General features: G+C 51.8%; 9 protein-coding genes across 9 annotated transcripts; 3 read left to right on the forward strand and 6 right to left on the reverse strand.

Annotated features, from left to right (window-relative positions):
- Nucleotides 1-3: 3 nt before the first annotated feature.
- On the forward strand, nucleotides 4-498 carry LOC100899312 (probable 4-coumarate--CoA ligase 1; the record flags this gene model as incomplete). Its single annotated transcript, XM_003740114.3, has 1 exon — nucleotides 4-498. A coding segment is annotated over one exon (495 nt), but the record flags the coding sequence as incomplete, so codon positions are not given.
- Nucleotides 499-975: 477 nt separating this feature from the next.
- Nucleotides 976-2469, forward strand: LOC100899454 (4-coumarate--CoA ligase 1-like). The gene is given in 3 exon segments (XM_029110549.1): nucleotides 976-1953; nucleotides 1955-2006; nucleotides 2008-2469. Coding segments are annotated over 3 exon segments (1491 nt in total). The 5' UTR covers nucleotide 976.
- A 2768-nt stretch (nucleotides 2470-5237) lies between these two features.
- Nucleotides 5238-21211, reverse strand: Efa6 (Exchange factor for Arf 6). Its single transcript, XM_029110550.1, has 12 exons — nucleotides 21016-21211; nucleotides 15576-15815; nucleotides 10379-10685; nucleotides 9379-9504; nucleotides 8446-8727; nucleotides 7508-7868; nucleotides 7175-7431; nucleotides 6761-6896; nucleotides 6329-6571; nucleotides 5938-6214; nucleotides 5576-5822; nucleotides 5238-5383 (listed from the first exon to the last, which is right to left on the reverse strand). Exons 1-12 carry the CDS (start codon nucleotides 21139-21141, stop codon nucleotides 5238-5240), a joined length of 2748 nt encoding a protein of 915 aa, XP_028966383.1. The 5' UTR covers nucleotides 21142-21211.
- Nucleotides 21212-23070: 1859 nt separating this feature from the next.
- Nucleotides 23071-25471, forward strand: LOC100898454 (bifunctional protein FolD). Its single transcript, XM_003740108.1, has 5 exons — nucleotides 23071-23135; nucleotides 24037-24301; nucleotides 24465-24675; nucleotides 24820-25092; nucleotides 25178-25471. The coding sequence occupies exons 1-5, from the start codon at nucleotides 23071-23073 to the stop codon at nucleotides 25288-25290; spliced, it is 927 nt and encodes a 308-aa protein (XP_003740156.1). The 3' UTR covers nucleotides 25291-25471.
- Nucleotides 25472-27603: 2132 nt separating this feature from the next.
- LOC100899876 (probable G-protein coupled receptor CG31760) lies at nucleotides 27604-45313 on the reverse strand. Its single transcript, XM_018638220.1, is given in 10 exon segments — nucleotides 27604-28283; nucleotides 28413-28738; nucleotides 28848-29012; nucleotides 29138-29319; nucleotides 29367-29400; nucleotides 31481-31568; nucleotides 31571-31682; nucleotides 39296-39478; nucleotides 40189-40269; nucleotides 45071-45313. Coding segments are annotated over 10 exon segments (2094 nt in total).
- A 16193-nt stretch (nucleotides 45314-61506) lies between these two features.
- Nucleotides 61507-62714, reverse strand: LOC100898592 (uncharacterized). Its single transcript, XM_003740109.1, has 3 exons — nucleotides 62520-62714; nucleotides 62134-62365; nucleotides 61507-62009 (listed from the first exon to the last, which is right to left on the reverse strand). The coding sequence occupies exons 1-3, from the start codon at nucleotides 62558-62560 to the stop codon at nucleotides 61881-61883; spliced, it is 402 nt and encodes a 133-aa protein (XP_003740157.1). The 5' UTR covers nucleotides 62561-62714; the 3' UTR covers nucleotides 61507-61880.
- A 23177-nt stretch (nucleotides 62715-85891) lies between these two features.
- acj6 (abnormal chemosensory protein 6) lies at nucleotides 85892-106695 on the reverse strand. The gene is made up of 8 exons (XM_029110552.1): nucleotides 106525-106695; nucleotides 88487-88588; nucleotides 88033-88158; nucleotides 87768-87958; nucleotides 87518-87642; nucleotides 86751-86885; nucleotides 86413-86596; nucleotides 85892-86177 (listed from the first exon to the last, which is right to left on the reverse strand). The coding sequence occupies exons 1-8, from the start codon at nucleotides 106693-106695 to the stop codon at nucleotides 85892-85894; spliced, it is 1320 nt and encodes a 439-aa protein (XP_028966385.1).
- A 5380-nt stretch (nucleotides 106696-112075) lies between these two features.
- LOC100898734 (dehydrogenase/reductase SDR family member 7) lies at nucleotides 112076-113927 on the reverse strand. Its single transcript, XM_003740110.1, has 5 exons — nucleotides 113700-113927; nucleotides 113271-113501; nucleotides 113004-113145; nucleotides 112611-112836; nucleotides 112076-112468 (listed from the first exon to the last, which is right to left on the reverse strand). The coding sequence occupies exons 1-5, from the start codon at nucleotides 113824-113826 to the stop codon at nucleotides 112229-112231; spliced, it is 966 nt and encodes a 321-aa protein (XP_003740158.1). The 5' UTR covers nucleotides 113827-113927; the 3' UTR covers nucleotides 112076-112228.
- A 988-nt stretch (nucleotides 113928-114915) lies between these two features.
- On the reverse strand, nucleotides 114916-127954 carry sn (fascin domain-containing protein singed). The gene is made up of 7 exons (XM_003740111.2): nucleotides 127806-127954; nucleotides 117187-117420; nucleotides 116806-117031; nucleotides 116227-116583; nucleotides 115727-116097; nucleotides 115460-115596; nucleotides 114916-115332 (listed from the first exon to the last, which is right to left on the reverse strand). Exons 1-7 carry the CDS (start codon nucleotides 127856-127858, stop codon nucleotides 115121-115123), a joined length of 1590 nt encoding a protein of 529 aa, XP_003740159.1. The 5' UTR covers nucleotides 127859-127954; the 3' UTR covers nucleotides 114916-115120.
- Nucleotides 127955-140942: the final 12988 nt, after the last annotated feature.

Genomic DNA, 140942 nt, shown 5'->3' on the forward strand with positions numbered 1-140942 from the left:
AATCAGAACGGAGAGCTCTACTGCAAAGCACCTTCAGTCGCCTTGGGATACTACAGGAACGAGAAAGCCACGGCGGAAACCTTCAAAGACGGATGGTTGTTGACCGGAGATTTGGCGTTTCGAGATGACGAGGGTCGTGTAGTGATTGTGGATCGTCTGAAGCAAATGATCAAATGCATGGATTCGCAAGTTGCTCCGGCGGACCTCGAAGCCCTCCTGAGTAGAGATGAGGACGTATCCGAGGTCGTTGTCGGTGGCGTTCCTCACGAGAAGTTCGGTGAGGCTGCTGTAGCGTTCGTGGTTCCGAAGAGATTCTCGGATCTCCAACATCTGCGCGAAAAGTTGATCGAGGCAGTGAAGTCCAAGTGCGCTTTCCATAAACATCTACACGGGGGCCTATTCTTTCTGCGGTCTATCCCCGAAACCGACAGCGGGAAGTTCTCTCGGAGAGATGTTGTGAAATTACATTTAGATCAGCAGATCGAATATCTCGATTGAGATGCTAGTACGAGGCGATGAGGGTCCACGAAAGGAACCCGGAAAGACAAAGAGAAAACATCTCGAGGTTACGCTCGTAATATTTTGAAGCTCCGATTCAAGAATCGAGTCCTATATCTGATTTCAGGCCACCGGTAAAGGACACACATACACACAGTCAGAGCATGACAACAATTGCGTTTTCTACGTGCCGTCGGCGAATTATTCTGCCGTCGCGTTGGAGATCATTATACTTTCTGTTACAAAACTGATGGAACTCGAACCGAGCGGTCGCTTCACGATTATGGTGCAATAAAACTCGGTTACCGAATGCTCGCTCTCCTCATCCCACCGTCGGCGTCGTCTTTCCAGCTCCACATTCGACGAGTATATTTTAGACACTCTGAGCCCGATTCGCCTCGCTTGAACACAGATGGCGTGGCGAGTTACATCTGATGGCATCGTTCGTAGCACTCGAAGAGAACCCGTTGAGAGCATCATGTTCGGCGACTACTTCGAGAGGACATTCGGCGAGAACTCTGAAAAAGTCGCTTTCGTCAACACGGAAACGGCGGAAGAGCTCAACTACGGTGAAGTGCTCCGTGTCGCCAAGAGCCTCGCCGCCGGGCTCCAGCGGCGGGGAGTCAAGCCCCATGATAATGTGGTTCTGTGTGCGATGACTGGTTTCAAAGCCTGTTGCTACATCCTGGGACTCGTATTCTGTCAGGCTACAATTGTCGCTACGAAGCATTTCTATTCCGTGTATGAACTAAAAGAAGTTCTGAAGAACTTCCCAGAATTAAAACTCATTATCGGTGACAACGCGTCGGTCGCGAAACTGCGGGAGGCTTCAAGCGTCGAGGTCGTCAATCTCGAAGAAGAAGAGTGGGATTCGGACCGCGCCGCTGAATTCAAGCACCCCGGGGTAGCCGATCCGAAATCATCCGTTCTCTTGATGTGTTTGACCTCGGGTTCGACCGGACCCTCGAAAGCGGTCCGCCTGAGCCATTATAACATGATGGCCCACGCGAAACAGTGGTCGAAGGGCTTGGAGCGCTATTTCATGTGCAACCCAATCTCGCACCTCAGTGGCGGTGTCTGCTTCCTCATCGTTCTGACCGAAGCTCAGACGATATTCTTGGCCTCGGAAAAAGTTAGAGACAACATCGAGGAGTATTTGGATATTTGTTCCGTATTCAAGATACGGACAGCTCTCACCATGCCCGTTCTGCTCGCTCGCTTAACGGCGTACGGACCCACCAACAAGCTCGCCAGCGTCAGACGATTCTCGACAGGAGGGTCCGCTATCCCCCAGGCCCTGATCGACAAGTTCCGTTCAATTCATCCCCACATAACGATGGAAGTGATCTACGGATCGACGGAAGCGGGACTGATTCTGACCTCGATGGATCAAGACGAAATGCGAGCGTTGGCTGTGGTTCCGAACGTTGAAGTCAAGATTGTGGACCTTAAGACGAAAAACCCTGGGTCCCAATCAGAACGGAGAGCTCTACTGCAAGGCACCTCGGTAGGCTCGTGGGATACTACTACAATGAAGAAGCCACGGCAGAAGCCTTCAAAGATGGTTGGCAATTGACCGGAGATTTAGCTTATAGAGATGATGAGGGTCGTATAGTGATCGTGGATCGCCTAAAGCAGATGATCAAATGCATGGATTCACAAGTTGCTCCGGCGGATCTCGAAGCTCTTCTGAGTAGAGATGAGGACGTATCCGAGGTCGTTGTCGGTGGCGTTCCTCACGAAAAGTTCGGTGAGGCTGCTGTAGCGTTCGTGGTTCCGAAGAGGGTCTCGGATCTCCAACAACTCCGCGCAAAGTTGATCGAGGAAGTAGAATCCAAGTGTGCTCTGTACAAGCACTTACACGGAGGATTGTTCTTCGTGGCGAGGATTCCAGAAACTGATAACGGAAAGTTCTCGAGGAAAGATATCGTTGCGCAACATCTCAATAAGCAGATAGAATATCTCGGGTAGAGATGAGAAAGATGGCTCTCGATTTCCGTCACAACCCTGGATGGAACGAAAGTGCAACATCATGTTTCGGACATCTCACTGGAAATAAATTTTCGGATAAAGCCTACTTCGCCTTCGTACTCAGGAGATGAGGTGAATGATCCCGCCTCGGATGATAAAAGAAATCGCACCCCGTCCCATCGGGCTACGAAGCGAAATTTCCCGACGGGACTCAACAGCATCTTCCGAATCCTTCTCCAGCGGAATCGCGCCTTTAAGCCAACGAACAACTCTCAGCGCTTTGAGCGCGGGATCTGTGGAGGTGGTTCGCAGCCACGGAAAGAAGCTTCCAACTCCTGAAAATTATTGCGACGGTACCTGGCGTGAGAAAAAAACCTTAACAGGAAGGGACCTCTGGTCGGTGCCGTTTCGAGTCTCGCGGTCTCATCGAAAAACGATCCACAATCGTCAAAACGACCGCCGTGCTTTCTTGGTCGGAGTTCTCGCGGACGCTTCGGTCCACGTCGTCTCCATTAGAATGATCATGGGCTTTGAAATTCAAGAACCTACTCTATCATCGACGATGGCCCGCTATGATGTTTCGGACAGGTGATGAGACGGCGAACGAAGTCAACAAACGAAACAGCATTTTCTCAAATCAGAATTCACCTGTTGATAATGAGAGCACCATCTCATACTTGTACGCATCAATCTTAAGATGTATCATTTTTTATTCGAACACATAGCGATATCCTGTTCTGACAAATATCATGCTCTATTACACAACAACAGAATACACTATGTCTGATCTCGGGGTATCTGCTAGGTGAGATTCCTTCTTTCCTTTTTAAATGTACAAAACAAAAGAGAACTTGGCGGCGGACCGGTGCCGCGCGCGATCATCGTGACTAGAGCCTCGATTTCCCCTCCGGAAACAGGCATTGTAGAAAAATATATCTTCATGTCTCTTCAAGACTCCCCCCGCAGCACACTCTCGCTCCCATTCCATACGAACTTCCTCCCGCCGACACTCATCATCCACCGATCGCCGTTCCGATTTTTCGCGCGTCAGAATAATTTTCCAGTGAATCTCATTCCAATTACCTGAGAATTGACAAAGATTTGCCTACGATTGGCATTCCGACGACAAGGGATCTCGAACGATAATCCCTCCACCACGGCGGCGGGATCTTCAGTTTTTTTTCACGGCGTCTAACGAGGTCGTCGGCGATCTCCGAAGGCATTTCGAGTGATCAACGCGATCATGGGAAGGATCGACGTCGCTTTCTCGATCAACCCCAGCGACTCCATGACGAGTCGTGGCGAACACCGCCGTCTACTCCGGGGTCTGCTTCAGGACATGATGAAATCAAGCGCCCGGAAGCTCACGATTATTAGTGGTTCTGCAATCTCTCTGTAGTCTTCGTCTTTGAGACTTTGTCTATCATTTTACACAACCGATCATCATCCATTGCCACAGAGCTCCTATCTGGGCGAATACTCCAGTCTCGAATCCCTTCTTTCCTCTGATCGCATTCGCGTCCGCCACTCGGTCGCGGGAGTTCTTTCGGGACAAGACCGGAGAAAAAAACCGCGGCTTTTGATTCTCAGCGGCCTGTGGGCCGAGGAGAATCTGGTAACCTTTTCCTTCGAGTTTCTGGTCACCTTTCAGGAGAACAATTTTTCGACTCGCCGCGACCAGAAGGTTCGACCTGCAAACCGAGCACGGGCTTCTCAATACGAAACGGTCACAAATGTCAGTAGTCCAGCCATCCAAACGATTTCAGCTCTGTTGCTGAGGTTGTCAGATTCCGTGTCGAGGAACAAATAGAGGTCACAACGAACAAGAGTCGCGAGAAACGATAGAAATCGACATGACTTCCATAGAACAAGTCTAATCTGATCCTAATAGAACCTTTTCCCCCAGTTTTCGTTCCTCGTCGAGGAACTTCTCTACGAATATAACCTAGTCCGTTCGCAAGTTCCCTAGGATAAAATCCGATCGATCACATCAGGATAACAGCGACGACTCCCAGCCTTCTCAACAAATTATTCAAGTGACACGGTCTTTCAACAAGACTCTCGCGGTGCTCCATGGAATCACAGAACCTGAAACAGACCTTGGCCATCATCCTGCTAGATCTCATCTGTTTTCGGAAGAGCCGAAATCCGAGAGCGACCCTTGTGAAGGAGCGCTCCCTGCATCGAATCCTCCGAATTTTTCTCTCTCTCTCTAATTCTGCGAAGTGGGACAGCTTCCCTACATGCTCGACATCGTCCAATTATACAGGAAGAGATAAATACACTCAGCCAAGCATTCTACCTCTCACAACTTATGCACTCATTCGCTGCATACTGAGCAGGAGCTCACACGAACGCAACGGCTTCTAAACAGGGAAGTCAACGGTTTCGTACATAAGCTATTTTCATACGATTTCTGGAGTTATTGCGAAATGTTGACGTCTGAATATTCCTTACATAGTGATTGTCACCGAGAGCACAAATTCAAAGAAAAAGAGATGATAGTTATCCTATGCTATATATATGTATATGTATAAAGCTCTTAGGTCGATCTCGCAGGTCCCGGTCCGGATCCGCGCAACTGTGGCAATCGACCTCGTCTAAAAGTCTCAGATATTCCGTTCGTCCTAATTCGTTGTGTCGTACTTGAGGATCGAGAAGGTCGCGCCGGTTTCCGGATCCACCGACCTCCTCTGATCCCTCTACATGTGGCAAGCTCCCAACCTCCGCGAGGGAAGAGAAGATTGAGACCTCTCCTATTTGTTCGCCTACTCTCGAAGTATGTGGCACTTTTGAGTGGGCGGGGACTGTTGTGACGATCTCACATTATTCGACGCTGCACCACTGGAAACATGTTGATGATTGCCTGCTACAGAAGCTCCACCAGATGCTTTTCCACCTACGATGGAACTACCTGCAAATCGGAACAAAGGAATATTCCAGTCACATTGTCATGGAAATTACTTTCGGTAACCTCTCGGGAAGAATCTCTAGAACAAGGTGAAAAAGAATCTCCCTTGAGAATAGTCGAGACATCCATGATAATAGATGGGGAGTATTCGAATCGTTCCGGTCAGCGGTCCTCCCGGATCGAGTAATCACTGACCTTGTCTAATAGCCTTCGCGAGAGCGGTGGCGTACGTGTTGTACCGCTGGAGCTCGTAAACGAGGAACGCTTCCTTGACGGCGAGACGTTCCGCACGTTCCTTGTCGTTTTTATCGTGCCTCGATCCTTTACCCTTTTCCGATGTTGAATTTGGAGTGGCGTGAGACGGCGAACTCCCGGAAGCTAACTCATGCAGTTCTCTCTCGAGGCAGAGCACTCGTGCATAGTGCGACTCGAGCTGTTCTTGCTGCAAATGAACCACAGCTCTAACTCCGGATTCCCGAGACTCCGGCCGACAGGAGAAGGTACGATCATCGGGGTTGATCCGAAATTAGAAAATACGTCACCAGGAAAAAACTCACAGGCTTCAGCCGAGTGTGCGAGATAGGCAAGGTGGGCCTTTGAAACTTGGCGCTGCTGGATGTCGGAGCCGCGAGCGCCGGAGCGGACAAGGCGGCAGCCACGCAGTTGATAGTTTCCACCCACTGCTGGCAATCCTCATCCGACACCGCCTGGAAGAGGAATTCCGCCATGTCGGCCGTCTGCAGTCGGAACACCCAGGGCCGTTTCGTGTAATCGGTCGCGACCGTCGCCAAACAATGGTGCACTGGAGTCGTGTGTTGCATTGAATCTGTGAGACTGAAATCGAAGGGACAACAATGCTTACTTCAGAATGCCCCTCATCGATCGAGTCCGGGAAAAGGCCGCGATGAACATAACTCCGACGTTCTCGCAGAGGGACACTATCAATACCTTTTCATCTCTTCGCCGCTCTTCTCATCCTTGTGGAGCAGTAACAGAAGGTCGGATAGCTTAGCGTACAGCGTCTTCCAGCCCCGTTTGCCACGCGGAGTCTTTCTGCCTCCCGGATCTGAGCAACACTTTCTTACGAGGTATCCTTTGCGGAAATCTTTGGCTAGACTGGCGGATTCTTGGTTTCCGCCGGTCCCACTCGAAGAGACAGAAGATTCCACGCGTTGTGCTGGCTCAAAATCTCTGCGGAGACGAAGTGACATCAGTCGAATCGTTGAATTCTTCGATATGCTCATTCCTCGCCCCGCCAGTTCCTGCTCGATTTCGCGTACTCAGCACCGCGACGGGCACCGCTCAGGAACGACTCCAGTCGAACTGAACGCTGGAAGCGTTCCGGCAGTAGGAACAAGAGACCGTCAATAATATACTCACGAAGCCCATCTAATTGGCTGCTCCTTTATTGCCTGGAATAGGTGTCGTAAGAGATCCTTAGGGAAATCCTTTCCGTCATTGAGCCCCGAAAGGTTTTGAGCGAAATCCTGTGCTGTCATGCGTCGTCGCGTCAAGCCTGCTGAAAGCGAGGATGAGAAACATTTCATCTACGGAAGTGCACTTCAAAAAGTCAACTCATCGTCCCGTCTTCGAATTCAAAACTTCCGACTGCTCCCCGCCGGTGGCAGGGATTTCCGTCGAGCTCCGCGTTTTCGCAGAGCACGACTCCCTACGCCCCGCCTCGCTTTGCTCCTCAATCGAATCGAACGTGAGAGGAAATTCAATCAGACTTTGAGCTCCGAGGGCGTGCTTTGTCAGACGAGATGGTCGGGAAATTTCTTTTCTTCCGCTCACCTGATCCGTGGAGATCCGTGTTGAGTAACATCAGAGCACAAGTGAGCGTATGAACGGCATCTTGAGATGTCAACTGACAGTCGGGGTTACAGTCGAGATAGCGTTTGCTGAAATGCACTAACACTCGCTCCCGTTCCTGCGTCTCGCCTTGCAGGCAGAATTTGTCCAGGAAGAGCCTCAGAGCTCCGTCGAGACTCAGTCCCGCGAAGTCGAAATGCCGCAGATACTCCTCAGCCACGCATCGCGAGAAATCGTTGCTGAAACACGAAGTCGTCAGCACGCGGCCGTGAAGAATCGCCGGAACCGAATCGGATTTTTCGTCTCAGTTCTCACTTCTTCGAAAGGTGATGCGACACGTCGACTTTCTTAAATCCTTCGAGATTGTAAAGCCGCTTCGCGAGCCGCAGCGCCGATGGGACATCCACCGAGGTCTTCGTCTGTGTTGGCAGAGGGAGGACGAGGGGGCTTATTGCAGGGTGATCCACCTCGTCCGGTGATGACGGTGGTGAGACCGTGGGCACCGGGGGCGGAGGCGGAGTTGGCGCTTCTACGACGGTGGGAACGTAGTCCTGAGCCGTCGTCGGTGATGGCGACGTCGTGACGACACGCCGTTCCTCGGTGAAACTTTCCTCCTTGAAAAAGCTCAAGGAAGATTCGTCCATCGAATGGCGTTGCCAACTCGCGCTGCTGGTAACTGGAAAGAAAAAAGAGGTCTGTTGTCTATGCGGGCAAAATGACATGGGCTTCCGCCCGGTGACAAATCGCATCCCTTGCCGCCGATCACGCTCGGTCCAATCATCCATTCGCATCAATATCAATTACCGTCAGAACCCCGTGATTCTTGATCTCATTTAAAATGGTCGAACGATCTGTTCGTTGGATGCCGCGCGTAACAAAAAAGTATATCCCCTCGTTGCATAGTAAAAAAAACGGTGGGAGCTCATTCATAATGGGGGTTGTGGGAATCGATCCCAAGAGATGAATATTTTCGACAACAAAGAGCTCCGCCGCAGGTCCGTGATGAACCCGCAAGTCGATCTCCGCGAGAATCGCCCGCATCCTGGTTGCCGAGTAAGGAGAGAAAAATTGTCGGGAACTCGGGTCCTGTATGCAAAGGCGATCTCGCTTTCTCAAGAGGAGACATCTCTACCCACAACGGGATAGGGGACGGACAGACAGCGCCTCCCGTATGGACTGTTTGCCCGGGGTCCCCGTTGGGAACTCGACCAGCTGCGAAGACCGAGTGCGGGCGGGCTGGCGGGCGGTTACACGTAGCCTACCTGTGGTTGTCCTCGTGGTTTGCTGGATCCGAGAGGAGCTGCAGTTAGAATGTCTGGATGTGGATCTACGCATTCTGCTTCCACTGTTGCTTTGACCGTCGAGTGCAGGATGTCTCAGATGGGCTTCACTCAGGTCTGGCTCGAGCCAGTCGTCGTCCCGGGAGAAGTCGTCGCTCGGAGATATCGTATTAGCAGTCGACATGTCAAAGTCCGAAAATCCCGCACCCAGCTCCTCGCTCCCGAACGCAGAAACCAATTCCGAAGTGCATTCTCCTAGAAGGAATTTCCTTGAATAGCTCGTACCATACACGCGGGACACCGTCCTGCTTCGCGTGCCCGAGCTGCGGAACCTGCGACGCCGAAATCGAACCGAACAAGGCAACATCGCAGAACGATTCCTTGTTTGTCGTGTTCTCGCTTCGGTGTTCGCAAGTCCTGGATCTCGAGTCGCGAGCGCTGAACGATCGAACGCGTCCGCTTTCGGCCGACCCCCAATGAACTCATAGTGCAGTGTAACGAGTCAAGTCGTGATTGATCGACTGGCTGGCTGGTTGAGCAACTGAAGGGAACCCATCCGGCCCATTGAGGAGCGAAACGCGCGCGTATTTTTAGTTCGAGGGCTCCTATTTATGGATAAAGGTGGATGACTTATTCGGGTGGCATGCAAACTCCCGAGTGATGGATACGGGTATAAATAGATCGGCACTCAATGCAGATGTCAAGAAAACTCGTTCCACGACTCCGCGGGAGTTGGCGGCGCGAGCCGCGACCGAGCGAACGGACAGTGCAAGGAACGAAAGACAGGCCAACACGAGTAAGCGACAGGGGGAAAACACGAAAGCAAGCAATGCGGAAGTGTCACTCGAATCTCCGGTTCAGCTTTAGTGAGCAGGCAATCTGAGAGTTCCATAAACTGTCACCTACCAGTCGTGGCATTCGTGTGCTTAGACAAGGTGACCCTTGAGGCCTCGGAGTGGTCCTCGTCTTCGGGAGAGCTCTTCAATTCTTCTCCCCCCGATTCGAGGCTTTTCGTAATAATTATTGCATCCCCTGTTGTGTTTCCATCACCACCACCATCACCGACAACACCGACAGTAGCGGGGACGACAGCGGCAGCACCGATCAGCAAAGCAGGGGAGAGCAATAAATGAATCGAGATTAGGGTTAGTGATGATGACATGAGTCTTTGCTCGACTAGTTAATGATTGATGAGGCCGCACTATAGACACTGCAACTCCGAGAGGGTTCCCGGAACACGATCCCTCGCTTGTCGGTGTTTTCCTCGTCTCTCCCGTCCCGTGTCCGCGAGTCCCGGTCCGAGGGAATTGTGACGCGCCGTCGACAAGGTGGGAAAATGCTGGTTTCCGAACACTTGGGAAGCACATGGTCGTTCCGACAATAAGTGAACGATGGATTTGTGTTTCCCAATTGATTAATTAGTTGCATCTATTTCGCAGTAAAAAGTGACGACACAATCACCGACGGGGCTTTCGACCGAAGAAAGTCGTTCGAGAAAATCTGACGAAATTGTTCGTGTTCGAGCGCTCAGTTTTTTCGATAGTCTACGATGACTCGAATCTAATGGAATTAATAATAATGATGATACATCGATGATCTAGATGATAGTTCTTATCCTCGAGACTATGCCTCGATCGAATCATGTGTACTAATGTCTTAGAGAGGAACATTCATTTTCGACAAAATGCGGGGATTCCTCCTCATGGTTCTGGGGGATAATTTTCCAAAATTCTCAATCCTGGGGATTCCCTCCGTGACAGCTACTCCGGAAGTCCCGCGGTGCTCCAAGCTCTGAGAGTCTTCTCGGAGCCTTCCGTCGGGATCCCAAGATTCCGACGGCTGCTCTGTGCACTCGGCCGACTGATCCGTGACCTTCGGCTGCATAGGAGTACTACGTCCCACCTACCCGTCATGATGAACGCCTCGGCGAGTTTCTTCCTTTCGGTGCTGTTGCTTTTGCGCATCTTCGTAACGTGAGTTGTTTGCGACGCTTGTTGCTCTTGCATCTGTGTTTGCGACTGTGGCTGAGGGTTGATCGATGAGTTTTCATCTCTGAGATGACCTGACTCGCCGATGTGATTATTTTGATTCGAATCTGTTCTGCGGCCGCCACTGATTCCTCCTCCACCGGGAAAACCGTTCGATGCTGTTGTCGGACCGGCAGACTGAATCATTTTAGTGTTGCGGCCGCCTGTCAATCGTGGAAGCGAAACCTGGAACGGTAGAGGTAGCTCGTGTCAATTCGCAAGCTTTTCGGCTTCCATCGGGTCTGGAATCTGGAAGAGATATTTTTGAGTGAAGCCGACTGAAGGATTGCTCGGAAGCGATCCGCGGGAGTCGAGGGGACGAATGACGCTGCTAACGGGGTAAATAGGTTTCAAATAAGTCTCAAATCTGTGCCGACTCAGCACTCCGGAGCGAGTCTGGAACTCTCTCCCCAGTACCTGTCTTCATTGTCCTCTCCCTCCTCAGCGCCGTCGGGGCCATGCTTGAGCTCCGAGTAATGAATTCGTTCAATTATCAACGTCGACTCCATATTGTCGCCGACAGCCGTGGCTTAAGAGCTCGCCGAGAATGGAATATCCGAAGCGCCGAGGACACCTCCACTAAATCATCGTTCAGATTTTCCAGCTGTACGGGGATGATCAGGTAATGAAATCGAGGATCTGCTCAAGGCCTGTCCTCGGCTGGTCTCGGAGCTCCTTCTCCATAACGAGAACTATACTCTTCTCTGAACATGCGGGGCAGACAAGAGAAAAACCACGCTGAACTCATTCTGTCAATCCCTCGGTTGATTGTGGGGAATGAACTCCTGGACATTGTGCAGACGGCGTGTGGAAGCCGAGTGCTCTGTAGCTACAGGATGCACTTGGCTATTATGCTTTCTCATATTTCACCGCAGAACGCCATGGTCGGGGAGTGTTCCCTGGCCGCGCGAAATATTGGCGCAGTGTTTCCATAAGTCCTTCAGTCGGATAGGCGGACATGCTTTTGGCGCCTGCCCAATATCGCACCGACCGAGACTCAAGTGTGGACGCTCCGAGCACCAGCCAACGGCGCGCAGCGAAGGCGTTTCCCATGAAAGTTTGCCCTCGGATACTCTGAAGCGACTCCAGGGAGGTCTACGATCGAGATCGCGAGATGGTGAACGATTTCCACGCGAGAGTGAATTTATAAACGACGAGCCGGGAGGGCGCTCCGCGCCCTCGCGGCTCAATTGCCCGCACGCCGGATGCGATTCTATCCAAGGCCCGAGCGAGTTTGTCGAGTGATTACGACGGAAAGCGTGATACCGATTCGCAATGAATGAGTACGACACCAAAGAGCATGAACACATGAATTAGCATGAGAAAATGATGCGATGCTTTCGCAGGCCTGAACGAATTTGTCGTGAGTAATCGGCAGTTATTGTTCTGAGGAATATCTGATATGGAGATTCCCTTTGTCCGATGTATGCCTATCTGATATCTGAATGATAGCACGACGCATGAGCAGTTCACAACTGTGCTTACAGTTTGGAATCTCTATTCACGGGTCGATTCGCGGGCGAATTGAAGCAACGCCTCCGACTTATCTTGGGCATGGCGAATTCAATGAGGAGACCTCCTGAGCCTCGTGACGAAACTCCACAGATCACAAAAAAACACTGCTTAGGTCTCTCGTACTTGTCACTGAATCTCTCGAAGAATGTAGGCAAACCGCGCGTGAGTCCCAAAGTTCTTTTTGTCGAAGATGTTCACGACAGAAAACTCTGATTGGAGTTCAAAAAGATACATGGATGCAGAGTCGGACTCTCCCATCGCTCCCATGGAGCAGGAGAAATGATTGCACAGTAATGAAAACAGGTGAAATATATGGGCATCGCTTATCAGATACGCTAAAGAATTATAGAAGAAATTTTGGAAAGCATTACGTTCGATCTCGTAGCTCTCGATTCTCCTCTGATGATCGAGTGGAGAACCCCGATATTTGGTTCAATGCCGGACCGATATTACTGCTTTATTCTATAGGGGGAGAAATTATCATTATCAAATTAGATCATGCTGAAATTAGTAGGCTGCTGCGACGTCTCTCGAATCGCGCGCCTTGCCGGAACGGTCGTGGCATCATGTGGAGAGGAGTGGTGGAGAGGATTTCGTTTCCAGCGAACACTGGAGAAAAACTTGATAATTTTCCGGAATAACTCGAGAACGATGCGATTGATCGAGTGGAAAAGTACTTCTTACGCTAGCGGGAATGATTCGGCATCGAGTCAAAGTAACTTGAAGTCTTTTGACAGACAAATAATCCCGATATTTGGTACAATGACGGACCGACATTACTGCTTTATTCTATAGGGGGATTTGACATGAGCATTCGAATTCGAAAAGATATGCAAGATGAGAATATGTATGAACCTAGGTAAATGAATATATGTGAGACGCTCCGTAGAGGGAGATCCCGGACGGCGGATGCTCTCCCAATCGTCCGGATATTTTTCTCCGCAAATCAAGCCTCGCCTCCGGAGTTGAACCCTCGATCGGAGTCCGTCCCCGGCGAATGTTTCCCCATCGGCTTCCCGGAAGCCTTCGAGCCACACTGGCGAGAATGTTTTTCTTTCAGCTCTCCTTCATTTCTTCCAACTCCAAGAGTTTGACTCCGCCGAGTCACTTCCGACCGGGAGTTCACTTCGAGCAGACAGCGATCCGTTTCTCGAGGATCTCCACAGAAATAAGTGCACTCGATCGGGTCATTTGCCCGCTTCGAATCCCTCCTACAGCGTCGAATAAATCGGAAGGAACTCACGTCGAATATCAGGAAGGCCTGCATCCAACAAAGCAGGATGCCCACTTGACCTGGAGGCTTCACCATGCAGAGTACTGTCTGACACTTGCAGAGCGCGTCGCCGATCTTCAGCTTCCAGTTGCCTTCGCCCATCTTCGTTCGAGTAACTATGTGTACGGAGCACTAATTAAGACGATGTCGAGGTGGCTGATTCGCAGCTCGTGCCATGAACTCGCACAGCGGAGGCTCGAACGTCCGTCACCGCGACTCCGAGGGTCCGAACTGATTGGTGTCCAGGCTTTGCCGCTCATGTGTATTTAGCTGAGTCGGTTCCCTCAGTGAAACTCTCGCCAGGCCACCCCGGTGTTTTCCTCGAATCTTGCATCATATCGTGCAACCTCCTGCAGAGCTCATTGGTGCTCGCGACGGCGACAATCAAGGCTGTCAAAGTGACTCAATGAGAGTAAAAGCGAGCCGGCGTTCTGAGACGCGGTTCAACAACCGGTCCGACAACTGGAAGAGAACCGCCAACCAGACCGCCGCGAAGAACCGTCAGTCGGCCTCTGAGCGAGGCCATCTCTAAGCCTAACTCATTTCCAGAGCACCATCAGAAACTACGACGATTTCAGATAGAGTCACATCACGCATCAGATTTCCCCTATTGAGCTGACTGCGAGAGTGTCTGCGATTATTTCTGTGAGGATCGAACGCTTGTTCCCGGTCCGGATCGCCTCGATAGAGCCTTTTCTCGCGGGAGGAGGGAACTTTTTGAGAGAGAAAACAAGCGGTTTCCCGATACACCAATGACGGCTTATCGATATTGGTGATGTTCAGTGGATGCGGGAGAGACGGGTCGGACTAGTGCATGCTGTTTCGCGGTGTCCTGTATCAAGAGCAACAGGACGAATCCCCAGGGCTGGATTTTATCTTTCTTCCTAAGGATTGCCTTACCTCTAAATTGAAATACATAAATGAGATAGAGACTATAAATGAGATAGGGCTGGAGACATGCTTGACGTAAAGGCCTGACTCTTTGGGAGAAGTTCTTAAATCACAAGCAGCAGCTTGCCGCATGTCATCACAGCAACCTCCATTCTCCTGGGGATCGAGACCGCGGGATCGACAGGAACCTCAGGCGGAGCCAGGAGCGGAGCTCTCTAGGAAAATCAGCGCAAAAGGAAGAGAAACGTTCCGCCGATAAATCTGTCTGATCGTCGCTAATGGAACGCTGACCAATTAGACCTCGGACGGTGAATCAAATTATTCATTGAAATCGAGGTCCTCTCGAAAAGCTGGAGATCGCTACTAATGGTCATGCTTATGACTCTTGACCATAACTTCCCTCATCAACCACGTCCTGTCCGCGGAGCTCCGTTTCGCCCCGCCTCTTCCTGCTTCACAATAGACCCGATAAAAATCAATCTTGTAAGTCATGGGGGTAGCTTTGAACCCTACGGGAAAAAGCCTCAGAAAATAGAACACGGTCGCTTCCTTAATGTTCTCTCGGATCCCAAGCAAGCAGAGAGTCCAAGTGCCGAGGCTCGGATTGAAGGTGGACTCTGCGCTTCCTCGTCGGACGGTAACGGAAGTGAGCGTCAAATCGGGGAGCCACCGAGAGGAAATTGCGGAGAAATTAGTGGAAGAGCTCTGCTCCGTTTCCTCCGAATCATCGGAGTCGATTGGTAGAAAGCGTTTCGGGGCAAGCAGAACGTCCTGATATTGGAGAACAAGTGCGGAATCTGCACTTTTCCCATCTAAGAGACCGGAGGGGCTGGTGAAGGCCTGGCATGACTTCAGGATGGGAATCCATCGGGATCAAAGTTCATCGTCTTCGCATCGAGACGGTTCACTGATCCCTGAATTCCTCAGGGGTCCGTCGAGGAATCCGAGCTTTGCGGGAAGCTAATTCAACCAGAGCTCAAATCAACCGCATGCTCAGTACCGACACAATAACCCGCACCCGCTTGTTCTTCAAGACGGATGCAGCCGGATGAGCTTTACGATCCCAGAACTGTTCGAGACGTTTGAAATCTGCTTGGAAGGCGTACGGGTATTGGAAATCGAGAAGTATTGGAACCATTCCCCCGAAGCGGACTGACAATAAGAAACTCTTCGGAGTCTATCTCGGCGAGAATGCGCGAAACCGATCGGTGAGTTAATGAAAATTTCCTTGGGGAACATTGGGAATGAGACCATTAGATGGGAAACTGGGGAGGGGGACGGAAAGGAGCGTCCGTACGCTGTTCCACGCCATTTTCTGTTTACCGTGAAGGGGAAGATTCTGTAGAACCTGCGTCAGTGTTAGTGCGACCGATGGAGTCGTGGAGGAGGATACTCACTCTGTTGGAATGATTTCTGTCGTTCTCTGTGGGAACTTGCTCCGGTTTTGATGCGTATGATTCGCAAGAAGACAGCGGATCTCGTTGAGGACTGATCTGATTTGGCTTGTTTTTGTAGTTCTTCTTTATGACCAGGGTGACCTCATCACGAGCGAGACGCAAATGTTTTAGCAGCTGGCGGATGTGAACGTCCCCCGCCACCAGGCTGTCCACGGATACGATTTCGTCGCCAGGTTCAAGCTGGAATAGAGGAGAGCAGGGATGATGATCGTTAATATTCTATTCATTGAGAGACTTGTAAATATCGAGTATTAACGAATGAGCTGTTGATAGTTTCTCCATCGGCATTCAGCGAGTGATTTCCCTCGGGGATCGGGAAGCATCTCCGCGGCTTTAGAGAGAACCGTTTCGATCCCGCTCTCACCCGGCTTTCGCCATTTCCGCGCAACATCTGACTCCGGCGAGTAAAACGACACCCGATAGAATCGAGTGGGTCGTTGCGAGCCTGACCGGCGGCTTGTACCTATTACTCACGCAGCTCAACAGGAAACCGCCGCACCGCGTCGTCGTGGCAGCTTCGTTGTTAATGAGCTGTCGTTCGTACGTGTTTTCGGGTGGATTATTCGAATCGTTAACGAACTTCTTCAGACCGAAGTAGGAGAAACTCAACCGACGGTAATGACGTAATGACCGATACAACCAATTCGAATTATAGCCAAGACGAGTCGCTCAACGGACTGTCCCGTTCATCATTCAGTCCGAAATTGCGCAAATGAAGCAAGACACACTAATTCGAACCGCCCAGTATTCGAGCTGAGTATCAAGTCAAGACCGGAGAGCCATTGTTCGGGGGAGAAGTCTGATCCGTTTTCCTATCTCGAAAGTCTGGGTTCCAGTAAGGAGGATATCTTAATGATGATGATTCCTCCTGCGTAAAACACACCGGAACCGTCTCTCGGTGACTGATGACTCACGAGCCGCACATCACCGTCGAGTGACAACGGGACTTTCGCTCAAGTATACTCTGGCCCTCCGGTCTCTTTTTTTATGCTCTAGGGAGGTTCCTTATGATCGACTTCAGCGCTCATCTGCATCGCTCCGCTCTTATACAGCTAGGTCAAGAGCGAATTATGACAAAAACTCCGAAGTAGAGGCATCGCATCGCTTTTTCTCGCGATCAGCGCGATCCTACGGAGTGGAGCAACAAACGTTCGGGGCTCAAATACTCGGACGCGATTCTCAGTCAGAGTTGTAGAGTAGTCGAAGAACGACCGGACCTCCAATGAGAAGAAATTCCTTATTCGTGCGACGTGATGGCTGACAGTGCGGCAAACAGAGCGGAAATGAGCCTTAACCTCAATTCCTCCCGGACCGGAAAGGACCGAGATGATACATGAGCATGAATTCCGGAAGTTTACTTAGTCGACGTCCCCTCCTTCCTTTGTCTCTCCATTTCCCCAACGAACCCGGGCCGCGGAGCAAGGAATGAAGGGAAAAACCGTACATTCGAAGGTCCCGATGAAGCGTCGCGCCATTGGAATTTGAGCTATTGGAGGCTCTCGAAAGATTTTCCAATCTTAGAACCTCTCGATATCATGAATCGTGACGACGCATAACACTCGACTCAATGGTGTTTGCCGACTCAAGGGTCTACTTCTCAGAGCCTCAGAACTGGATCCTTGCGAAATCCAGCAACGGAAACTGTTGCATTCGCTCGAATGACCCGAACACAGGGAGCTCCTGACGAGCTCCTTCTGACCCGATCTAATTTCCTCTCACGGGATATCAAATTCTCTTCAATCCGAACCCTCGGGAAGAGGCGGACTCTGATGGGTTCCAAGAGGTCTCCCTAATCGATACTGGGCATAGTTAAGAAGGGATCATGGGCATTAGGTCCTGGAGCGGATTACGTGGGATGCCTCCCTATGAGCGAGCCCCCTTTAGCGGAAGCTTGGCGTGGTCCGATGCAGCTGCCATGACGAAGACGACGCTGCCGATCCATCAGCGTGCCATGCCCCAATTGTCAACACGTACAACGATGGCGGTCCCGAGAGCGGCGCGAACAAAGGGAATCAATTCCAAAACCATTCCAACGGTCAGACTGAGAGCGGGAAGATAGGTACCCTCTCGAGAAGGGACTGATTCCCCTACTAGCAACAATCAACCATCCGATTCGAGACAAGGAAAATTCCCCTTGGAAGACCAGGTAGCCGCATGAGCTCGGGTCGTTTCGCTTCTGGAGAACGTCAAAAGACCGAGTTCTGTTGCGTTCTGTCATGCGGCTCTTCCGAGAGCTCCGGCGTCCATGGGGCAAATCAAGAGACTCCGTGAATATGAAGATCGCGATACTCTGTAATTGACCGGATCATGTACCGGGGTATCGGATTTCCTGCTAATGCTAATAATAAACCTCTCTGCCAACAACGGATTCCGTCTATGACACGTAGAGCTCGCTTGGCATCGGCAGGACTCGGATGACCGACACCCGCATGTCGCAAGCATCGTCGGGGGCAGTAGACGAACGGGTGATCAGGACTACTGAGGCCTATGTTTCTTCCGCTACACTGGCCGCACACTCGAAACTCACAAACAGACAAGCATCGAGTGGACAGAGAAAGAAGGAGGGCAACAAACTCCGGCGTTCAGCTGAGACTGAATGCAGATTCTCGAAACCTCCAGAGGTGCCACAGCTGTCCAGACGTTTGCAACACAAAACGCTTGCTCCGCCACTGGACGGACTAAGCGTCGTCTGGAGAGCGGCTAGTTCTAAATGCAAATCAGCCCTCTTTCCAATCGCGTGGAGACAGCCCTAAGGAGGGATTCCCGTCTGGAAGCCGACCGAGATCCGGGTCTGGGAACCACTGAGAGGTCGACCGCGTGGGTTCATTCTCCTCATTAGTGGGGAAGCCTCGGAGAACAAAGATTCGTTGTCACGATCGTCGAGGACCAGAGATCCAATGTGAGGACGCGAAGACTTTTTCCCAAGATGTTCACACAATCGCTGACGAGCTCTGTTGTTTTGTCATTGGCAGGAACAAAATGCAGTGGAACAACATGAAGGACGGATGCATAGTGTGCCCGTCATCCATCATTGCCGATGTTTTTCTTCGGGAGGGAGAGCTTCGAGCCGTTGCCAGAATCTCCCCCTCTCGGGAATGATCGGAAACTCTCTGACAAGAGGTCGAAATCCGGGATATCTTTGTTTGGGCTCCGTGAAGTTGAATGAAGGGAAAGAAAGAAGCCGCCGTCATACGAAAACACAGACTCTCCGGGGAACGATCATTAGTGTCTGGAAATAGAATCATGAGGAAACATAGCCAACGAGCCGCCTTGGAACCCGTCGGTGTCTAGAAGCGTTTTCGGAAGCAGTCGGTCCGCCACCTTTAGCCCAAGCAAGGCGGCGGGCAAAAGTAGGGACCTGGTCGAATTCGCTCGTCATTCAAGCTCGTCCCGATAACTTGAAGCAATTGCCACCACCGAGCGCCGCCGCTGTCATGTGGGCCGCGAGCGTACGTGCCCGAAGTGACTCGCGCTCGATGCATCCGTTCATCCATGACATTCTCCTGATCAACAGGCAGAAACGGAAATCAAATTTAATTTAGCGGAGTACTCGGGAACAGGCGGGAAGTGCGTTCGGTAATCTCATCGAACGCACGGTCGGTGCGAATTTCGTACGAGAGCAAAGAAGCGCACCGGGAGCTTTCTCGATCCCCGTTCACTCACAAGTCGCGGAGACGACTCCTCGGAAATGCAAAAGTTCAACTACGAGGCTCGCTAGTTCGCGCAGCGAGTCAGTCGCTGTAGAAGCTGCTCAACCAATTTGATGGTCTTATAAGTCCCGATTCCGATTAACAAACAACAAGGACCGCGCAGACAGCGTAAACCCTTCTCTGATATGAAGCCCGTGGACGCTCATAGCGGTTGACCTCATTCAAGCGGAGTGCGCTTGCCGTGAGTCATTTCTCCGCGCACATTCGGGCACTGGTGGGCACCGCAAGCTCTATTGGCGTCCGGCGATGCTCTCCGCAATCTATGATTTCATGCCGAGATCGTTTGACATATTCATCACGAATAATTTGGCTTCAAGAATGCGGAGTAGACCGCACAGCGAGCACGCGAGGAGGCGCCATCGCAGATTTGACTTGACGCTACCGGTGCATCGTTGACCCCGTAACACTCTCGAGCGGATAATTCATTTCTCCGACTCATTGGGAAGCTCCGAATTCCATCACGGAAACCCCGAACCGAATTTCGGCCTTCACCAGGAGGCCTCCGACTCGTTTTTCGATTCCAGCAAGGATCCTATCCCATGGGATGGAAAACAAACCCTATTCCTGAACACCTCGTATTCGAACGCAGGAGGGGAACTCCTGGGAACGTGATCGATACTCTTCGAATCCAATATTTGTTCCATCTATCGTGAACCTCCTGCGTTCATGGGAACGAGCGTGGTATCATCGCTACGAAAAATCGGTCTGGCGAGTTCTGTCAGAGTCTGGCTGGCGGAGCCCGTTATACCGAGAGCGACTCTTCTCCACTGCGCTCAACCGACTGGCTCGATGATTGGCTTCGGAGGTCTACTCTGCGAGGCGCTTCCGCTTCTCCGATAATTATAATCATCATCGACATTCGAAGCGGGCTTCCGAAGCTCTCGGATCGCGCCGTGTTGGAATCGGGAACGAAATCCTCCGCAACTGAAATTAAGTGCGCGAGAAAAAGTGCACTTGTTCAGCAAACCGGGCGGTTCCGCATACTGCGCGGCAAGGTGGAAAGTTGTTCGCAACCGAGCACGCGACGAGCCGGGGGCAAATCCGGCCGGATACATCGATGAAGAGTGGGCGAATCGAAACTACCACTCACCAGGCAGGATCACTTGCACCGTTGAGACTCACATGGTATAAGTCTGGGGCGGGGATCTCACAACCATCTCAACTATGGCCACCAGAGAATCTGCGCGCGCATCCTAAACAAACTCAGGCCGGTCACCCACCCTCCTCCACCAACCCCCTCATCAAATTCCGAGCGCGCGACAATGCTCGCTTCAATATTCAAGTTCTTGACGCCATTTCCCGCATAACACCATCGATTGCCTTCTCGGGAGCGCTCCTGAGAGAGGAGGAATCTCCAATTCCTACCGAGTTTTCGAAGGAAAAGCTTAGGCATTCAGACACCAGTGTCGTCCCAACGGGCTCCCTCAGACCGAAAACGCGTCAAGCGTTGCGAGAAGTCCGTGTGAAACGAAGCTTTCAGCACCTACCCCAGCCACATACCAGAGAGAAATTCGCTCTGACAGTACTGACTTCTACTTGCAGTTCACGGAGCCCATCCGGCCCTGAATTATACCGCACTCATGGGAAGCCCCGAAGTGCAGCCGAAATTATAGAAGAGACGAATCCTTGGAATGATGGGTTGCCGAGAATGAAAAAGAAAGAACACAAACCAGTCCGGCCGTAGGTCCGTTGAGGGCGACGTCCGATATTGTGGGAGGTCCGTCTCCACAGTGGCGAATCCGGAATCCGAAACCGTTCAGAGAATCCGAACGCCGGAGCCGTACTTCGACAACCATTTCGGTAGGCACTTAAGACTTATCCAATTGTTTCGAACGTCTCATCACACACAGAAGCCGGAGCTCGATAGTTCTCGCTAGCTCAAGGAACAACCAGCCGGTCGGCGGTCAGTGTTGATCTCTCCGGATCAGACCCGGTCTTGGTTGTTCTTTGCCTCAACGCTCAAGCAACATTCGATGCGAAGATCGCTAATGCGTCTGTCCGAAATCCTGGCATTCCGTGAGGTCGTGCGTCTGCCAATGCCACGGGGAATCCGTACAAGAAGTACGGGGGTAAAGTTAAATGAAAATATTCTCTGTCGATGGGAGAGGGGAGCCGATGATGCCTGTGATCTTCCCAGAGAGTCTCGGAGGAATCGGGCGCTCCTCTCTGCGAGTGCTGAGATTGAATGGAATTCACTCTCTCACTCAGCGCCTGAGAACAAAATACGAAGACTCTCTCGTCGAAAATGTTGCGTTAAACAACGTGACCGAGGGTAAAGCTAGATATTGGGAGGATTCGCACGTTACACGCGAATTCGCACTGAACTGCTCTCATTTCGTGAACCGACATTAGATTGTGCTGGGGCTTGTCGGGGGGTGTGTTCTTCGTGAGCAGCATCTTGACTTAAGTCGAGGCTCGTCACCCCGGCTCCTGGAAGCGTTCGCGAGCTTCGTCGTAGCGGAGCTCATGCCGAGCGAGATCTGGAGAGCCGCACGCCATTTTCCCAGACGCTTTTTGCGGAGGTTATCGTCATCCTCCTATTCTGTGCACCAGTCACAGTGGCACTCTTTGGATAGAGCCTTGATGAGGCACTCTGACTGCTATCGAGATTCCGCGATCCATCCCACGATAAAATGCAAAATGCGGTAGCGGCAGAAGTCCCAGCGGTCATCTTGATTTCCCCATTGCACCGAATGAGCCCGCTACGATGTGACAGCGCGCCGGAAGTTGCTCCGAGGAATTGATATTTTTACGGATTCTTCGTAGCTAGCCTGATGTTGTTTCTCCGTTCATTAGCATGGAAGAAGGCCAACAAACTCCCAGGAAGTCATTAGGTTCCTCTGCCGCCTTCTGAGCTATCTAGAAAAGGCTTAGCTTCGATCCCAAGCCTGCTGTCCCGGCATCGGACCTGAGAATAAGGGCGCTACATTCCATTCTATGGAAACAAGTCGACTGAATGTTGACATCTCCGGCTCTTCGGACAGCGGTAATGGAGAATTTGTATCTTTGATCCTGAGATGCTTATCCGTCAGAACACAGGGCAGGCCTATCGATTTCTCAGCCGCCGAGCCTTCGGATCCTTCTTCGATTCGCTCATGCTGGCTATTCTCGCGAGTTTTGACTCTGTTCGAATACGGCTAGAATGATTTCTCCAGGCCCCCGAGGAAGCTTTCGTGTCGGATGAATCGGAGCCAGCCTATCAGACAACCCTTTCCAGGTATCTCGACCTACTACAGTTTCCACATTGGCTTTCGAGCGATCGGTGGTCTCATGCCCCGAATTGCCACGGTGGATGTTTCGCTGCCTATTGCCTACGAAGCGGCAGATATACCATCCGGGGAAATAGCGCGCTGACATCGCGACTCGGATCACTCCTCCAGCAAAAATCATTCTAATCATCACTCCATCATCCATCATGGTCAGATCCTATATTTTGACCTAAAGCCCCGAATCTGCCGACCGACGGGTCTACCTAAAAACCAAGTTCATGATATTCGGAAGATTTGGAGCCGGGGGCGACCGTCCGCTCGTGTGATGAGCAGTCATCGCCTCTCTGGCACTCGCTGACCTGATGCACGTATGAGCTCCAACGCGGACAACAGAGGGGAGGACCGCATTCCCGCTCCGCAGAGTCGATGAATTCCGTGTTCCGTCGTTTAGGAGGGAGAGGATATCCTAAAACGCGCACTTCGGGAGAGGGCACTTCGTGTTCCAGAGCAGAGAAGATGCGACCGCTCAGGTCGGTCTACCGGATTCTGGACAACTGTCGAAGGCGCCGATGGTACAGCAGGTGAGTCTGTCCCGGGATTGGGGTCGGAGAATTCTTCTGAAGATTCAGGTGCCTTAGCTGCCGTCTCAGGTGGCTCGAGCGCGTAAATCGACGGAAGGAAGGCCAAACTCCTCAAATCGTGCCGGCCGCTCACGTATCGGCGTGCAATGCATCAAGTCTCGGTGAAGGAACATTTCTTCACGGTTTCGGACCAGAGTGACAGCACAGAGGAACGAAGGCCCCCAATGCTCGCCGTGATATTCCTCCAGTACAAGAGAGCGGAATCATTTATATGAACCGGCTCAAGACCGGCAAAGATCTATCCACTGTTGAGCACAAAAAGCTCTCAGTCAGTGACTGACCGCTGGCAAGGTGCAGGTTCGCCGATTCCGGCGGGAAAGGAATCCGACAACGATTCTGGGTCTAAGGGTCTTCCATTCATCGATGCGGTGTCGAATTTCATAGAACGCTTTGCGCTGAGAGACATTCCGCGACACGGAATGCCTAGCGCAGGTTCGAGTTCCGAGCGAACTTCAGAGTTGCTCGTTGCGAACGCAAAGGGAACACGTGCCTATGTGTGGCCGGAAAAGCAGGAAATGCTTTCGTTCATTGAAGAATACATGAGAACGTAATCCGCGAATAAAAGCCAAGCGGTTTGAAAGCGATCAGATATTTGCTTGAATTTTCTCGCACTCGATTCTCACGAAGGAAAATTCGTTCGGGGATGGGAATGAGTGTAACGACTTCCCAAGAACCCCCTCATCAGACGACGAGTTCCTTCATACGGATTCCCGCTCGAGGACGTCCTCCCTTCTTTTCATTCTGACTGTGGGCGTCGCAGCTCCTGCACCATCCGGAGATACCGTCGGACGGGGCCAACCAACTCACGATCGAAACGACTATCCAGAGTTTCTCTTTCCAGGAACAGCGGTGGCAGCAGTTGTCGAGTTCTCGATGGCCGGGCATTGGCCCACTGCAGAGAAGAGACCTTGAGACACCTGGTCGAGAGCGTACGCCGAGCCCCATGTCTCACCGTAGTTCTCGTGGGCCATCAGCCCGCCAGCGAGGTTTACGTCCGGAACAAGCAGATGGCTTGTGCCAGGGTGGGAATCGAATTCAAACTCCTGCGATTCCCTGATTCTATCGAGCAGCATGAGCTAATCGGAGAGATTCACCGACTCAATCAGGTAGCCTTAGTTTTCGAATTCCGGAGGTTTCCCCGAGAGCTCCTGACACCCGGCGGCTTCCACTCTTCGTCAGAAGCCAATCAATCAATTGAATCGACTACGAACATATGAAATGAAAGAAATATCGTAATGGTCTCTGATTCGTTATTGTGATCCGTCGCAGGACTCCTCGGTCCATGGAGTGCTCGTTCAGTTGCCTCTGCCGGCAGCTCTGGACGCGAACCAGGTGTGCAGCGAGGTTATTCCAGTCAAAGATGTCGACTGCTTCACTCCCGAGAACGTTGGTAAGCTGTGCCAAGGAAACCCCCTGTTCATTCCCTGCGCACCCCAGGCTGTTCTAACTCTGCTCGAAGAAGCTGGATCTCAGTTGGAAGGTGAGAACTGCGGACATCTCAAGGCGGGAGAATCGTTCTTTTTCCCTGCGTCGCGGAGATATCAGAAGAACGTCTCCCCTATTGTAGCCTCACTCTGCAATCCATCGCATCCATAATCTCTCAAGGCTCATCTTCGATCCGCAGGTGCGAATGCTTTAATGATTGGTCGATCGAAAGTCGTTGGTTTACCTCTGTCGATGATGCTCGGCCATCGAGGGGCTACGGTCGCGACGGCTCATTCGCTCACGCCCCCTCAGAACCTCGAGGAACTGTGTCGGTGGGCCGACATCGTCGTCTGCGCTGCTGGTGTCCCTCACTTGGTACGCGGTAACATGGTGAAGAAGGACGCAGTTGTTATCGACGTCGGAATCAATCGGTTGCCAATGGGAGGAATCGTCGGCGACGTCTACTTCGACGGTATGTATGACGATTGGATCGATGAAGATCCTTCCTCTGTCTTATATCCCGCACGGGACTAATTCTGCTTGTTCACTCGTTGCAGAAGTTATACAGAAGGCTTCCGTGATTACACCGGTCCCTGGTGGCGTTGGACCGCTCACCGTAGTTTCGTTGCTAGAAAATACGATGTTAGCCTACGAGCTGTTGTATTTCTGAAGAAGAGTTCTCTCTTGTAAATAGGACCTCGAATACGAGCTCTGTATATATCGGGCGGGTCATGTTGGAGTGGGAGTTGAGAAATCAGAGTGTTTTGGAAACGTCAGCAGAATGGAGAGGAAAGCTCCGAGGGGAGGGAAGTGAAAAATATGGTGAAAATAAAAAAACACAGAGGGGGAATCCGCTGGAAATCTGAAAGGAGACAAAACGCTTGTGCCGCTGTACAACATGTTTTTTATTTATTGTCATCCCTGGGTTCCGGGGAGTGCATCAACCTCTACAACAGAGCTCTCATCCGAAATTTCATTCGTTGCCAGTTCGACGAGAAGAGTTCGACAAATAATCTAACAGAGATCGTCAACAATATCTTTGCTTCCGAGTCGAGGTGACAATTTCACTATAACGTAGATCGTATCTGCCATTCGTGCCCTGAAGAATGGGGACGGCCTCCTTTGACCGAAAGGACATCGACCGACAATTTGGCTTTCATCAGTCAAGGGTTCAGGTAGCTCTTGAGTTTCCAGTTGAGATCCTTAAAATAAATTATCTGAGGTGAAGATGCAGCTGTGTGACACGTTTCCAGATGGGAAGAGATTTGAAGGAGGAGTTTCTAGGGATGGGAACTTGCCGGAGCTCCTCTTTGTCCCCTCTTTATCAGCCATCAGTTCGGATAATTTTTGAAGCATCACTACGAACTGCGCTCGAATGTGTCATACATCCCAACCTAATCGGCTCACACCGCATGCAACGTCCGCAGGAATTAATGATAGAAAGTGCGTCAACTTTCTAGAATCCTAGATATTGAATACTGGCGTTAACAGTGATTGTGTAACAAACAAAGAGGGATTGTGGGTTGGGAACATGGTCGCGGGAAACAGAGCTCTTATGAGGGGAGACACGGAGCCCCCCGACAATTGGCGCGTTCGACTTCTCATTCATCCGCGATCTTTTCTCATTCAACTTCCTCATGTATAACAATCTCTTCCGATTGCGAGAAGGTACAAAAAGATTCGTACTCATCTATGATTGCGCTGAAGTAGTCGAGACATAGAGATATAATTTCCTCTGTCAGTTCGAGCAACGGACAGAACTTGGATAATACAGATAATCGATCACTATTCAACCGTATTTAAATTTCTCTAGCTGGCGATTCGCATAATTCACAAGGCTCCCTCGTACGCACAATAAATCAGGTCTTCTTCGTATCCCTTTGGCTCCGCAGCTTTCCACCGAATTCTGAAGCCTTTTGACCCTTGATCCCTAATGTCCTTCAATTTATATGGATAAAACTCACAAGAGAATTTCCTCGGGATCCTCATCGTTCCGTTCAGCACGAGATGATTGTTGAATTGGCACAGATGTAAGCTAGTACGTGATTCGAACGCTTGAGGGTTCTTTTTTGGTAAGGTGGGAATTCTCTCGGTATTGAACAAGAGTTCAGGTGCTATTCGACTGCAGGGAGACTGCGACGCGGAGGATCTTCCTCAAAGATATCGGTTCGAAGAAGTTTTGTTCGATTCTGCGTGGAGCCGAGCGACGACGCTTTCGGCGAGAGTCGCGAGGCTTATTCTTTGCACGCGTAGATCCTACCTCATCAGGAGGGATTTTCGGTGGGCTGGCCCCCGACCGATATCTCGATTCGACGCCCTATGAGGGCCTCTTCTACACCGACCGATTGACATCAATGAGCCGCAGCTCTTTTGTTCCGAAGGCCTGATCGGGGATTGAGTTTCTTCATCTCGCTACATCGCGTCGAGTCAAACTGCAGATATCGTAGCTTTGGTTTCCTCATCGTACCGCCTCCATTAAACCATCATTAACAATGTGTATCATAAATGCTTTCACATGTATCCTATATAGGTATTCCTCTCTCCACTGGTCACGGAGGAAAAGCTCCTTCAATATAGATAGCTTTTTTTTCTCATCATCATCAGATATATAATTCTGTATATATATATGTATATTCATATTTATACTTGTATGTATAACTTCCAAGAAATTTACACCACCTAAACACGCACACCCTTTCACTCATTCATACATCTTCAATTGTTACGACATCAACACGATGTGTCTCCTTTATCCCGACCATCTCAGCGGCTTTCCCGTGAGTGACGACGTCGACTAAAATCAGGTAACTCCAGTGATCTCTCTGCCTGACTCCGCACTGGTCTACTGAACTCGAATCACTACAACTGGTTCTATTTTCATATCGAGACAGAGGCAATACCCTACGGAGCGAAAGGGGTTGGAAGATACACTCGCGCCGACCGCTCATGCCGACGACGAGTGCTTCTTCGATGTCTAAATCAACTAAACTCTTTCGGACACCAGTTCGGCTGCCGGGGAGACTCGACTTCCGGGCGAGTCTGCAGATTCTAATTTCATGTACATCGCCTTAACGACAGCGGGTCCTGGTGAGTTGCCGAAGATGCCTTTGGCGGCCGATGGCTTCAGATGCCGGTTGTTGACTTCCATGTGTGCTATTTTCATAATTTCAATTTGCGCCGCTAGGCGCTGAACTTCTTCTTTGAGCTCCTCATTCTCTTGGTACGGATCAATTTGCGTCTCTTCGGTGCTCAGGCCAGTCGTGATCCCGTTCAGCGACACGCCCCGGGCTCTAGACCTCGTGTCCCACGAGTCGCCTTCGCCCCGGAGCAGTCGATAGAACTTGGGACCGAACACCAGGCCGACGGTCACACTTGTCGAGAACTGGGTGCGGATGAAACCGAACAGGTACTTTATATCCGGACCGGCGTCCGGCAGCAGGACCAGGTGGAATAGCATCATCATTGTGTTCACAACTGCGATGTTGTAAATAGCGAATGAGATGTGCCGGGCCTCGTTGAAGAGCGATTGCGCATGGCGCACCGAATAGCAGACCCGGATCCCCCATAAGAGGAACATGACTTCGCCGAGGGCGAGAGTGTGGTCCCACCAATTGTACTCGCAAATTTTGAATTTTAGCCCAGACCAATCCTTGATGAAGATCGCTGAAATGCAAGAAGATAGCGACTATTCATCTGGATGGGGCATCGCCTGACTGACGACCTGATTCTACGTCTCGGTATCTCCTCCTCCTCCTGCACGGAAGATGAATCAGCTGTTTATGCAACGCTTACCTTCTGGAGGCGAGGAAAGGGTCCACGTGCCGAGGTAAATTGCTACCTCGAGCAGGATGGGAAAAAGCCAGTGTAGCAACTGGTGATCCGTCAGTTTAAGTTTGTGAGCAGATTTCACTCGATAAGTGAGCGACACGCGCCACGTCTTCAGCAGCAGGGCGCTGTACGTGATACAGAAACCCATGTGCCTGGTCCATTTTGTAGCAACACAGCATGAACGATCGAGAACCGGAAAGATGGCCGCCATTTCGCAGTACATGATTGCGCAACCGAGCAGAGTTATGCAGAGAAACACTGGCGACGCTGATTTGATTACTTTGAGCCGTCTGCAAGAGGAGATTTTTCCCGTGAGTCAAGTCTCAGCCGCTTCTGGTGTCGGGAGTTGAGGCTCCGGAAAGCACAAGTGCTCATCCTCATCATTCGACGAATACCGACCTATATTTGTAGACGTAAATTGCGATAACGAGAGTCATGAGAATACACAAGACAGATATGGCCAGCAGAGAAATTCGGAAGGCCCAGTTGTAAGGAGACGAACACGGCGATCCGTCTGTGCAAATGTCACAGCCGGGGGCGCACCGTATACAGGAGTAGGTCATTCTGGAAGAAGGTCACGCTTTATTCCTGGCTTTCGTCAAACTCCCTGGACAGGGAGGGAGGGGGTCGTGTGGAAATAATCGATTTCCCTCTCAGCATAGAGAGCTTTCTCGCAGAACAGGACTCACGTGTGGTTTTGCAAGCGGTACGCATCCTCCACGAGAGATCCGTTGAAAGGCTGGTCGGTTGAATTTGCGTAGAATCCTTTACGGCATTTACAAACATACGCTCCTCTAACCCATCCACGTCCCGGGGTGAAAACGCATTCGGTGCTTTCGTTATGGCATTTATGAGTTCCATGGAACGTCACCTGGCAAGGCAAGCCAATATAAACAATCATGATTGTACAACAATAACGACCCCGTTGGCTAGATGCTCGATTTGGGTGCTGCTAGAAAATATTAATAACGTCAAGAGGATATCTCATTTCAAGTAGATCGTCGAATCCTCCATCTCTGACTCGGTCGGCCGTCACGATCGATGACGGAGAGCCCCATAGGCCTCTCTAGTCAAGGCCACTCGCGATAAGTTCATCCGGAAGGAAAGCATCCCTTCGCACAGCGACTCGTCGCAATCACTTCGACGTCGAACTGAGAGCCTTTGATACAAATTGAAGGCTAACAAAATTTCCGTCTGTGCAGAGCCCGAGCTCAAACCTCGTAGGCCGGGAGAAACCTCGGACGGAAGCAACGGGGAAACTGAGAGCAGCGGTAATCACCTGTCAGTGGTCTAACATGGCAGTTGCCGCAGGAGATTGTACACGTCAACTGCAAAGATTTCAGCAATCTTCGCCACCAAAATGCCGTCCGAGTATACTCTTCCCACCTGGCAATGTGTTGCTGCTCCTGTTCGTAACGTACTCGCCGATTGAGTCGGGCACTTGGGAGTAGCGAAGCTCAGTCTTACTTAGCAGCGAAAACTCTCCGCTCGGCTCCGGAGGACTAAACCGGGAGTAGAAACGAGCCTAGCAGATTGCCTCGATTTGTGCTATAGTCCTTCTAGTGGAGTGCGAATTTCACCGAGGCATTCATCGTAGGGCCACCTCTCCAAACAGAGGAAAAAAGCGGCATTTTTCGGGAGAGTCCCTTTCTCGCGTTCTCCGAGGGACGATCTTCTCGAGTCCGCTCAAGGGGGAACAAAGAGGGAACCATCCTGGCTCGAGCATCGATCTCCCGCTAAGCGTCAATTTACTGTCAGATCTATTCCCTTATTCCGTCACGGTGACCCAAACATTCGCATGGGAGAGCGTGCAAGTTTTTTAGGAGAAAATTCCATTCATCGGAGCTGGCGACCTCGCCCCGTGATACGCCTCGTCGCAGTTCACCTCGGTCCGGTGAGAAAAGCCGACGGTGAACTCGGACCGAGACACGAAACACACCAAAGGGTTCCGAGGACCTCTTGAGTTTCATTTGTACAAGAGCTAAAGATTGTACAATAGCCTTGCAGCCAGAGTCAACATCCCATATAGGGAGAGAGAGAGGACCATGTAATCTCTGAGTGATCCTCAAAGCTCGGCAGGCTGAGCACATTATCTTATCTGGAAACTTTCGTTGGTGAGAACGGAGTGTACGGTATGTCGAGTTTATCGATTTTTTGACGAACAACGAGGGGCTCGCCCTCGCTGCCTTAATTGGATTGATGTCGGAGCACACGACTGATTCAATGCGCGGATATTGCCCCCTTCACCGCGGAAACTCGTCTGCTCGAGCAATCACCGATAACCGTTCAGCGAGTGATCCTCTCGACGGTCGTCGAGGCTGCTGATAAGGGCGACCGAAGCTGACGAGGAGCGCGATGATCGCGAGCCCGACACGGCGGCGAAGCTCGACTGTAATTTTCGACGAGGCTGGACACGCCAGCTGCTAGGAACCTCTCTCTGACACGAAGACGCTTGTACTTGCGAGCTCTCGAGCCGGCTCGACAAACCGCTGATTAAGAGAAAGAGAATCTCGATAGGAGAACCGTCAAGGAAGGCGGACAGCGTAAAAATAACGGCTCAGCTTATTCTGAGCTCTCTGTTCCACTCCCTAGCTCTCTTCCCCGCGAGCTCGCGCGAATCCGCCGCCGAAGGTCATCGGAAGGATATCGATGAGCAGTCGCAGCTGCCCCTCGTGCGTGGAACAGATCGTCATTCGACTACTCCAACATGGCAGAGATCAAGCCGTGAGGGCCCAATCGAACCCTTCGGGCGGCGCTAGGTTCCGAAGTCAATGAGAAAATCGGGATTTCATTCCTGCTCGTCGTGAGAATTTCCCATTGCCATCCTTTCCATGGCCAAACTCGTCCGTGGGAAGCTCACGGGTGCCTCCCGTGTCGACGTGATCGACGGTCAGCGACGGCCGTCACTACAACGCGCAGTCTAGTTTTTAGGAAATGTAGAAGCTGGGTCTTCCTTCCGAGGATTTTCTTCAGATCGCCTGTGCATGGGGTAGCCTCCGGAACTTACCAAGGTTGCGGTAACGAGACCGGACGCGCTGCTTTCGCACTGATCGATATCCACGTCGGAGACATCGATGTCGACCCCCATGATCGCCAATCGTTTTTCGTCCACACAAACGATAAATGAGAAACAATCCATTTCCGATACTCGCACGAATAGTATGGTAAAGTCCACGTATCCCGGAGAATTATGCCTCCTTCCAGTCTTTGCTCGTGAGTGCGTTGCAGGTGCTTCTGAAATAATAGATTCACGGTAAATGTCAATCGAGTATTTTCGCTTCCGTTCGCTGAAACGCGAAGAGCAGGTGCGTATGGTACAGACCTTCGCTGGTCAGAGCAATCGATATCATTATCTGTATGCCACAGCAGTCGGAGTGCTCCATAGCGAGAAGGAGTTCTCCCTGTGGACTAGGAGGTTCCAAGATGCGGAAGGTCCAGGCTCATAATCAGTAGCTCAGAACGATTTTTGGATACGCGACATAAGCTCGAAAACGAATCGACGCATCGGGATTATATCACAAGTTGACGGTGTCTGACTCCGGAAAACATATCATTCTCGGGCAGGATCACGGATCATACGGAGCCAGAATCGAGGCATTTCCACAGATCGCGGACGGGAGGAAGAGGATCCCGCGGAACTTGAACGGCGCCGGTCATTTCCGTGATCCCGTCTCTCGTCATGGTGTCGCGGAGGGCTAATGAAGGGCGAAAGTGGTTGCACGAACAGCAGTGGTGGTGGCATCGAGCTCAGCCGCGGCTGCAGTGGCTAAACCAATCACGTGGGTAACAATCGGAGTTGTCAATTCAGGTTCATCTATCGACTGGCGGAAATGGAATTAGGTGGCTACTGGCTGCACGAGAGGAACAAGGAGCGCTGTTCCGAGGAGACTCGTTCGTCCGCTACGGTGCGCCAGGAGAGCGCCGCTGTACGATTCTCCCCATCCATCTGAGCGAAAAATCCGTCTGTGTACTCGTAGAACCATCGACCAATACACACATATCCTTTTTATTTGTTCTTCGACGAGCGTGCATTGTATTCTCATTTCTGCTCTTCCTCCTCGGAGCTTCCTCTGTTTTTTCCGGTCGGATAGCAGCTCTCCCGACCACGAAGCAGCCCGCCGAAACTAATCACAGTGCTCGAATGCATTAGTTCTTGTATCCGGGAGCACTCCGGTTTTGAAACGACTCAGGGTCCATTGTGTGAGATTAGTGGCTGCCATCGCTGTGGACTGTCGGATTGGGCTTGAGCGAAATCTTATCGGGAGGCTCCGAAAGCTATTAGTATTACGCTCTCCGACGACTCCGGATCGTTCGATCAGATGCTCACGGATCGAATGAGACTATGAACCGCGACTTCTCAGAGCGCTTTAGATCAGCTTGCAAGGTGCAACGCTGGCCGAACCTTTCGTGAGATAGCGAACACAGCCTCGCCAACACTCTCGATCTAAAATTGGACGTCGGTGGCGAATTCGTTCGCAAGGGAGACTGCGGGAGAGAAGTCGTGTTTTCCCAAGAGCCACCGCTGCTCCAGATCGGATCTGGAGATTCTTAACCGTCTCCTAGAATCAACAGAGGCTCGCAAACGCTTGCATTGGACGTGAGTTCTCCGGCTGCCTTCGGGGAAGTGTGTCCCGAACTCTGTCCTTGAGCTTCATCAGCAGAGAACTCCCCGGCTTCCTCGTGACACGGGAGCTCCCGAGCGACATCTCGTCGACGAACGTGTCCAGCTGACCGAACGTCTCGTAGCGAGCATATTGAGGCTAAGCAGCCGGATCTCAAAAACGCAGATGTGTGAGCCTTCCTGTCGGTGTCTAAGCTCTGGCTTGCGTCGCGGAGCTTGCTCCCTCATGCTCCGAGTCCCAGGGAGCCCGGCGGGGATGATGGGTTTTTAACAGGACGGATCGAGCTGGGCTTCGCAGTCGAGCAAACAGCTCCGATATCTAAGTACACGTAATGACGTTGACATATTTCCCGCAGCGGCCCCGACAGCCGCCGAATCGCTCCGAGGTATTCTCCTGTCTCAAATGGCGCTGTGAACAGCACCTCAGCAAGAGATGAGCACATCGATCCCGGAGACGAGCTCTACTAAGATTTTACAATTTGCTGCTATTCCCTGCCAAGAGGGAGATCCCGGTCGAGCATTACCAGTCGCAGGAGAGCGGAAACTCAAGCCCTCCGACTGACGCGATTGACCAGACACTCCAATTTCGGAGGATCCGAATCAAGGGGAGCTCTCCTTGCGCTTCCAGTCGTTCCCTTGGATGGGCACCATATTCTTTCATGTCCTTCCCCCGAATCGAATCCTGCGACGCTGCTGGTGCTGATTTGGGAGAGATTGCTTGGACAGAGGCTAACTAGATGCGTTGACCGTCGGTCGCAATGACTAGGCGACGATTCACGGTGCGAGACGTATCAGTGGATTCTTGGTGACACAGCGCTGATTCCGACGGTGTGATAGGAATGTTGACCGAGCAAATTTATTCCAGTCACCGAATCACGCGAGGACAGCCGTAATCTTGTCCTATAGATGCACCCCGCCCTAGCGCAGGGCCGCTACCATCAATGGAACTTCGACTGCTCCGGCCAGAGTCGTCGACCCGAGCTCTGTTTCCAGACTCCTCTCTTCAAAATCCCGCTCCGTTGTCATTGGGAGTCCCAACATGGGAGCGAGCTCGCGCGCGTTCTTCCGCGAGCACTCGCCGGAAAAGGCTCGCAGTCTGTCGATGTATAAGGACAGTGTTCGTCCTTGAGCGGTAATTCCGCTGTGAGGTTCGAGGTCTAAACATCGTAGCGTCCTTTTTATGCTCGATCGGGCTCGTCGGGGACAGGCATTGTCGGTGCTCCCCTACGGCACACATCTGACTGTGAGCCTCAATGAATCTCGCGCGCTCCGGGCTATCTCGATGGGCTTCAAACGCAGATCTGAGAATTGTCCTGGATCACAGAGACGGGCCACAGCGGAATTACGAACTTGACTCGCCAGAAAGAGAAACCCTCTGTCCCGACGACGATAGCTCGGGCCGGGTAAGCTTAAACCCCTTACGCCGCCGGCGTGTGAAAACGAAATCGCGCGTTGGAAGACTTTGAGCTGATTGAGCTGAACCTGCCAAGGCAGACCGCGCTCAGAGTCTCCGGGCTGAATATTCCAAAACCATTTTCTTGTGCAATATTACTGTTGCGTTTTGCGGACTTCCGTAGGAATGCACTTCCCCAGGGAGAGGACTGGATCAGGTGTGAAAAACTTCGGTAGACTCCCGCCGCGCAGATACGAATCGGGAGATCTGTCAAAGGTCAGCTGAGAGGGAGACCTCGGGGAGGGGCAGAGCGGGGCTACATCCTGCCGCTTGGGTCGATTCAACATTGTCCCCGGGCTCCGACACGAAATAGCGTAGGAATCGGTACAGAGGCCGCTAGGGAATGTATCAGAGCTCAGGATCGGTTGCTTTCGCGGCTCTCATATAGTGGGCTGCACCCGAGATAACTGGGCATTGTTTAAAGGAGAAAGGTCAGCTCCATGACAATGAACAGGATGGATCAATCATGAGCTCCATGAACTTTAGGCTTGGAGACCAATGGAATCGGGGAACAGGACCCAGAGAGCACGAAACGGTTCTAATCCACGATTCTTGAAGACATGACTCCAATCGAAGGGTTGGGATTGAATCGGTGCCCAGCCGGAAAGTTCCGAAAATGTGGAGAAGACTCATTCTGCGGAAATCTAGTCGTATCAGAATCGGAGGTCATTCAGATCCCCCAGAACAGAGCGCATATGCCTCGACGACAAGACTACCGCGTTTGGGACGCGAATCGAGGATCAGTTAGAGCGGAGCAATTCGCAGTACTTTGGAGAATCGAGCCCGAGGGCTCGCATCGACTCCAAGACAGCTTCTGTGAGGGATGAGAATGGCGTTGACGCGAGCAACGGTAGCATAGGAGCGAGATTCCAGCTCCGAACTGGGCTCTGTCTCGCTAGGCTCTGAGGGAGTGAGTGCCTACCCAGGAGAACTCCGGCTCGAGCGCAGGGCCCGAGTTTTGGAAGTCTCAATCTACGCGATTCTTCCATTTATCGCTCGACTGCCTCTAGCTGTGCATCTCGAGTGTCTGAGCCTTTCTCGCTTCCCTTCCTTCTGGCCGCTGGGCTTCAATCTCCCTCCTCAGCCCGCGACAGCGACGGCAGCGCGGATTATTTGAGCTTAGGCAGGGTGGCTCGTTTTTCATTTCTTCTCGCGTTTGACGCGCGGTGGCCCGCTGCTCGCGATTCGGCTGCTGCAGCCGCGCCCCAGAATGAGGTCGGTGCAGATAGGCAGTCCGTTTATTGCTGCAAGCACGCGGCGAAGCACAAATACGAGCTCACGTTTTCAGTTGTCGAACGCGGCCCATAGCAATACGGCCAACGACGTCGGTTTTTGTCTTGCCCCACCAACTCGTTTGCCCGCATACGCGTTCTCTCGGAACCGAATAGGTCTCGTCGAGTGTTTTCATTGGAAGCAGCGCTGGTGGACCCGAACAGCATGAGCTGGCAGGATTCCTTACTTGGAGGCTTTAATTGAACATGTGTCGGAATCAGAACATAATTGGCTACCGCAAATGCGAGCGAGCCTAAATACGGGGTCTTCGCACTCTCGGACATTGCAAGTTCTGTCGCTGCGCACGGCCGCGTCTCTGAGAGATTACGCGTAAAATGGTTAGCAAGCGAGAATGGGTTTCGCACGCATTCGCGGACCCGTAGGACCCGCGCGAGAAACGTCAGGAACTCGGCCGTTGCCCACACTCGGTCATGGGGGTCTTCCTCCAGAACGGCTCTGCCTCGTTACTTTCTTTTCCCTCAATCATGCTCCTTGGTCCCGGCTCCTCGGCATCGTCAACCCGAAAGGAACATCTCGGAGGGAGGGGTTTCGCTAACCCCAATCAGATACAATTGATTGATGGACGCCCTTATGGTGCAAAGTGGAAGAATTTTAAATTGGACTCCTCAAATATATTCAGCGCGGAGAGAAGAGCTTCCCTCCATTTCTGGCATCTCCCCATCTGCGCGAGAGGGTTCATGGCCGTGCGGTTCTGCTCCCTATTCCTTGTGCCGGGGAATTATTGGCGCTCCCCCCATTCATCATCATCCCCTCCCTTTCCGATCGGTCGTCTCCCCGCTCCGCGTACATCTCGGTCTTTTCTCATTCTGGCAGCTACTCAATTTTCACGGAATCATCCAGGAATGAGCTGAGATCAAACGCGGTCAGACATCTGAATGAACTCGAAGGCGGACGCCAGAGGAATAAAAATACGTTCCTGCGCCTAAATCCCTACTCTCGGATCCGACCGTCCGTCGGCTCGTCTGTCATTGCAGCTGCATATCTTCACCTTCTCTGTCAGCTAGAGCGACCCTTGTTCTCCGGCCTCTTGTCTCCGCCCCGAGCTCCCCTCCCCCAGCCCCGCATCGGAGAGCGCACAAAGCCTTATATTCCGAATGCGACTCACCCTTCCTCATTACAACAGGAGACTAAATCCGCGGAACCTTCGCAACAACCAACTTTCGGCCAAGAACCCCCGGGCCGATAGTCTGACTGAGTGACTGACTGAGTCAGACTTCAGCCAAAGCCCCGAACGTCGTCGTCATCCGTCGCCCGCGACCGACGTTCTCGCTCTGAAACTTGATGAAGCGAAAGGAAGTCGGCTATTCCAGTTGCGAGCTTGTTAGCTCACTGCTCCCTTCAGTTTGGAAATCCGTCGCTATCGTGGTCCATTGCGGAAAGTTCGCTAACACGTTTGCGGCAAAAATAAACATTCGTCTGTTAGCCGGGAGGAGCAAAACAAGCGAAAAACATTTGGAAGTTGGCAACGCTAGACCGTTCTGTCCGAACGGCCCACGACCACAGGATGGCCATCATCAACGTTTTCGTCCCGGTCGTCCCCGTGGTAGGCGCTGTTATCATCATCAGGAACAGGCAGTTGTTGGGCACAAGCAGGCAGGGTCTAATCTGGCACGGACGTACGTCACCAGCGCCACGGGCAAGGCCCCGACGACAAATCGAACAACACTGACCATGACGTCGACGCCGACTTTTAGGAGGGCCCACACATTGGCGAGCACCCCGAATTCTTCCATAAGGAATGCTGTTCACGGTCCAGGATATGCGGTATCCTCCCGTGTCTCCCCATGAGGGGATTGAAGACCCTCGAATACTCCTCAATGAGGGACACATCGGCGCAGGATAACCTCAGCCATGGCGACGCAAGGGGCAATTAAGCCGAGCGGAGAATGACTGGAGAAAGCGTGGGAACATCGCTCCATGAGCATCAATCACTCATCCTCGCGAGGGACAAGTGGTCCTCTGTAATTCTCGGAGACCAAGGGATTCCCAGAGTCCGGCAAGCGCGGAATAAACCCGTTGGAAACGGCACCTTTGGAAGGAGTCGCCGCTCAGAATCGATCCTATCCCTGCCTGCTCAAGGATCTGTGGAACACCGAGGAGAGCTTCGAAACCGCTGCTCACGAGATGGCATGAGCTATTAGCAGAGAGCATCGAGAGACTCAAATTCCTCGGGAAAGGTTCGCGCTTCCCACATCGGGAGGATTAGCGAAAATTCGAGTCCGATCCAAGATGAGCGGCAACGTAACGCCTTCTCGCATTAGTCCCGCTAGACTAGCGCTCCTACGGCATTGATCCACGACAAATGCAACCGCTAGACAACTGTGCCGGTCCGTTCGAAGTTTCCGGCAGGTCCCTAAGGGTCAGCATCTTGGTGAGAGCCATGCACGATGGATGCCGCGAACCCCAGAGGCCAGTGAAGCCCAGGCACCATATCCCTCCCGCTTTGGCCTGGGACTTGAATCCTTCAAGGAGAATCGCTCGATCTGTGGATCAAGGGCTCACAGAGCTGCCCAGCCTCGTTGAGTTGGGATCGGTTGCGCGAAAACTCCGAGCTCGACAAGTGGTTGCAATACTAATTTCAGCTTCAAGATAGTGATTTTCGTTTCCCTGAGGACACCGAAGCGGACGACAGAAACGAAGTAGCGTTTCCGCTTTCCGACTCGAAGCCCGGTAGGAAAAATCCCATTCCACAAAAGCCCACCATGAAGTTCTCCGTGAACCACCAGGATCCGGGACGTTTCGCCAAGTAGAGTCGAGCGCGAAGTTTTCCCTAAGAGCCCTCCGACTCGACAGGATGGTACGCAAGAGAGAAGACGTCCCGAGAAATGCTATGAAGAGCCCAGAGAGAGCCACACCAGATTCATGACGCTCGGAGATGGGTCAGCCGTCGCGGAGGATGAAAAAGAAGAAGAAGAAGACGACGCCGACGACGGGTGAATAGGACCGTCAAGGCGGTGGCGTTGCAACAACTCCTTCGAGAAAAATGAAGATGTTGACTGTAAGTGGGGCGTGAAGACACCGTCACGACCACTTCCGAATTCTACCGGCGCGGCGGCGGGGAAGGGATACGTCTCCGTATGCAAATATGGTAATCACGCGCGATTGCCCGGCGCAATAAATAGTAAGCAGCCTTCGCAGAAAGCCTGGTAAATTTCGCTGCACGTGCTCAGCGAGTCACCGAGCGCCGCACGACTCGCAGGAACTGATATTTCCGACTCGTCAGGAGGAGCTTTTTCAGGAACACATCGGGTAACTTTTTAAACCTTGACCCTCCTCAGACGGACATCGGATAGAGGGGACGCCTCGACGGCGCCGGCTGCTTCCCCGTCTGCCGGCCGGACTCGTTTTTTTTTTACCTCCCGAGGGTCTCACGGAGCTGCACGCGAGCTCGAGGAATAATTCTCACACCGTCGACGAGATATAGAGATTCTGGATGTTGCTCCTCGCTGGAGTCCATCGCACTGCTTCCAGATAACTTACCTCAGTCAGATAGTGAGATGTCACATTGAGCCATGGAGAATATCCGATGAAGAAGTCGGGATCTGAGAGTTTGACGTTGTTCCTGCGCGCTTCTGAGTCTACGAGCAGAGTGTGTCCCACCGTTCCCAGCTGGGCCAATATTCCCCCTCCATGATGACTCTGTGTTAGGTTGGCCACGAGCACCTAAGGGAGGGATTTCTTTTTTCGTCAAGTCTGATCTACACAGAATTCTCGATACACTTCCTCTTCGTCGCTCCGGTCCGACTTCTATACCAGGTGTCTGTAGGCGATGGGGGAGCGGATAACACAGGAAGACGAAAAAGCATGTCTCGAAATCAGAGTGGGAGATTCAAATTCGTTCGTCGGCATCCCGGGTGACAGATGCGTCTGAGCGAGGTGTTGAAGGTCCTAGAGGAATTAATCTACGCATTTCAGTGATTTCGCATTTATTCCCCTCGGGACGGTGATTCCCGAGAAAGACACTCGGTCTGAGGGAAGACTTCGAACTGACACAAACTCGACGTGGGAAACATATGAGCGAGAGCTTCGTGGTATGTCATTTCCTGATTCTGCCTCTAGATCCGTCAATGACGATTTCATTTCAGGGTTAGATCAAATCAGAGACTTTCGCTCGTATGCGGGAAGGTCAGCTCGGAAACGATGACACGTCCGTGCGTATGAATGCAGACCTTCTCGTCTGGAACCCTATGGGAGGGAGTTGTTTTCCCCAGCCAAATGAAGACTTCAGCCCTGCTGACAATGTTGAGTGACCGCGCGGCTATAATCCCATGAGCGAATAGGCCAGCCCCGTAGGCTAATGGTCTCTTCCGCCTGCTTCTCTTTCTCCGCCCTCTGCTGGGCAATTTGACTGCTGCTGTGGTTTCCTCGCTTACCTTAGCACAGAAGACCGCCTCATCGGATGAAAGTGTCTCAGTGACGAAGTGCCGGAGGGTGCGTTTGTCCGCAGTGTCCACCTGCAAGCAAGGATGAAGAGGTAACGGGAATGAAGAGGGGCCAAACGGTCTATTAATTATTCAACAAGCCGTTGCAACTTGTTACGTAGACCGATACGCTCTACCTTTGCGAGGTCGGCTCGGCGGTAACGGGACTCGCTTACGATGCCATATAAATCCGAGTAGAGCTCTCCGCGCCTCACGAGGAAAACGAAGTCCGTAACAAGGTAATGTTTGCGGAGAGACGCGCGGACGTTATTTCGCAACTTGTTACAAGACATAAGAGCAAGGGGTACAAGGAGCAGCTTTTTCAAAGCGTTATCAGCACGATTATTTGGAATGTTCCTCAACAGCGCGAGCGGCGCACCATCGTTCGCCGTCAATGAACACGTTTCGCTAGCTTCTTATGTGGAAAGTCATAAATGAGCCGATGACACGGAGCAAAGAGCCCAATCAATTTCCAGGAAATCCTTGCTCACGCTCGTCGAGCAACCCACTCGGTCGTTCCTTTCGCGGTCAACCTGCTTCGTCCGTCCCCGGATGCTTGTCCGCGTCGAAGCTTTGCTAGCCTAATCCTCTGAGCATTGAGCCGTAGAAGCCACGAACGCTTCACTCATTGAAAATTCAAATTGAGCGACTAGATTCTCGTGGAATGCAAGAAGGCTTCTCCCTTTCGAATTCAGGATCAAAATTATTCAGTCAGTCAGTCAGTCAGTCAGCCAGTCAGCGAAGGCAGAGCCAGCCTGCACTACCGGACGGCGAGGCATTGATGGACAAGCTGTATTGAATTATTAAACACATCCTCCGGGTGGCCGAGAGGCGAAAACGTTTCACGAGCACTCCTCTCAGCTCCAGTCCCGGAGTCGTTTTCCTCTAGGAGAAATTCTCTATCGTGCATTGCTCCTCTCGCTCGTGGCTTCAACGAGATGCGGAATTCCCGGCTCAAGCCGGCAGACCAGTCGACGTCGTTTGATAAGTTTCAATGACCCAATATTGAGATTGCCTGAACAGAATTTCGACACGACTCTCCATGATGCCCCGCTGAATCCCCCGGTCTCGCACAAAATCCTCGCATGAATCGTTCTCCTGTCACTTAAGCAGGCTACGCATGTCAGCGAACGTGCCTGATGCCGTGGCCGATAATCATCAATGTCGGAGACGGGGAGGATTCAGCGCCTCGAGCCTCCATCGCTGTGCTGCGGTTAGGCGAGTACCCCTGGAATCATAGCTCGATGCCCTGTTGTCGGCAGGAGGGACCTCGACGGAAGAATGGTCATTCCCCCCTGCTCCTGCGACTCAGGTATGCAGAGGGTAGCCGCCTCTGGCTACGCAACGGCATATCTTGCTCCCGGAGGAGAACTTGGATAGAACACTTCGATTTGCGATCTTGATCCCACTGCGATCTCTCCCGCTGAATTCAACCCTCACATGCCCATCGTGTTGATGTTTACGGCTCGAAGCTGTGTCTGCGCGACGAGGATCGATGAGCGTAAGCGAGGTCGTCCACAGATGATTCTGCGTGGTTGCAGTGGAGGAGTGAAACGCGATGTTCGTCGCAAGGCCTCCGTTTTTTTTCTCTTCGGTGGCAGAAAGTCACAGTCGCCTGAGAAGAGTTTTCCCGAGCATTTGAGACGTGTTTCAAATGGAGCCCGCGAGTGCAAGTTCCGATTTCGGAACATGCCGGAGTAGGGTTCAGCGATACAATTGGAACGAGCCGACCAAAGCAGCACATAGAGGAAGTCTACGCTTGCGACTGGATAAAATCCCCTCTCGTCCTAAACAGCTCGAAAATGTTCGAATGCCATTGGGTTGTGGGTACGGGAACACACGTATAGCTTCTTTTTTTTCTATGCTATCAGCTCAGCGTTCACGAGCGACCGTGTACTCGAATGAACAAGCCATCTGAAACCAATTTCCATCACAATGTGCGCTGCCCATACAGATACACGCCAACCTCCGCCAACCATATGAACTGTATGAACATATTATGCCATTCTCGGACAAGTATCTTTCCGATCGAATCCAGCTCAGCCGATTCTGCTTTTTTCCCCGTTTCCGAGCAGGGCATGAAAATCGCTCCACTTGTTCAACTCAAATCGAAACTGTTCGATTCGTCAAGTTTTCTTTCTCTAACGTCCACGTCGTGCGGACCGAATGGCGCAATCGCGAGTTCTCGCAACTCGGAGCTCGGTCAACAAGAGGATGCCTTTCACAAGGCTCCCTGATCGGATGCCACGGGGTTCCTTCACGGATTCCAATGAAATTCCCAACCAGGATGTCTGAGAGAGGTTCTGCTCGATAGTGCAGATGACGTGCGGGCGACGCTCCAATCAGGAGGCAGAACTGATAAAGTGTGGGGAAGTTTAATGAACCATACGTCCCACCTATTCGATTCACCAGGGATCTTCCAGCTCGATCGGAGCAACAAATATTTTTCGGTCTCCAGAGATTCTTCCTCGAGGACGCCGCCGAATTCGGGATGACGTTCGTACATCCGATCCGTGAAGGAGGAGGAGCTTTCCCCAGGAGTACTCTGCGATGCTCGCTTCGGTAGAATCGAGGCTCTCCGGACGGAATCCTATCTCGATATTCGAAAAGCCTCGGGGTTAAAATACTCGAGGGCTTAACGCCACTTCTCTCGCGACAGAAATCAAAGGAACGATAGACTCCTGGATGCGCGGATTGAATTCGAGGATTTTGGCTGCAGTTGGACTGCTCGACTATCCGAGGAAACAGAAAAAGCTGTCTCGCCGTCTTCGCGGAGATCTTCTAGAATCTGAATGTATTCCTTCCACCGCAGATTTTACGGCAACGAACCAGGGAGTCTCTCGATTAACCTAGTTCGAGTGTGCGAGGTCTTCGGAATGGAGGATTTTCTCCCTTGATCCGGGAAATCGTCTTCGAAACCAGGGATGCCCTGCTCGGTTTCGATCCTCATCTTTTCCCCTCAGACTCTAGGTGACTTCGAATATCGAGCCGAGTCACAGCTGTGTAGTTTTGATTGTCTCCACGCTCGGGTGTGATCTTCGACCTCGTTGAAGTGAATGAAGTTGGAGGAGCGCCCCTTTCTCAAGTTGTGTTCTCCAAGATCAATAAAAAAGGCCGACGCTCGTCTATGTTGGCGGCCGGCGGCATTCGAGTCCATTCGTTGCCCCCAGAAACTTTTTGCACTTCTTCCGGAGTACGGGTGAGGTGGACCTTCGCAGTCGGCGGGTTTTCGAAGATCGACTCCGGTATCTTTCGCTCCTGGCGGAGGACGATACAAAAACCTATTATCGATTAAGTCGATTAAGACAACTGTGACGACCCAAAAAAGCTTACTTGCGACCAACAGGGAACCGGTTGAGAATAAACGGATTTGGGCTCCCCCTCTCACGTTTTCCTCTCTGAGTTCCATCAAGGCTCCCTCCGACCAGGTCGGTCTTCAGAGAGGGAAAGCAAGCTCGCGGAAGTTCTCGTCGAGCCCCTCGGAAGTGCCGGAATCATGATCGAGAGCTTTGTTCCATTGCGAGGGAACGGCAAACTTCGCGAATCCGGCACCCTATGCGCTCCCCACCCCTACGAAGGATTTTCCACATCAAGAGCTCCACGGATATTTCCGCAGAGCGACACAGACATTTCCCTCCATTGGGAAACTCCCTCCCGTCCGCTGTCTAAGCGTAAATATTCGCGAGGGATTGCACCGCCGACACGTCATCATCGACACCTGCCCGCGATCCGATGCAGTGCCGTTCGCGACGGTTCCCGATTTAGGGACACGCTCTGACAGGCTTGTCAGAGTAAGCGATATCCAGTCGAAGGTGCGACAAACGCTTCGGATGACTGTCGAGAGCTAGCCGATCGATGAAGAGGGAGTCCGCCCAACACAACAACAACAACAAAGACCGTCAACGCGCTCCCATTCGGAAGCTCTTCTGAGCCGGGAAGCCGAATTCTTGCAAATAGAATGCAGGAACAAGTCGGTATCTCTTCCACTCACTCGAAGCTGTCGCTTCTTTGCGCTTCTCCCGTCAAAGTTTCACTTCCGGATACGACCGCTACGCTCTCGCTACATGGAAGAGGAGGACTGGAAGAGGGAAACATCTGTGAGAGGTCTCTACACCTCGTGTTCGCCGTCGCTCGATTTTCCCCAATGGCATCGATTGCTCACAGTCGAATCTCTCCTGTCCCACACTCCGCGCTCGCACTCCGAGGGCGGCTGACTAACCGGAACATGTATCGCTTCCGCTCGATTATTCATCTGCTGGAATCGAGTCGATGAGCAATTTACATCGAGATCGCAGGACATCACTCCATTTTCAGCTCGAACAGGAGTGGATCTTTTTCGCGGCGCCATCAATCGACAGAGCGCCCGCAGGATAGCATCGCGTCCAAGGTCGGATCTCAGATTCAGTCGTTCTCGAATCCTGATCGCCGGCTCCGGAGCCAAGCACCGCTGTCATTAGAGGCGCCCTCCCCCCTTCCCCCCGAAGGCATCTGTTGCCTCGTTTTGAAACGGGAGGAGAGGGAGCGAGTACGTGTAGGTCGCAGAGGAAACGAGTTCCGGATTTAGAACATCCAGAAGCTTGACAGGCTCGTCTCTTGGGTTTTTCTGCCACGAGTAGTCCTGTAAACCGGGCGGTTGCCGTAACCTTCTCCTCCTCCTCCTCTGGAACGAGGATCGCCTGGCGGTAGCGTCGATTTGTCGTTGTCTCGAAAGACTTGCCCTCGTTGTTGTCGTTGGCAGCTCAACATATTCCGCCAGCGAGCACTTTTCCCAGCGGGGGGTTCTCCGGCGGTACCTATTTACGTCTACGGATATCTATGTACAGTTGGTCGGTACCTGAAGCGCCAGCAGTCTGGCGGCCAGAAGCGCTTTCTCGCGGACCTGATCGCTATCAGTGTTCGGAATGTCTACGTGAGCCCATTGAAGGTCGGTGTTCTTGACGCAGAAACTCTCGCGTTTCACCGCTTCGATATCGCTGAGAGCGTTCACTTCTGCCGTGGGATCTGTCAGCAGAACGTCATGACCGAGGCGGCCGTGAGCCACGCACAAAGCCCACGCCAGGAGGTACGGGCCAATCATTGTGCGATGGGAACCCACAAGTCCATGGCGCACGGAACAACGCTGACACGGAAACAGCACAAAGTCACCGTATCGGAGCCAGTCAGCCAGCTAGCTAGCTAGACAATAAGAAAAATCAACCAGCCAGCCAGCCACTGACCGAGCCAGCCTTGCTATCCAGTTCACTAGTTCGAGTCTCTGCAGCGGAGGCGCTCCAGAGCCGAAGTGAGGAGTTTCCTGGCCGCCATTTTGCCCTCTCTTTCTCCGCAAGCGGGGAGGGTAGGAGCTTTACCATCCACCGCCGCCACCCACCACCATTGTGGATAAGCTTCAAGCTCGCCCGATGCTCCCGTATTCAACGTACGTACGGATGAATGTTTCAAGCTTCGCCCGTAACGCCGCGACCGCCTCCAGCGGCCGATTTTGCGCTCCGAGATTTACTCTTCCGCTTCGCTCGGTGGTATCCAAGGATGGATTTTACGCTGGATCGCTGATCCAGGAATCATTCGTCGACTTCCGCTGATGGCTTACGCAACACGGCCGTTTCAATCACGTCTCGTGCTCAACGAGGAGCGGGATACCGAAGGGAAATCTTCGTTGACGTTGAGCTGTGCCTGCCGCTCACCGCTCTCGAAAGACTCAGAGCACGGGTGAACCATGAAATATATCATTCGACATGTCCCACTATTTTTTTCCCATCGAATCTCCTTCCGTTCGTTATCGTACGGAGAGATGTAAATCTTGGAGATCTTAGGGAAAAGGTGCTGTCGCGAAAAGGTTCGGGAAAATCTTCGAATAATGACACGGAGCTCGGGAGCCGTTCTTAGTCAGGAATTCATGCACACGAAACATCTGCGATCGAATATCAATATTTGTCGAAGGTGTTGGACTAAAGGGACGCAATGCTCGGGGAATCGGGGAATTCGCTGCCGTGCTCCATAATGAACGAATCCCGCATGGGATATCCGGGAGCTCCGATCCGAAAATCTGAACCTGCTGCGAAGAGCTCTATAGACAGAAGATTTGATATCCGAAACACTAGATGAGGCGAAGAAAGTTCCAGAGAGCCAGCCCCCGCTACATTTATACCGCGAAGGCTTGAATACGATCTGGGATGATCAGGCATTCCCTCCTCGAATTAAGAGAGGGATAATTGAACAACTTTCGATTGATTCATCAAATCCTTCACCATAGAGCGGATGAGTGTAAAAAGCATTCTTGCGCGTGCGGAGAGCGTGCCCGACTTCGGAGCAGCCAGCTCCGAGGTTCCCCCTCAGAGCTATGAGGCTTCGTGAGGTCTGACAACCTCCGGCCTCCAACTAAACATGGGGGCAGAGACTGCGCACCTCTCTGTGATCAACACGAATGTGGTTTCGAACAGGATCCGAGTCTGTAAAAAAGAATGAACCGAAGACAATCGGAATCTTAGTCCGAGCGAAGCGGGTCGATGACGAAATCGATCAACTCCTTGCCCCTTGGGTCGAGATCAAAGCCTCTAGACCAGCGTTTCCCAACCTTTTTGGTCCCGAGCACCCCCTGAGGTCGGTCGAAGGTCTCCGGTACCCCCTCCGGTACCCCCTACCCCTAGAAAACCGAAAAAGCTTGAAAGGAAAAACAAGCTGATTCACAACATCACGATTCTCTACATTCATTTCTCAACTTATCTCTTTGGAAACTGCACAATATTTTAAGATCTACCAAGCCATCAATTATTCGTCCCGTTTAAACGTATAAACATATCACACCCGCTAGTGAGATTTTTGCTGTTGCCGGTCATGCAGCAATTGGTCCATGCGGAGTCTTTGGCGCGGTCGATAGCTCTTACCCATCTTATCTATCTTCTGCCGAAAAAAATCCTGATGGCTTCCGGTACCCCTCGGGAGAGTTCCTGGTACCCCCAGGGGTACTTGTACCCCCGGTTGGGAAACGCTGCTCTAGACGAACACCTACGAATGTATGTATTCCGTAAACTCGGATCGTTGAGGATCTTTGGCTGAGTGCTGAGCGAGGATCCCTGTGACGGTCGCAGACGCGTCATTCGATGTGGACGTCATCGAGTCCAAGCTGTTACCTTCCGCGTCAACTTGTCACTCTCTTCGAGCCTGCCATGACTGTAAGGGGCATCCTCGAAGAGGAATAATGAATCCCCCGTCGCGACCATTGGTGACATTAATCTGTGGGCGATGCCTAATGATCTTTGGAGACTTCGAACACAACACCTGGATCATTTGCGTGGCTTCATCCAGCCTCAAGCGGATCCCGGTTCCCAGAGCTCGCAAATCGAAGCAGTCGGTTTTTTCTTCCTCTTCATTTTCACACGGCTACCTCGGAGGCTCGAAAAGAACTTCGAAGACGCCGACCGGGCGAACGCCCGCTCGGACTAGATGGACAGGGCTTCAGCACTCTACAAGTCTGCAACGACCTATATAATCGAGTGAGTTTTTATGCTGGAAATCGACCAATTGCGTCGCCCTGAAAAGAATCGCGCTCGGAAGAAAAACCTTCGTCTTCTAAGGAAGACGAAGCAGGAATATAATATTGAGTGCGTCAGACGATTACATTACAATACGGGGGCGGAGCCCCGATAAATAAGCTGACACTGTCTCGGGACCCGCCGCGCCGTAATTCTGAGGAGAGCGAACGGACATCAAATAAACTCATTCCTGTGCTAAACCCCCTTGTGGCGTCCGAAGAGAGAGATTCCGGCGATGAGGCAGCTCGAGCTCCATCGAGCGAGATATTCGGAGAGCTTCACGCTCGAGTTTCGCTCTCATTTGATTTCACCATCGAACTAGATATGAAAATTAGAGCCCGGAAACATTCGCGATCTCTGAACGGAGACCGGTAGGCTCCCGTCTGACACCATTCCCTAAAGCCCCATTCAGTCCGCGAAAGCGTACGTTACCACTCTGCTGGAGAACTCCACCCTCGTAAAGTGGGACAATAAAACTCGCGTGCATCAGGTGGCACCACTGCGAGCAGATCAAGCAGCCCCGAACTTTATGGATTTGAGCTTTTCCGCGCTTCTGACCTTTCCGGATCGTTCACTGCTGATACTAACCAAGTCGTGACTCGATTATTGCCAAAAGATCCCCGGGGTGAGGTCGATGGAGCTACAGCTGAGATTTCTCTTCAAGAAAGGTAAAGCGGAATATTCTCATTAGAGCTTTATCGCTCCACATCGGCGAGTAACGAGTTTCGAGAAAACGAACGCATCTGGGAATCGAGGTCTATCTCCGACGCGACATCGGATCGACCGATGCATCGCATCGATTCTTGACATCGCTCGGCGGCTCTCTGTGCCGTCCCCGATATTTGAGGAGAACCGACAGTATTCCACGGACTACAACCCCGGGGCTGTTCTGCAGCTATCCCGCACAGATCGTACCTCATCAGCGTACCTGGGCACGCCGATGCCGTTACCAGATCTCAGCCAGACAAGTTGTCCTCACGGGGTGGCAGAGGTCTGAGGTTTAAGGTCTAAGGTTTCGGGCCGTAGCGGCATTCCCGCTACGGGTCCTTATGGGGACTGTGCTAAGATCGAGACTTACTGATATCGCTTCTTCATTCCCGAGAGCTCAGAATGACCCCTTTGCTCGAGAAACCCAATCAGAACCCCCAGAGAATGCCTCTGTCGGTCTCTCGCCATGATCCAGCGACTCATTCCGCAGCGGAAGCTGAACGTCATCCGCAGGACGCTAGACGCGCTTCCCCTACGACTCTCTCGTCACTGGCACCTCCGAGCTGCTCGGAAGGTAGCTGGAGCCACAATCGAGAGCTCAGAATGAAAAATGATGACAGTCATTATTGATCAAGTATTCAGTTTTTCCCATGCGTGGGGAAATCTATGTCGGGTTCCCGTGCGACGGCTTCAGAGCCAAGGGTCTCGCCGTCGAGCGAGTGTCGCCATGGTTGGGAAACGCTCTGAATGAAACCACGTAATTTCGAAGGGCGTGTCGGTTGCTCCCGGGAGCCGAGCGGCTCAGCTCCGTCTTCTCCTCGCACTTCGAATCCGCTTCATTGGAGAGTGCGATCGCGGCTGTCCCATGAATCTCACCCAGGCTGCCCGGAATAATATCATTGTTCGGAGGATTCGGAGCTCTATTTTTGAGTCGCGATATTTACTAGTGCTCATCTGTATTCTATGGAAAGCTGCCCAAAGACTCGCACGTTTTCGCCAGCAGAGCTCTGACACAACGGGGCGACGACGGCAGCAAGGAACGCCTCGTGTTCGGGATGATCGGCAGGGGAACTTCGTCGAGATCCCCTGCCCGAGGCCCTGGCTCTCGGAGTGGATCCAATCTGAGTGAACGTAAATAAAAAACAGACGACCAATGGACCGATTTTCAGTGCAAATCCGGCTACCCGAACTCGATAAGGGTGCACGAAGCGACGTGGCGTGGGCATGATGCGTACAAAAAGCATTCAAACATTGACTCATTCGGAGTCGAGGCCAGTTGAACCTTGCCTGGAAACTAAGACCGGATGCCGACGCGAGCCGACGTGAAGCTCTTGATGAGTCGTCTAGCTGACTTGTGGCATGCGGGGACATGGGGCAAGGTCGCAAAGACCCACTAGGATGGAATCTGCCTCCGTCTGGTTCTTAGAAGATGTTGTTTCCACAAGTGAGAGGCTCCGCGGAATCGCGCGGTCCGGGGGAACCAGAAATCCCCAGACCTGACCCCTACCGGAGCGCTCCTCTGGTATCTCTGGGAATTCGCTCCGGAAAATTCCTCTCTTCGTTATCGTTCTCATCGCGCTGATATGCAATATGGCTGGGGGCGGGATGGGAGATCATCCCGAGGGAGATTCTCTGCGATGTATTATTACCGCGGAGCTGTATGCAGCTGATCGATCGCCGCATATTTCGAACACACTCACTTGAAGTCCATTATCACTTATTGAATCAGACTCGATGGTCAGGAAACTCCTTTCAGGTTGACGTTCACTGCTCTGCTTGCGTCCCGGAGCAGAGATCGGAAAAGACTCTGAGCCTCACGGAGGAGCGATAAATCATACAAAAGACATTTTTGGAAAGGCTGCCGGAGGGTTCGACCTGACCGGCCAGGTAAGCCCAGGGACGCGGAGTCTAAGCTGAGAGAGGGGCAACGGGGAAATTCTGATAGGATTGCCCCTGGGGCGGGAATCAAGACGGCACCGCTGATGGGGCGCATGGAAGCGAAGAGGGGGAAAGAAGGCTCGTGCGTGGGCCCTACTCCCCGGGAAAAGAAAGCGGTCACGCTCTACGAGAAGGGAATGAGTTCAGGAACGGCATGAAATCGCCGAACGGGGCGAAGCGCAGAAGTATCGGAGCTACGGAGAGTCGAAATCCTCTATCGAAGATGAATGCGCTCTGAACTTCGAAGTGTAACTAAGTGGGAAGAGAATGATGGGATTTAGGAGAAACTCCAGGAGCCGTACAGGGAAAAAAGTTCAAGGGAATGGGGCGCAGCCGAGAAGAGGCTTCACGGGGCCTGAGGCATCGGGGATCGGAAATTTCCTCCGAGGAAGGAAAGGGAGAATCGTCGCAGAGCGCAACTTTATCGGAGCCTACGGTCGAACATGAGCCTGTTGGTCACGTTGGACGGTCGGGAACACTATTCCTTTGCTTATCGTTTATTCGCACTTGATCGGCTCTGGTGAACGAAAGGCCGTCGTAAATCATGACGATACGGGGAACAAGGCCACCACACGGATGTCCGCAGCGTTTCTTCGTTCTCCGCGCATTGCAGGGAGCTTCGCTTTTCCCTGCCCCTCGCTGGTCTTCTCTCCAGACGTATGAGATATGGTTGCGATGTGGAAGCAGTAGAGGATTTCATACCCGGAGCGTCAAGCGATGCTATTTAGCATGTCGGAGGCTCTGAGCGCGAATCGAGGAATTCCGAAACTTTCGAATAAATCATCCGAAGGAGATGCTTCTCGAGTCGTACTCGGTCTGACCACAGATTGGGATAGATTTCATGAACTTTCGATATTCGACTCTTGCCTCACCCGCGTGCTTTGGAACGCTGATTCTCTTCCTTGTCGCTCCCCGTCTCTATCTCCCTGTCTTTTTTCGCTCTTTGACCCATTCTTTTCTGTCAGAGGCACATGCATATGCAACGAAGCGTCGTCTGAATGGCTGACTTCTCGCATTGGATGTTATTCCGCATCGCGGGCTCGGCGGCGGAGTCTCGAGCTCCCATCCATATCCGAAAAGTATTCCGAGAATTCCATTGTGCGCACGCGGCAGCTGCCGCCGCCGCAGTTGTAGTATAATATCAGGACCCCGATCCGAGTAATGGACAGTTCTCCTTCATCTCTCTATACGAGGGAAGGAAGCTTCTGGAAGCGGCAGACATCTTCGTTTCGCCTATTTCCTCTGGGTGTATTCAGAGTCAGACGGAGGGCTCGCTGACGAAGTTCTCCTATCGCAGAACTCGAATTCGACAAGCGGCTCATTCAGCGTCCGCGCCGTTTGCTCGGGAAATTGATCCGTCGGAGCCCGTCTCCTTCGCTTTGAATTCCTTATATCTCATCGATTTACTTGATCGTATCCTGGGTCCGGTGGCGACAATCGTCGACAAAGTCGACGAATCGAATAGAGACACCTCGGCCGAACAATGCGAGTAACGCTTTCGACGATCCGCTGGCTCGGGAATAAGGCATCGAATGCTTCAAACGGTCGTATTCAGAGCGACCCTATACGTATGGGGGCCGCAAGTCTCTCTCTCTGCGTCTCTATGGCGGCACGGTTCAAGATGCTCATGACAATGGAACGGGATGGCCGCGGGCAACGCCGGCCGTCAACGACGGAGTTTCCAGGAAAGCTACATCTCAACTCTCATCTGATCGATCAAAGCTTTCAGAGCGAGTCGACATGAGGCACTAGCACGCGTCAACAGATATTGCACACCGGCTGACAACATCGTCGAACCTGTGTTCTCTCTGGAATCCCCTGTTCGCGGGTCGAGGAACACGCTCGGAAGGAGTCGTCCGAACTCGTAAACAACTGGATAAGCTTCACCGCCGCGATCGATTCCGGACGCTCGTCGTTGAGGATTATTCCCCGGAAGCTTGCGCGGATTGCAGGCTCCGGCCATTCAATTCCGTCACAGATGCGAGCCCCAAGAGAAGCTCTGCGCTCATAGCGCGACTTCCAGCACCGAACTCTCTTGATGCGGATCCCTTACGCGAGATATTCTACTCTCGCTTCAACGTCCGCGGAAAATGTCGGCCACTGCATAGATAAACACTGGAGTCGACCGCGAGCACACAGTGGCATCTGGATTTTCTCGAATTCCCGGAAGACCGTGACCCTTGGCCCCCAGAACCTCTTTGGAGTTCCGGTACCGTACCCTTGCTGAAGGGTCCGCGAGATACCCATGCCCCGAAGAGAGCATGATTAAATCGCTGAAATCGATCGTGGGCGTCAACTCTAGACTGGACCTTCTTGGAATCTCCGAGGCCACTCGACGGAATCGTATCAGCTGGAGGCTCAGGCGACGATCTCTATTCTGGACTCCACGGAGTCGCTTCGCAGAACGAGGTTCATATACATTGCGGCGATTCAAATCCGAGCTGCGTATGCTGAGTCGGCGAAAAATGCTCGGAACCCTGGAACGCCCGATCCCGCTTACAGTCGCAGGTAGATATGTATGTGTTGATGTCTTCGTATTGCCGGATATCCTTAGAGGATGGCGGCAAGACGCTCTGCCGCATTCAGAGCCCACGTCAGGGCTTGATAGAAAACGATATCTGAGTCGTACAAGAACAACGGTGCCCATATACCGCTATTTTCGTACACGAACACAGGGCACATCGATATAGGATGTGGCAGCTCGCTCCCGGCACGCCAGAATCGACGATCAGCCGATCGGTATGACTTGATGATGAAATCGGAAGGAAAAGTCGCTCCCAGAAAGTTACGGACAGAGAAGCTGAGCGTTACCGGGAACCTCTTGATGAGCCCTCCGGAGTTCTTCTCTTCGCTGACGGCTGTACACTCTCAGATGCGGAGTATGCGAAACATTATCAACTTTACTCTGCAGGAGCCCACCTGTATTTCATCGAGGGTCTCTCCCTCCACAGACGTTTACGGAGAATACGTCGAGGCGCATTTGCCGTCTCGGGCGCTCTCCGAGACAAGCATCCAGCAATCTACGGGAAATAGGAACATCCAGCTTGAGCCGCCGAAAGAGCGACGCGACGGAATTGACCCAATCATTATTATCATTGTTATTCATTATCATTATTTTTTCAGCGTGATTTTGACCTGAGACTCGAGTGCTCTCCAGAGACTCGTGTACGGCCCTGCTGATCGTAACGAAGATTCAGGATTGACTCTCGCGCAGAACTGAGAAGCTGATGAGATATGTTTTTCTCTTCGTCCGAACGTCATCAGTCATCATCGTTCGATACCCATGAAAGGGTTCGAAAAGAGCATCGGACATTGATCATTGACCATACGACTGAAAGACTGCTTACCGGCGTGATGAAGCTCATGCTCGTGCCCGAAGCGCTCAAGAAAGATCATTGCACCCTTTCGGGACTCGAATATCCTCGATATTTGTTCCTCAAGAAGATCTATACAGCGAATCACAGCTCGTCAGTCATGAAGATCGGCGCGAAGTCAAGGTCGTTGAAGATCGACGCGATGTCAAGGTCGTTGAACGACACCGTGATCTCGGAAGGCAGATGACCCAGAAGGATCTTGGACCACGCATCAGCAGGGAGTAGATCTTCCTTGTGCATACGCAGTCCCGCAGTTCGTGTACTTCCGTGCCTCTGTGCTGCACGGAATAGAATCCCGGGCGACATCGTGATACACCTAATCACGATGACGATCACGATGCACCGTATCGATTTGGTCAACATCGCCGCCGTGTGTTGGACTATCTATTACGGTGAGCGACCCCTCGAGACCACCGATTACCGATTCTCTCGTGGAACGATGCCGAGGATGAGTATCCCGAAGGATTGCTCCTACTACCGGGGTTCCGGCTTCGGAAACGCCTCCCTTGATATTTTTGATCAAGCAGAACCTGTAATCTTCATCGGCTTACCCGGAGCGAGTCGACGGCGCCCTCACCCTTCTGCGTTCACCGATCTTAGAAACCTGAGGATGCATATCGCTCCGCGGGGCCTCCGACCCGCCGCCACTGAGGAAGGATGCATTCTGGTTCCGAGAGCACGCTAATCAACGAAGCTTTCTGTCTCTCGCCAGGATTGCTGTCTTGAAGTTCTATCCGAGATCGATCAGAAGCATGAAGAACCGTGCGGAAGCGGGTTTCTTCAGGTTTGCTGGATCCCATGGCTGTCCGGGCTCCGAAGGAATTATTGAACGCTCATCATCGAAGTTCCAGAACGATCACCCCATAATCAGTGGTTGTGATCACGAGAAACTCCGATAGACCCCCAGTCCTGGAGTATCACGCGACTAATTCCACGTATTCAGGGAATGTAAAGGTTTGTCTCCCTCTCCTTTTGCGGGAATTCCATGCAGACTCCTGCGCAGCTGGAGAAATCCGCGAGATTCTCTCGGGAGATGATGACATTGTTTGTAAGTGGCACGGGGGATCCCCGTTCAGCCTACACGGATTCTCTGTGAGAAGGTTTTTCAGGCGGAGTGAGGTACCCGGAAAATTGAGAAAGATCAACTATGTACAATTCGAATTCCCTGGAAGGCTCATGAGTAGGGCTAGGCGTTTGTGGCGGACTTTTTCCGGGAATATCGCGGACCTGTGGCGGATCTCCCCACCAAAAATCGTGGACTTATGGCGGATGCTTTGTCGACGAATCGCGCTAACTCGGAAAAAGACAAGGGCAGCTTCATGGCTCCGAACAATCAAAACGAAAGCTCATGCTTATGTTTGTCTGCTGTCGTCAATTACCTTGTGCTACCTAGGAGGCTTGAAGCTAGGACCAGAACTCACATTTCGTCACTGTTATGATTAAGCATATCGTACATGCTGAGATTCTTACTTTTTATACAACGTCTATCATCTCGAAGAACAGTCGCGCATTTCCTGAAAGATCTCTCAGCCGAAACACTGTTGCCGGGTACACTCAGACAAGTCAGAGCGATCTTCGCCAATTCGGGAAACGAGCCGTCGCAATTATCCACAAAACTATCGGATGAGACGAAGCCTCGAGTTTTCTCTTGGCCGACAAGTATAGTCGGAGTTCAGCCTTCCCCGGATCGTTTTCCTCGAACCACAGTATATTTTCGACGACGTAGCCGGCTTCGATCTCGATTGATTTCAACTTCGCGGGGTCGAATACGCGACAGGCGCGGAAGAAGTCCGAGGCGGATAAGGATATCTCGCCATCGATGGTCCCCTTGAAAGCTATCGAACGGGATGCGGGGTCTGTCACGGGAGGAGTCAAACTGACCATGTTTAACCCGTGGAAAAAACTCCGAAATTCGCGGAAGGTGGGCATTCCGGCCGAAAATCGCGGATTTCATGGCGGATGTGGCGGCCGCCACAAACGCCAAGCCCTACTCATGGGAATTACCATGGGAGTGCGCAGGAAGACTCAAGATGGAATGCCTGGACCGGCAAGAATGAGATCTGTTCCTGGATCGAGGTCAACAAATAGCGTCTGCTTCGTGTATTCTCGTGGGTGATCTGTGTGATCATTGACCTACAATTATCCGATATCGTGCTCTGTAGAACTCGCCGTAGACTACTGCCGGCATCAGAGAAAATCCTTCCGCAGGTCCTCGCTGGAGAGAATACAGGATTACGACTGCGACAACGAGCTTGCAGTCTTGCGAGAAAACAGGCGAGCACATGCGGACGCCGAGCCGGTCAGGGGGCAGGCAAAGCCGTCGGCGTCGCCCTGCCATCTCGGAGACATAGTGTCGCCGAGGGCGAAGCGTTCGTTCCCGCGAGTTCGGTGACATATAGCCGATTAGTCCTCTTCGGGTGTCGAATCAATGTACGCGCTCACTCCACGCGCTCTGCTCCGTGGAATGTTTGCCCTGGATTCCTGCATTCTCCGGAACATGCCGACAGGGAAAAGGAAAAAAAAGGAACTCTCCTCCTCGGATTCACAGCTTCTTCTGTGGCCGAGTTGGGTGGACGATCCCGCTGCGAGAAACTCGGTCGGAGGGTTGAGCTTGTCGTGGGAGAGCCCAGTTCTGCCACCGCATTCTAAATTTAGCGATCAAGGATGCTCGATTCCAGCGATAATGGGCAATCGTTCGGGAGCCCGAGCGTGACAGTTCTGTAGTCGGGAGGATCCTCATGTGGTCTTCTATGAATGGTTCATCATTGTTTCCAGGAGTTCGTCCCGTTGCGAACTATGCAGGTCTTTGGCGGGATTTCTGGATGCCGAGCTCCGCCTATCAATGAACCTTGCTTTGCCCACGCTTCGCGCGATGCGCTGGACTTATGATTTCCGCTTGCTGCGTCCGCTCGCGGCGACCGCGTCGCTTGCCGGACAGGCGCGCCGAATCTCCATGGGACACAAGTGAGCGAGGGCCTGTGCTGAAGGAGTCACCTTTATGCAGAAACTCGCTCTGTCGGTCTTCCCTGTGGCATGCCAGAGCCAGGGTTGATGGCGTTCGGAGCAGGCACTGAAATCTGCGCCTCTTTCGACTCGAAGAAAGCGTCGCTCTCTCGCCTCGATACCTCTATTTTCACCTAAAGCGATGAACCAATCATTTCAGCTCGGTTGTCTAGCTCGTGCGTAACACTGTACGGGAACACGGTTCGGGTTCTCTGCTGTCCGAGGCGTGCTGTGGGTCATATCAGTATGTGATCGTCTCGCTGTCCTGCAGTCGAAGTCCTCGATTACTTCTCCGGAATCGATTCCTGTAGCGATTCAGTTGTCGATCGATGAGACAGCTCGGCTGCTCGAGTGGCGGAGTCTGATCTTAGTCACACTCTGAGAATGTTTTGATAAGCTGGAGTTTAGTAAATGAGCGCTTGTGGCTGGGGATCGTCGACCCCCGTCTCAGCATGATTGTTATACGTGAGCAGTTCTGAAGTCGTTTGAGCTTCACATTGAAGTGGATGAGCTCAACGCCGACGACGGGAACGAAATAGGACAATCTGCTCCTTCCCATCAAGGGCAGTTAGCGGTCCGAATCATCAGCCGGGCAAATCACGAGGCTCCTGGAATGCGTGCCCTGACGCAAACGTCGGTATACCTCAGATAAATCGTTTAATTCCTACGAGGTGTCGCCCCGGAACGTTCATGGAAAGCGCACACGAGGAACGAAACTCTGAGACTTCGAGGGGCTTCCGAACCTTCGGGTTGCCACATTGAACCGTTCCTAGACTCTCGGAGACAAATCTGTAACATATGATCAGGTCACTTATTGACCTCAACATGATTCTCGTTACGGAGCTTCAGAGAGGGTCTGAAGTCTCTTGGAGTCCGTCGACTTAAATTCTCGTGTGAATCCCGGAATGGAGCTTTCCGGAGCTCCGCGGGAAAAGTAGAAGGTCCTCTCGTCGAGCCTCGCTGCATAAGGATTTTACAAGATCATGTGGATTCAACAAGAGTCCAATGATGGATATAGTTGTACGAACATACAGTTCAGAGTCAGTTTACCCACATCAGTCTTGCCCGAAGCGGACCCTACCTCCATAGCCGCAACGCTTGGTCATTCACTCGGCTTTCCTCATTCCCCTTCTGGAGGCCTCCCGGGACAGCTGTCGCCCTCTGGCGGACCACTTCGAAGCTTTTTTAGCTCGAGAGTCACCGCTCGGCTACGACGAGAACACTCTCACGTCTCAGTTCCACAAGTTCTGTTTCTTCCCCATGCTCTACCGGCCGCTTTTTGGCTGGAACAGTTCTCCAGCCTAAGCGCGCGAACAGAGCGGATACAGGAGAATATTTTGATGGGCGCAATGAGAGCTCCAGAACTCATAGATAGTCATGCAGCGCGAGTGTAAGCCTGTGAAGCCTCCTCTCGAAGCAAAAGAAGTCAGGTTCAAGACCGAGGGCGTATGAAATTCGCGATCCCTCGATAGCCAACGCGCGGCTCATCCTTCAGGTCGCAGGTTCTCCGCTGAAGAGCAGCGGGAATTCCGCTCCCCTCTCACTCAGGCAAACGCCGGAGTTTGAGACGAGAGTTTGGAGCACGGTGCGAGGCGCCGAATTAGACTAGTCACTGCAAGGGAATATGTGGAACGACACGCGGTTCGATGATAAGGCTTTATCCGGAACGGAGCGACGCTCAGAAACCAGAGGGGTCTCAATCCGAGACTGTCAGGCACAACCAAAAAACACCGGTCGGCTCATGAAAAGACTGAATACGATCCATTCCGATGCCTCTCCTGGCTTCTCGGGTCTTCCCCAAGACCGAAGCTCGAGGTCACGAGCCCCAAGGCGGGAAAACGGGCGAAACGTCTGGGACGGAGTGCTGAAGGGAGCTTGCTCCCCTGGGCCCTCTCAAGCCGACGGGAGGATTGATCGGAGACGATCGTTGAATTCGCATCTATCACGAAGGTGATCGTGGATGATTGAGCGTCTAGCTATAATCATAATTAATCAATCCCTTAATATACTATCGGAATCTGCTCGAATGACGATGGTTCAAGAAGAGATGCGCCGATATTTATCCCTACGACATTGAATAATGAGCTTATTCTAAATTCTCAGACTCATTCTTCGCCCGGAATACACGTGGATCTGTTGGAATCAAGGGCTTGGAGTTTATGAAGATAGAAGTCCCGAATATCAGGGATGGAGCTCTCCAGAGTCAGATAGTGAGCTTCCTGGTGGGACGTCAACGGATCACTTGACGGAAAAACCGGAGGGCATCAAGGAGTTTTCCCCGAGCAATCGGAAGAGGAAAAACATATGAATTGTGTGTGTGCTCTACCTCTGAGTGATTCTAATCGCATCCTTCATCTTCAGTCTTTCCCAATCATTACGAGGTTCCCCCGAGCAATTTATAGATTCGGAATCAGATCGCCGTGCGAGCGAGGAATCAGATCAGTAGTCTACATCTCGCCGACTCAAGTACCTGGAAGTTCCATATCTAAGGTTAGTCAGGTCCTTGATGCCGCTCAGAAACCTGGGGAAAATTACAGGGTGCACTTACACGAAGAGCATCAATCTCAGAGCATACTCGATATACAAGCTGAGCTGAGCGACGCGGTTCATCACATTATCGAATTCCTCGGAGAAAACGAATACTCGAGGGACTCCAGGTGACAAGTCCGAACTTCCTTCCGATTCTTGAGCATTCTTGGCTTTCCCGAGGGATAGTCCCACAGCTTTGTCCTTAGCTGTCGCCTTTTTTTGTCTCAGCTTGGGCCGAAGCTTGGTAGTTGGCGAGGGAGCATCTTGTTTACCGGATGTTTTGAAATCTCGCGCTACAGGTGTGCGAGACCTCTTGGCTCGCCGTCGAGCCGGTCGATCCGATCTCGTCGGGGATGATTGGGGCTCGCAAGCTCGCGGGAGGTGAATCGGCGGTTCACTCCCGTGCCCCGAAGCCGAACTCGATCCCTCGGGTTCCGAGCGAGACTTCCGGATTCTGGATTTCCGTCTCGACAATTTTGTTCTGGGCATCGTTGTCCATGGGTTTCGATGAAGTGTAGGACATCGGAGATCAGGATTTGAATTCGAAGGTACTGGGAGTGCGGGCCCTACTCACATGGAGTCAACGCGTCAGCAGGATGCTTCGAACTCGAAATGGATCAGGATGAATTGTATGACTAGGCCTCGAGTTCCCCGGGGATCAGAATAGTCTCAAGTCTCATTCAGCAGCGAGATGCTTCCGTGCACTGCGCTGCATCTCTGTCGTCTCCTATTACGCCAAATGCATTGTTTACTCCTCTTTGAGTCTGGACTCACACGCCGATGTTTCACGCGAGCTTCCTTCGGGTGGGTTTTCGTTTCCACCGCGTCCTTCATCGCCAGTAGATCAACGATTCCCGACTTTTTTCGTCCCGCGAACCCCCGACGGGGCTCAGAGAAGTCCGCCGAACGCCTGTGCACCATCGCCTTGCGGAAGCCCAGGGGAAGCCTCGCCGAACCCGCGGTGACAACCGCTGCTGCGGAAGACGAAGGTCTGTGTCAGATATTCAAAAGGTACCGCCACCGAATTGTGTAAATAAATGCCTGTCTGGAAGCAGGAAATTGCGTCTCGTCCTAGAAAGAATCGTGGAGCCCCCCTTGATCTGGCTTTCCGGTGGTGCCACCTGGGTACGGAGCTTCGAGTCCGACCACGAAGTTCGGGCACTCGGACCCAGCTCTCAGCAAGGGGGTATTCTGCTCGTGAAGGATCATCAAGCATCGACTGGTGTATTAAGCATGCGTCCTCGTAGAGTATCAGCGAAATCGTGAGAACCACATACTTCCGCTAAGTGTACACCTCCCATGATCCAGGCGCCTTCCATGAAGAATATCGGGAAGGAGCCTTCGCTTCTCGAGCTTCGTTTCTCGAGCTTCGTTTCAACATCTTTCTGCCTCCACAGGTATGAGATCGAGTCGGTGAGGCTCGAAAAACTCCTCGAAGATATATCCGTCATGATGCCCAGGTATGGGCCTGGAAGTGGCGCGTCTTCATCTTGACTCCGGATGACCATCGGTTGCCCCCCAAGAATTTGATCCGAGATCTGCTTCTGACGCTTTTCATGGTCAAAGGCGGGCGTTGTGATGACGAATCAGGACAAGCATCGCGATATCATAGCGCGACTGATCTGCCGTGCTTAGGGACATTGAGTACATTGACGGTGGGCGCTCGCTGTTCGTCCGTCGCCTTGCTCACGGGCGCCTCTCTCTGGGGTCTGTGTGGAGCATCCGCTCGTTCCGCCATTTATCCTCGCGGTCATCCTGAACGTGTAATTCAGCTTACGGGAAACGATGTCGCGACTCCCTTTCCCTGTGTATTCTACAGGGATATGGTACATACATCTGGATTATGGACAGCATCTCACGAATACTCTCTTAAGCTCAAATCCTATTGGGAAGTCAGTCCGAACAGCTAACGCGGGGCCCATTCGGCCCTGGAGAAGCCTCCGCTAAAAAACCCGACAGTTATCATATGGGCATCAAGGGGAAGTCAGCCGGTTGATCTCATTTGGGAAAGCATTGAGAGGGCAGGACTAGAGACCTTATCCGAGGAAAGACGGGCAATGCCGCGCGACATTACTCGGGACGGGAGAATTCCGAGGAATGTATCGCGGTCGCCAGCGGAAATTCAACGGTCGAGGGGGGTCCCATGTTGATTCGGAAGGTTTTGCGCGGAAGACTCATATCATTTTGGATTACACAAACTTTATTTCGATCTACTTCTTTTCTTCCCCAAATTTTGATCTACTCGTTTCAAGACGAATGACTCTATACAGTCGTGTCTATTAATTGTAACTACTACATACATATTGTAGGTCTAATCTGTGTTGCAATCGGACGATCAAGAATTGATCGGAACCGAACAACTCCAAAGCGAATCTCCGCAGCAATGCTTCGATCGAAGGTGAAGGGAGCTCCGCCAGGTCACCGTCGCAACATCCTTGAATTTCTAAGAACTTTATTTCTCCTATTTTCTAATTAAAAAATCTAGGAATAATTCGATAACCTAAACTGATTTTCACTCAATAGTTCCGACGCCATCCACACAAGTCTCTTCTTCTGGCATGTTTTACACCGAATCGATGGCACTGTCCTCCCGTCTGCTCGGAAGCCACGACCCGGCATGACAGTATCGCGCACGCTTCGGGTAAATACCGTCTCGGGCATCATAATTTTCTCTATTCGGTTGTTCGATCTCCTGTAGAATAAAATTAGTTTTTCGGTTGAAACATCGAACCTATTCGAGCTCTAGAGGTCGATCTCCTAATGGTACGTTGGCTTCGAGGCTGTTGCGGACGTCATTGATCGAGTGAAGGCAATACCTTGATTGTGTGGAGATCTTTGGCTAACCAATAGAACCGCAGCCTGCGATGTTCGAGATCACATCTCACTGCTGCGAAATCATTACTGAGCTCACGCTTTGGAGAAAGCCTGCGTGCTTCTTGCGATTCCCTGACATCTCTGACATTTTGGGTCGCAACGAAATCGAATCCCTCGAAGTGCATTTCTTCGGCGGTGAAAGTTCTCTCCTCCGTCACGTGTGCTTCCGGCGAACTGGAAAACATACGGGTCAGCGAATTTCGGTCGTATGAGTAGACCATCATTCAAAATGATTCGTTTTCCGCGAAGTCCCCGTCCATGCTCGCCTGCCGAGTCCTGGTCGGCTACGGAGACCAAGGAGACCTCCTTGAAAGGAAAGAAAGCTCACCTGTTGCACGAGGCACTGCTCAACGAGGCGCTGTCGGACATGTTGAAATCACTCAGAAGTCCGATTTTCTTTGAGATAACTAATTCCTTGTCCTAAAGTCGGCGTGGCCGGGATTTTCGATCCAACGGTCAAAGTTCTTCTGCTTTAGAGAACGTTTCGGGTGACGTGTGATCGGAAAATCAGCGCGGTAGTGCCGACGTCATACGTGCATAACAGATTGGAGACGCGATGAACGTGCGGGACATTTTATGTAATGAGAGAGTGAGAGCGACTTAGAGTGAGGAGAATGGGCGATGGACTTCGTTGCCCCGATGCAGAACTCATCCGAACTTCCGGCTATCTGAAGGATCTTAAGGCTCTGAGTTCTGATCAGCTATGACGCATCTCGCGATTCCTCGAAATCGGAGTTTAGAGCACTGGCTTTGCTAGGGACCTTCCTCAGCCCAACAGATCCTGGGAGCTCTCCGCTCTCCACTTTGGGATTATCATAATGTAATTGAGTCTCGGATCTTTCAATTCAACGCTCCCTTGAGCAGCCCGCAAAAGCAGCCGAAGGAAATCGTGGAGAATTATCTTTGGAACAGGCACTGTCCTCTTGCATCGTGAGCCCTTAGAATGAAAGTCAGATTAGCAGAGGAACCGCTTCCGAGGCGTGCTCGGCTTTGGAGGAACAAAACGGAGAGTTTAGTGGATCGGGAACGATGGTTTCGCTGCTGCTGAAGACATCGGCCTAACGGAGATGGCGCCGACAGCGAGACTCCCTCCTCTTCTTTCTCGGTCTCTCGCTTCATGTTCCTTTCATCAGAGCGCGACGTTCATTGCTGTTCTTTCCAGTGCGTCTTTTCCTTCCTGTTTTAATTAGGAATTAATATTAATGATATTGTTAGCCGCAACGGCGACCGCCAGCTCCCGCGAAGAAGTCTGTCGTTGAATTACATTTGCTCAAAGAAGCTCCGAGCACATTTTCAGCCCCTCTAAGACTGTGGCGCTCGCAGTTTCCCTCCGAGGATTTCCCCCACAGCTCGGTCATCACTCATCACTGTCGGCGTTTCAATGCTCGTCCGAGCCAGGGAACGATCGGGGATCAAGGCTCTTCCTCGGTTTCTCTTCTTCCTCAATAGCGTTTCTGATCGAAATTCTCCGAGTGCGAGAGGGGTAGGCTGGTCGGGGTAATTCTTAGCAGGGAATTAATACCGACCGAGTAGTGGTTATCGGGCAGTCGATACTCGGATCAGACATAATGAGCAAACTCTCATCAGCGGACTCGGCTTCTGCAACGGAGTCCCCGAAGAGCCGGTCGCTGATCCGCTGATCGACTTCTGATCAACTGCGCTGAAGAGTACGCCGAAAAGTGGACTTGGAGAGCCCTACTCGACGTATCATGAGCGCTGCCGAATTTCCGTGAACAGCCGAATCTTCCTGCGGAATGCGACGCCTGATAATCCGGGGTATAAAAATGGTCTCGACAGCAAGTTCAGTCAGGGTTCGTCTGATCTATCTCAAAGAGTTTCTGGGGCGATGACCTCTTCCTTGGGAATCATTGAGCTCGAAAAGATTGCGCATGGCACTACTCGAGTGTACTCTAGCTCGATCCTGAGGTAGCGATAACTATTGGCCTGGACCCGCAATATGCTCCAGATAGACAAACCTTATGCACTCATCCAGGATTCATCAAGAAGATTCCAATGTATTGGACAGCCGAGCGCTGGGATTGCATCCTCCATCAGGTATATATTTCCATACATCGGAGGAATTCCTCCTTTTTTGAGCCCGTAGACTGGCCTGCTCAAATCCTATCATAAAACTTCCTGTGCGGATATTCAGCTTGCGTAACTCGCGCATGGAGCTCAGAAAATCGCAGTCGACCCATCGTCCTCACCTCAGCGCCCTGGGTCTGAATGCGCTTTCGGTTCTAATACGTCAAACTAGCCGAACCGACTGTTTTGGACAATCAGTCCCGACCTTCCTTCCCATAATACTCAAAGCGACTCCCAACGACGGGAGCGAGCGAGTTCTGATAAATCGAGAAGGTTCTGAGTTTTACATCTCGATCTCGTAATCGGATTCCTCTTTCGCCAGCTCGTCCAACTCAGGATTTAGTTTGACTCGGCACGACGTTCTTCGGGAGAGCGGGCGCATGAGCGGCGGGAAACATCCACGAGCCCACTCTTTCACTACCCTCAATATAGTTTGTGCTGGGATTGAGAGGAATTTCCCGAGTAGTCTTAGCAGATAGAGTTTTTTTGTGCCCGGCGTTCCGACTGTGCTCCACGAAAGGATCCGATCGCGTCGCACCGGCTCGACCCCAGGAAAAAGTTAGGAGAAAATAATCCGGTCAAGTCAGAAAGCCTCAATGGGTTTTGACATTTTTTGTGCACATGGGTTTGAGCCCGCAGCGCGCGGCATCGACGACTCACGGAGAATGCAAGCCCAATTACCTAATCGGATTTTCACTTTTTCTCCCGAAAGCCCCACCCTTTCAGTTCGCTCATCATCATCTGTAGCCCAGCTTCTGATCGTGCGGATGACCTGGAACATACTTTCGGGTCGCAGAGGGAGATGGCACCGGCTGATGTCCCTGCGAGCTCCCAACATCCTAGAATACATTGGGTGTGCGTCCGTATAGAGACGATTCGGTTGCTTCGGAGCGACCTGTGATCATCCCTCGTCGAACGCGCATGGAGTCTAGAAGTCGGCATGGCACGTGGCCCTCGACTTACGCCGGATCTATTTGTTGTCGCGAGTCTGTTACGATATTAGGCCCAAGGCGTCCTACGGCTCGGCCCCTGACTGCATGGAAGCGTGTGCCGGCGTCGTCGTATACTGCGACACGTCCATGATATTAATACCTTAAAAGCTTTCACGACATCGTCGCATCAGTAAAAAATGCACCACAACAAGAGGCCTGCACATCCTCCGCCTATAGGACACTGGCGTTAATTATACAGAAGATGTTCACCGTGTAGAGATGTTTGGGCGGTGCGTAGGCTCGGCGACAGCTACCGCCGGCCGTTGTCGCTGTTGCTGCCCTAACCCGTTGCCTTCATTGGCAACTCCACTGGACCGGGTCCCTCCTCGGGCGGCAGGTGGAGCATCAAAGTGGAGCAACCACTTGTTTGCGTTCAGCTGAGCGAAGCACGAGCGCGACATCCGGCGAGCTCGCTCGCAGGCTACAAGGAGGTTCAGAAAGACGTCCGTCCCCATTATCGACTTCGAGACGGGATTTCCACCCTGTACGAATCATAGGCCCAATCTTGGAGCGCGCTTAGAGCCCTGTCGATGAGCATCGGATGGGAACGATGATCGAACGGGGAGCGAACTTTGGTTTGGGAAAGATTCAGATTAGCGCGGAGACTCAACTCGTCATCGTCCTGACTGGATCAGTGCTGCGTGGCGGTTCGATCGAGCCAGCCAGGCGGTGGGTGAATGGGTAAATCATTTGACGTTCAGAGGATTTCTAATGCATTCGACGTGCATTATTGAAAACCATCCTTTATAGGAATCACTCCGGAGACGGAGCTCATGAGCGGCCGCCGCGCGTGGGGTTTCTTGCACTGAGATTTGTTGAAGGGCATTTGAGGACTTCCCGTCGCAAGCGCTCCGGATCCTCTGACGATCTGACTGCGCCGCGCCACCATTTTCCAACGTCTGATTCTCATCAATTCCCGCCACACATTCCCCGCCACCAATTCGCTCCCCTGTTGTAGAGTCGACTCCTGATTATGAGTTTTCAAGGACGTCTCATTTGGCCGGATATCGATCCTAATGCGCACTGTCCGCGAGGAGATCAGGCGCTCCAAGGCTTTCAACAGCCGGGCTCTGTATTCGTCCGTGATGTGTTGCTTCCAGAGAGCGAACGGAGCAGCTAGTCTCTGTCTCTGACGTATCTGCAATTCCGAAAGGTCTGACTGAACAAACGACCGTCTGGTCTGCTGTATTAAGAGGGCGCTGATTCCGGGGTCTCCCATATCTTCAGAGGTTGTCCAGAAATACGAAGTTCGGCAAGATGGCTAATCAAGCTGAGGTCGATGTCAGATATCTTCTACCCTGTCCATTCCCCGAACCTTTTTTCCCCCCTACCTCAGATACCCTCAGGCCCACCGGGACGTCGCGTCAAGGCAGAAGGATTCGTTCTTCGGTCAATCGAGCGGGATGTTCAATCTAGTTGTTGCGGCGAAGTCTATTATCTTTTCGTCTCGAGGCATCTCACAGCGTGAGAATCGCAGCCCGAGAACCCGGAAGGTTTTGCGAGTGAATCTCACTCGCGAGCGATGGTCTCCTCCGGGGGCAAACTCCGAAGTTTATGTGTGAGAAAGTTTTTATGGGGAAAGCCGCCACATTCAATCGTTGAGAGGGATCGGTTCATCCTTTCCTACTCCGAGAGGGGTAATTAGCGGATAAATAAGGGTGATACAGGGAGTTCGGGAAAAATTCGAGCAACCGACGAAACCGTTGCCGAGATTGAACGAGCAGACTGTGGCAGCGGCGGCAAGAGTTCGGCTGTGACAAATAGTAGATTACCTCCCTAGGGTGTTCGTCCTCCTTTCTCCCAGTCCTCCCATAGGGGAAGTCAAATCACGAACAAAGGGACACAAAACTTTGATTTTAACCTACGACGCACTAATCGGATACTGGTATCGAGAGATTGGCAGTCAGTCACGTTTTAACGCTTAATGACCGGCTTCAGCAACAGCGGGGAAGAAGGTGTGAGAGGAAGTAGCTGAGAAAAAAAATAGACTTTACTCAACGACTCCGATTCCGCTGTACCGTAGCTCCACTCTCCGAGCATGACTCCCAAAGTCTAACGATATCCCTCTCGCGTTCGCTCCGGGGAGAGACGATTATCAGAAGGCACCGTCCCAGATGCTCGACTCCCGGATACTCGACTAATTTAGCGATTGGCTAAGAAAAAGAGACAATAAAGTATAAAATGAGCATCCAGGACGCCGGACACCTGAGAGTCGGGCTCCTTATACCCTGAAACGATACTTCACTGCTTCACTCCGCGCATAATGAGAGCCATTCTGCAGCCGAGGTCTGAATTTTCAACGACTCCCCCCCGCGACCCTTGTTCTTGTCCGGGGCCCTGATGAAAACGGGTAGAGAGCGTGCCGTTTCCTCCTAATGATAATAATATTCGCTATAATATCGATGGATGTCCTCGCGGTCTTGATGGTATAGAGCTCATTGTCGATCTGAATTCAAGCGGATTTTTTCTATTCCAGGGTGAGGACCCTGATTGATCGGGAATCGAGTTGAGGCTTCAACTTACGATTATCGCATGGATTGCGAAACATTCATTCTCCGACCTCGGGTCTGGCCTTGTGTAACACACGGAGAAGTCAGTTCTCTCGACATCTCCGATATAACATGCGTGCCGACTCTGATGCCTGGGATTTCGAAATGGAAGCACGCAGTTCGCTGCGAACGGCCCATAGAATTCAGAGCGACCTATCATCAAGGAGAACCAGACTGTTTTTTCCGCCGGCGGGGGTATCCTCCACGTGGAGCTATCCTCTGGGGAATTTTCCATGTGGAATGTGGTCAAGCATAGCTGCCCTCCTCATGGGAAGAGTCGGTTGTGATCATCCAAAGACAAGAAAAGTGATATCCGGCTTCACGTCACTGGCATCACGTGCCGAGCCCGGCTTCACCGATGTTCGTCCCAAATTCCACAGCTCAAACATCTTGCGACACTCTTTATGTCTCAAATTCCTCAACAATGCCGCATAAGTAGTATCTTGCATGATGTATGATAAAAAGGAAGGATCTCCGATAAGCCGAATCTTTGCGGAATATGAGTCCAAGAGTTTAGCTTCATTATATGGTTTTCATCTTCTGATCCGTGGCCTGGCTATGATTGCACAATACGGATAGCCTGGAGAGGAACCTCGGTTCCTCGGTCGATACTGACCCACTCCCAGGTGGGGAGTCTATTTACGAAGCGGGGGGAAATTACGATGCGGGATGGCGTATAACGTGTCTATTTGTCGACAAGCCGGGAGGATGTCTACCGTACCCATCGCTTAGCAACAAGTTCGGTGCGAACGGCTTCGACTGCTCGAGTACTGAGCCTCACAATCGCTATAGCAGCCCAAAGTAAGTTTCCCCGTCCAATCGACTAACTCGGCACACCCCTCGAGTTTACCCTCCGAGTCGTTCGAATGAACTCTCTCGGCCGGGAGATAACTCTCGGGCCGATAGCCCACAGCTGTACTCGGCACCCAAATCCAACGGTAAGCGAAACAGGAACAAACGAAGGAACGACTCTACCAGGCGGGGAGAGCGGCATTGCATCACGAGATCACAACCTGCTGAAGAAGTGAATTAGCTTATCTGAAGTGCTGCCACCCGATATCGTTAGGGTTAGATTTCGAGTGGATCGGAGCGACGACTCGTAGCCATAGTCGTCGTAAAGAGCCTGATGCTCATTGAGCTACATCTGTCGTCGCGGAACGAGACAAAGTGATCGCGCGGGAGCAAGAAACTCGACGGGCTTATCCCCGAGTGCAGATCCATGTTATTCGCTTCTTTATTTCTGTTTTTTATTGTTTTCATTTTTGACCCACCCGAGCGGCCGAGCCGGACGCGCCCCTCGAATGAAATTCGAAACAAATACAAACAACCGCTTAGGGTTCGAAAATCATCAGCCGAGTCAGCGATCTAGCGAGCACTGCGCGGGAAACGACGCGACGCTCATGGGAATCATGTTCCTGACCGGAATCCACCTTAGAGATGAGCGAACCAGCGGCTACCGAGGAGCCATCTTGTGTAGGTTCCAGAACAGCGATAATGATTCGGTGAACGAACAAATTCGTAAACTATATATTGAACTTTCGCCAAATTCGAGCTTCCGTGCGAGATTCCCCTTTGCTCATTCGAAGTCCTGGTTTGGGATCGACAAATCCGTCCTGAACACTTTATCGGTTCCGATTGCCGCTGATCCTGTACGGAAAGGTTACAATGTACCATTATGTTTGCGAAGACTTTTCCGTTAGCCGGTGCTGAGCTGAGCAATACCGCGTCGGTCCGGACGAGACCGATACAGATGTCACTCTGTATTTTTTTCTTCGGCAGATGTTCCACAACGGCGGACGAATAAGCGTGCTCCTCTACCAAAGACGCGCCTGTCCGCGTTAGCTGTTGCTGCCACGCTTCCTGACATCGCAAATCACACATCCGACACAGTCCCCGCGGAGAGTCCACTGTCAGCACATAACTCCAGAGGACGGCAACGACGACGATGACAACGCCGCCCGACAACGCGACAGAAGCCGTCCCGCAACGATTCTACCATCCAGCTGCAGGGCAGGCACCTTGTTGTCGTAGGTTCCAGCTGCTGTTGTGGTGGTGGTGGCGGTCGTCGCCGTCGTCGTCCTCTAAGGTACTAAATTATACACAATCAGTGGCACTATAAGCTACCGCTGCTAGTCGAGCCTTTGTGATAGCTTATTAAATATTAGTGCGTGGGGAACCATTGTTTACCGCGCCATAAGGTCTCAGGGGAAGCATGTCCAGGCAATGGCGTCTATATGCTGCACATCTTCATGCTCCTGGACCACTCCTTCCTGTTGCCAGCCCCTGGTCTGCCCGTATGCTGCTTCCCCCTCCACGGAAACCTTCTCCCCAATGCCTCGAAGGGGAGGCTCTTACCAGTTAGCGGGCCGGCGAACGAGTCAGCAAGCCAACTAGCCCCCCTCCTTCCACAGGGTTCGGGCACAGAGTTCATTCTTCTTCCCCTCACACCACATGAATTATCAAACAACGAACAAACGGCGAGCCAAGATGGCTCGACTCCGGCCGCCTGTCCGAACTCGCTGAGGTCACTCCAATTCTCAACTTGGATCCGACTAATTGACCCGAGAGCTGTCCTGAAGGCCAACGAGTGGAAGAAGGTCGCGGACGGCATCTCCTGTAGTGGACATTGCTCGCGCAGGATCCGGGACTGCCGTGTCGCTCTCTTTGCCGGTGCGACCGTCGGGGGCGTCGTGCCATGGATGAGGGTTCTCGCTGGGAACGCTTCACACTCTTCTTACCAACGAAGGTTATGATGGTGGTAATATATAAAAATAACACAAGCGTTACACTGGTCGCGGAGATGGTAAGTTAAATTATGAATCAACAAAGCAAGGCTACTGCTCTCGACAACAACCACCACAGGTCGATTGTTCAAGGAGCGACCGCCCGTTTCTTCGCCGGCGCGTTCGCGTTGAGGAATAGCAGTGCTGTTGAATAAGTCATATCCTGATGTAGCCCGTAGCATCCTGCAGATGAGGGTGTGAGAAAATATAGCATCACCGATGGAGCTCCGAATCGACGCGAATATGATTCCCGAAAAATCGGAAGATCGCGAAAGTTTCTCATCATGAGACCGAGAGTCGGAGGAGCGGGCTCCAGTGAAGGCTGTGATGTCGGTGATGTCCTGCAACGAGTTCATCAACCGCTCCGAACAATGTTTATATATTCACCCATCGAGCGGAGTAACAACAGAGAGCTGTTGCCTGTCGAATACTATCGATCGTCGATAGTATCGAAGAGTGCTCGCCCTTCACGGTAACCGATGAAATTCTCCCCACGTTATCTACAATGAGATCGAGTGCAGCAACATCGAAGATCACGTCTTCAGCGAGCGGCGTCAAGTGCTTCCGACCGAGCAATATTTGTGAGGGAGCTTGGGAATGAATAAAAATTACCCGCCACCTCAGGCAGCCTAATGGAACAGCGCGTAATAGTTTTTCGCTGCATATTTATTCCTTATTTGTGTGGAAAGCATGAATCATCGTTACGTCGTTCTTACGAGCAAGTATCGAGTGGTCGACGTGCACGCGAGGCAAGAAACGAGAAAGGAACTCGGAGACCGCTCAATCTAGTATATCGAGCCGAAGAAACACGCCGAGAAGTCGCGAAAAAGTCTCTGCGGAAGGCGCGGGGAAATGTCTCCCTGTACGAAGGAATTTCTTCCGTGACAGCATGCCGACAGCTCGATGTTTCTCGCGTAGTCGCATTCACGCCCTCCAGGAGACTGATCGGGAACGTCGTTCCCATCGGACGCGGCATTGATATAAAAGATCAAAGTTTTCCTTGAAGAATGCTCACCGGGCCGGATTCGAATCGGAGAGCGAGCGAGCGCGACGGCGACGACGACCCAATTGGATTTGCAATGCTGCGCAAGCTGGGCAGTGGGCTTAAAAATCTCGTAGATTAGATAACTCATTCGTATGCATAAAAATTCGTTTCGGAATCTTTTTCGTTTCTCGCGTGCAGAGTTTTTTCTCTCTCATTCGTCGCCTGTGCCATTTTCATTCTCGGCTCGTCGGAAAATTTTCGTGCGATGCACTCGAAGAGAGGGAGGTGTCTGATGCTTGCACAGGTACGAATCCCTACTGTGGAAATTAGGTCCATTTCGGAACTCGTGTTTCGTTGACGCGATTTCAGACTGAGGGTTCGCTCTCCTCGAATCTCGTCCGATGAGCCGTTGAACCATGTAGTCACTCTCTCTCGTCTTCATGGTCGCCGTCGGTCCCGAGGAAGGTTGTCATAGTCATTGTTACTCGTCAGGCTCATCTCTTTGTTTCTAAATCTGCGTAAAGCTGCTCCGAGAGGATAAGGGAGTATACGCCCGAGGCGGCAGATTGTGCAGGGAACATCTGAACATGAGCGACTGACACCGGTGGGAATTGGCATTAGAAAAAAACCTCTCTAGGATCAGGAGATCAACAAGCCTCTTGCTCCTCATGGCCCTATGAGTCTCCTCCTTTTCCCGCTGCAGCTGATGTTTCCTTGCCCATCTTTGACGACAAATCCTGCTTCCACTAGTCTATCCACCTCACTCCATGTATTGCCACTCGGAGTTCCAGGCGAGGATGAAGACTGTCATCCGGATCGAAGGGGGAGCGCAGGGCGGAGAAAGAGGAATCTGGGCGCCCGAGGCTCCGAATTTGGATATGTGTTGTAGTGCAGCGAATAATTCACACGCAAAGATGGCTCATTGTGGGCTCCTCTCCGCCCCGAGTCCCTATGGAGACTAAAGCGCGCGGCTGAGGTACAGAGTAGAGAGCGTCACGGAGAGATAAATCTAGAGAAAGATCCGACGACAACGACGATCCACCGGACGAATCTAACGGGTGCAGGTGACTCAGTCGGCCGGAGCATCAGCTCGTTCTTTGTGTCAAAAGCCCATTGGCCCCCTCGGCAGCAATCTACGAAAATCGACAAGAGACACTTTGTATCTTCATCTTTACGGACGAACGCTCCGAGACCTCAACCAAGCGAAGTCAATCGGCGACTTGTCCTACGAGAATTCGCCTATGCGGAGCCCTTCACGAATAACGCAGCGGGCCGCCGACCAATCGGGCTCTGTGTTCTATATCCTAGTTTTGAATCGTCGCGTCGCTGGACACCTGACTCTCTTCGATCCGGACTGCTCCTGAGCTGTGCGTTTTCGTTTTCGAAGCTCCTCATATTTTTGTTGTTGTCGTCGGTGGTGACGGAGGTGCAGCTGCTACTCGCGAGCCTTGGATTCGGACGATCGACGCAGATGATCACATACCGAAGTCCCGGCCAGATCTCGTGGAGCACTATCATTCTAGGGATCAATTCGAGGCCAGGAAGGGGGAAGCTCTCGTTTTCGATGGCTAATCGAGCAGCGATCCCTTCACAACCACCGCGACTATAGGAACAACATTATGTGCAAAGTTAGGGGGACAAACACGATGATCCTTTGAGAGGGCTCTTAGGGAGCAGCTTCCTTCGCTTTGTTCTCAGTGGGAGATTCTCAGTGGGCGCGCGGCGGAGGCTCCTATTTGCGACACGTGGAGGAGGCGCGTGTCTCTTGTCAACAGCGTGTGATGACAGATTGAATGTGAAGAGCTCCTCTATTAGCTCGAGGGCCTCGATAAGAACACCTATCAGCCGCCGATCGTTTTCCGAGTTGTTGCCATCGGCTAATTCGTCAATTCCGGTGGGAAAGTTTCACGAGATTGTTCGAGCACTTTTCTCAAGTCGCTTTTCGGGCACCTCTAGAATCTCGTTGATTCCTATCGGACTCAGAGAGAGAGGCCGTGGCATGGTTGATGCAGTCGAGACTTCGGCACGAAGGCCAACGCCTGAAAAGCAAAGAGATGGCGGGAATCGTTCGCAGCGAATCCATGCTTGCTCTCAGTCCCGAATTCAGTCCAAAGGATCGGGTGCAGGTGTTGAAAGCGGTCGATCGTGGAACATCCCCATTTGTGTTCTTCCAACTCTACGGAAAAACTTTTGGCCATTGCAAGTTTCGCGAGACTCTGCAGTCTACCTGCAGAGTCCTCGCTGTCGAATGGGTGCCGGTTGTAACTCGTCGCCGGTAAGCTTCCATAGCCGTGAGTCTTCGTTGACCGTCCGCAAGCTGCTCGGTGAATTCACAACAGAGAGGGTTCTAATTTCTCTCGCTCACTCTCGTTTTGAATGTAGTTAGCAGCACAAAGTCCAACTTTTAAAGTCGCATTAACATTAAGCTTCTCTCATGACGACAAAGGCGGAGACGCACACGATGAAATATAGACGGCTCTCCTCACCGGTGGACTACTAGCACGGCGACGATGATGATATTGTCAAGAGGAGATGAAGGGATCTCGAAGAGCCGACTCGCAATCAGTAGCTCAAATAAATTATTTAAAACTCAACTTTCGCCGTCGACTCTCCAGCAGTTTGACATGTCCCATGTTCTACAATGCAAAGACCTTTGCGCTTTCCCCATGGCGACTTCTCCGCTATCGTCGTCGTCGTCGTCCTCGTATGCCATGAGAATCCTTCAGAGACCCACACGTCAACTACACAGAACTAAATACGAGCGTCTGAGGTTCTATCTTGACAGTCGCTACTCGGTTTCGCTTGCTCTGAAATATTGACCGCTGCCAAGATCGATTTGTTCATCCCTCGAAAACGGTGCAGACACGTTCGAAATTCGAAAGCCGGACCAACAACCGCACGGATCGGCAGCGTCGGGGAGCGCATCGTGTACGATTTGACGATTCCGGAGTTCCTCTCGCCGTATCAATGTATCCTCTGCGGTTCGCTGTCTCATGCATCAAGAGAGCGTCTGACCGGAAAACGAACACTCGTAAATATATAATTCTTTTGAATAATTCCCTCTGAATACGATTGCGGCCACCGGAGCAAAGCGTTAAGGTGTCAAAACGTCAGTCTAACCAGGGTGAGAGGGCAATTCCTTAGCGTTCCTACAGCGTCCTCGGGGAATTCTCCGCACTTATCGAAGATCACACAGATCGAAGCCTCACAATCAGCGCTTCTGGCCCTCTCAATCCTCGCCTTCCATCTCACGATTTCCCTCGGAAGTAAACATCGTGAACATCGAGCTCTCCGCCTCAAACCCGATTCCCGCAGACCCGAGGATCGTCCGCCCTCGAAGATACAAACGCATATTCCTCCTGTATGTCGAGTATAAGCGCGGTATCGAATTATCGGATTGAGAAGCTACGCCCAGTGTGGTTTAGGTGTAAAAAGGCGGCTCGCTGTGAAACTTCAGACTCGGGAAGACATCGTTTCGATATCGGTCGTCAGAGTAGGCGAGCGGGGCCGACAAGAGACCGAGCTTTCAACTGCCTAATGTTGTCCCAGAGGGTTCGAGTCGTTTTTTAGCTGCGACGGCTACAAATTTAATATCCCTTGCTTTCCCCGAACCTCCTCGATCGCTTTCATTCTTCTCTTTTCTTCTCCCAATCGTCCACTGCTTTATTTCTCTCGATAGGAACATGTGTCTATCGGTGAGACCTGTGAAAACTCGCTCCCCTGGTCTTTTGTTAAAATACTTCGAGCTGTCATGATCGGAAGCCCCCCTACAAATCCTACCTGTCGGCTCCGTCTCACTCTCCATAGAAACGGAGAATTTCGGAAGATTTCATCTGGTTCCAAGCTCCACGGAAAAATCTGCACCGAAAATTCTGAGTACAAATCTTTACGCAGAACGTGATCCGGATACGATTGCCCTATTCTGGGCACTGCCGGTCACGCCGTATATTCTGGTCGCTGCATCTCCCTCGCTTATGGTCCCGTATCCACAGAGCATACGCTCGAGAGCAGACAATGACAGCATGAATTGAAACAAAAGAAAGCGCGTATAGGGTGCGGTATCCTATCGCACCACCCAGTGGTTGGTGGCAAGCGCGAGCGAGCCGTGCCGCTCCACTGCCAATGAGTCTCAAAGCAGTTCGCATACCTACCTATGCGCCCTCTCGAATGTCCTCATCCACTTGCCTGGCAGACAAGCTGGAACTGAAGCTTGCGGATTGACTGACTGTCTGTACGACTGAACGAATGAAGATTCTTCTCAAAGAGAGCTTTGACAGAGCTCCGTACAAATATTTGAATTGGGTAGCTCCCATTTGCCTGATTGCTCCCCCACCCACCTTTCTCGGCCCGACTCGGATGATCCTGCTTCTGCCTTAGGCTTCAAGTTCTGCTTCGAAGGTAAACTTTTCTGTTCCAACGAGAGCCCCCATACCGAATGGCATGGGAGCGAGTCGCTCTTGCGGAGCGGTCCCCTACCTGGTCCGAATAACTACCAAAATGTCAACAAGGCTAATCCCCGTCGACAGATACTGAGCTGTGAGCAACCCAAGAAGCAGCGATCGGGTCGTTGCGGCTAGATTCGAGACGTATTTTCCTCGTCCCAAATCACACGTCAGAATCCTGAAGTCACTGGACGCAAGGCCCTTGCTGTAGCCGCTTCTGCTGACTTTGTATCTACAACCAGCGTCTCGAGGAGGTTTCATTTTTATCGAGGAGGACATCGAGGGACGAATCACGCCTTGGCCGACGAATAATACAGTACAGATGGAAAGATTCCGAGAGATCCTAGAATTGTGACAATCGACATCCGATCTCGCTCCGAGTCGAGACGTCGTACATAGGAGCTCACGTTTTGATGCGTGCCCACCTACTTTTCCAGGAAAAGTTGTCAGCTGTTTCGATCCTGGATCAGCACGGTTGGAAATATTCCTGGAGGAGGTCTGGCGATAGACAGTAGAGCTCCCCTCTCGATGTCCACCGTTCTGTTTTTGAGCATTCCACGATGGAAGGCAGAAAATTCGGTGGTCGAACATATTTGTGACGAAAAACCGGATACATACATATAACCCGAATCGCTCGGGTCCGTCCCGATCGGGTCGGCTGCCGCGCCGAGCAAAGATCTGAGCGACGCTTCCACTTCGCTCTCCGGCCGATGAGAAACGCAAAAGCCCAGCCAAGGCCGAGCGATTCAATCAGTCGGAGCCGGATCGACCCACAGCAAGGAAATTAAATATGGATACGTGTTTTGTAGAAAACATCTCACAGAGAGTCTTGAAGTGGAGCGAATCTTAGCGCTTGAAGGAAGAAATCTTATCGCAGATGTCGTGCTTTTCATTTCCTATTCCGCGCTGCTCTGCTCGCAGCAGAAAGCGTTTGTGTGGCCTCGATTTCTATCTCCATTGGCTTTCGTCTCGGATGCATTGCCGGTTGTAATATTCATCCGCCTCGTATCATCACCGGGACGGAGCTGTTTTCGCGGTATTTTTCCATATTCGGCCCGTTTACCCGCTCCTTCCTCGACGTCTGCCTACAAAGATCGCCTGTTTCCACGGTCCCGACCTACTCCGTAGAAAACCAACAGGCGGCAAATCTATAAGGCCTATCGCGATAGGAGCAACAACGAGAGGGAGGGGAGCAGGGGAGGAATGAGTGATGAAAAAGACGCTGGTGTGGGAAGCGTAAACGGAGATAAAGCCCCATTCTACCTCACTCATAAGGTTCACCCGGAGGCCACCGCCGGCCATGACTTGTCAAGCGACGTGAGGAATAGAACGCGATGGGGCGATAGTAAAAAGAGCGAAAAATGAGAGGGGAAGAGAATTAGGGCAGTCAGTATTCATTTTCCTATTTGGCCTAAAAGGGCGTGAGACTAAAAAGATGCCACCGACTGCTAACGAAGCTGCAGGATATCTCACGCTGCGATGCTTTTTGTAGATGACCGTAGCGAGGCTTTGTCAAGCGTCGGACGTCCGTATTTTTGTACGTCGTAGCAGCAGCGGCGGCCATGGTGCTGATGACGACGATGACAACGACGATATAAAAGTAATATGCATTAGACGCTTGCTCTGGTGGTGAATGGCTGGATGGGTGTGGATCGGCTTCTGTCACTGTCGTCGTTGTTGTTGTCACCGACGCTCTCTTGTCCGCGCCACTGGGTCCATAGCTAAAAAGCGTTAATATGATAAGAAGAAACAAACTCACCTGTTGTCTTTCTCGTCGTCGGAGTCGTCCTCGGTGGTGGCAGAACCCCCTTACCCCCTCCGGTGCCCCAGCCTCAGCAGGGTGAAACGGGGGGAACGGAACAGGCCAGTCCTCGGGGAGGGGTCTACCTACCTACCTACGACAACCATCTACAGGCAAACAATCTACTAATGACGGAACCAGACTAGCAAATAGCTCTTCACAGCCAGCACAGCGACCTCACGGCGAACCACCAAGTAAGGTGGTCAGTTGCTCGCTCAAGTAACGAATTGAGAGATCTACAGAAACAGAAGCTGCATAGGAACAACAACACGCCGTTGATATATTCGACAACGTCGACAGAAGCGACTCGCCAGCGATATAACGGTAGCGACAAGAGCGGGGAAGACAACAACGACGAAGAGACACGGGCGTGTCCACGAAAGTAATACTCATGCAGAGCGATCAACACTTGGGCCCGCGGTGCAGTATCTGAACAGAGAAAAAAAATATCCACGGGAGGAGAACATCGTGTTCGCCCGCGGTTCTCCGGTTTATCCATGGAACCGGGAAGATGTCGGGAAACCGAGGAATCGACTCGAGAGGGAATATGGAATGGGATCGCCGAGAAGAAAAATGACAGAGCCGTCGGCTTGCTTCGCAAAAGAATGAAGAAAGAGCCTTGATGGCTACGCAAACTCGTCCGTCTTAATGCAAGTCTGGGAAGTTCAAACATCGGAAGATTTAGCTCCGTCGCCGCGAAAGGGTTGGAACCTCCTTCACATGATATCGTCTTACAAGCCAAAGTGCAATATTGCGTACACTCTGGGCGTCTCTCATTCCCGTGCTTCACGCGTCTGACCGAGTCTGTGTCAACAAGTCACTCCAAAGTCGTGCTACCTCCATCGCACGGAGCGGGCAGATATATGTATGTATATGCTGCTTCATGATTCAAGTTTCCATTCCGGCCGTACGCTGAATCCGTCGGAAGACGCTCGCTTCCAGATCAGATCTTACGGGGGATCGATGCAGACGGGACGGGACGCGCTCCTCCCGTGAAATTCCACAAGGCGAATCTAGGTGACATCTCCCGTTTTATTTCGAATCGCGATTATGCTACAAACGCGCCTGGAGAGAAAAAAAACGGCTGAGAAAGAAAGGCGGACGGCGGAGGGCGCAAACAAGAACTTTCGCGGGAAACAAATCTCAAGATAGCAGAAGAGTCTCGGACAAAGCGATCGAAAACTATCGGCCGATTCCGGGACCGGTCCCTCCCCGAGCCGGAACCGAACTCCACAATCGGATGAGTGGACGGAAAGCTCCGCGGGGACCCTTTTCAAATACAGGCCAGTGAACTAAACCTTATACGAGCTCGCATACAGAGCGATAGCATCTCACTTACGAACATCTCGACGCAGGACAAGCAATGCCTTGATCCCATTTCGTCTGTGAGCGTTCTGCTGAGCGTTGGAGCGAGGAAGCCGGTCGAGTCGAGGCTAGCCGTTGCTCGAAGATCGAGTCGAGTGAGCGAGCGTCTCTTTCGAGTTCCATAAGGCGCAAATATTTCATCAGTCGTCGGCGGCAGCAGCAACACTCATCTCTAACACCACCACGACCAACTCTCGATACCTACTCGTTTCTCGCGGCCGCCGCAGCCATATATACGAGCGTAGCATGTAGATAGCACGGCAACGACCAAGACGACGATCGCGGTCTCTGTGCCACTTGTGGATATATGGACTCGGATAGTGCGGAGCGATCGAGCTTAGATGTGCTTCATTACACCTCATTCGCCCCTTCGGGTGCGGCGCCTCCGCGTCCCCATTTCTCCCGCGTTGCTCGCATCGAGTCCTCATATGAGATAGCCCTGAAGAAAAGGTGGTCAGACTCGAACAATACGAATCGACACTTCCATCGCATGGGCGGCGAAAATTTTCTCATGTTCGGGTCTAGAATCTCGCAAGGGCCTGGATCATTCCAGTAATCCGACGTAGAAGTCGAGATATTGAGGCTGGTAAGAAAACGCTTTCCCCACAAAGGAGCTCGCATCGTCCGGATTTTTTCCCGGATCGGTCGGTGGGTTTGTTCTATCCCATCCCAGTCCATGGAAGACTCGAATGAATAGGAACGAGATGATCGATGATCTCACGTTCAGCAACAATTTGCAACGGAGCTTTGACGACACCTTGAGCCCTTAGCAGCATTCGGGCATCTCCGTCTCAATCAGCATCTGCGATAAAGTAGTTGCGTATGATGTCCCGAGAAGTCGCAGAGCTCTCGAAACTCTGTACGAATCTACATCGAGAGTTTGTCGGCGAAAGATTTTGTATCGACTCTGGAACCGGCCGCGGAACAGTTTGAGACCGAGGAATGCACTCATATATATAACCGCCATAGTGGAGGAGGTAGTGACAACGCCTCAATTTTTCTGAATTAGCGATCTACAGTCGGTCGGAGAGAATTGTTCGAGAATAACTAGATTAAATGCCAATCAGGCGGACTACAGCCCATGTGTTCTTAATCAGCACCTCCGAAAATTTTCGGGGGGCTGTGGAGGGGGAATTTCGTGTCTTTCGCGGCCTTCCACTCGAAAAAGGCTCAAATCGCTGGAGAGTAATCTATGCGACGAGTTCACAAGAGGAACCTCGTCGAGCTGCTGCCCGATAATCGCAGAGTCACAAGTAAGGTCATCGGAGGGCAAAACTGGAGAAGCCCGTCAAACTAATTCTGCCGCGGCATTCTCGCGCATGTCTACTTCAATACACTCAATCGTTTGAACTCCGAGCTCATTCTACTCGTCAAATGTGCCGCTATGGAATCAGCGGCAGAAAGAGCAGCGGTGAGTTCATTCCTCGCGTTAGAGCCAATGAGTGAGCGTCCCACGATATCTCAAGTCCTCAAGTGACTTGCACTGAGAGGAATACGATTTTTTTTCNCTCGCTGCGATACTTGGGGAGTCTCGTGCGCACTCTCCAATGACTCGATCGTGTCGCTCCCGCCTTACATGAATCTTGCCCGAGCTCATTGATCGAGGGCTCTCGAGCCATCCATAGACGCGGCTCTCGGAACCGGGCGGAGGGTACTGTGGGACTCGTTACCGAAATCGCGATTCTACCACCTGGCCGTCGCGTCGTCTGGGGTCCTCCAGAGGTAGATGCGCGATCCGGTCGGTGTGAAACCGAATGGAGAATTTCCTCGATTTTCGGAAGCTTTCGCAAGAATCCTCGTAGCGCGATGGAGGGAACGGGAGGTGAAGGGTGAGTGGGCTGATTATATTGTGGACTTTGTAGTGAATCGAGCTCATCAAGTTATCGCTGTCCGGCCCCAAGCTCCCCCGATCGCTCTCACCGAGCGAGCCTCCCTCTCTCGCTTGTTTTCAGAGTCCTCGTCAGTAACGGTGGGGGTAGTATCGGTGGCGATAGTAGAGCTGGATGAAGGTTGTTGATGGTGATGCTCATGGAGTCAGTCAGAGGAGGTGAGCTGCCAAAACTTCATGGCTCCACAGCTCGTTCCCTCGCTCGCACCCAGTCACTTCACCGCCCGCTGGTACTTAAGAGTCATTTGCGGATTCACTCCTACCAGCAGCGACATCAGCTCATCACAGAGTCCGGGATACCTGCCAGTTGACTGACTCCCAGCTTCACCGCTCTACACTTTTCGTCGCGACTCTCTCTCTCTCCCGGTCTCGCTTGTTCGTCCCATTGTGGAGACGCTTGAGGTGATCAGCGTGTCATTGTCTGTCCATGGCCTGCGAAGTACCTACCTAAGAGAGCTCACGAGGATGACACCGCCGGTAGAAGATGACTCTCACCTAGCCGGCCCTCTTCTCGGAGCAGAGGTGCTGAACGAAAAGAACACATGGCTCTTCCTGTGCTTGTTGCGGTTACTTATTCGTCGGTCGGTCGGTCTGTCGAATCGCTCGCCTGCCCTCAAGGGTGACATATTTTATACTTCATTACACGATGATTCGCGGTTTGTCGGATAGCGGAGTGCCCGGGTCGTCGAGCTCATCCTACTCCTCCTTCTCGAGCCTCCTCCGGACTGGCGGATGAGCTTCGTGTCCTACGGGACTTTGTCCCGTGCCGATCCTCCTCGAAAACCAATACATTTCGGGAGTCGTCTCTGCTTTCTCTTCTCAACGAGGATCGACATTGACGACTATTTTGACTGTTTCTAGGTCGGGCAAGTGGATCCGATCGAACAAAGCGATTATGCCATTGAAACCAAGCTGGATATCTGAACGAAACTCTATGTGGAATGAATGGCAGCGACAATCGTGCCTATACGGTGGCGTGCGCTTCGATCGACTCATCAGAGCGTCGCACAGATTTGTGTCTCGCGAGTCGACTGAATAAGCTTCCGACTGCGAATACCAAGCCATCTATGGAGACCAGCGGAGCGGAGTGCTCTTCGGACCGCCAGACGGACAGTTCATAGGGACAGAGGATCCGAATTGAAATGTACTCCGGCCGACGATCGAATTGATAGTGGATGTGAAAGTGGGCAGGTGTACGTTGGTTCATGACCGACGGGCGATTCATCGGAGCGTTCTGCTTCGAGCGGCCCTTTGAGTCCGGGAAAATTCTGCTTGAGGAGGAGGCGGGCAGAATGCGAAAATCGCGTCCATCCCCGATCTTCACGATACAACAACTCGATAGAGAATGGTGCTCCCCGAAGGTCTCTTCCCATTCTTCCCCGAACGAGAGGAAATCGTTCGGAATGGTGTGTAATCTGGCCACGGAAATTCGGGGACTAGTCCTCTTCGTTCGAAGCGTAGTTTTACGCTGATGAATGGGGAGTCGAAGCCGGCTGAGGAGTCTTGCTCGCAGGGCGGACTCCACTTTCTCTTCTCCTTCAGAGCCGCCGCATGAGGCCTGGAAGGCCGAAGGCGCGGAATTCCGAATCGCAGAGACTGATTTGCTTTTTTGTCTCCGCAGATAAGATAAGATAAAATAGAAGGAGTGGAAATAAAAATCTTCATTCTTTCCGAACGCGCAGCGCTATTCTTTCCGTTCTAGTCGAGTGCTGGAGGACTGATTAAGTTTATCCGGCCGACCTAAAAGCAAAGTCGAGGAGTCGTGATGCGGGGTGAGATCTTGCTCGATCACTCGCAATGAGACTCTCGGTTTCGGGGACAGCTAAGGGTGGTCCGATCAACGCATTCGTTACGCTTCTATCTTCCAATCAGCATCCTATCGCTCAGTGATGGGATCGGAAACGAGCAGCTATGAAGCGTCAATAGAGAGTCCGATTCGATCCCCGAGCGAAGTACCGCTGCGTGCAAATCTAGTTTCTTCTTTGTTTACAAGTTCCATATTTGAGGTTGGCGCCGAACCTTGCCTTTGGAATCCGCGATACCAAGGCGGAACACCAGGCGGCGCCACCTGTAGAGGGGAAGCTGGCGAGGATCGATTGAGCGGGAGCTGGGCTCGAAAAATCCTTCGAATAGGAGGAGCCGGAGGAACAAACTCCACCCATGAAGTCCGGGAGAGGAATCGCCTTCAACGATGATGATGATCGCCGTCAGCCTGTGAGGAAGCGAAACAGAAACAACAACGATGACGACCGTGCTTAAAAATGATGAGACGCAATCGTGTCTTGGCGAGCTCCTGAGCTTGGATTATCAATTCGTCTTCATTAGAAGCAGGATTTTTGTATTCCTCCCTCGGATGAATTTTCAAAAAAAGCTTGGATCCAGCAATGTGTTTTTTATCCCTGTTTTCACGTTTGGGGTGTTTCATGGCGTGACCCGCGAAGTAGACTCCCGCGTATAGTATTGAACTACTTTGATTCGGGGCATCTACGATTCGTCTCTAGTCCGCATTATCCTCTATCTGGAATTTCGAAGATCTGAAAATGAATTGAGCAGTCGTTCATCTTCTCGTCTGTTTCAATAATACGGTCACATTTTATTGTTTTCCTTCTCGCTTACTTTACTTATTTATGTCTCGTCAATTAATCGTTTTGTCGTCGCGGTAATAGCGTCATTATACACACAGTCGAAAAGTATGTACAGAGTCTTGATGTCGAATTCGTTTCTCCTTTCGCCTTCCTTCTTTTCCAGCGCCGCCTCGAAAGTTCAGTAGCCAAAACCGCAGATGAGGCGGGGCGACTAGGAAACACGCTCGAGTCGTGTCAGTATCAAATGATTGTAGAACGTTATTTCTTCGTCAGATCACTCCGCAAAAATGAATTATAGAGAATTCCTCAATCCTTTCAACATCTACAGGGATAACTTGATCGATTGGACTAGACGGTTCGACTACAACAACGGCAAACCGAAGATGACTAGATAGATCACCGTAGGAACGCAGGCGTGAACCGAAGACTAATTGTTTGCGTCGTTGCTAACACTTTCCATTGGGTCGAACCCTGAATTGCTCTCGCAGTGTTTCCTCCGAAAACGGAACTCCTCATGGATTCAAAGAAAAATCACCTTTGCTACCTAAAAACGCCGTAGCGGCATCGCATTCAGAAAGAGGTCTTGATACCGGGCGGGATCCAATTTTTGAAAATGGCTATGACGTAGAAGCTTTGGGATCATGGTTGAAAACCACGCGGAGCGATTGGGGCGCAGGGGCAGATTGAAAATATTTTGCCTTTCGGTTCGAGGACTATGGAGAGAGTCGGAAACAGATCAATCGGAAGTAATCGGAGTTGTTCTCAGACGATTGGGTGTCTCGGGTCCCTCTGACGAGACTCCACTGTTTTGGGGTATGAGGGCCAGGTTGGAATCCACACCCACAACATTGAGGGCGCACTTTGGGGTACCTATCACAAAATTGCACAAATATATCCGCGAGTGCTCAACTCCTAGAGCCGCGCTCCCAAAATATACTCATCGCAGGTTCGTTCGCGGAAATCCGAAGGAATTTCCCGTCTCGATCGGTTTGTTTGAGGTCACCGTGCTGAACACTCGCAGGAATTAAAGCTTCTCGTCCAGCTACATACAGAAAACGAGCTCCATGGCTACGCCCGAGCAATGATGAAAAGTCCGCGCCCACTCTTTCTCGGACCCGAGCTTGGACCTGCCCGCTATATTTATAATGTTGGGATTCGAGTTCTATGATTCCTTCCCGCGTCATCATCGCCCTCCTACAATATTCGAAATAATGATGATAATAATAATGTCGTATCACTAGTCGGCAGAACAGAATCGGTCCATCTTCTTCTGTCCCTTCTCATCAAATGCTCTGGATATTCTCCTACGCTCTCCCTCTCCTCTTTTCCCAATGGTTGATGTTGTTTCAGGTTTTCCATCAATAGTTTTCCCTTTCTCTTTCGAACGCACTTATTCACAAATCGAGGAACTTCCATAGCACAACTTATAGGACACTCAGTCACTTCAGCAGCGGTACGCCATCGAGCGTTCCTCGCTTCAATGATGCGAAAACAATGCTTCAGGTTCTCCTCGTCCTACAAGAGATCGGACCCCCTGCCATGGTCGTCGTCATCGATAGATGACGGATGTCACCGGTTGATATGATTGACGATGGACGTGATTAATTATCTAGCTGGCGAAAGAGGTTCCCAAGTTCCTGAATCAGAACAAGGAGCCCGTCTCAACAAATACACCAACTTCATCCGATGCGTGGGAAAATCTCTATGGAACTCCTTAAAGCATCCACTAAATTGTTCTTCGGCCATTGTTTATGTCTGCTGGAATTCCTATTGGTTTCGTCGCTTGTTCTCTTCGACGGTTCCGTGACGAACTGCTCTTTTCTTAAATCAATGACTCCTATTCATGTTGTCGCTGCTCTAGCAAGTTCGATCGAACCGATTCGAATTCAGTGACCTATGCAAATAATCGTCCAATAATATTTCGGTGTGGCTCAAGTTTTCATCGATTTTCGTAATTGCTCGAGATGCTTTGAAAGATTTCGTCGCTCTCGGAATTTGCTTGTGTTCCGCTTGCCGATAACTTGCTTTGGGAATTTCTCTCTGTCTCTCTTCCGTGTACAAGTGAGGGTGTATGCTGTCGTCACTCATTGCATTTTGACGAAGTGGAGTTGGAGCAACTTCTGTGGAACAGCGGGAACCAGCGCCAGGTTTTAGAAAAACGGAAAAACCGCTTGATGAAACGCTTGCTTCGGACAGCTTGTTGTTCTTGTTGAGACGATTACCGGCTACAGATTCGGATTGTTCGCGTTGTTCAACTGAGATTGCGCGACGATGGCATTACTTGCAGAGTACTTCATACGTTTCTGTTTTCGTCTCTGATTGCAGAACCAGACGCGCACGACGTTTTTCTTGAGATCGAGTTTTGAAGCAATATCAGCAATTCGTTCGCCCGAAGGTCTAGGTTGCAAAGCGAAGAACGCTTCGAGCGATCGTTTTTCCGGTGCTGCGATCGACGTCCGCTTACGCTTCTTCTCGCCGGCCGGAAGCACGCCCGGCATGTCGGGGTCACGCCTGAAAATTCACATCGACGATTAATCGATCCATCCCGGGCTCCAAAGCTCCACAACATCATGGATTCTTCAGGGAGAAGATCTGCCGAAGAACCCGTACGGCTACTCCTATAGTGAGTTATCAGGATCGAGCCGAGGAGTCGTTTCCCAGTGGAAAGCGGGGGCATCGACGGTTCTGAGCTCCCCGTCTATGATTCAGTGATTTGAAAACTGTCAGCGAGCTGAGTGGTCCTCACCTCTTACACTTGGCCTGCGCTTCCGCGGCCTCCAACCAGGCCGCCAATATAGGCTTCAAGGCGACCATGTTGTTGTGTGAAAGGGTGAGCGACTCGAAGCGGCAAATCGTGCTTTGTGAAAGTGAGCCCACGCCAGGAAGGCGCAGGTTGGCCAGTGCGCGTCCTACGTCCGCTTGGGTGACGCCTGCGAATATCAAAATCAAGATTGAGATTCATTCCCTGCATGGTGTGATGCTCCGAATCCCGAAATTCTCCCTCGGGTTGTCCCCTTCTCTCGTTCTTCGGCGAGTTCGTGAGAACGACCGGAAACTCTTTTCGAGTCTCCGACCGACACTCACCAAGCTTAATCCTTCTCTGCTTGAACCTTTCGGCAAACGCCTCCAGTTCTCTCGGGTCGGTATCGACCCCTCCTGTTGGGTCGATCACTGAACTAGCCGGTCCGGCAGCCATCTGATGATGGTGTATCATGTTACCTGGAATCATTGATTCTCTGTAAGGACTTTCCGAGACATTGAAGCTGTAACACTGCTCAAATCCAGACCACGGAGGGCCTTGCACGCCGACGGGGCGGGGCAGCGGAGTTTCGTATCGCAGAGTGATTAAACGTCCGTCACGGGAAGCATCCGTAGCCGCAAAAGACGGGATTGGGTGTCCGCTTCGTCGTGACTCCGGAACGAAAAAAAAGAAAGATCGCCGCAGAAGCTGCGGAGTTGGTCAACGCAGTTACATCCATTACAAAGACGGATGAGCTCCATCAACAATCGCTCAGCGGCGACGTGTATCCACCGGAACCGGTGCACGGCTCACGTCAAGACCATCGAAACAGAGCTCTAACGCTGAGCTATCGATGCACTTCATCGTCAGCTCGGCTACTCTTTTGCGAATAGTTTCGTACCGACTCGCGACCCGATCCGGTCTCTACCCAGATAACTCGAAAGTGTTCCGTCGCGACTTTTTTTGTTCATGGAATGAGTTCCATTTTAAACTCAAGAGCCATCGCTCGCCTCAAAAATCGTCGTTGCCCTCGCACATACCGGGATTCTTTTTTCGAACCGCATCGATCGGTCGTATGGGCTCGCCGTAGGCATGCAACTGTGGAACTCACCGTTCATTGGGTAATGATGGAATTGATCCGTATTCGAAGTAGCGGTCATCCCTAAAGGAGGAAGATTCGAAGGACACAGCGGGTCGATCAGATCGTGGCCTAAATCCATCTGGGACATTTGTGACCTGTCGACAATCGTCTCTTAAGGGTTCGATCTCCGCAAAGACGAGCTCCATCTAGGTTCTACGACTCGGGCATCACCGGAGGAAATTACTGGTCGTTCTATAATTCTCTGATTCTCTGAAGATACCTCGCAGTGTTGTGAGGTGATTGCGTCGTGGATCCCATTGCGTGGTGGTACATTGACATGCTTCCCATGTCGGGGTGCTTGATTCCATGAGCCCCTCCCGGGTGCCTGCCTATCTCCACGAGGGCTTCGGCTCGACCCATCAATCCTGCTTCATCCAACGAAGGGAAAAAATTACTCTGAAAAATACAAAACTCGGTTGATCGCGGGCTCCCATCACCGAGTGCGTGAGATTGTTCATATCTGGGAAAAAGCAGAGCGGACGTACATTCACCAAGTTCTGCATCCGATAACGGTCGGGTTCGGTAGAATCTGCGCCTCCAGAAACATCATAATGAAATCGAGGAGCTGCCGCAATACATCGCCATCTCCGACTTTGCGCTTCAGCGTCATCCTGGCGGAGGGAAATGCTTTAATATCATTCATGCTCGGGAGCCCTGCCCATAATCGCATCGAAAGCGGGTGAGCTCGCGAGAGTCAGAACGAAGAGCTATCCGACCGCAATTTCACTTGTTGGCACACCAAGAAATCGGTTCGGGGTAGACCCGGATCTAGGCCGAGATCAGGCTGGCAATCCGGTACGCTTGCGCATGTTGTAGGCGCTGCACGCCTTCAGGCCATCCCGTAAAGACGGAGAGCGGATCATTATTTTAGTTCACGGCTCCCCGTCGAATCCAAGCTCTCTCGAGCTAGATGTTGCGGTCAAGGTAAGCGAGACTCACCTCTTCCATGAAGAGCTTCTTAGATGTCCAGGTGGATTGAGCATCGGGAGAGGCTTCGGTCTTCACCATGAACTCGCTTTTCGGCTGGTGACTGGGTGGAGTCTGAAAAGGAACAAAAACATTCAAACATTTCATCAGATACATTCTGATGGTCTAAGAGAGCCTTGACGATCCACCGCCCGATCCTTAGACGACTCGAATATGTACGAATCGATCGAGAAATACTCGGCCACAATCCACGATCGATTTTCGGTAGCAGGAACTTTCCCCGCTCGAAAATCGCGATTCCTCCTCCTATTTCCGAAGCACATCCGAGGATCTGGATATATTTCCCTCAAAGAACATCCCAGATCCTCAATAGCTTATTAGACATCGGCGTCCGACAATTCTCTCTGATTCACTCTGGGATTAGAATGTTTTTTGACATCTGGGAACAAATACCTATGCCCGGGAGGACCTGGTCGGGTCGTGGAATCTCTGAGTCTTGATGGAACGAGTGATCGGGGCGCGCATTCGATGGATTGGAACACTGTCGAGCCACGAGCCGCGCCACTATCGCCATCGGCACAAGAACTCAAGTCTATCGTTCGGCTCCAAATTAGTCTATATGACGCAACCTTTCGTGCCACGAAATTTCGGGTCAATAACGCCTCGACTGAATCGCCCTCACGAACTCTGCTCTTAGTAGATAGATAGCGGAACAGCTGCTTCTCGGATTTCGCTCCGACTCCGAGGTTTGCTTCGCCTCAGATTTTCGAGTTTCTGTTTAGTGTTCGGAGAAGATTTCGGACTTTGAGCGGAACCGTCTTGAAGGAGGAAATATCTCGCCGTTCGAATGTCAATTGATTCTCTCCCCATGATCTGAGTGCCGGAAATTTCTCGCTGACCGCCTCGGAAAACTTTGGACGGCCGTCGATGGATAAGCTCGGTGTTGGAGCATCTTGGAAGAATGAATGAGCTATCCGGCAATCAATCAAGTGTTCGATCAATTAAATCCAATGAGTGTCTCTCGGAGAGCCTCACCCTGCCCCGTCGCCAAAAAGAGCAACAACCTCAATATGCTCTCTCGAATGAATGAATGACTGACTGACTGACTAGTGCTGGGTGGCAGACAGCCCGCTTCCCGAGGCTACCTTCCTCGAGAGCTCGCTGGTCGAGTGAGTGGCTCGACTCACTCCTCCCTTAGATTTTCATCCGTTGGCTCGTACCCCGGGAGATTTTCCTGAAGTCACTAACTCGATTGTGAAGAGAAGGTGGAGCGGTGGTCTCTCGATGTTCCCCACTCCCGCTCTATCGTTCCTCTCTCGACCGACCGACCGAATGAGCGAGCTGGCTCTCTCCATCGTGGTCGCTCGCGCTCTGAGCGTAGGAAATGTTTTTGCTTGCCGCGTTTTGCTCACTTGCGAGGAACCTGCTCGCCCCGACTAGAGCTCGCTCACGGGAGTCAAAAGCTGAGTCAGGCCATTGTGAGAGAATGAGAGTCGTCATTTATCAGGAACGGAGCAAAAAAGAGAAGATCCGTAAGACGAAAGCGTACGTTTCCCTTCATCGAATCTACTCCGTGATGGCCCTACCTCGACCCTTCGATCTCCCCGGAGCCGGGGCGAAACATGAAGTCCCTGTTCGGCCGGGAGCGTCCCCGAGCAGCGACAGAGAGTTTTTCCAGGGGCTCGAGCGTCGAGGACACACCAAAATTCGATGACTGGTTGGGAACGATTCTATTCGGACGCATCAAGAGAATAGGAAGCTCTGAGTGTTCGAGTCCCATCGGCTAGAGAGCGATTGATCTCCTCGAACAAATTAGGACGATACTCTGCTTGAATCCTCCATGAGACGAGCTCGCGAGTGAGTTGCAACTCCACAGTCGGTTCATTGCCTGGATTTGGTCGTAAACTTGTCCTCACACCGGCAGCAACAGCGAAGAGGGGCCATGACGTGTGCAGCAACAAGCCTACAACAACAACATCAAGAGCAGCCTAAACGTGAACGACAAGGAGCTGAAGGAAAAGGCAACAGTCTCCTCGATCGAGCAGTGGGCCCAGCCACAAGGCAGGCGAGCATACGAATACCAATGGCGGCGGAGGAGAGAAGATACTTCCCACCTGACTCGTCATAATTCAATTACCATTCAAATAACTTGTTGTACTCCCGGCTTGTACTCGTCCCCCTTTTTCAAGACTCAAATCCGGCCGTGTACCCGGCGGTTGCCAGCCCCTCCTCAGCTCCCCTGCTTTCCAAGCCCACATTTATCCCGAGCTGTAGCGATTCAACAATATGTAGTCGTTCGTAGAGCCTACCCAAGCTAGCGAGCAGGTAAAAGGCAGGCAAGCGGGCGGGAGCAACTTGCTCTCAAGCACTTACACACACGTGCCGAAATTGACGCGCTCAGCGAGCAAGCGGCTCATGGCCGGCCGACCGACTTGATCGTATGAACATCTTTGTGCTAACAAAATTTGTCGATTGCCCTCCCGTTGGCGTCGTCTAACAAGCCCCGAAAAAAAGCCATCGCGACTCCAGCGCCTGCGATACTTTCGAGCTCAAGGACTCCACCGGCCTCGCGGATCAGGGATCTGTTGAGATCATGATGATCCCCTCGATGTCCAGCCATATGACGGATCAATTACTAAATGTCCGCCATACAGCTCTTAGCAGGTAATCGGGGAACTGACCGATGGACCGGAAGGATCTCAGGAGAACCATTGCAACCACTCAGCATCGAGGACATCGTTAATGTCGTCGTCGTCTTTGTCCACCAGGCACCGTCGTAGCAACAACGACGACGAGCGGTCTCGAGAGGCCGACTCATTACTGCCGTAGCGAATTCTGCCCGTCTACCTGCTGACTGACTGACTGACCGGCCCTCCGGTCGAGCAGCTGACCCCATCAGAGACTTGAACAAATAGATCATGACTTCCCAACTCCCACACATCACTGACAGCGACTGTTCCAATGCTGGTACGTTTCTCGCTTCGTCCGCCCGAGTATCTACCCGTCCGTCAGTCGGTCCAGTCATGCACACTCTCTCTCCCTGCCAATGTTGTTTTACTGCCTTTCGTGAGGGACGACTCCGATACAAGCTTTTTGCCGGTGCCAGCAACATCAACAGCAGCTCCGCTCGCTCAGTCGCTCATTAACTCATATCCTCTGCTCTGAAGTGCTTCGAGTGGGTCCAGTGACAAACCGGCACACTGACACACTGACTGGAGGTGCATACCTCGAAACTTTCCTTGTGCATCTCGACCCAAAGTCTTTTCGATCTCGGTCCGAACGGAGACAGAAGTGAATTCCCGTACGAAATTCACTGAAGGTCGTTCCGAACGATTTTTTCCGTTCCTCGCATCGAGGGTGTCCTGCATTCGCTCATGAACTCTCGGACGATCTGGTAGGGTCGTTCCGGTAGTTTGTGAGAGGATTTTAATTTGTTTAATAGAACGCCGAACGTCCGGTATGCGAACAGCGACACCATCGGCGGCGGCAATGTTTTCTCGTAGGGCTCGCGTCAGACGAACATCCAGGCCGTATGGTGGGGGCTTCGCCTGTGGGTTCCGAGATTTAGAATCAGTAATAACAATATTAAAATGTAGGGGCACGTTGCTTGGTCACGCCACGCTGAGGACTCGTCTAAGCGTGTCCAAAGTGTCCGAGTGTGCGACCGAGAGTTCAACACTAACACTCGGATACTCACACAAACTCTCCCACACAACGCGTTGGCAGTTTCAGATTTGAGGTCTGGGCCACTCGCGTCCGACAGCCAAAAGTCCGACGACCGTAGGACTAATTCGTTGGGGCCGGCGCGCATCAACAAACTCGGCTAGTCATCAAATTGGAGTTTTGCTTTTTTCTCGTACTTGATTCCTGACATGATCCGCCTGCGTTCTGCAGTCGGCGACCGCATCGTGGTTGGATAAAATCTTGGAAATTTTCGTTTCTTAGCCCCGTTCTGGGTGAACTGGAATTTACGAAGACTCCTGTATCTGATGCATCGGCGACGGGAATTCGGAGAGGCTCATTCGTTGACGAGACCAACAATTACTGTGGTGAGAGGAGATGGGCTGGATGCTGAAAAGCGAGAGTCCTCTGGGCTAGAACGCCAACTCCTCCCAAGTCGACTGGTTTCACCAAGAGGACCAGGAGATCGATCGCTCTCTCCCACTCTCATTCTCCTACTCTCCTTTCTCACTCCCGCGCAGGTGCTGCTTCATTTGGTGTTCACTTCGAGCAGATGATATTGACTCTGTCGCGTTTGTTCGAGTCACTTGGAGACAAATTGTTACACACGGAGTTCTCGAGGACCGCGAGTTCGAGCTTGCGGTGTAAACACAGCATCATCACCTGAATTTCCTCACGCCTCGACAGCTGCCATCAGGCTTGTCGTGGAAAATTCAATCCGCGGGAAATCATGGAGCGGTGTGCGCTCTTAGGCTTGCGGACGGGGACGTGAGCTCTGCTCCACACGGCGTCTTGATGTCTGGGACCCGAGGCCTGGTCCCGAGGGGAGATCACCGAAGTTTTTTTCCGGTCCTCGTCAAGCGCAGCACCAGTCTTCCCCAATCGAGTACGCGAGCCTGGAGTACGCGGGGAACAAAAAAGGTGGCGAATGAGCCCGCTCTACCGAATGACTATAGCCATTATCACGTCATGAACTCTCATTCGGGGCGACGTGTTCTTCCAAAAAAACCCTGCATCGATTCAATGTTCGCTCTGCAAGGTGGGTTAAATTCGGCGGGACCTGCAATAGGCGAAAGGGGAGGGCTCACCGAGACGAGGGGTCACAGCGAGATGCTAGAGGTAGAAATTGTTAACCCTCCGAAAAACGGCTCGGAGCGATCCCGCGTGCACCACAACGAATGGGCTGCGAACAAAAATTCGACGTTGCATCGGCTGAATAGTTAGGCTCATTAACCGATAGCTCTTTTGCGGCGGAGGGAATGACTCCCGATGGTCTCGATGCAGGAAACCCTCACATTATCCTGCAGTATCTTCCTCTGGTATTCCAGATAAACCTCATGGTGTCATTAGGGTTTTTCGAATACCTCCGCGGCGGAATGAGCGACTTAATCCATTTTCGATGTTCGTAAGTAACCGCGTGTTCGGGCGCGTGGAAGTGAGTACAGCGAGCGATCGACTGAACTCAGTCGTTTTGGCTGACTTGCTCTTCCTGATGAGGTTATAAACATAGTTGACTGCAGCTTGATTACTTGCCCACAAAGCCGCAGCTATCCAGCCATTGAGGGTAACAGTTAGCCAGTCAGTCAATCAGTCAGTCAGGCGGTCAGTCAACGTGTGCACGGTACGTATGTGCGATGAGGAACAGTGCATGCAATGCATGCAAATCTGGCGGTATCAGCCGCAGCTTTGATTGATAACTACCCGCTCGGCTTGTTTCCATGCTTGCGCGACTGTGCGGGGCGGCTCCTGCCCAAAGAGGAAGTAAAGGGTTAGCCGTCAACTCGCTTGATCACTTAATCGTGTCCTGTCCATGAAGCTCCCGGATTTCCGTCGAATTTCCGCCGAACTGCGCCTATTCTGTTCTCCACAGGCTCAGGAATGTCTATTTTTTCCTCTATCGGAGAAATTACGTGGCTGATGCGATCATGGATGGATCTTCTGCTTTGAGATAGAACAGGGGGCTGTCTTCATTTTTTGCTCATCCGCGAACTTCTTAACCCTTGTAACCCGACGACGGGGCTGGGCCGACTCGGGAAAAAATTTGACTTGACTTGAGAAGATTAAGCTGCTTGCCACTACTCCGCCAGCGTTAGTGGTGGTAGTGGTGCTCTTAGGGCAGGTACTCTCACTCGTTCACTCACTCACTCAGTCAGTCAGTCGGTCCGAGCTTTTTCTTCCGCATCTATTAAGCCTTTTGTCTGAGCTGTCGCTACCGCTGCCCACCTGGCTTCTGCCTCTTTTTCTCCCGCCTTCGTACACTCGCTCTCTCATCTGATCAGGAGAAAAAGCAGCCGCTGTGTGTAATGTTCAGCGAGGGAAGGAGAGAATTTAATCGAAATGTCCCATCAGGCCTTGTAGTCGTCGTCCTCAGGTAACGACTACTCACAGTCAGACTCGTTGGGTAGGAGCATGTGCTAATTTGTCTTCCGACTGTTTGGCCAGCAGACAAAATAGCTGCTGACGAAAAGAGAGGCGGACAAGCCCTGCTCGACACGAAAGGAGACTGCAACTTAGCCACGGGAAGAAGTAGTAGGCGGCAGGCTCATCAGGCAGGGAGACGCAGAAAGCCACACAGAGCAGGGTCGGGATGCCCTCCAACTCGGATGGAGATATTTCCAGCCGGTCTCGACTAGGCAGAATGTCAACCCGGGCTTTACGCAGAGCCCGAAGCCGGCAGTCCGGGCAGACGATCGAGTTCGGGCGACCTCTGGGCGAATCGCAGCCAGCGACGAGGTATAAAGGAGGTTGTTCCTCGTTTCTGGAGAACGAGGAATAAAAGGCGGAGAAGGAGGAATAGAAAGCCTTGAGAGGGACAGACGAACGGACGGATGCACGGACGGACCAGACAGCCAGCAAGCCTACCGGGGAGGCTCTGAGCGAGGCTAGTTAGCTTGTTCATCATTAATCTAAGTTAGACAATGGCTTGCTTCTCTCACTGCTAATGGAGAATAGTCATTAGGGACAACGAAACGCCGAACGAGGGTCGACGTAGGGAGGAGACTAAGTTCAGGAAAAGTCAAGCAAAGTAGAAGAACCACCAGCACCGAAAGAAGCAGCAGCAGCAGCAGCAAAACCGAGCTCGGACTCTAAGAAAAGCAAGACACGCCCTAAGTACCCTGCCGAAGGAGAAAAAAAAGGAAGAAGACGACTACGGTCTGAACGAGGCGAACGACGATGAAGACGATCACCTCTGAAGTGGCAGCGTTTCTCGGCCGCGAGCGCACATCGTACTCTCGAGACACGATTGGAAGCCTTTAATGTGATCGCCCACCTGCCTTTAATGCCCACCGCTGCGAGCAAGAGACTCGATGCCCTCGGTGACTTCTTTCTCCCAAATCCAGGGGTCCGACCAGGAAGCGCGCACACTTACGCGGATATCGAATGAACAGTAAAGCTAAAAAGCCGCTCAGACAGGAGCAGTTATCGAAATGAGACCTCGGTTCTGAGAGCGAACTGCGAACTACTCCGTGGGGATAAGCCGATCACCTCGGCGCGTCGCAGGGGATCGGCTGAGCAGGTAAGGGGTACTCTGGTCCGATCAGGGACGGGAAGGCACGGAGAGAGGAAAAGAGCCGAGTAATTTCTCGGCTCTGAGTGAGACCTTCGAGGGCTTCTCGCCGAAATCCCTATCCGGGAACCCAGTTCGAAAACTCCATGGCTGGAATGGATGGACAAGGCCTTAACGGACGGATGAATAAATTCAGGGAGCCGTCTCCCCGATGGGTCGAAGCTTGACTGGATAAAAAAACCGCCGAGTACTCGAATCGAGTCTATCAGGAGCGTGAGTTGGTGGAATTGTGTTTAGTTCGAGTCGATGTTCCTGTGGCTGACTAATACGATTTTTTCCTCCGAAGTCAGGGTGGAGTAGAGCTACTTCGTTCAGTGAGGAGGTCAGTTGCGTCTCAACCTAGCGAGGGGGGTCGTTCTTTTGTTTTTATCTCTCGGCGTCTGGCCTTCCCAGCTCGGTCAAATCATATGGAGCGTTTTCCTGATTCGTGGATCGCGATCATTCGAATATCCATTCATTGGACTGTCATAGGGTGTTACACGTATGACGAAGACCGAGCTCGCAGGAACCCTCGTCCACCAGCTCCCTCCGATCCAATGAGATCTCTCCTAGAGAGATTCGTGTCTCTGCACGGCTCCTGCTGCGATATCCAATGTCTTGGGGTTCCGATCTCCCTTCGGTGCATCGCAGATTTTGTACCACTGACAATCAGGAAAGCGATTGGTAAAAGCTTCCATGAGCATCCCCTTCAGACGGACGTCCGAGGGGTCCGAACGAGAAATCCGTGGCGTAAGAATCCGGAGGAGAAATCCCCAAGAACTTGAGCCGCAAGTGTTTTTGCCAGACAGGTCGGCAGACGGAAAGTACCCCGCCCCCCTTGCGGTGTCTGTCTGGGTGGGCAGGAATTTATTCACAGCATTGCGTGTTCTACACGACGACAACCCCCGGAACAACAACAACAAGGACGACGACGACGACCTTCATACGTGATACATACATAAGCTTTAATTTTGTTGTAAAATATTTAGCACACACATTTGGGTTAATAATTCAACTGGCCCGCCATACGCTCGCTTCTCGCGCGCCGCCGCCGACCCAGGTCAACCAACAGGTTGTACTGGCGACGTCGAATACCGAAGGATTCAAGCCAAGAGCAGTGGCGCGGGTTCCAGTTCCTGATTATTCTGTGGAGCGACTTACTTAGTTCTCTCGATCGCACGGCTCCCGTATCGCTCCGGACTCAAGCTGCCTGTTTCGCCTCCCTCCGAGTTATAGCCGGTCGCTAGCTCCGGGATCCGAATCGTTTTTCCAAAGGGGTAAAAACTCGCTCTGCTGCTCCGCCGGGCCGATACGTCAACGCCGCGCTACAGCAAAAACGTATCCTTGGCTAGAGCGAAACAATTAACGAAATCCGTCATCTTTCAAAGTTAGATGATTTTTACGTGTACCCGCTGAAGGTCGCTGAAGTTTTTGAATCCTCGATCAAAATGTGGTACCTCATTATGCGATACGGGACCGCATGCTTTCAAAGCGGGACTTTTTGCCCTTTAATTACCATCCAGCGCGTGATCCCCGTCAGACTTATCCGACAGAACAAGTCAGATCTGTTGAGAACAGGAGACCTACGGGGAAAGTGAGATCAGAGAAAAATCGCTGATGCGGGAGTACCCGAGCGACGCGTCAGAATTTGCGAGTTTCGAGTTTGGGAAGTCTTCCAGTGCCCGTATGGAGCTGGGAACTGAGGCCACCGCGTTCAAGAGAAATACTTCCGATTAAGAGGAGAAAACTCAATCCGCTTTATTTCGAGCGTCAGCGTCGCCAGTAGGAATGTCGATGAGGACACTCTCACGGGGCACTCCGAGATCTCGTCGAAACTCGACAAGTTTCCCTCGTTCGCGCTGATTTTTCTCCTCCAAGAAATACGCTCTTGAAGGAGAGCAGGAATGCAGGCGAACAAACCGACCCGCAGGCAGGCAGGCACCGGCGGACAGGCAGACTGGCTGCTTCCCTCTGTGTCAAATATTAACTATGCTTAAATATTTTATCAAGAATTAAACACATATATTCATTCACGTATGTTGTAGCCTGAATATTTCATCACGCCACGTCACACAGGGCTTCCCCAGAAGCAGTGCCGAGTTTCCGTCTCGGCCGGCAACGGAACGACAAGGTCGTGTCATGCCATGCCGTCGTTGAGGCAGCAGCGGCCGCCGACAGCCACAATGGCTGACTCGCTCGCACATCGTTTCTTCGATCCTCGACCACTAGGTTTCATTTTCTTGAGGAATGGAGCGCGCTGAGATTCATTCCGCTCGATAATCCCGTGTCGGAGACACAATCATGTGGAGGGACTCGACACATCATCGTCGAAACGGCTAGACGAGGGCATCGAACCTTGGAAATCTCTGGATTCTCTCGATGGCAGCTGGACTTTATGGATTGTACCGATCGGAAATTCTTGAATTGTTCTAATCAAGGAGCGTCGTATCCAGCGAGCCTGTCTGCTGAGAACGAGCCTCCGTGATAGCGTTCGCGAGAGCGAGGCGTCGGGGGAAGTCGCACGAACTTCGTGTCCTTTCCACAACGAGAAACACGAAAAAATACCTACACCGTCATTCCCTCGAATTCGAGTGCTCAACCCGGGAAGGCTAGCCCAGGGGCCCCGATTGGAGCCTGTCTTCCTGGATGATTGTACCCGTGAGCGGTGGAGTTTCCAGGCGAAATCATCCAGCCGAGGTACATGTACACCCATTCATTCGATGATTGCACCGCGCCACTGACGATGGTACCCCAAAGCATGGAGCACGAAATCACTCCCGGAAGTTGAATGCTGAGTGAGTTTGTGACCCGCGCCCGGGAACCGGATTTGTGCTACACCCGGCGAACCGGTCCCCCCTAATCCCTTTGACGTTGAATCTGTTCCCGACAGCCTCTTTCCATCAATATTCCCCTCTGGAAAATCCGGTCGAGGCCTGTCTCGTCGGAGCTTTCCCCACTCCCTGCACCGACTTGCGTTGTTGTCGCCAGCCGTCGTTCGATCTCCTTTGAATCTCTGTCTTAGTGGAATATCCTCCATCAGAGGATCAAACGCAGAACTCGCGGCAAGATTCAACGCTTATTCGTCACGAGACAAAAGTTGTTCCTTGTCATCGAGGAGCAATCGCGACCTGTGACGACACGGATCGGCCTGCTCGAAAATTGAGATTGGATTTCGACAAAGATGCTAGTGATAACGAACACAGTCTCCCGTATCAATTTCAACTCTCCACTCAGGCAGTTCTTTCCCGAACCCGACTGCCCGAACAGCAGACCAACAAGCAAAGAAGCTCTTTCTGCAACTAGATGGGAAGAGGAGGAAAAATAGAGGAGTAGACAGGAAAACTCGGGAGAAGGATTGAGAAGAGGGAAACGAACAAGGGAGAGCAGTTGAAAGAGGAGGACGAGCGGAGCGTTCCACATGGTGGAGAAAAAAAAGCAGCGGGAAGGATAAGATGGAGAAAGGAGGAGGAAAAAAGAGAAGACCACTACGCGGTAGAGACGAGAGCCGGAGGAGCAAGGAGAAGGAACGAAGGGAGGGAGAGTTTGTAGCATTGCATTTTCCCGCAGTGAATAATTTACCCACAGCTTGAAGAAGAGACGATCCGACCGGCGGCAGCGGCCGTGGCGGCGCCAAGAGAGAACCCGACCAACAGCGCTCGGCTGCTTTTCCTCTTGATGCCGCTGCTTTTGCCTCTGTGATGTTGATACTGCGAGGACTCGAGCCTTGCTCTTAGATTCAAGACGGAGAAGGAGGAAGAGGAAAACCGAGCGAGCAGCCAGCATTTTCGTAGGTTTCTCCTCTCCTCGTATGTGCCGTACCCCGGGCAGACGAACCGATCGTCGACCCAACCCACTCGCCGACCCATATCCATCGTCTATCCGATAGACTCTATCGAGCCAAAGTTCTGGCGGGCCGACCATAGAAGCCGGAGCGGGAGCGATTATCGGAGACATCGATGACTAGAGCGAAGACTCGCTAACTGTACGAAAAATAGCTGATCTTCCGCCCGCATCGAGTGCACGAAGACATGTCGCTCTGAAATCAACGAGACTCCACACGGAATTCCATAAACGGATCCCACATTTCCGGAAATGCGGCTCCGAAACGCACGTCACGACCTGGTGCTTCGGTACGGGCTCGAGTGACGATCGGAGTGAGTGAGGGACAGATTGGTAAGATACGGCCAATAGTCTTGTGACAGTAGTCTTCTACCACACCCAACCTCTGTTATTCACAAAAGGATATTCTCCCGCCAGCGTAACCAGTGTCGACCTTCCGCGAACTGCGGCCATCGCGTCACGATAGTCGAATTGGCAGCTCACTCCGATCTGCGAAATACTCGCAGTCCTAAGCTAGCGGTAGGAGAGATTTGGAAAACTGCTATCGATCCACACGTCGACCGACCAGTTGCGCTCGACGCAAGGACAATCCCGCTACGTTTCGGACAACGACAAGGATCAGCTTCGAAAAAAGCGTCGAAAACACTCTGTCACACTCCACAATTCTGTTAGACTGCGACAGCCCCCGCCGAGAAGAAAAACGGCAGCTTTATTGATGGTCCTCCGAGCAGGGTACCGAGGGAAAAATTCCCCGCTCCTGACAGAAGCAATGGAGATAAAACTCCCAACCGCAACCCTAGGTCTCCCGAGTGTCGGCTCTTATCGACCAGCGGAATGAACTCAATCGACAGCTGCTGTTCGCGACGCCGCCGTCGGTCCTTAGTGGAAAAACGAGAACCTATCCACTGATGCTCCCTGGAACATTTGGACACGACGCGGAACGTGGAACCACGCAAGAGGGCGGATGTGATCACGACGTCATGTGTTGGGGGTGAATGTCTCATCGGTGTTCAGCATAGAAATCCGGAAAAAATGTCGAAGGCAGGGGTGGGAAAATTCGAAATGAAAACTTGTGATGCATGGTGCCAAGAGACCGCCGGGCTGGCTGGCCGGGTGGTTAGTCAGTCAGTCATTGGGTCCGTTCGCTGGACAAGCAGCAAACGTCTGTCGTGGATCCGTTCCAGGATGAATAATGAATCAATAGGAAGAAGACATGAGACGACCGCCATCACCGCAGCCCCGCGGCAGAACCGCCGCCCGCCGCCATCACCGCTCTGCGCGGATCAACGCAACACAACAAGCCATGATGGAAATCATCCGGAGACCGTGCCCGTGAAGATTGATTTATAGCTAGGAGAACATCTCTCAGCGCTCGCCAAACTTCCCCGGCATGGCCAACTCCATCAACTTCTTGCAGCTCGGCAACTTCGTTCGACCTGTTGGCGAAACATAACGACGCGACGCTCGAAAAAACTTCGAGACGATGTTGTCGAGAGAATTCTCTCGGCCAGCCGAGGCTTCGCAGAGCTATCGAGGCTCGAGCTTGAGAGATTTCCGTTCCGGGATATCTCGTTCGGGAGACGGAAAGAGAGCGAACGAATCACCGTCGATGTTCAATGGCAAAAGCGCGTATCTCGCGTTTGGCATCTGATGGATCGATGCATTACGTATTTGTCGCCGTGGCCCGAAATGTCGGCGCTCGGAGAAAAACGATGATGAGCAGTGAGATGAAAAAGCCTGAATTTGTGATTTCCGGAGCGAAACGCAAGCAGCAGTGGCTTATCTCGAATCAGTGGCATTATTGCGGCCTGTTCACCGTAGGAGCGACGGCAACTTGTATCGCAACGTCGCTGATATCGACTCAGAGCGGCGGTCTATCTGATTTTCCACCGTGCTATCGATCTCAATATTTGCTCCATTCATGCACGAGAATAATCGCCTTGCACGACGTACTACGAAACGGTTTCAATTGTGAGGAGTTCGAATACGCCACGTAATGAAACGGCGCCGAACCCCAGAGGAACCGTGGAACGTTTCCCCGTCCATGGACCCGTATCGAAGTCGGTTTCTGACCTCCCCCATCGAGACCGTGCTCCCCGACGACGGACCCACAACGGGAGCACTCCGTAGGTCTTCCAATGGAAGTTGGTCGGACTGACGAGTAGCGCAGGAGTGGAGCGAGGCGACGAATGTTTCTCGTGAGTTCCTGATTGGTGCCTCTCGGTTTGCTCCTTTTTTCCTCTTCTCCTACCTGTCGTCGGTCGTCTTGCTTGACTGGCAGTCTGGCGAAACGCCACTCGAGATGCCCTTCACGTACGAACAAACGAAAGAACGACGAAACCGTCTGCCAGCTCGACCGAACGCCCCCTCCCCTTGCGTCCCCCTATCCGGCCGCGTGCCCGAACAACTCAACAAGACCCTCTCCCCGTACCCCTACTATTGAGTTTGCCTGTCCGACTGCATTCCAAGTCTACGGTCGCCCCTGGTGCCGGGGATGTGGGCAGAAGGAAGCCAGCCAGCCAGCTGTATTGAGCTTACCAGCCGGCGATCCGAGCGACCGTCCGACAGACAGACGTACCGACCAAACAACCAGCCGACCAGCCAGCCAGCTGAAAGCCAGTCAGCTAGGCAGTCAGTTCAACTTGGATGACGGCAAGCAGCCAGCGGCGTCGGAGCATCGGAGCTTCTCTTGGCTCGGCTTGTGAATTATGCACTAAGCGCCCCTCTCTCCTTGCCCCCTCCTCTTCTAGCCCCTCGTTGTTTTCCCGCCCGCCCGTCCGTTCGCTCGCTCGCCCGCCTGCCCGCCCGTCTATCCGTACGTCTGTCAGTTCGTTCCCCCAGCTCCGAGGGGGGAAGCGGCGGCGGCAGCAGCGAGGTGCCTTCCCGCCTGCCTGCCTGCCCGTCCGACATCGGCCCTTCTCCATCTGAAGTCCCTCTTTGCCTTCCACACCCGCCCTCGCTCGCTGCCATCCACGGCAGCTGAGTCCACCCGATCAGCCGCCCGCCCGACGTTCCCTCACTCACTCGCCCCTGCCGGGGCACAAGCGGGCCAGCAGCCCGCCGTTATCCGAGGCTCCCAGCGACCCCTGGTGAGCTTTCCAATGCCCCATCGCCGCTGCTGCCGCTGAACATCAACCGCCCGCCGCTTAGGCCACTGCTGCCAGTGGTGGTTCTCTTGCTGCGGCTGACGTCTTCTACAACTAGATCAATGGGTGTTTGTTGGAAAGCGGAGCTTCCTCTTTCCCCGATGTCCGACAGTCCGCCCGCTCGATTACTTATCTCACCGCATTCTGTGTGTCGGCTTCAGCGACCTCCAATTCGGACGCTCAGGGAGCAAACACACGTCGCGACGGGGACTCGCTCCGTGAAAGTCCGTGGAACATGGATGATCGGGGGGAATGTAGAGAGGATGATGACGGAGACTGCACAAGACTGATCATGACCCCCAATGACCGATTCCTTCTACGACCTCTTCTCGGAGACAATTGTCAAGATCACTGACAGGCTGCGATGACCAAACTTGTTATTGTCATGTTATCAACGTCCGAAATGATCGGTACCGAAATCCGGGAATGTTGCTCAGTCTGTCCTCAAAAGCGGGCCCGGTCTTCGACTGTATCGTCCTAGGTTCAGCCTATTGGGGCAAGCAGGAAACCAGGCCGTCTTCCCATTCCGACTGATCATCGAGTTGGCATCGAACTCCGGTATTTCGGTCGAATTCGGGGAGATCGTCGGGGGAAACCTCGAGCGGTGCACTAGTTCTCCGGTCGAGGATCACTGAACTGGACAGACTCCGGGAATCCGTCTCAAGCGTAACTGAATTCCCGCGTGCTGACTTCACGCGATGATTTCGCTGATCTTGGACCTCTGCTTGATCTCAGCGCTCGCATGGAAATATCGAGTCTCAAGCGGGAAGTCGCATCTCGTTGTCATGAGCTCCCATCGTCAGCATCATTGCAATGTCCGTCTCATCGATTCTTGGTGAACTTGATGCCGCCCAAGCCAGTTTAGGGCTGGGAATGAAATTTACGCACCGAAGCTCCGACTCGGCACTCAGTCAGCCGTGCTCGCGATATCTGCAACGATATCTCGAGATCCTCCAATCACGAGATATCGTTGCATCTAATCGTCCTCGGGGCATTCCGTAGAGACGGGGCGGTCTGTCGACAGGATCGGCGAGATCGTTCTCCACGACCACGACGCTACACCAGGAATTTTCCAACATCTATAAGTTAAGCTTCGTGCTTGCGGGCGCAGTTTTCTACGAGCCTTCTGAATGCTGAGCGACAGAAGAGACAGTCGAGGAATGCTGCCTGTTGCCATTTCCCGAGCCGACACAGAATCGTGTATAATTCGGACATTGACGACGGAATTCCCGCCGATACCGAGGAAATCTCTCTCACGTTTTCGACATTCCGCGGCCGATTCTGGATCCGTCAGCCCTCTCAAAAGTCGTCTTCATCCCGCCGGAACCTGCGCCAGAGCCGTGTACGATTCCGAGCTGGATCGGCGCAAACTCATTTGCGTCTCTGGCTCGTATCCATGTTCCACGATTGCTCAGCCTCGACGGGATTTTGAGGAACAAGTGACTGGGGAGGAACCACTCGACGTTGGGTTTTATTTTCTTCGCAGAGCGCTTATCTACTTGTTCGTTCGCGATAGAAGGAGAACGAAGAGGTCGGAGGTTAACGAGAAGAGGAAGAGAGAGACCGAACGAAAGTCTGTTCAACATGCCACACGCACTCAGCTAGTGCACCCTGAGGAGCCATAAGCTTTACACTAACTGCTGAACGTCTTTGTCGACGAGTGCAAGTCCCATAATTGCAGTGTAATGCACGCACTTCCCGGTGTACTTTCTCCCGGTCCGGCGCACGCCGCTTCCCCTCGATCGCCCGTTTCGTACGTATGTTTTTGTCTGCCGAGACGTACTTGCGATTCCTCGTAGGATCGGGGAACGGCTGTATTCGACTTCCGCTCTCGCTACCGGCTTCTATCGTGGTCGTTGCACGAGTAGTTGATTCTGTGAGATTCCAGGCTGAATGCACGCGGCCAGAGAATCACCGTGAGAACTTTGAAGCGCCCTTTCACGCGAGATGAACCTCCTTGCGCGAGATAAACTCTGCTCTAACACGCGCTTGAAAGAAACGGCTGCTCGATAAAAAGTAACCAGAGTCGATCAATGATCGTGGATTATAGTCAGTGGAGAGCCTCCATTCGTGGGGAAGCGAGACTCGCATGTAGAAAAGCTGTTCGGGAAAATCGAAGGACTCGAGAAATTATTCGGAGCAAAACCGATCCCCCGGAATCCACTCCTTCGTCTGTGAAAGATAATCACTTGGAATGAGGCTGCTGAGCAGAGCTGTCGTAGAAAAACGAGAAAACTGGCCGAGAGCAGGTTCGCCGAGAAGATTCAGAAACTATTGCGCTCGGGAAGATTCCTCGAATTAGCGGGGAGTGGTACGAGTGTCTCAGGAACTGAGCTCGGCTGTCGCTTCAGAAAGAGCTCATTCGTGATGTGATCGTTGCTTCGAACGTGACCCACCAATCGGGAGGGGGAATGGACCACCGCATCGAGTGGTGCTCCCTCGGATGGAAGGGAAAAGACAGAGAATGAAAGAGACCATAGAAGACCAGCCTCGACTCCGAGGACTTCCGAAGCCTATTCGACAGTTTCGGACGACAGATAGAGGTGACTCTTGAATTTTGTTTCCATCGGACGCTTCGCATTTTTCTCCATCCGTCAAGTCTCTCTCGATTAGACGAAATAAACTTCAGATCGAGAGGGGATCGATTCGATGGAATTTTTTTAATTCAATGGGGATTCATGTCGGGTATTGGTGTTCACAATTTCTGGTCGGGAGTACTTGAGGAATCGCTGCGTGGAGTACTCAATTATTCATCACGCCAAGGATGCTTAGGTCCCTAGACTAGCAAAAAACTCCAGCATTACTCATCTCTGTGCATTCAGAGAGCCGATGACACCTTCGTTCGGAAATGAGGGAAACTTGCGGGGAAATAGATAGGGACTGAAATGACAGACGAATCGATACAGTCCGCACTAGGAATCGATCGGAGCACCCTTCCCGGACTCAGTCGCGATCCCCTTACGAAGATAAACGCGGCGCGTCACACGGATCTCTCCTCACGATAAGTACCGTGGTGTAGGCCACTCGGAGTCCCCAAAGAACTCGATGGAGAGATATCGAGAGACCGAAATAAGGTCGCTCTGTACACCGAGATCCGAGATGCAGATAACTTTTCTGGATGAGTTCTAGCTTCAAATCATGAGCTAGGTTTCGAGGTAGGTATTCCGGGCGCTATACGGAGCATACCGACTCTCAGGACATGGGCGATTTTTGTGCATTTAGCCGAATTTTCTTGAGCCTCACGGCATTCCGGTAGAGATTCGGAATTCCTTGGTGGACTCGCGGGGACACCGCACCAATTCCCCCGATATCGCATCCCCAGAATATTCCCGATCAAGCCTCTCGCAAAGTCCCGCTGTGACGGATTCTCAACGATTCCAGATTTTTTCAGAACTTCGTCTGCAACATTCTGATTTTCCGCGGGATTCTCTCGCTTGCGTACGGTTGATACAACGCTGGCCCAAACACGACCGGGGATCGCATCGAGTCGTCGCGAGCGATTGACCGAATTTTTTAGTTTATCTTTACCGTATGGAGAAAAGCGATTCGGGTAATTTATCGTGGGACTCGAACTTGGAGTTCCGATCGGCATCGAATGAATATTGGCGCCAAAGTTGTCGCTCAAGAACCCGAAAGAGCGGAGTGATCCGTCAATTTCGCTCTGCTCCTTCCGGACCCCCGCTCGGACCCTTGCGACAATGTGACGGAATCGTCCGAGACGGGACCGTTTTTCTCGTCGACACTGTCATGACCTCCGAGCTTGAGTAATCGAGATCGCAATCAGGTGCTCGCCCGACTATCGTACCCGCAGTGTGAGCAAGACGCAGAGTACTCACCGGTGTGTTGTTCATGCAGTGACGGGCTCTCATGGGATCGAGTGTAGGAGTACTTCTGTATGTGGGCGAGTATCTGCCAGATGAGAAACACGGCGCTCCCGAGGTCTGCGGTACAGCCCCTACGACGCCAACACCGAGGCCTACCATAGACTTCTGAACGGCTTGCTGCATCTCGCTGGACTCGTCGTGTCGAAGTACAACTTTTACGCTCTCGTCCCCAGCTGCCGATGCTGCTCACTGCTGCTGATGCTCCGTTTCCGTCAACCGAGAGCGTCTCCACTCACCACGTCCTCAGCGTTTCACGGTGTACTAGTTTCGTAGATCGTACAGATTTTCTAAGTTGTGTGTAAAAACACGATGTCGTCACAAGTCACTTCACCATTGCCTCCGCACTTGCGGCTGTCAGCTTGCAACCCGGACGAACTCGCAAGCTTGACCGAATGTCTATCGTTCCAGGAGTTTCTGTTCCGCTTTCACCGGAAGATCTCGTGTTTTTTCTTGCCTCAACGTTCGATTTCAAACTACTGCATGATGAGCGAATATTCACGAGTCAGCCCCCGTCGATTCCGCGTTCGAGACCTTCAGGGCCGGCTCTGAAGAAACCGTGGTGGTCTCCTCGACACCGATTGATGGTGGATCCCGACGCTCGTTCAGAGGAGAAGAAAAACTAGGCGCGTTGCGGTCGTAGTAGGCGATTTAATCTAGAAGGGAGAACACTCGAATGTGTCTGCATTGCTAACGAGCTCTCGCGGTTCTAACCCGAGCTGAGGCTACGACTCCACTGAAGTAACAGTCCGGAGGCGGCACCTCGCTCAAGCTCCGCCTCGTGACGTCAGCTCGCGCAGACTCCAAGCGGCAGGGTGTTTGGCAGGCAAACAGGCGGCTGGCTAGCTGGACAGCCCAACTCACTCACTCAACTCCTGAAACTCTCCTTTCGAGGCTCGTGGAATATAGGCTTGAAGATTCTCAAGCACTATGTGTCCGGAGCGATCGTGCAGCCTCGCGAAGGGCGCGTGGATGGACATTGAGGGGGGGCCTGAAACACGCTTGCCGTCTGACTGAGCTCCGTCAGGAGAAGCCGTGGAAAGTCATCGTCACGCTCATTGGTCACGCTTCCCCGAATTTCAATATCCGCTACATTTCACGTACTTCGGTCTCCGTGTCGGCTCAGGCATGGATGAGTGGGGGCCGGGAAGCCGTACACGTGGGTCTACAGCATTTTTGGGGCTATTCTTCTTCTTTTTTGGCCAAACAGAAGCTTCCTTTGAACTTGGCTCTATCAAGAAAGAAATTCGTTCGACTGCTCGTTGCTGGCATCGAGCGCCGATTCGTGTAGCGATTTCCAGGATACCATGTAGTCGGTCTCCATGGGAGACTGAGTAATCCGCGTGGAGAGAAGTAGTTTGGCCTCTCCGATTTTCTGACTTGCGATGAATTTCTGCCTATTCCAAGTCTATGAAGCGAGCTCGGAGCGAAAACTGAATGAAGTCCGATGTCGCATCGACTCCTCTAAAACCCTCCCCATCATGTGTTATCCGTATATTCCAAGGTGATCACTCCGAGCAGGAAGTACAATGTGCAATGCGATGTGGAGTAGAATGGATGTATCACGTGAATACCCCGACGCTATTATCACGAATAATTCTATCTCCACATTCTTCGCTGTTCTTCGATTTCCCGGGCCGTCGATTTTCCCGCACGATGTCGGTCCCTTCGCCGGCCCTTGCGAGGCTTTCCAGCGGCAAGGGGGAACCCTGCTCATTCAAGTCAATGAACCTTTCTCGGCGGAGAGTCGAACAGGGTTTCTGGGGCGTAATGACTTTGATTGCATTCGCTCCAGAATGTCGCTCCCTCTTGATAATCATATGCCGAGTGAGTTCCTCTTCGAAGTTCACTATGGGAACCGTCACGTGGGCAGTTGTATAGCTCAAGGGGCTTCCACTCCGGACTGGCCGTGATAAGAAGTCGGACAGGCGAGAACGCTCATACGATCTTCTAATATCATAGCCCCAGATCACCAGACGTCGAATTCACTGTGCTTGCTATCGGCGGGTTTCGCGTACGTTCCGCTGGGGCGCTTGGGTTCGATCTCCGAGATTTCCGTGCAGTCCCACTTGCTCACCTTTTGGCAGGGAGGCCATTGGAAATCTTGTGAGCTCATCGGTGCTGGACAATTCATGCCTATCGTGTAATTCGCGCTGGTTTCGTGTCGAAGATCTCTGGAGCGATGTCAATAGCCTCCTCGGGACCGCACGGAATGCGATTGGCGCGGCCGTGCCAATTCGAGCAGTCCCGGAATGATCTATTGAGCGACCCCGCACAAACTTGTTTCCAATGAGCGAACCGAAGAGAATGGGATGCCTTGACTGAGAGCTCATCGTCCCTGTTGAGGTTCCTGGAACGAACGATATTCTGGGAGCGATCTCCCCTTCACCCCGCATTTACGGAAGAGGGCCCCCATGATCCGCATGCGTTCTCCCCGAAACGCGGCGCGTCATGATTCCACTGGTGAATCTAGAATCTATACTATCCGAGTAATCACTCCGTGACAGCCTGGCGTAGGAATACGCCAAACTCGACCCACGACGCAATCTATGGCTCTCGCTAGGAACACCAGAGAGTCGCCAAATTCCATCGCAGACATGGAAGAAGTCGCCTGAGTGAGCGCCTAGCGGTCTGGGTTCGGGCTGCGGATCCAAAACGTCATGGATCATCCCAATGAGAACCTAACGGATATTTAGTACCACTCTGCCCAAATCCATAGCCTGACGTGATCGTGTCGGCAATGTGTCGGCTCATCATTATTTCCAGTGAGGATAGTTTTTCCGTGGCTGAGGACACGGAAGTCCGGCCAAACTTTCTGGGGGTCTAGCGCGTCGAAATTCCGAAAGGTCGTGTTCGGCCCGGAGCTAGACGTAAGTGCCGCAGAAAATTCGCTGAATTCCAAGGAAATCATTCTGCGAATTTTGGCGGCGAGGAAGGGCAGTGTATGGAGTCTGCACCGTTTTCCCGACTTCTGGAGAGAGTCCCGCAGCAGCCTCGACTGGCTTTGTTCGTAGCAGGAAGGACAGAAGCCCTAAATGTCTGTCAAACGCGGAGTCGTCCGAATTCGCGGGGAAAACAAGCTCATGCCAAGCTGAACTCTTGGTGCTCTAACGCGGCATTGCGGGAGATCGTGTTCCGCTTGCTCGACGCTCCGAATCTGATATTCAAGGCAAGATGATGATGATGAAGATCTTCGCTCAGGTTCCTTCTCCCTCGTCTAATGGTGCTGCTTTGGTTCATCAGAAGTCCCGTTCGCTGCCCGTCCGATTTCGCGGCTGCCCTTCGGGATGGTTCGCCGTTACCGCAGAACCCGCTCCATCCCAAGCGCATATCGTTAGAGACAAGCCGCCAGTCAGCGACGCGAGAGCGACAACACAGGAAACAGAAAGGTACGAAGGAGGGAACATACATTACGACGCTCATGAGGGATGAGGTAAGGCGTGGCGGGCTGTCACATTTGTCATACCCTGACTCAGATTTGCGTTGTTCTCCGTCAACTATCCTCGCGGACTCCATTGGTACCTGTTTCCTCGGAACACGAATCCGAGCTCGGAGTCAAACGGGGAGAAAAGCACTTCGGCTCGGTCGTTCGTTCATTCGCCCGGTCGTTCGCGAGACGGTTCTATGTATTTTGTCTCCCTCCTAATGGTACCGCCTCCGCGAGGATTCTCCGACGAGCTGTGGGGAATCATCAGGGATGCTTGCGGTGTCGTGGGGTTTCATGCCTTTTTCAATCACATCTCTACGATACGGCTCCGCTTCTATTGTTCGTCACAATCTGTGCGCAGCCGATCCCGACGAGAGCGGAGTATCGGAGTTCGGGAGAAAGTTAAAGTTCCGATATCTCGGAGTGCGACCGAGTTCGACCTCTGATCCGGCGCAACCAAGATCCATGCCAACGGAAATTCGTCACGAGTAATACCAGAAGTCTCCCGAGGGTTGGTTTACGAGCACTAGTTCCATGCTTGGAGCGACCTCAGTCGAAAGCTTCGATCAAATCTCGAATGTCGGGTGGCCAACGAGAAGCGTGGAAGCCGATCACGTAGAAACATTTTGACAAGCTGCATGCATGTACAATAATTCACATGTTTTGATTTTGACGTTTTGCTCGTGAGTTATGCACCCAAGCACGCTCGCCTGCACGCAGTCACTTGCCGTCGACCCTTCGTTTTTGTGACATAACCGACGACGTTCCGCGACATCTGCGACGTCCAGTCTGTCGATGTTCCCGTCAAATTGGGAGTTTTTCCCCAGTCGCTCCGAGGATTCCTCGGTCCGATCACTCGTCGGACATATCTAAAAATCGCCACCACAAGTAGTGACATATCGTGTGTCGGTGTCACTGACTGCGGCGTGTCGGCCGCGGCAGCCACCACTCCTTTTTTTGTTCCTCCATGAAGACAGAGACCACCCGTATTCTTTTGTGTAGTTCACTCGTTCACGCGACGTGCATAGAGATCTACGCTCTCAGGGGGGAAAAATCTGCACGCCTTCGGCCGACCAGCATCCGTTTGTGACGACCGCTCGATCTATTCAGCGAGCATTGTGACACACTGGGTGGGCTACAATAATCCCGATCACAATGGCTTGCTTCTTGCTAATCAGGGGATTCTGGCACGGAACGGTTCTCGGACCTTACCTTCCCCTATTTCGACTCTTTGTTCGAGCTCGCGTCGTTTCACCATACGGTCTCAAACAAGCTCCATAAACGGACGTTACGAGTCCGGCGACCTTTGGGGAAAGAAATTGCCGCACGAATCCCACTTAGGTAGGTTCGCACATGAAGTTCACCGTCAACATCAGAGGACATAGGGACCAACACTCTGGAGCTTTTCGTATCGAGCCGCAATGAGATAGTAACAAGCAGTTTCACTAATGGAAACCTTACAGACCAATTTTGAGAACCGGACAGGGCCAGCTCGTGTTTGACCCGTGTACAACAGGCGAAGAGAGAGAGAGAACTCGAGAGACAACTATCGAAAGACTGAGAGACCAAGAGCAAGTAGCATATCATGACCGAGGCTTAAAAAAATTCGATCGAAAATCATTGGCCCTGTAATGCTCCCGAGGCAGAAGGCGCCGCAGCAGCGAGAACCTCTATAGCGCAGGCCGAGCGGCCCGCGGGCCGGTCAACCCGAAGGCCTCTCCGTCTGTGCGTCTGACCAACTGGTCAACCTCCAAGTCGTTCCGCCGATCGAGCGACCGTTTGGCTGTCGTGTGCTCAGGACGACAGGAGCAGCTCGGAAAAAACAGCACAGGTGCTTGGCTGGGGAGGAGAGAGATGGAATGGCTAGGTATCGATCCGCTCGTAGCTACTGAGCAAGAACGCGTGCGAATCGCGGAGAAATCATGAATCAGTCTTGATCTACCTCAACTAGTCCGTCGGATCAACTCGGTGCTACACAATCAAGCTCGATGAGTTATCGGTCAATTCCTCTGGTCCTCCGACAGTTCGAGACACGAACCTTCGACAGATCTCGCGCAGCCACAGAAAACGCGTCGTTAGCGGGAGCCTTTGGGCTCAGCAGAAAATAGTGTTCGATGTTTTTTTATTTTGATCTCTAAATGTAGAAAAAAGCTCATCTTCAGAAACCGCTAAACTCTGAGTGCATTCAAGTTATATCAAATCTCAACCAGCCATACAAAAAATCAACAAAAACTATTCTCCTTTCCGGAACTTTTCGATTTGTTTCTTGGTCATAACGTAGTTGATGAGGTACCGACGGAAAATGCTCGGGAAATACTGGTAGACGTAGAAAAGAAGTAATAGGGGTTGATCCGCAATCCAAAGCTCATCCAGACCATGGGCGATCCCGGACACGATGAGTTCCGCGCAACGTTTGGTTTCCATCAGTTTCCGTTGACTCGTCGAATCGTCACGATTGTACTTCTTACCGATCTGGAACATGAAAGAATTAGAAACTATTATCAATTATCTGTCTCATCTTCGGATCAGTCAGGCACTTCATACGCGGATGCAACAGCGAGCTCGGAAGCGGCTTCCGATCGACACGAAGGAGAGTCGGAAGGATCGGACCCACCTTATCCGTGAGCGCGTTTGCTCGAAGGTTGGATCGGACTGGTCCCGGATTGGCGATTGTTATCCGAATATCCGATCCGCTACAGCTGAGCTCGTCGCGAAGTGTTTCCAGGTACCCATGTAGAGCGTGCTTAGAGCCCGCATAACTCGAGCTGAACGGTGACCCCATTTTACCCGCAGCGCTCGAAGTGACGTATAATTGAGCATTAGCCTGACCCGTTCTGAGCCTGGAAGCCATGGAAAAAAAATTCGTACAGAACCGACTCGCAATCGAGGTTGACTCGGAGGATGAGTGTTATCATTTAGTTCAACGAAAGGCAGACAAGCCTCCGCTTTCAATTATCGTTGTGAGATTGAACATCCTACGTTGATTCAATTTTTAGGGGAATCTCACCAGTGTCTGACTGTCACGCGACATAGTGAGATGATGCCAAAGACGTTGACATTGAAGAGCTCTTTTTCCGCATCAACATTCGTCGCTGTGAACTCGGATCGTTGCAACCGGCCTGCGTTGTTCACAAGTAGATTGATTTCACCTGGAAGCGATTGATGAGTTCCCCGCAATAATCATGTTAGTAATGGAGCATTCATGAAGGTTTTAGCTGAACTCAGGCCGGGACCGGGGGCGAAATCAGAGTCCGTCGTGTGAACGAGACCTCACCGAACTCAGCTATGATTTGATTGTGCAGTTCCTCGTGGCTCCAATGCTCCGCTACATCAAACGGCACGCAGATAGCTTTCGGGGAGCCTTTGTCCAAACATCGCTCCTGAACTTTCATTAAAGCTTCAATTCTCGTTCCGCTCAGGATTAATCTCGCACCCAGGGACGCAAAACTATAGGCGATTTCTTCACCGATACCGGATGAGGCGCCCGTTATCCACACCACTTGATCTGTTGAAGAGATAGATCAACTCTTGTTGCGTAAAAATTTGGCTGAAGCGGATGCGCTCTCAACGAGCTCAAACCTTAATGCTGACCCGCGCACACCATCCGCGCTTGGATCCGATATTGGTATGGAACGGTGAATTTCTCCCAGAAGAAATATTGTGATTGATTCAAGTCTCACGGGTTTCGCAGCGGGGGGCTCACCTTTGTATTTTGAAAGCTCGTCCTGACCAGAGAAATGCTTCCAGAGCAGCGTGAGATCCGCATCGGCGCGTTTATACCACAATAAGAGGGCTATCGGAACGATCAGGAATAATACGAAACAGATCATTTCGATCGTGTGGCGGGCAACTCTACCGATTCAGGAAAAAAGCCGTTCGTCAAAATGGGGGATCCTCATGCCGGTTTCCAGACAGACGGGATCGAAATCCCACACACGCCCGGTTTCCCGGCGCTGTGTGCGAGCAAGGTCCTGTCAACTCTCCCTCTTCCAGATAATCGAGTGGGAGCGAGTGTGGAGCCGAGTCAGTGCGATCTCAGGGAGACCCATAGTTCGGGAAGGAGGATCGGAGCCTCCTTCATGTGAAAATCGAATCATTATCAATTATTCAGGATTTTTCCGGAGCCTTTCCTGTCGGATAATTGATTTCCCTAGTCCATGGGGAACCGACGCTCGATCAATGCTGCGCGGTGCAGTAGCTGTATTCATCGGTGCGGAGGTTATCTACGGGGAACAAACTCTAATCTTGCTCAAGACATACATCGTATGTTTATTGTCTACAAGTTCGCTACTTCACGTATTGTATATTGAAGCGTAGTATCTCTCCAGCGTGAGTCGATGCGGATCGGAGTCACAGAATCCTTATGAGTTCATCGATGAAATGTCATTCACTTCGTCCATCGCTGGGGTTTCACAACTTAAATTATATACAATGGGTTTTGGTTTCGGGATTGAAGAAATGAGAAACGGAGAGAGAGGGAACTCAAGTGGCAAAACAACACATTGCAATACTCATCGGGATCAACCCCTACATATTCGTCGGATTCTATTTTGATTAATCAGTCAAGCCTTTGGGACGAATCGATGTCACTTCTTTCCGACTCGCGACGCCGTCGGGCGTCCTCCCCTCATCTCGTCGGACCGAATCTCTTGATTGACATAGCGAGAACTTTTCGCTTTATACTTGAGCAACGTGAGAATATCGCTGTGCTACGAACTCAAAGGACATCCCCGAGTCTGCGAATTTTCACTGTCCTCACCGTGCGGCGGAACAGGAAACAGTCACACTGATTTTCCTCCTCGTATGCATGCATGTTTGTATCTATGTAAGTGAACGCATGTTCTGTATTAATAATTGCGGTAGGGTGACGACAACAGAAGCCCTCAACCAGGAGGGCCGTGAAGTCTACCGGAACGAAATGACTGGACCACAGTCAGAATATCCACAGAAAACAAATGCTGAAGAAAATATTTTGATATGTTTTGAGGCTTCGATGGAAGAGAGGCTCTTATGAGAATTTCACGTTCAAATTCCAAGAGACAGGTGTCCACGAATGGCTCGAATACGGCACTAGGTGAGTATGCGTCGACCAGATCATCATCATCATCTTCCTGATTTCTCAATTCAGTACTCCCACATCGTGGCCTTGTTCGGTTCAGGGCCCCCGATTCTGAAGAGACCGTTCTTATCCGCATTCAGGAAACATCCAGTGGACGCGACTTTGATCCCCAGTCGAGAAGGTTCTCGGAGTTCGAACGTAAATCCTTCCCCTCGGACTTCGGAGTCGACGGTGATTGTTCCGTCGTCAGCAACGTTCCAATATGAGCCGTTTGAGCCTGGGTGGAAGGAATGGTACCCATTGAGTTCTTTGATTCGTCATCGAGCATACAAGAGATAGATTTGCCCACAAGGCACCGAAAAGATGGACAGATGATCGGGTTTCCCGGAGACAGTGGTACTCACCTTTGAAGTAGACGACACCTCTCTCGCCACGTTCCACCATAATGGTTTCGTATGTACCCTTATTGCATTCGAGCTTGGCGCTGGCGGAGCTTTTGAAGCCCACGAAGCCTTGATCACACTTCAGCACAAGCATCGGCCTTCGGGAGCGAAATGAAAAACAAGAAAAGCGTATCAATCGGAGCAATTCACCTGACGGAAGGTCTGGCATACTTCTGGAGTATCCCGGCGAAAGCGCCACCCTCAGCCCTCAGCCGAATTCTAACGCACCTGCTGATAAGGAAGAAGTAGAACTTCGTATTCTCGTCTGAAGCGCTGTCGGCGTTGGCGTAAAGATGTCCAGATTTCTTGATGGCGAGATACTTTCCGTTATTTGCGGTGAAGCTGACGCTCCCGTCCGACTGCCAGTTGAGTTGGAACAACGAGTTGCTGCTGGCTTTTTCTCCACTGGCCTGAATCCCGCCGGTTGGCTCAAGAGTCCAATATTTATCTTGCATGGTCCTGATTAGCCAGCGGCTGGTGGCCTTATCGAACTCCAGCTGGTAGGTCTCGTGATCCGAAATCTCATCCTGGTTGGCCGTGAGGTCAACGCCTTGCTTCACTGAGACGAATTTGCCATTGAGCGCCGCCACGAAAGAGGCCTGAAACGGAAGGACCATGAGGAGGAATGCATTGGGTCGCGACCCAATCGGAAATCAAAATTTCTGTCTCGATAATTCGACAACCGGAGGCGGGGCGAAAGCCCAATCAGAGGCGAAACCATTCTTTACCTGAGGCACCGAGTCTTCAAGAGAGAAGAGTTCATCTCGCGTGACGGCGTTGCTCCTCGAACGGATTACAGCCTTGCTGCCGATTGGCGATAGGTAGTTCATGTCGCTGTCCTTGAGAGCGAGGTATCCCCCATGGAACTCGATCGAGAACAGGCAGCAGGACTCGCAGCGATCGAGGAGCTTACCGTCGGGTGAAAGGTACTTGTTGTTCCCAGTGTGCACGGCGTACCTTCCATCGCGGAACTCCAGTGTGAAGAGAGTGTTCTCGCCCCATGGCGTGGTGGCGTCCACTTGGATTTCGTCCTGAGCTTCGGACAATCTCGCGAAACGGCGTCGACCCACAGACTTGAAGGTCACCTGTTCGACGGATGGACGGATTCCATTGGATTCGTGTTTCGTAAAACCAGAATAAATCAGATCGGAATGAATCGGAACGGAAAATACTGGAAGGTCCCGGAGTCGACTTAGAGTCTGTCCGAGACCTCCGAGGATCTACTTGGATTCTAATAACCGATGACGGGGAGATTCAGCGCCAGATTCCATACTATACGAGGAACGATACCGGCCGAAGGATCTCACCTGGGGTCGAGCGGCCAGGTGCACAGTCCATAGCTCAGCGTTGGAGGGCGCTTTGGCGGCACAGATGAGTTGATCTCCGCTGGCGCCGAGGAAGTATCCGCGGTTCTCATTTTTCAGAGCCCATTGTCCCTTCGAGTCACCGGTCATGCTGATGGTGAATTTGGCACCGATATCCTTCTCCTCGTTGTCGCAGGTCACGTTGCCAAACTGATCCACAGCAAGATACCTGCGCAAGAGAGCGGATAAGTGAAGGATGGGTTGGGATACAGAACCGTCGGTCGGAAGAAAATCGCTCGACAGCATCGGAAAACATTCAGGAGCGAGCGAGCGGAATTCCTTTCGAAGTTGAGAGCAGTTCGCGGCAAAGCCGCTTGGACTCACCTCCCGAGGTGGCTCTTGAGGCAGATGGCTTCACCTTCACCGAAAGCTTCGAGGTTCCAGAGTTGTTTCTTCTTGAGTGCCACACCGTTGGAGTTAACCTTGAATCCGAACGATTCGGCGGTCAGATACTTGCCGAGGTGAGCGTTGATCAATCCGATGGTCCAGTTGGTCTTCTGGGACTCTCCGTTCGCAGTGCCTGAGCCCATGGTTAGTGGATGTCCTTTCAACAGCGTTCTGCAAATGGAGCTCATCGTAGAATCGAGTCACACGCCGATCTTGTAAACAAACTACGCTCGCTTACGATGATGACATGCGGTCATGCTCGCCCTCTCTTGAACACGCAGCGAATTTTCGGCTTGTAGCTTCAAAATTCGGGAGTGGAACGGAAGCTCATTTGAATTTGTTCGACAGTCCGGCTTGGAGCCGCTAGCGCCGCCAACAGAGGAGACGACATGGCTCGAGGGATGGGACCGTTGCCAGACGAAGCATTCTGAGGTGTTCCTCCTCGACCTGAATTCTCCGAAGCTTCTCTGGCTTTCCCCTTCCTCTGAAGTCTACGATGCGATTGCTTTCCATGCTTCTCGATCGTGATCGACGAGAGGACTCAAGAATCGAGACCCTCTCTTTCCATGCGTCTCTTTCAATGTATAGTAGGATCGAAGTACAGAAGATCCTGAGTGTTAGATCCAAGGCATCGAGCATCGTCTGATCCAGGAGAATCCATTCGGAACAACGAGGAAGACTCAGATCAGTGTTAGTCAGTCCGAAATTAGAATCGATTATAGAAGGAGGAGGAAGAACGGTGAAGGTGGGGCCCAACTCATCGAGCGCAATCTTCGTGGTTTCCTCTAACCTGTTGAGTCCCATTGCGAAATTCGGATCTTAGATTCTTGACACCGTACTTCCCCAAAGCTTTCCGCTAACGCCTGTCGGTTGGATAGATGGTGTTATGCGGACATTGCTTCAAATCACGAAACCCGAAGTAAAATTCATAGCTGGACAACTTTCATTCATTCATTGGAACAAGCGTGAGACGAGCGCTCGTCACGGTTTGGGAAGCAGTCGCACGTGAGCGGAGCTGCCCGCGCCCGGCCCGGGTTGACACTCTGCACTGGCAATATTTTTCAAAGTTTCGCCGGCGACGTATCGATCGCTTTCCGTTGTTTTTTTTTGTTCCGTCCTTATCTACGTCGGATTCTTCTGCTGACGGACAGGTTTTCGCAAGCCCCTTGTTTGGCTAAGCTTCGGCGAACAAACGATTCCGTTCAAACAAAAAGCCTCGTTTGTTGATTGGTCTTATCTCGGATGTACCTATCTCTCGCGCTAGCGATAACCGGCGTCGCGTCGTGCGCGCGGAGCTCCCTCGGAATCGTCGATGAGTTTTTTTTTGTGTCATCGCTTCACGCATCTTCAGAGTGACAACGCAAGCATCATCCCACGAAAGGGCATCAAGCGCTTCCGTTCCCTTCGATTCAGAGATCCCGAGCCCCCAGCTCCAGGGGAAACGCAGGGATCACTTCGTTCGGAATTCGGGTAGGCATTCCGATGCTGTTGCGAGTCCGTCCGTAATTATCAACCACGACGACGGCGGTCATTGCGGTAGCTGAAAGGGCTGTTGTTTGAGCGTTCGGGACCGATGACAGGTCACCGTCGAACAGAAACAGTCGACGTCGGGCACTTATCGCGGCTTCGGCAGATTCGCGGGTTGTCATCAGCATTCGTTCTCTCATCATTACTACTTAAACAACAGACTCGGGTCAGTACTCCGCTCGGCCGTGGTCCGACGAGCAGGCAATCTGGCGAGAGAACAAGCAGGCGGGTGGGGGGAGCCGGCCAGCAACTGGTCGGGTGGTCTGTTCCGCGGTCAAACGAACGGTATTCTGTTCACACGGACACGCACAGGTGGAAGAAACGTTCGCGGCACATTCGACATGAAGTACGATGAAAACATGCTTTGGGGGCGGATGTCCTACGATGAGGCGATCCGATCGTCTCGGAAATCACGCTGAGAAACAATACGCAGCATTTGCGTAGAGTCAAGCGCCACTTTCGGGCCGTGAGATGGCGTGACGACGCTACGTAGACTCGTGGGGTCTGCAACCTGGAGGATCCGAATCCTGTTCGAGTTCCAATCGAGTCTCAACCGAGTTCCGATCGCTCACAGGAACCAGCTGCAAAGCCGAGAAGCTGCTCGACGCTCTTCTGCGATCCAGGTCGGGATTCAAGGATACGGTAAAGAGGCCGAAACTTCTCGTTTGTTCAAGATGAGGTGAAGGCTGGAGCGGCGCTTTGAATACTTCCGCCAAGTTTTCTTAGTTTCATAAACAAAGACGGCATCGGGCTATTATGATACCGGAACAGTGGCGGCAGCGTTGGGAGAGAAACTACTTTGGTTTTCTCGACGCTATTAACGTCCCGTCGACGGCACTGTCTTTGGTTTATTCCTTGTTTCGTCAAATGTTGGAAACGGATTCGGATAATAATGCCACCGAAGAAGACGGGCGAAGACCACGTCGATGGCAGCGCGGGTCGGAAGATGAAGTCGGTGAGCTCGTGAAGTTTAAATAGCATGCGGGCTCAATATCTCAGCGGGGTTGTGCTGCAGGGTCGTAACAAGCTCTCATAGTTTCACTGCTGCATGTTCCGTACTTTTCTTCCGAGGTATGAACGCAGCCTCCTTGTTCTCGCGTTGCGTCAAGTCACGCCACGCGATTAGCTCACGTCCACCAGTCTTATCAGAATGTTACGCTGTTAAATGTCACGAGAGGGCCGTACGTAACGTGTTTGGAATTGTTTCGTAATCACACCGATGGTCATAGAGTTCTAAACGCTATTCGTGAGTCAGCTCCCAGCAATTCGAATCGTTTTTGTAACAGTTGAATAGATGCCACGACTCCGCCGGGCTGAATACTGTTCTGCGCCAACATTGTCGCTGTCATCGTTGGCGTCCCCGTCGAGCTTGTCAAGTGGGTTTCTGGGAACGAGGCGCAGATCAGGGATCCGACTGGAGATGCATCCGACACTAGTCGACGGCTCTGCGAGGAGGTTGAACCGGCTCGATCGCTGTCACCACTGAAGCGACTTGTCACCACCGTTTGAATTCGAATACAGCCGTGAAAACGTATAAGTGATGGCTTACCCGGTGTCTTCGACCCCACAAGGCCTGGTGGGATCTGGCATTATGCGGCATTGTGTATCTTTCTGTCCCGATACATGTAGAACGACTATGGGACACGCAAGGAGTCAAGCCGCTGAGGTATCAGGGAAAAATTATCTATCTCGTCCCGAGTGAGCAGCATACTCTTTCAGAGCAGCTCGTCACATCTCGGACAATGTGTCAAATTCCCCTCAGCGCAAATGGGGAAAAACATCGAAGCGACCCCGAGTGGTGATATCTACCTTCTTGGAGGGTTCGTTTTCACTCACAAGCCGAACGGATCTAGGTTCCGATGTTCAGCGATCACCAGAGCAGAGTAGTTGTGGCAGCGACCCGTTGGTTTCTGTTGTTGAAGTCCGTCACTGACTTGGAACAACTTGAGCTTGACTTAATAGTATTCTCGTCTTTGCTGTTGTCATTCCCTCTGCCGCTGTTCTTATGGGTAAGAAGAACGGAAACTCGGAGGCCCGGAAAGGTCCCCTCACTTTTCGTTCTCGGAGAGGATGTATCGGCCTGTTGCCTATCGCGACGCCGGCGCTCGGTCGCAGAGTGCCAATATTCGGAATTTTTCGCGCAGAGAGCGAACATCAACAAAGCTCCACCGGATCCTTTTTTGGGAGCGGGAGGGTCACGCATCGGAGCGAATCGATCGGCGGCAACAAGATGGTGGAATTACTCCTCATAAAATGAAAATAACGAAAAATGTCAATTTCGTTGTGTCTGGAACCGGAGCATAGGAGGCTAGGGCGTGCCTCCGAGCTGCGTAGACATTCGCTCTTTCTGGGTCCGGTAGCTTACATGATCCTATGTTGACGAGATCTGTTGTGATATAATTCCCAATCGCGCTATAGGAAACCTAGTGCTTCAGCTCTACACGGGCAGCCGTTACCGCTCTCAGAGGAATCGGTCATGCGCGTGTTCACGGATTTGATGAACCAGAGTTCGGATCGGAAGAGGAAGTCGGAGAGTGACGAGAGTCATAAAGGGGAGAAGAAGAGGAAGAAAAAAGCGAACAGTGATGACGACTCGTCCAGCTTCGAGGAATCAAAGATCAAGGCAGCCGCCGGCGTCGTCTCGAAAATCGCGAAGAGGATCAGAGCGAGAGCGCTGATAATCTATGAGTTGGTCGCTAAAACTCTCAATGAGCTCAAGGAGCTCTTTAGAAGAGGTAAGGAAGCTCTGGAGAACAAAGTGGCCCCAAATCAAGGGTGACGGAAAACCCGATCCCGACTCGGATGAATTGCTCCGCTGAAGATTCCCATTGACGGGCGATGAGGTTAACCACCGTTTGAGTTCACGATTCTCTTGAAATAAGAAGCCGAGTGAGTGCACGGAGAAGAATAAAATCCTTCCCGACCGAGCAGATGGGTGGTGGATTGATGAATGACTATCTGACTGACTGACTAAACAGAACAAAAATCCTCCGAAACCTTTTTTTCTGGTAAGCCGAGCTTCTTGCTTGCTCATGTCAGAGAGTGGTGACAGTTTATTGCTCGATCCGCCTCAGCGATCCGACCACGAAAAGAGAGGAGAAAAACCGCAGCTTCGCCGTTTAACTTGCTTTCCAAGTTCTGCGAAGCCGTCCCCGTCATGGCATCACCTCGTTCCGTATCGAGAATAGGATCTACACTGCCTTGTCGCATGATGGCATTTCCCCGCGTGATCTCTCGGGACAGTGGAGCTCTTTGGTTTCTAGACGGGTCCAACGCGAGCTCGACGAGAATCAGACGCGGGTCCCCTAAGCCGGCGCAAAAATTTTCCGTGGACTAGGGGTCGGTGCGGGCTCATTAGAACACTTCTTGTCGCGGTGGCTTTCTCTTTCGGTGAGCAGCTTTCGTTAAAGTAGCTCAGAGTTCAGCAAGACTCAAGTGTTGTGAATGAGCCTCACGCGTCAAATGACTTGGCTTCCATGATTATCCTTAGCATCATCAACTTTACCTTCACATTCTGAGTGTTCTTGAGGACCATCAGAAGATGGGGGACTTAACTGAACCAGACTCCATTACCAACGACCCACGGGAGAGCCAGAAAGGAATAATTGGTCGACTGACAAGGTCCATTGACCAGAGTCGAATTCGGGCTCTCTTCGAAATCTCATTCCTCATGAATACTAGTAGACGCGGTGCTACATCATGAAGTGCCGATGAAACCCCAGTGAAGATCGTAGTTACGCTCGGAGGAGCCATTAGAGCCAAACTTTCACCAGCTCAACTCGACTACCCAACCAATGGTCAAGAATTTTAATGATTGTTCTGCTGCCGCAAAGTACCCTTGGTTACCGCCGTTTAGCGTCACTGAACGGCGAATTTCCGCCAGATGCTGAGCTGAACTTCCAGATTCCCAACAATCATAGCGTTGTGCTGCGGAAAAAATCCGTGGGCTCACCCAAGCAGCCTGCGAGTTGGATTGTGGGCACTCGGTCAAGTCATGTCGGCCGCCGCGGAGAGAAGATGCCAGACAAGATGTTAAACATCCGTCGCGGAACGCTGGCTGAGTGCGTTCACACACTCGGGCACGAATATTTCCCCCGTCGTATAGGGCATTACCCAACGCGCAGACGGAGCGGCGAACGTTACTTGTTCTCACCTGTGTTTGACTAGAACACGAAATCGTGAAAATGATCTGGATGCGTACGGCACCATCGAAAAACAGGAGCGCAGCAGATATAGATGGGGAAATGTGCTTCATCGGGGTGGCAAAATCTTTCGGACGATGATTTTCCTCGAAAGAGCGCACATGGAACTTCGGAGATCCGGGCTTCTGTCTTCCAGATACCCTGCGACTATCCAGTGGTTCGTCTGAAGCAGCGATGATCACCGCGTTGGCTCAGTTCGGAAATCGTCCATGACTGCTTCTGAAGCCATCGACCACGGACCACGAAACACGCAAGACCCTTTATCACGGATGAAATTGTGAACTTCTGTCCCAAGAACGCGAGTGAGGTCCCAGAATTCCGGCTCCGGACATCGCCGCCGAAGAGTCTCGACGAGAGGGTTTCTTACGATCTCGATATCATCCGCCGTACCCATGGTTCCCGGGCTGGCGGATTCCGCCAGAGTGCTGTGGCCAATCGCAAGCGCGGAGAGTCCCCTCTTCGCATTATAATGGTGAGCGAATGCTTGCGTTTCGAGTTCGTTGAGAAAAAAGGACGATTGCTTATGGGCTGACGTCCTTGAGTCTATCTATCAGCCAGCAACTCATTTGAGCAGTCGGTCGGGCACTCGGTCAGTCTTTTCGTCAAGGGTGGAGGGAGTGGACCGAACGGAATGATGCAACAATGAATACACACATCAGCCGGCTCGACCGTTTCTCGGTGTCATTCTCCCCTCCCATCTTCGCTTCTCTCATAACGATTTCCACAGGTAGCATTCCAGTTCATTGAGAGCTGCGGGCGTCCTTGTTGAAATTTCCATTCGAATAGTGGCCGCAGTAACGCCTGACAGCTACCTCGACTTATTCAGCCCTTTCTCCCCCTTTCTTCGTATCCACGATGATCTGAATTGCGATTCAAGGCATCTTAAGACGGACCATTCTTCGAGTCGTCATTCAGGGATTCAGGTTCCATATCAGTGTGGGTATCTACTTCTCCTTACAGAGGTCAACGGATCATCGACCGTGACCTTCATTTTCGCCCGAACAAGCTCGAATACGCCAGGAAAATCCATGTTAGAGCATAAAGCCAAGCTCCCGATAAGAGACTCGGGGAATTCCGGAGCCATCTGATTTTGCTGAAGGGCTTTATTACGGTTTGTTTGTCTTCCTTCCGGATACTGGGTCTATTTATTCGGGGCATTATCTTTGTGTTTCCAAAAGGGACTTTTCTAGCTTCATTGACCGAAGACCAAGTGATCACACAATGGAAGGTGTGGCTTCGAACATCGAGCTTGAGCTCTCACCGCCGCAGGATTTCCATCGTCGACGTCGCGACACAGCACCATCGACATCATCATCGCAGCTCGCACGACATAGGCCGAAAGCCGCGTGCATTTGTTGTGCGGAAACGAAGAGAGGCGATGCAGAGAATCCGAATGGTCAGTGCGCGTGACTTTCAATATGGCTGCGTCACCAAAAAGAATATGCTTAGCAGCCGGTACTGTCCGGCGTCAACCTACCGGACTGACGAATGCCTGTCGAACGATTTCCATAACTTCCATAGCGGTCGGCTCAATCTTGCGGTTCCGCATCCTCAACAACAGAAGGGAGCCTTGGCTAGTTCACCTCGTCCCGTTATTTTTGATTCGATCTCAAAGCTCGAGTCGAAGACGAGGCGGCCCATATTTTTCTCCATCATTTTGGGTTACTTCACTTCGCCTCTTCGGCACGTCCGGACACCGATAAAACTCATTCGCCAAGATATCGATGCTCAGCTAGATGGAACCCGGACATCGGCTGCGGAGCTTCGGACTGTAAAGACTACAAAATGAGTCGGCGTTCACTCGCGAACTTTCGAAAAGCGCTCGGCTCCGATAATTTCCCGTCGGGAACGTAACTTCGTTAAGTTGATGCTCGTCGTCCGAGCAGGTATCGGAGCAATTCTTGAAAAACGCATTACGGAGCACTTCTCGACCGGAAGCTGGGACAGCGTTATATCTGAGACACGGCGCGTAATTTCCAAATATTGACCACTACGACTCGTACCTCCGCAGACGAACGTCACTCACGCACTCGCTCTGCCGGTCAGTCAGTCAGTCGAACTTGTTCAATCATCACTTGTGACAGCCACGAAAATAAGAGTGTTACCTCATCTTCTAACAACAACAGCGGCGACGATGACCGGCTCCGTCAATGACTTCGGCATTCCTATCGTCACCGTGGCTAGAAGGCGAGACTAAGCCGCCGATATCTGCCGCTTGGATTCGAACGGACAGTCGAGTGATTACGTTCTCGCTCCACTGGAAGACACCGATTGCTAGTCGATCGTTCTCCGTCCCCCGGTACTCGGAGATCTCGTTCGAGCTTCCGTCCCGTGAAAAATGACGTCGAGTCCGAATTGAGCTGCGGTACCAAATCCTTCAGAGCTAGGAGCTCAAAGATCGGGGAAAAACAGACGAAGATGACGAACTCGAGCGGTGGGAGAGCTGAGTATTCAATCAGCGGAATCGTTCCCCCGGATTGTCGCCTCTGAATGACTCGATCGGAGAAACGACCCGCGAAAACCCGCCCTAAAATCCTCCGCGAAAAGCTCCATTGTTGTGGACGTCTTTGATCGCAATTTTGTCTGAACGGCGACAAAAATATACAGAATGAAAAAAATAGAAAAATTGTTTGTATCCATCTCCACACAGAGTCAGAACACACCGCTGCTACCGACGACAACGGCGTCGACCGCGCACGGCTGATGAAACCGGCCAGCTGTGATGAGGCGGCGGCGATCCGTAGAGCATGTCGGATATCAGGGAGAAAAAAGAAAAATGCGCGTCTAGACACCGGAGATGTTGGAAAATTCTAAGTCGCTTAGTCTTCCCCGCAGTGCCGGAACGATATCTGAGAACTCTGAAGGGAACGCCAAGTATTATGCGAGCATTGATTTCTCCAGTGGTCGTACACGATGACCGAAGAAGCTCATAAAATATCGCGTAGAACAGATATTCGGGACCATCATCTCTCGCGCTTCCGATCCGTCCGGATAATTTCCCCAACCCGAGCCCGTATCAACGACAACGGGAGTTGGGTGGAAAAAATCGCGGAAAACTTCCAGATCGGGGCCGCTGGTTCTGGGTAGGCGCTCGGAGTCCCCGGATCAAGAACAGGCTGATTCTGCCGGCGCCTGTCGGTAATGTGAATCAGGAGAGGAATTAAAAATCGAGCGCTTCCGAGCGGTAGGTCGACTGTAGCGATCGCTCCTACAACCAGCACACGCCAAGCCGCTACGGTTAGAACTATAAGAGTAGAGAAATCGCAGAACAGAAAACGACCGGACTCCTTCGCTGAAAGCTGTTCTTCAGTCGAAAAGGGCTCGTTTCAGCCGAAGTAGAACACGCGCAAGAGTCGTAAGAGAGAGAGCAGTGCTTCGATATCGGGAAGCTCAGATTAGTTCAGAGGCCGTCTCATCACTTTCCCGAGCCGCTGAATGAGATTTTGCACCGGAGCTAAACGATACTTGAAAGTGACATCACACAGCTACATTCTCGACCGGATCACGCGTGGGGATCGCTTATCTGGCTATTTGTTGTTCTTTACTTTTCATTGAAGTGCCGACTCTCATTAATAAAACAGAAGCTCTCGCTCCAAGGAGAGTCCGCCTCGGAATCACGCATCGAAATTACTCGCGTCATCAGATCTCCCATTTTCCAAGCGATCGAGCCTCGAATATTCCGAGATGATAATCTCTCCGGGAAAATATGACCGTACGCCGCGCTTGGTTCGTTCTTCCCTTCTTCGTTGAGCACGCGCTGCCATCTGAGTTCCTGCATAGCGAATGCGAGAATGGAAAATAATCCCCGTATTTCGGGGCACTGTTTCATGGGTTCTTGACGATAATTCTTCGGGTGAGAAAAGCTCGCTGTCGCCGTTCCTGAAACGCTCCGAAGCATTGTCTGGCGTAATGGTTCACAGAAAAGGAAGCGTTCTCTTCCAAAAACTGTGATACAGTGCTTTTTTCCTCATCGGAGAAAACCCCTCCATATTACTTGGCGGATCAACACCTGCATCCTGGAAATCGATCGAGCGATTCGGCGTGGCTCAAGTCCTCTCTGAACTCCGCGACTTCTATCAATCGACGCAGGCAGCTACGGAAAGCACAAGTTTTGCGCGTTCAGACAAGAGAGCTTAGAGGAGGTTTCGAGCGACATCGGTAGATGTCGTGACCTTAGACGCGGTTCGAAGGTCCCCAGAGCTTTGGTTCGAATACCACCCTTAATTGGCGCTCCCTCGAATCCCGTTCGCGGCGAAGTCTACGTGAGCGAGCAGGGACATTACTTCTCTAGTTCATCGGTGACTTCGAGCCGCTTGACTCCGGAGCCACAAGCGTTGAAAACAGATGATGTGATAACCCCTTCATCACGAGCCGTGTTGTCGCATCTTGCCGCCGAGATAATTTCTCGTCCGACGCGGGTGGAAACTACCCCGTCACAGGAACAAGGAGCCGAAAAAGGGTTGAAATCAAACCCGCCGCGGATCCCAATGCCTCCATGCTCCACTTTCTTTTGTGCTTTCGCGGCGTTCTCTCTCCGTTCACATATCTTACATGATCTCCCCAGTTAAAGCTTGAAGCCTTGGATCCGTCCCAGTGGATGCGAGATTTCGGGACTTTTGTGCAAGCTCATCTGTCAATCACTGTGCTTTTCACTTCGAGAAAAACCTGCCTGTGAACGAAGGGGTCCACGGAGGTTTACGTAAATAAATAAGCAGAAAGCGGTCGCTCGTTGTCTGGCGAAGTTCCCTGAGTTGTTTGTTGTTTTTAGACTCGGTCCGGCTGAATTTTTGGGAACACCGAAGCTATTCTCGAGGGAAGTTTACCCACCGACTCCGTCTGTGGTTTTCCAGGAGCACATCGCGATCGAAGTGTAGCACCATCGTATCCGCAAGTTAGTTAATATGGCACGTTTGAATATTATGCTGTCGCTGACGTCGACTATTCGTCGTTCACTTCTAAGTTTTCTTTCAACTGACAGTTCGCCACTCGATGGATGGCGGCAAGGGGGACAACTAGCCGTTCGTCAAGCGGCGAGGAGACAACTCACTTCCCACCCCAGTCTGGCAAGCCGGCAAGCGGCTGGCGGAGCAACAAACCAACCCACCATCCATAGGAACGGGCTACTAGCGGTCCACGCGGGCAACGCAGGGACGCCGGTGCCGGTGGCGCGACGCTGACTCTTCGAAACGACGGATCAGGGACTTTCAGACTCACAGTGAGTCCCCTCAACACGAAGCGCTCGGGGACCGAAATTCCGCTCGTTGGAATGGAATTTTGTTATAATGGAAGACATTCAGCTCTGACCCTGCGAGACTCTGGGCGGAAGGGCTGCCAGAAATTACTCCTTATACCGGATCCGCGTTCCGTTGGAGGTAACGTCGAGTGTCTGTTCTGGAGAGCTATTTTTGCGAGCACCGAGGAAGCTTCTGAGACCGAAGCTAGTATCGATTTCCAATGTGGTGTTGAGGATTTCGGAAATTCTAGGCGGGCACGATGACTCGGTCGGACTCCGATGGACTCGTTTCGTTCTAATTTTGAAGACTATGTTTGGTGAACTCGTGCCCGCGGTACCGTCTTGAGATTGAAGAATTCGGATAATGCCCCCGAGCATGGCCTTCCAGGGCGAGAGAACAGGTTGCCACGGCGAATTTATAGCATTGATACCCACGGAGAAAGATACTCTTCGCTGCTTCCGGTAAGGCTGTTTGTCGCCGTCAATCAAACACTGCGAGGACGATCAGCTTAGAGACACGTTCACTCTCTACGGGGACTGTGAGGGGGCACAGGAAAGGGGAAGGGTACTCGAAACAATTCATCAAGCGGAATTATAAGTGAATCCACTGAATCGGAGCTTGAGTGAAATAAATAAACGGCATTTCTGCTTCAGTCTACTTAGCTCGGAATCTTTTCTCGTAATTTAAATTCCCACATGTAACTGATTCAGTCACCGTGTTTCAACCCGGGAGACATCCAGAGAATGCGTTTTTTTTCTCAGGGACGACGTCTCAGAAAATTACCGTTACTCCTCCAAAAAAATGAAATGGCCTACCCAGGGGGGACGTCCGTGAATGGGCTCATCACGACGAATCTCATCGTTGGCGCTTAGTTGGTCACTTGTTTCTCACTCGACACCTGGGAGTCCCTTCAAAACGAGATTGCTTTCGCAAAGATCTGCGTGGAGATCAGCGGAGAGCGAGTACGGTATACAACTCAGCTGTTTGCGAATGTCCTTCGCCTTCGCCGATCTCTCGCTCTGGTTGCTGCTCCAGTACGATCGCAAAGCCGCTCTGGGAGATGTAGACTCCGCCAACGCCTTCCGCGATCTGAACTAATGTTAGCGCAGTTTGAGCAGAATGAACAACAAACTTATGAGGGGGAAGAAGTTTTTTCTCTTCTGGCGGCCGACATAGCTACGTGTGAGTTCTGGGTGAGCGATCGTAGCTACTTCTACAAGTGAGCAGTCGGCCGGCCGAGCGAAAGACAGCGAAGCTACCGAACGACTCTCACACCGAGGCTCATATACGAAATCACAACACACTCACTTTTACACACCTCCATCCATAAGTAGTGGTTGAAGCTCCCAGCACTTAAACGCCACTGCGGAAGGCAAACCGGGAGAATTCCCGCAGATAGCACGGTTAAGATCTTCGCTCTTAACTTTTTGGGTGGCGGCAGCTCGGTCTGGGCCGTAAGCGGCGAGAAACGCTGGCCAAGCGTAAGTTACGTGAGTATTCGTCTATCTGATGAGCCGCTCGATTGCGGATGGGAAAAAATCGAATTATCTTTCGACTTTTGAGCGAACAACAATTACACCGAGGCGAATATTTGCCGCTGCGTCCATCGAGCGTCGCATCAGATGATAGGTGGCTGATATCATGGGAATGATCAGCATCATGAGCTCGACAGCGAGCCTCAATCGGAAGCGAGGCACCCGGATTTGGAACATTGCTCCAGCTCGTACTTCGGTCCGGGAACTAGAAAGACCGACGAGGAAGAGTTCGTGAACACTTGTCCTCGAGACGGCTGTATCGCCAACATTAGCAGCACGTGAATTTGAGCCCCCTGTTCATCTGAGCGCTTGTTCACCTCCTTAGTGAGGTCAAGCGTTAATCCTATTGGATGCTCTCGTCGAAATCGTATCACAGGCGCGCGCCCCTCGCGATTGACTACTCAACATGTAAACCATCTATCCACGGATGAACGTCCGTCAAGTAAACAAAAAAGTAGCGGAGTCGGTACCATCTTTCTGATTATTGTTTCTGTTTACTCGGGATTCCTCTCGAATGGCAATCGGATAGACGGGACAAGCAACAGAAAGTTTCATATCCCAGTGATGCTCTCAGTGCTGTCGGTCCAGATATGGATCACCCTGACTCCGTTTAGCTATTACGATCCCATTCCATCCTGACTTCCCGAAATAGAGCGATCCGCCAATTACGAACTTGTTACACTCATCGTAAAGGACTCCGTCGAGGGAGGGGTCCTCGGACCCCGGAACCGTCGTTTTTTTCTCCGAAATTCGTTTTACATCTGCTCTAACGATTATTTTACCGGAAGCTCGATTTCATTGTTCAACCGAACACAGGATCCACGTACCCCTCAAGCAGTGTCTTCTCTCATTGGAGCCCGGGCCGCGCAGCAGACTTGCACGCAGACTTGCAGACTTGCTTGCACTTGTGCGAGCTTGCACGGTGGGGAAAGACGCGTAAGCGTCGTATGCGCTTTGTCATTTCGCTAAGAACAGATGATAGTCGAACCCACAGCAGGCTATCTTTCATTGAGATGGGAACGATTCTGCTTCCGTTACGCCCCTTCGAGGAATCTGAATCATGTGACTCCTCGTACGAGGGATTCTCTCGGAGATAGATAAATGTTCCTGAAGATTCCGATAGATTTATGAGCTTCACGCATACCTCCTCGTAATTCTACGGAGACTTGCTGCTCGCCTATTGCATTCTTCTGGGATTCGCGTGGAGAGGCCACGCTCGATCCTCGCAGACTGCATTTACATAGATTGATCATGATTTTTTTGGGGCTATCAGACGTTTCGAGGCTTACACGAGAGAATCACCAAACGAGGTGGATAGATCGATCCGGCCCCCGTCAGGCGGTGGTAACTAGTAGGCTTTCCGCCCGAGTTCGCGCTCAGAGAAGTACGGATGTGAGAAGGGATGATCGACGCTATTTTTTCTCGGACAAAATATTGAGGCGATATTTTCTCGGTTTCAAAAGTTGGTGTGGGGGATGATTCAATTCATCGACTTTTCATACCCTTGGAACAGCCCGGGTGTCCGGCATGGAACCCGAGCGATCGATTTGCGAAGCTGTCACTGTTCCCTACGGTTCGAGCGGCAAACGAGAGCGAATAAATGAGAGGGCGAGTTCAAGCACGAGCATCGACTGTCGCAGACGTCCGATCATAGGGACGAGTGCTTTATTGGATTCGGTTGGGTGGTGATTCATCTAATTGCGTTGATAAGAACGACTGCTCAGGTCAAATCGAAGAAGGCGGCTCTCAGGCAGACCGTTTCGAGAATTTGAGGACGTCTCAAGGTCGTACAAATACGAAGTTGTCGCAAACATCGACATGAGGGGAGGAAACTAGACTATCAAACTTCACTTCTCTTCGCATCTTCTTCCGTATCTCACTCAGGGGTTTCGGGGAATTCGACCAAAATCCAGCTCATTGCCTCTGACAATGCAAGAAAGCTGCACGAGCCAACTGAGTCGCGACGCCGAATGGACGTGTTAGGAGTCGAGAACTAGAAACTGTGAAACGGGAGCCTAAGCAGAGAATAATGGACACCGGTGGGAATTCCGTGACACAAAGTCGGGAGAGAAGAAGGGTGATTGCGGATCGTGGGAGTTGCTCTCTTGAATGAAACCGAGACCCCGGTCGCGATCCATGCGAAACTCCTGTCAGAGAGAATCGAGACGGAGAGGCTGCGACGGAAGAGCTCGATTCAGCATTGCTCCGCCATCAACGAGTCTTTCGTTCCGGTCGTTTAGAAGGCAAACGTTTGCTTTCATTGATGCCATTACGAAGGGGGAGCATGGGAACAGGTTGATCTGCTCCGATCGTCCGAGAATAAATCTTCTGTATCGCTCTGTTTCTAAGCAGAAGTGAAAATATTGTATGGAGTCATATCGACAGATCAAGACGGAGTTCTAGTAAGGGTATATCGAGTGCGTTTCTCACGGCCCTGATGCCGTCGCAAACGACGGACGGATGATGCGACAGGATTTCTTTCCAGAGAATCGCTCGACCTCGAGTCCCGGTATCCAAACCCCGATCCGTCGGGTCGCTTTGTTTCTGATTCGAATTCCCAAATACTCGTCGGCTCACCGAAATCTCGCGGGCCGTTAATATTCGGGTGCAGAAGCTATGATGGCGTTTCGAGCACTTTGCTGCGAAGCAGACAAAGATCATAGGAAGTTTCCGTAGATTTCCCCATCTAGAAGCTGAAGTCGAAAATCCTTCGATCTTCTATCTCTTCGAAAGAGTTCTCATTTCCGAGATCGTCGATTATTACGTAATGATTCTGCAGCGCGGCTGCGTACCACACCACGGCTATAGTTGCAGAACTCGATCCTGCTAAAAGTACCCTCGCAATTCGGCAGCCGGCGATCCCATTGAGGGCTGAGGGGGCTTGACGTTGTTTGGCGCAGAAGACACCATGCCGTGACCGGGGTATAACTGATATTCGCACCGGGCTGGAGCGGGGCCCGCTCAGAGAGATCCCCATCACCCGGAGGACAAACTTGCACAAGGGAAATGTAATCCCAGTACATATTCGGACGCTTATCTCATCCAAACACCAGCGCGAATCGGCGTCAAGGGGCATCCCGCATCGACGGACATTTTCTGTCAGATTGCACCCGGGACTTGAGTGGTCTTCCATTGACTCAAATCTATTTGTCAGAGCATGGATCCTAGCGCCCCCCTGCAGAGTTCCATTCCCCGGACCATACTTCGAGAGAAGCAGCCGTTTTCTGAAGTAGACTCTCGTCGATGGAATCCGCATCGCAGGAAAAATCTAGACCACCCAGACAACGAGCGTTCAATTCGTCCACTCACCGGTTGTCGATCCTCATCTTGAGTTCACAGAGGACGTTGAGGCACTTGTATTCCAGCTTTGCAATCGGCAGGGTATCGTCAGAGCGATACCGAGGATAAGGACTCAAAAAGCGGTCGATAAACACAAACAGTATGTCCCACAGCGAGCCAGATGCAAGAAACGGTTCGTGATACTTGGAGTTGTTCGGAGAGCAATGGGGAAGCCTCAGAACACGCTCGGGCACGCTTCGATTGCGGTGAGGTATCCCGCCAGCAGGATATAGAACAAGTTTCGGGCTGCCCTAGGTGTTTCGTCTTTGTTTTATAACTTCGCACACACCGAAATGGAAAGGGGGCACCAGCAACAACTTCCAAGCCCGGGTGCCAATGGCGGGGGCGGACAAAAGTTCGCCAAGTGAGAAAGAGGGGAAAAACGCCAACTGGAACTTGACTCACTCAGCTGCTTCGTTCATCTGGTCTGCTGGCGTCTTGATTGACATCTCGACTCGATTGCAAAATCGGACACAGCTTACGATTCGATTGATTGGTCGTGAGATTCATTCTATAAATACCTCCGTGGGATGAGGAGTTCAGAGGCAGAGAATTCTGAGGTTGAAGAAAACCTCGAGACTGACGAGATCCGCGGCTCGCCATCGATGATTTATCCCTACGACGAGAACTTGAACTCACGACGGGTCCCGACCGAATAGGGGAGCGTTTTGGCCGTAGAGAGCAGTCAGAGCTCAATAAGCATCCGTGTATATTTTTCATCAATCGCCGCAGAGGCTAACGTCCACTGTGGTGTCCAAATAGACTCCTCAATTAAGGCACGGCGGGTCTTTCGGCGCTCGCCAGAATTGACGGATGGAAAGATTCGCGCACGCTTCGGTGAGAAGATTGAGATGCGTTCGGCGATGTCAACAGATGAATTACCCAGCCGTGCGCCGGCGGGCTCGAGCTCCCGAAACGGAACTTATTAAGATGCGCTTCGAGAGGCTACAAGATCACGTGTCGAGGAAAGTGAGTTCTTAATAATTCTAGGAGAGTTCATGCTTGACTTCATCAGCATCCAACTAGTTATCGCCCAGATTCGGGGAGTGTTTCCAGGATCATGGACAAAGAAAGCGACCGACATCATGAAGTAAAGACCACCCAAGGAACTGGTCGAATGTCATAATACATCCGTGGGAAGCCGTCGCTCGAAGAGCCTAACAAGAGCAGCTACTCACGCTTTGCTCATGCTCCGCAAGAGTGACAAGAAGGAAGTCGAGAGGGAATCTTCTTGAGTTCTCTCACAATCGGAGAAATAATTCTTGAAGATTCTTCCGGCCACGATTCTCGCCGTGAATCGGGGGAAGGATTGCCGAATCTCTGGAGATTATCCGATGTTTCATAGGGGCTAGACAGGGGAGTTGCTTGTCGCAACGAAGCTCATGAGAGTACTGTCGTTCTCCGCAAGAGACCTCGATGAATTGAGGCGCAAAAGCAAGGCACCAGATCGGTCTGCTGAAATCTTCGGGAACTCTTTATCCCGGAGCGAGACTGGCACCCATGGAAACCACTCTCGGTCTTCACAGCTATTGACCACCCAGCGACGTTTTGCTACGAACAACGTCGAGAAGCTCATTGGTGGGTAAGCTCCATTGAAGATAGATCGTTTTAGATTTCGGGGGCGGTAAGGAAAAGGGAATCTACGTAGAAGCTGACTGAGGGATGGAATTTTTGAAAGATAAGATTTAGGCGGAGTGGCGAAGAATATCTGCCAGCGTTCCAATCTTTCGTTATATTCTCATCCGTTAATCAGAATGGGAAGTCAGTCGCCAGCGACCATAGACTCAAATGGGCTGAATTAAAATCAGCGCAGGCCAGTGATTTCCCGCTACCGTCTTCACCGAAACCTCTACATAGCTCCACTAATTCTACGAGCTCGGTTCCGTGAGAAGAATCGATATTTCCTTTGGGACAAGCGCTCTTGTTCCCGGAGTGATCCGATCGACTTTGGCCCAATAGATCTTGAGCTTTCGATGTTTAGGTTTCATGCCTCTGTTTCCGGGGGCTCGGCTCATATCCGTACTTGGCAGGCGGAGTAGCTCGAGACGATGGGAGCAACAAGGGGACGACGGCGTCCTGGACATGAAAGTGACTGAGCTTCGTCAGCCACTGGAGTTGGCTCGTTCCTCGAAAATTACGAAAGCATACTTTCTAAGACACCGTTTTCAAAAGCCTGTAATTCGTAGAAGAAACTCATAACTCATCACTCACACTTGACGGTTCTCTCATCATCGCTTACATCACAATGTTCGGAGGAGTTGCGATATGTGAGGAAGCGTCGGCAAAGCAAACAAGCGGATGAATAAAACGTGGTGGAGTGTTTGATTGAGGCGAGCCTCGGCTGAACAGAGTTCCAAATGAGGTGAATGCCACCGGGTCGGATGATGTTTCCATGTTCACGGCAGAGCGACATGCGATCAGTCAAAATTCACGGCTCCGGACTCGCTCGTGAACTAATGATTGTTGACATGCAATCAGCTCTGCCATCGGGAATGATCCCGCCTCTCGACCGGAGGCGTCAATAATATCCAACAAACAAGCTTTTGTAGCTCCATCGTCGGACCCGACCTTCCCACCAGGCCCAATCCGCTGCATTGTCAAGTTCCTCATGTTTCCTTGCGAATGATGCACCGATAATCTGCTTGATACACTCAAATTGCCAGTTTTTTCGCGAAGATAGGTCTCCGAGGGTTTCTAAACCGGAAATCCGCCGTCGGCTAATCTGGCGAAACGGATCGCGATCAGTGGAACTGCAGTGAAAACAAACGAAAGCCGCAGGGGTAGAAGGGGCAGCGACTCGAATCGACGGATATATAATATGTTGCTTGATCACGGAATCCGCAATAGGGTAGGCGACATGTCCGTTTCGGACTCCGGAAAGCAGATCAGCCTGCTCTCTCCGAGAGCATTTCGATTTTCCATCCTCTGGCAGGAGGTCCGTTTTTCGAAATAAACCCCGGAAGTCGACTGAAATCAGCAGAAGCCGTGGCGCGGCATTCTCAGGAGGGCCGCAACTTTCGTTTCCCCCTCGATGCCAATGTGGTCGATTCAAAGTGGCGCAATCGCTCCGAACCTGCGCCCTTCCCAAATCAGCCTAGTAAGCTCGTGGGATTCTATCGAGCGATATTCCTGCAATTTACGCTCCTCCCAAACGAATTCCTGGGATTCCAACCAACGTGATGAGCGAAAGGCTCATTGTCTTCAATATTCGTAGGACCTCGGCTGGCATGGGCCCCGGAGCAGGAGACGCCGGCAAGTACGAGTGATAGTTTACCCACGCGGTCTAACTGTCGGTAAGCTCGTTATTCTTGTCGTGGGCACTTTTCCAAGGGTTGTTGATCCCAACGCAAACCGTAATTCTCTTGTTGTATGAGCGCTATTGTCCACAGCTCATGTTTGGGCGAAAGTCTTCCGATTTTGTAATTAGAATCCCTCTTCTCGTTCTTCGGGAGAACATGGATACCTCGGAGGTGTTAGATGAAATGTTGGTGATTTTCAAGCTGACGTAAGCTTTTTGAAGTTGTGCAACGACCACAGTGACGGGCTGAGACTGATACTAATAATAATAATCATCATCAGTCCCATGATAATGACGCTTGTTGTAATTATGAGTCCCGGCGTCGAGGGAGAAATGAGCCCGGAGCGTCTTCCCTTTTACTTTCCATCGGGGCTCGAGCGCTTGCTCCACTGCAACTTCGTTCTTGGGAGGAAGTCAGCTATTAAATTAAGTGATCGCTGGAAACACAACTTCTTCTTCAAACGCAACTTCTCTGGCTCCGTTCTTATGCAGGACGCCAACTTTGGGGCATCTCTCTTCATTTTTATTCCGTGAAGAAAATAGCCATCGTTCGACTGTAGTCCGTAACACTATCGGAATTAGACGCGAACAGGCGATGGAGGAAGACCACTAAGAACACCACGGCCGCCGCGGAGGGGCAGGTCGGAAGACCACATTTGGATCTTTCTCCGGAGGAATTCGTTGAAAATAAATTAGAAGAAACGCTTTACCGAAACTCACAGGGTGAATCGCATAGCGAACCGCTCCACTGGAGTTTGTCGAGCGCTGGGCGGCTCCAGTCCTAAGTCGATTTCTTTATTTTTCAGAGCACCGCGTATACACTGATCCACATCGGACATGTGCGGAGTCTAGCATGCGATTGCCATCGGACGTATCGAAAATTCCGAGATTACGTTCGACTCCGCTAGGAATGGAGGGCATCAAGCATTCTGCTCACCCACCACGAAGAAATCTTGATGCTCCTTGAGCAATCGACGGCGCAGGATGAATAAAAACTCAGGAAGTCACATGACTACCCGTGCTTCCTCTACACCGACCGAGCGCGACGTTTCCTTACTGACGGGACGATTCTATCTCGTTCAGTCCCACCTGTGCCGTAACTTCGGAATCGCGTTCGAGATCAGCCCACGGGCTTAAGGGCTGAAGGCGTGAATTACACTCGAGATGTGTCCCGTGTCGCTGAGTCGTACGACATAACCTCTGTGACAGGAGCGGAACGAATTGCCTCGGGAAGGTGCGATGGATCTGACACGAGAAAGATGCGAAGTTCAGGAAAGCAGCACCCGCCTTTTCCGACCTCGAGAGGAAATACGTGTCTGTCGGCCCCCATCTTATCTAGAGGCGGAGAGTAGTCGAACGTTAAAATAAACATTTTGTAAGAAGCAAACCTCCGTCAAATTCAGGGAAGGTCGATCACTTGATGAGCTATTTGCTGCCCCTACGATTGTCTGGCATTTGTAAAACGATCCACTCACGCCACTTGGTTCTGCGCCTCCTCACTTCTGATTTCTTCGTTTTCTTCCCTCCGAGCGGCCGGCGTAGGGATGGAATTGTGTGTGTGTTCCATGATCCGTTTCGCGTGTTAACTACGGAACACGTCAAACAGACAAAAACGAGTGTGCAAACGACTGAATCAGTGACCAATTGCGAGAGTATCATATTTTACAATTGGTCCGCTCGCTTCTCCTTCCGCCGGAGACGCGCGAGCAGAAAGGTACGAGTGAAACGTTCCGTTTTCGTAACGCCGTCGAAGAGATGATTCGGTAAACGAGGAATGAAATATCGACGAATTTCTTCAGTAGTTGTTCCGTTTGAAACAGAAGTAGACAGGAAACAGACGCTTGGTTCCACGTTCCACCCCGGCTTTGAAGTGTTGAGAAAAATGGAAACAGCGAAGATTATTGAGTTTCATAGATTTTGTTGTTTCGAAGATCGCGCCTGGCACCACGTCTTCTTGACACCAGACGCATAGAGAATGCGGCATCGGCTATCCTGACGGCGGAAAAAAAACTCTCGGGGACGCCAGGCAGAGCGCGCATAAAAACGGAGAGTGGATGAGCTCCCCCGAAATCCGCTGCTTCCCGAAAACTCTCCAAACAGCTAATTATTGCGATGATGCAAGGGGCCTCCTGCTTTCAGAAGCAGTTTGATGATCACTGAGCTCCATCACAGCGAACAGATCGACTTTGCACCGTAGAAGTGCGAAAATACATAATTCATACGGTGACGCGGAACGGGTAAATGTTGATGAGGATTGCGGTCGAGGGAATCGTTGCACCGGCCCCCGATTCCCTTCAACCAAGAATTCTCCCCAGCTTCAGAAATGGCTCGAATTGCGAGAGAGATTTAGGATGTACCAACTTTTTCTCGGGAGAATCCTTTTTCGAAAATGAAACAAAACAAAACATCTCCGACGGTAACGGCTAGTGAACCATATCCCCAAGAAAGAAGTGCTCAAGACTTCATTCTCTTGTCCGAATTTCACGCTGTGATCACGCCTCGCGCTGTCGTCTTTAAAACCTGAGCCGCCCCATGTCGAGCCAGACCTCCCCCGCGCAGCAGCCGGCTGGCAGATAATTACGCTTGAATTGTTGCAGGGCTTCCGAATTTTTCCATCGATTCCCCCGTAAGCGCCTGGCTTCCACGTGAACGTTTGAGACACGACAGATTGGGCATTATTGCCTCTGCGGAAGCCGGACTCGTTACACAACGATTATGTCCTCATGAATATCCGTGAGATAGTTTCTCCCGATTTCGGCTTCACGAACTGGTAAGGAGAATGGTTCACGTCATCGACATCAGAGAGAGAAGCTCTTGTCGGAGCCTCTAGTGGGGCACCTCGGACACTGATGCCGTGTTTCCTGACTCTCTTCTGGAACAAGCAACATCCATTGATGGGGAGTTTTGCGAATCGTCCACAAGCATTCGTGACCCTGTGGAGCAAGATGACCAGCTTGAATCGGGGGCTGAGCACCTCCGGGGAAGGCTCAGGTTTTGATAGCATAATTGTTCGGGAAAGAACATGCCGACGAGCCCGGGATGACAATCCCGTGGACGATGCCCGGCGAGGAAATCGCTCTTGTGTAAACATTCCACGTTCTGAAGTCCGAGCAGTCACGTGTCCCACCGCATACCAGTCACCGGCAGCAAGCGAGCAGGCGGGTGGCGGCTGACCAACAACGCGAGCGACGGGGTAGACATTGCGGTGGAGTTGAAGCGCCGCTCAACAATGCCGCTTCCACTCTCGGTCGAGCGAAGATTTATCGTTGCTCTAAACACCTCGACACGTTCCGCGAGGACCGCCGGAAGCACAGGAATCCTAGTTGGCGAACGTTGAGAAGGATCAAACGAAGTTGTAACCGATCTCGCGCCTCACCGCTTTGAGAGTTTGGCTCGGGTGTTCGCCGAACGAAGAGGTCAAGGCCGATTCCAGGATCCTCGGGACCCTTCTTCCATTATTCTCGAATATCGTGGGGTATTTGGTGGTTATGGCCCGAACAGCACAGGCTCCATCGCTCCTTGCGAATTCCTATCGACAATGAACCCCTTTCCAGTCAGGACGAGTGACACATCTTGAGATCCCATCAAGCTTCCCGAGACGCTCATCGCAGGATATTAGTTTGGCCGACTATCTCGTGTAGTTCATCGTGCGGGTGGGAGCGCTCATGGCTCCCGGTGAAGTCTCGGGAGAGTTTTTCCCCAAGCCAATTTGCCACATCGATAGCTCCGCGAAATCGTGTGTACGAACGGGAGATCCCCGACAATGCAGGTGTCTGACTCATTGCTTTGCCACGAGTGCAGGATTGTTGCTCGGCCGACCCAATGAAAACATTCTCCGCTGTCTCCGTTGACAATCTGAACTTTTCCTCGTCTTTGTTGTTTTCAGGACACAGTTTCGCACCTCCAGTTCCTTTGAAAATTGCGGAAAGAGAGCATCCGAGAGCAGAAACAGAGAAAAGTGATTCCCGTAAGCAGTGACGGATTTACCCAGTAGGCTTAGTAGGCTACAGACTGGGGCGGCAGTTATAAGGGGGCGGCGGAATTCTGGTTGGAGGTTCTGTGATCCTCGACAACTCACTCAGTGAAATCATTCCAGACCGGGACGAGGACGTCAACCCTGTCAATGAGCTTGAAGCTGCCAGATTAACGGCGGGGAGTCGTCTCAAAACGAACAGCGAGTCATAATTTCTTGGGTGATCCCTGAGAGCATACCCGATCAACCATTTTGAAAAGGAACTCTTATTTTTCCTCTTCTGGGGTCGAATGAATAAGTGGAGACAATTTCCAAGTCTACGGATCCTTAGGCTTTTTGTGGGATAGAAAAGAAATCTCAAAAACTTGGTGCAAGCGCCGAGAAGAATCGGGATTCATTCCCAGATGAGTAGTATCAGGGCGGCGATTCTGATTAAGCCTGGAGGCGGCAGATTCGTGAATCCGCCGCTGCCCGTAAGTCAAGCGAAAAGAGACGTCGGATGAGAGGTCTTTCGGGGGCTCCCTGAGATCATGACACGCATCGTTCCGTGAAAATACGTCTTCCGCTGAAAGGATCTTTTGAACC

This window comes from Galendromus occidentalis, unplaced genomic scaffold (assembly GCF_000255335.2).
Source record: "Galendromus occidentalis unplaced genomic scaffold, Mocc_1.1 scf7180000076735, whole genome shotgun sequence".
NCBI lineage: Eukaryota > Metazoa > Arthropoda > Arachnida > Mesostigmata > Phytoseiidae > Galendromus > Galendromus occidentalis.

Bases quoted from the DNA above. Each gene is read 5' to 3' on its own strand.
- Efa6 (XM_029110550.1), bottom strand. From the start codon at position 21,141: ATGGTTGTCGAAGTACGGCTCCGGCGTTCGGATTCTCTGAACGGTTTC. The intron at 8,728-9,378 runs GTAGGTGACAGT...AATTCCTTCTAG, and splicing joins GCACACGAATGCCACGACTG to GAGAATGCACTTCGGAATTG. The intron at 7,432-7,507 runs GTGAGAACTGAG...TTCGTGTTTCAG, and splicing joins TCGCATCACCTTTCGAAGAA to CAACGATTTCTCGCGATGCG.
- LOC100898454 (XM_003740108.1), top strand. From the start codon at position 23,071: ATGCGACCGCTCAGGTCGGTCTACCGGATTCTGGACAACTGTCGAAGG. The intron at 23,136-24,036 runs GTGAGTCTGTCC...TTCTCTTTCCAG, and splicing joins AGGCGCCGATGGTACAGCAG to GAACAGCGGTGGCAGCAGTT. The intron at 25,093-25,177 runs GTATGTATGACG...CACTCGTTGCAG, and splicing joins CGGCGACGTCTACTTCGACG to AAGTTATACAGAAGGCTTCC.
- LOC100898592 (XM_003740109.1), bottom strand. From the start codon at position 62,560: ATGTCCGACAGCGCCTCGTTGAGCAGTGCCTCGTGCAACAG. The intron at 62,366-62,519 runs GTGAGCTTTCTT...TATGTTTTCCAG, and splicing joins AGCAGTGCCTCGTGCAACAG to TTCGCCGGAAGCACACGTGA. The intron at 62,010-62,133 runs GTATTGCCTTCA...TTTATTCTACAG, and splicing joins AAGATCTCCACACAATCAAG to GAGATCGAACAACCGAATAG.
- acj6 (XM_029110552.1), bottom strand. From the start codon at position 106,695: ATGCAGCAAGCCGTTCAGAAGTCTATGGTAGGCCTCGGTGTTGGCGTC. The intron at 88,589-106,524 runs GTGAGTACTCTG...GTTCCTTTTCAG, and splicing joins ACTGCATGAACAACACACCG to ACTCCACCCAGTCACCAGCC. The intron at 87,959-88,032 runs GTACGTCCGCTC...CGATCAACCGAG, and splicing joins GGATGCAGAACTTGGTGAAT to TTTTGTATTTTTCAGAGTAA.
- LOC100898734 (XM_003740110.1), bottom strand. From the start codon at position 113,826: ATGATCTGTTTCGTATTATTCCTGATCGTTCCGATAGCCCTCTTATTG. The intron at 112,837-113,003 runs GTGAGATTCCCC...CATGGCTTCCAG, and splicing joins CGCGTGACAGTCAGACACTG to GCTCAGAACGGGTCAGGCTA. The intron at 112,469-112,610 runs GTGGGTCCGATC...TTCATGTTCCAG, and splicing joins CAAACGCGCTCACGGATAAG to ATCGGTAAGAAGTACAATCG.
- sn (XM_003740111.2), bottom strand. From the start codon at position 127,858: ATGGTGCTACACTTCGATCGCGATGTGCTCCTGGAAAACCACAGACGG. The intron at 117,032-117,186 runs GTGAGTCCAAGC...TCTCTTGCGCAG, and splicing joins CTCAAGAGCCACCTCGGGAG to GTATCTTGCTGTGGATCAGT. The intron at 116,098-116,226 runs GTAAAGAATGGT...CTTCCGTTTCAG, and splicing joins TTGAAGACTCGGTGCCTCAG to GCCTCTTTCGTGGCGGCGCT.